The sequence below is a fragment of the Panthera pardus genome, unplaced genomic scaffold (genome assembly GCF_024362965.1).
Source record: "Panthera pardus isolate Hobbes unplaced genomic scaffold, ASM2436296v1 HiC_scaffold_24, whole genome shotgun sequence".
Lineage (NCBI taxonomy): Eukaryota > Metazoa > Chordata > Mammalia > Carnivora > Felidae > Panthera > Panthera pardus.
In genome coordinates, this window is record NW_026526810.1 from 137,797,527 (window position 1) to 137,938,160 (window position 140,634).

General features: G+C 58.6%; 2 protein-coding genes and 2 long non-coding RNA genes across 5 annotated transcripts; 2 read left to right on the forward strand and 2 right to left on the reverse strand.

Moving 5' to 3' along the window:
* Positions 1–44,148: 44,148 nt before the first annotated feature.
* Positions 44,149–105,938, reverse strand: TMEM179 (transmembrane protein 179). Of its 2 annotated transcripts, XR_008417383.1 has the most exons (5): positions 105,397–105,938; positions 98,755–98,892; positions 98,136–98,214; positions 47,555–47,784; positions 44,149–45,312 (listed from the first exon to the last, which is right to left on the reverse strand). XR_008417383.1 is itself a non-coding variant. In XM_053889907.1 (4 exons), the coding sequence occupies exons 1-4, from the start codon at positions 105,699–105,701 to the stop codon at positions 95,707–95,709; spliced, it is 702 nt and encodes a 233-aa protein (XP_053745882.1). In that variant the 5' UTR covers positions 105,702–105,903; the 3' UTR covers positions 93,375–95,706. The 2 variants fall into 2 exon arrangements, 1 of the variants encoding a protein (XP_053745882.1); XM_053889907.1 differs by lacking the exons at positions 44,149–45,312; positions 47,555–47,784 and adding an exon at positions 93,375–95,886 and having other exon boundaries at positions 105,397–105,903.
* Positions 58,935–61,745, forward strand: LOC128773074 (uncharacterized). Its single transcript, XR_008417384.1, has 3 exons — positions 58,935–59,038; positions 59,479–60,891; positions 61,432–61,745. It is a non-coding gene; the product is annotated as an uncharacterized LOC128773074 (long non-coding RNA).
* CUNH14orf180 (chromosome unknown C14orf180 homolog) lies at positions 83,750–91,645 on the forward strand. Its single transcript, XM_053889909.1, is given in 6 exon segments — positions 83,750–83,879; positions 87,846–87,972; positions 89,292–89,421; positions 90,935–90,970; positions 91,320–91,423; positions 91,425–91,645. Coding segments are annotated over 5 exon segments (483 nt in total). The 5' UTR covers positions 83,750–83,879; positions 87,846–87,861; the 3' UTR covers positions 91,527–91,645.
* Positions 105,939–134,500: 28,562 nt separating the features above from the next.
* On the reverse strand, positions 134,501–135,586 carry LOC128773075 (uncharacterized). Its single transcript, XR_008417386.1, has 2 exons — positions 135,519–135,586; positions 134,501–135,343 (listed from the first exon to the last, which is right to left on the reverse strand). It is a non-coding gene; the product is annotated as an uncharacterized LOC128773075 (long non-coding RNA).
* Positions 135,587–140,634: the final 5,048 nt, after the last annotated feature.

The window sequence follows — 140,634 nt, forward strand, 5'->3', positions numbered from 1 at the left end:
CACGTTCATGGATCCAAATAATTAATATTGGGAAGATGGTAATATTCCCCAAACTGATCTACAGATTCAACATAACTCCTATCAAAAATCCCACCTGGCTTCTTTACAGAAATCGACAGACTCAAAATCCTAAATTTGATATGCAAATGCAAGGGACCCAGACTATCAGAAGCAGAAGAGTTTCAGAGAAGAATAAGGTTGGAAGACTCCTACTTTATGATTTTAAAACAGGCAAAGGAATAAAAACAGCGTGGCCCTGGTGTGGGAGCAGCTGTGTGACCAAGGGAGTAGGACTGAGGATCCAGAAGGTCATCTTCACTTTCATGGTCAACAAGGTTTCAACAAATTTCAATCACTGTATTTCCAGCACAAGTAAGTAGAGTGGTCTTTTCAACAAATGGTGTTGGAACGGCCATCTGTCCACTTGCGAAAGAACCCAGCCAGACCCCTAACTCACACTCTGACAGAATGGAAACTCACAATGGGTCATAGACCAACACGTAAGAGATAAACTATAGATATAAAATTCTTAGAAGGAAACTAAAGGGTAAATGTTCACGACCTTGTGTCAGGCAGTGATTTCTAGGCTGTGACACCAAAAACACAAGTGACACAGGAAAAAGAAGCAAACTGCATTTTGCCAACGTTTTAAACTTCCGGCCACAGATTATACCACCAAGAAAGTGGACGCACAGCCCACACACTTGGAGAACACGTTTACAGATCATTGATCTGATAAGAGACTTGTATCCTTTTTACATAAAATCCTTACAACTCAATAATGAAATGCCAATGGCCCGATTTTAAAATAGGCGAAGGATTGAACAGACGTGTCTTCAGAGAAGACATACGAATGGCCAATAAGCATGAGAGGCGTTACTCACCATCATCACTCCCCAGGGAACGGCACGGCAAAGCCACGGCAGGAGCCACACTCAGCAGCCGGCTAGAATAAAAAGACATAATAGCCAGTGCGGGTGAGGGTTGGAGAAACTGGAACTCTCATAATTTGCTAGCAGGACTGTAACGTGATGCAGCTGTTTTGCAAGCCACTCTGGAAGTTTCTAGAAACGGCAGACAGATTTGCCATAGGATCCAGTAGTTCTGCGTTTAAGTGTATACACCCGGGAGAAATGAAACTCACGTACGCGATCCTTACAAATGAGTGTTCCCGGCAGCATTGCTCACAAGAGCCACAAGTGGCAGCCGCTGACGACTGGATAAATGGCGCGCGTTATGTCCGTACGAAGGAATATTACCTGGCAATGAACAAGGAATGATGTGCCGATTAATGCTAGGAGGATGTGTGCGAGGATGAACCTTGAAAAGATCATTTTAAGCGAGAGAAGCCAGTAAGAACAGTTATATATTGTGGGATGGCATTTATAATCGAGCATGCCAAGTAGTCGTGGGAGACGGAAATCGCCGGAATTAGGACGTGAGGCTGCCACACAGCCTTGCGGATACACCAACACATTGCCTTGAACACGTTACATGGGCAATTTACATGATCTGAAATTACATCTTTAATTTTTTTTTATTTTATTTCAGAAAGTGAGCGCCAGCGGGGGCAGAAAGAGAGAGGGAGAATCCGAAGCAAGCTTCCCAATGTCAGTGCAGAGCCCGACTCGGGACTTGAACTCACAGACCGGGAGATCATGACCTGAGCCGATACCAAGAGTCGGACGCTCAACCAACTGAGCCAGCCAGGCGTCCCTGCAGATGCTGTATTTCGAAAAGGGGAATTAACGGGAAAATGTGAGAACCAGAGGATCTCACGTAATCACGTGAGATCAGATGTCCTCTCTTTTCAGACAATAAGCATCTAGAAATGGAGAGGGAAAACAGCCTCTTCTCCATAGCAGGGAAGCCAGGAGCAGCGCAGGGGTAAGGGCAGAAGGGAAGAGCTGCCACCCCTCTCCCGTCCCTGCGGTCCAGCCCTGGGGTGGCCGTGCCCATCTGGCACTCCCTCCACCGCCCTGCCCTCCCCGTGGTGTCTCCCCTCCCCCAGTCCCCAGCATTACACGCCCTCTGCCTGAAAGACCTGGAGTGGTTCGCCCCCCACCCGTGTGAGGAGAGCGTAGCATCTCATTTAAGGACGCAGAACAGACATTCCGCTGTCCGGGTAAGAACTCTGGAGGTAAACGGTGTCATTCTCTGGAGACTGATGTTCCAACGTAATACAGTTTTATTAGATCCCCAGCAGGCCTGAGGGCTTTGTTGCTGTCTTAGGTAAAAGTATTTTGAAGTTTATATGATAAGCGTCACGCGCTGAATGTTGGGTTCCCCCCTCCCCCATCCGCATGTTGAGGCCCTGACCCCTCCTGTAATGGTGTTCGGAGGTCAGGCCTTTCGGAGGGGATTTTAGACGAGGCCCCGTGATGGCGTCAGTGCCCTTGTAAGAAAGGCTCTCCCTGTCCGCCATCTGAGGACCCAGCGGAAGGTGGACGCCCGCCAGCCGGGAGCGGGGCTTCCTCACCAAAAGCCAGCCGTGCAGGCACCTGATCCCAGACTTTCAGCCCCCCCGTCTAGGGGGCAATGGCAGCGCAAGCCAGCTGACTCAGGAGTAGACAAGAGCCCCAGTGGCACAGCCGGCCAGCACTGCTGTAGGAGAAGAGGCACCACTCCACGGCACCAGCCTCACGAGAGGCCGGACGGTAACGCGAGACCAGGGCCCTCGTTCCGGCACAAGAGGAAGCGCCTCGTCACGCGTGGGGCCGGGACAGCCAGCTGCACCCAGCAGCACGTAAAAGGGAGGCCGCCCCGCGTCTTAATCGAAAACAAATTCAAGATGTCTTAAAGACTTCGATGGAAAATAAAGTAAAATAGAAACACCGCCAGGAAGTCTGGGAGGCCGCGTGCGGCACAGGCAGGAGCGAGGAGTCCTTACAACGCAGGAGGCACTTCAAAGAAATTCTAAATAGGCCGGCCACTCATGCACTGTTGGTGGGAAAGGAATCCAGGGACACGGGCTCAGGGAACACCTGCGTGTGGCCTCAGCCCCCACGTCCCCGGCCGCACCCGGCCGCCCCGCTGCCCCACACGGGACCGGCCCAGGGCCCCGAACCACATCTACTTGTGAGTCCTGGAGGCTGGGAGCCCGAGGTCCAGGCGTGGGCACGGCTGGGTCCTCCCGAGGCCCCTGTCCTGGGCGTGTGGACGGCACCTGCTCCCCCTGTCTTCACGAGGTCTGTGTCCAGATTTCTTCCTCTTATAAGGACACCAGTCGTGTTGGATTAGGATCCACCTTAATGCCCATATTTAACATAATCGCCCCTTGAAAGACTCCGTCTCCCAATACAGTTGGGGTCTGAGCTGTCCTGAGGGTCAGAGCGTCACCGTGCGAACGTGACGAGGGCTCAGCCCCTAGCACGGCCTTGGGCTTTGCTTCCGTAGAATCGCCAACCTCGTGTGTTAAGGGCTGTTTCCGCTCGTGGCCTGGCTCATGGAGGCGGGAAAAAGCACCTGAAAACGGAGAACTAGGAGACCCACAAGGCAAGCAGTCACACGAATAGGGTCAGGTCCACTGTGATGTGGAACAGCTGCCTTTGGGAAAGAGCCTGAGCTCCGCCAGGGGGCCCGGAGGAGGGGTTTGCTTCGTCCTTCCCGGGGTTGTTGAGCTAGTCAGCAACACGTACCACTGTGCGGGTTTAACCTGGGCGCTGGGCGGGATCGGTGCTTTTATTCTGAGAACTCCTCGCCACAGTGAGGTCGGTTAACACACCCTTCGCCTCACGTAATTACCGTTTCGTTGTTGTCATGGTGGTGCTACGTCCACAGCAGCGTCGAACATGCAACACAGTATTGTTAACGCCAAACACCGTGCTGTACGTGAGATCCCTGGACACTAACCATCTTAGAACTGGGGAAGTTTGTTTTTTTTTTTTAAGTTTATTTCTTTATTTTGAGAGAGACAGAGACAGCGCAAGTCGGGGTGGGGCAGAGAGAGAGAGAGAGAGAGAGAGAGAGGATCCCAAGCAGGCTCCACACCGTCCGTCCAGAGTCCAACTCGGGGCTTGAACTCACGAAACCGAGAGATCACCACCTGAGCTGAAACCGAGAGTCGGATGCTTCACTGACTGAGCCATCCAGGCGCCCCATAACGGGAAGTTGTATCCTTTGTAGCCACCTCTCCCCATTTCCCCCACCCCCCACTGCCTACTCTCTGCTTCTAGGAGTTCGGTTTTTTAAGATTCTACATAGAAGTGAGAACATACAATATTTGTCTTTTTCCATCTCACTTGTTTAACTTAACATAATGCCCTTGAGATCCATCCACGTTGCCTCAAATAGCAAGATTTCCTTTTTTGTGGCTGATTGATATTCCTGCATGAGTGTGTGTGTGTGTGTGTGTGTGTGTGTGTGTGTAATCTCACATCTTCTTTATCCATCGTTTTGTATGTTAATGTTTTGGCTAGTGAAGGTCAGATATCTCTTTGAGACAGTGACTTCATTTCCTATGGATGTGCACCCAGAAGGGAGACTGCGAGATCATAAGGCAGCTGTCCTGTTAATTGTTTGAAGACTCTTCATACTGTTTTCCACAGCAGCTGCAACAGTTTGCATTCCACCAATGAAGAGTGCCCGAGGGTCGCTACTTCTCCACAACCCGGCCAGCATTTATCCCTTTCTGGTAACAGCCATTCTAACAGATATAAGGTGAGAAAGATCTCATTGTGGTTTTGGTTTGCATTTTCCTGATGATGAGTGAGGTTGAGCACCTTTTCATGGACTTACTGGCCATTCCAATGTCTTCTTTGAAAACAGGGAGGCTTTTGCCCGTTTTAGTCGGATTGTTTTCGCTTCGTCGTTGCCGTCGAGCTGTATATTTATGTCTTTGGGGCACCAAGCCCTTGTCAGAGACGGGGTGTGCGAACATCTTCTCTCATTCCGTAGGCTGCCTTTTCATTCTGTGTATCGTTTCCTCAGTTCGATGTGGTACCTCCCGTCCTTGGTGCCTCTGTTGTGGGTGCTCTTGCTGTCGCATCCAGAGAACATCAGGGAAGCTGGACAGGAGGTCCGGGTGACGGCCGGGACTAACCCGAGTTCATCGTGGGGGTCTCCTGGGCCACCAGGACCCCGTCTGCTGAGGGGCACACCCCCGCCCCCTGCTGGGGACCCCGTTCTCCCCGCAGCCCCCAGGCAGGTGGGCCGGACAGCGGGCGGCCTCCCCGTCCCTGGCAGGCTCGTCTGGCGGGGGGAGCGGGGGGTTGGCCAAGTCAGGGCGGGGGCCGGCCGGGCTCCCAGCAAGGCTGCCCTTCCAAGCTGGGTGGGGCCTGGTCCCCGAGCAGTGTAACTCGGCTGCCCTCCCTGCCCCGTCTGCCGCCCTGTCCTTCTGGACACCCGGGTGTGGCTCCCTCCACTGGGGACGGATGTACGGGTCGTCTGCACCTTACACAACACAAGTGGATCATCTCCCGCTTCCCGCGCTGGGGACCTCGTGTGGGTACACGTCCTCTGCTCAGCTCGCAGGGCTGCGGTCCCTGTGTCAGGGCCGCGCTCCTTCCTGCAGCCCCGGAGGCTGTCAAGGTCGTGGTGGAGGCCAGAGGAGTCCGGTCTCCGCTTTTCTGTGGGCTGCGGGCTGAGGACCGCTGTGGGCTCCCGGAGGTGGCTACGGACTCTGCCACGTGGCTTCTGTGGGCAGCTCACAACAGCCCTGTTTGCTTCTTTCAGGCCGCAGGGGGTGTTTCTGGTTCCTCGCCTTCTACAAAGGCCCCCTGGGTAGGTCAGATGCCCCCAGGGGTGTGCACGCCAGGGCAGGTCCTTGGGGTCCCTGAGAATCCTCAGTTGGGGGAAGACAGTCCAGAAGAGGGAAGAGACTGGGGACGAGGACGGCCCCCAAGAAAGAAACGGAGGCCGGGGATGCTCGTCCCTCTGAGCCTCGTGGCCTCGGAACCAGTCTCTGCCCCTCCCCCGACCCTGGGGTCCCAGCCCAGGGGAGAGGTGGGGCTGCCAGAACGGCTTTCCTGAAATGCAGCACTGACCGGCCCACCCTCGGTGTCTTCCAGAAGACGGCCAGACCCCTGACCTCGGCAGACGGGCCCCGGGCCACTCCCAGGAGCCGGCATCCGCACGTGGCCACAGGTCTCGGCCGCCGGCGCTCTCCGGGCCGTGGGTGAGGCGGGGTGTTAGCAGGTTCTTCACTTGCACAGACTTGACCAGCATCCCGTTCCCTGCTCAGGGGGCACACTGGAGGCTTTGCACCCCCCCCCCCCCATGCACGGGAGACCGCGGTGTCTCCCGCCCGGCCCCCTCTTGCAGCCCTGTTGACCGGGAAATGTCCGGGAAGGCTCTCGCAGCCAGAGGTCGCCAGGCCGCCTGCTTCCCCCAGTCACAGCCTCAACTCCGCGGGGGACACCCCGTGCCCACCCCCGGGTCCCCTGGACCGGCCGAGGCTGGCCCCGCCAGGACACTCTCAGGGGGCCTTCAGCCTCCGTTCAGGCCAGACCCCTCCCAGTGCACGTCCAGCGTGCCAGCCTCTGGTGCCGGGGCCCTAACCGGCCTCAAAGCCAGCAGGCCTCTTCCACCGTGAGAGGGACGAGGCGAGGGGGCGCGTGAATCCAGCCCAGGCGGCTCCTCTCTGCTGCCTCGGGGGGAGGGCGGTGTGGTGCGGGTGCAGACAGGGGTTTTGTGTCAGGACGGGAGGGGTTCTTCCTCCCTCCCCCGGAGAACGGCTTCGACCCTGGGTCAGAGGCCAGCATTCAGGCCAGGACACAGGGTTCGTGTGGCACCTGTGCCCCCGGTGGAGACCCGGGAGGGCTGAAGCCACGTCCACGGCAGGCCGTTCCCAACGGCCCACGGGTGGGAACGACGCAGACGATGTGTAAACAGACGGGGATGCCTCCTTGCGCTGGGGTCGTTTTCCCCGGTGAAAGGAATGTGGGGTCGACACGCTGGGACGCGGATTGAAGACGTTACGGTCCGTGGAAGAAGCCGGTCACGAAAGACCACAGACTAAGTGGCTCCTTGAAGGTGAAGTGTGGGGAACAGGCAGGTCTGTAGAGACGGAACGTGGGTTAATGGCTGCGAGGACAGGGGTGTGAGGGGAGTGACAGCAAAGAGAGAAGGGGTTTCTCTCGGGGGTGACGAAAATGTTCTAAAATTAGATTGTGGCGGAGGTCTGGTCGCACAACTCTGTAAATATACCAAAAACTGTCTCGCCTGTAGTTTAAAAGAAACAGCAGAGCCCTATTCTGCAGACAAGAAAGCCGCGGCTCAGAGGGGCTGCGAGAAAGCCGTCTTACCCTCTGCGGATGCTTGGGAAGGGCCACACCGGCTTCGGCCGCCCACTCAGGAAGCACGTGATGGGCCTGGGTCACATCAAGCCCCAGAGCCCCGCTCCCTGGGCAGGCAGGGTGTGCCAGAGGACACAGGGAGGCACAGGCATGGCATGGGGACCCCGGACCAACCCCGGCCACAGCTGCCCTGCCTGTGCGTCTTCTCCTTGTTAAGGCGTCACGGAGACAGTGCCCTTCCAGGCACCGGGGACCCACCAGGTGGAAAAAAAAAAAACCCTAAAAGATGGAGCCAGAATCTCCCAGGACACTTCGTGCCAAGGCCTCTGATTTTTTCTATTTCATTTGCTCACTTTTAGGCAAATGGGCAGGATGCCGTGGGGTCCCCAGCCGGGGGCTGACCTCACCTTGTCGCAGTTACAAGCCCAGGGGGGCTGTGGCTCCGGGCTCCCCCCTCACTGCAGCCGCAGGACGAGGGGCTGACAGCTCCCAGCTCTGGTAACGGAGGTTCCTCCGGAGACGGTCAAATCCCGCCACGGGCTGAACGAAGCCACTGAATCCCGGGGCTGGACAGCGAGCCCCGTGCCGTGAGAGATGGCTCCCCGACAGCCCTGGGGGCCTGCCTGCACCTAGACAGACGGACAGACAGACGGCCACACCTCGGCTCCCCGGAGACACGGAGACGAGCCACTTCCCGCTGTCGCCGCAGGTGCCCCAGGCCTGGGCAGGTGCCCTGGAGCCTCTGCCCTGTTTGTCTGCCACGGGAAGGCTGGAGGATTGGAGCCCTGAGCACGGAAGGCAGAGCTGTGCCGGGCTGCACAGCAGGCGCCCCGGGAGCGGGGTTCCCACCGCACTTCCCGCAGCCCCAGGCCCAACAGGGAATCAGAGAAGACGGGCGCAGGAGGGAGGGGTGGGGGTTGGGAGGGGACCAGGGCACTCCCCAAGCCTATGCTCCCCCCTCGCGGGTGTCCAAGAGACCGCCCCGGGGGTGGGCAGGAGTGGGGGACCCCAGGGACCAGAACAGGTGCCAGGAGAGGGGCCAAGACGGATGGGGCAGGTGGTAAAGGCGGCCACAGGCAGAGCTTCGCAGGCCAAACGGAGTGGACCCCCGACCACGGGTATATTTAGAATTCCTTCTCCGAAGGGTCCAGGGCCTTCCCTCTGCCCCCAGCGAGCACTCAGCCGGAGAGGGGTACGCCGACCCGGGTGGGTGGCCCCCATTCACGGGGTCCTCCCTGGGCTCCCCACCACCACACGGGAGCTTCTGTCTGGTGAAGAGGGAGCCGGGGAGACTCCACGAGAGCGTGGACCCCCTGTCTGCCCCTCCTTCCTCCTCTCCTGCCCGGCACTGCCCCCTCCAAGTCTCCCTGCCCTGTCTTCTCCCGGGGAAGCCCCGTGCGTGCTCAGTCCTCAGCACGCAGGCCTGGGTCCTCCTCCTGGGGCAGCCACGGAAGACTTCAGGCGGCCTCGACACGCTACCCCCCTCCCGGGTCTGAGTTTCTGCCTCTATGAAAGGAGGCGGGTGGACCAGAACTCCCCAGGTCCTGCAGGGGTCCCCCAGCTGAGGAAAAGAGAGCCTCCTTGGCACGTCATGGAGGACATCCCGAGGCCAGAGAAGCCTTCTGGCAGGGCCTCGAGGCCTTCCTGGAGGAGGCCTGTAGGCCTGTCACCACGATAGGGAGAGGGCCAGTGGGGAGTGACCCGGGAGCCCCAGGATGTGGACACATCCTGCTCTCCATGGCCTTCCGGGTGTGGTTTGTCTGGCCGAGTCGTGGCGCCCCACCGCCCTTACGTGTTCCTATCCGGCCCCACGGCAGAATCAGCCTCTCCGCGCCGATGGACCCGGCACGACCCATAAGTGAGGAAGGCCTCCTACCTCTTTTAACGTGGGCGCTCCTGGGGACCCAGGGTGCCACACACTTACGTGTTAGACGTGTTTAACGATCAGCCAGTACCATAATTGGGTATAAAAATCTCACTGTGCCGTCATAAAATAACATGGAACGAATAATAAAGTATCATAGTTATAAAGTCATCAAAATGTAATAAAATGGTGTTATTACAAAGGCTTAAAATTTAACGATGGTTTTTTAGTGTGCCACTTATTATATAATTAAAGTTACAAAATAGGATAGAGTAATTAAAATAGAGAGTTGAGGCTTTGTGGGGGGTCCCACCTCCCCTCAGTGGGGGCAGGGAGAAACGATCCGGCCTCCCAGGGGCTGAGGCCTCAGCCGGGGGTCCGCCTGGGTCGGGGCTGACCTTCTGCTCATGGGAGGTGGGGGGCTTGGGGCTCGCAAGGCCCACCTGTACCCCCTCAAGCACGCTTGGACTTTCCCCTGCCGGCACCCACATTTCTTTGCCAAATGCCCCGAAACCTGTCCAGGCTGTGCTGGACATGGGGCCCACAGGCGACCAGATCTGGTCCCAGGTTCGGGTGAACCACAGGCAGGATGTGATGTGTCAAGGATGTGACAATCAGCAAATGTCCCTACCCAGCCCGGGGTTGGGAGAGGGGTGGAGGAAGGTGGCTGGCAGAGGGGTGACGTGTGCGGGGCCCAGGGGAGCAAGTTCAATGGCCTCCGAGTCCTTCCACAAGGCGGAGCCATGGAGCCTTCAGCTGAATAACGGTGGGTTCACTTCCCGCTGAGAGAACCGTCCTGTGCACTCTGCCAGTCCTCATCCCCGATCAGGGGCGGGGAGCTTCAGCCCAGGACGGGAGGGTGGGGGGAGGCCAGCCCCCCGGACAGGGCCCCGGGCCAGCACCCACAAAGGTGCCCTCGGGCCCGGGAGCCGGCGCTGGGCACCCGCCACTTTAGGCCCGGGTAGGCGAGTGTGGGCTCTCCAGGAAGAAGGGGCCTGTCGCCTCACTGTAGATCATCCTTAAAAAAGAAACCAGAGACACCCCGGGTGCCTCCCTGCGGCCCCATAAATCTGGAGAGGAGGGCGCTGCGCTCAGAGAACACAGGCTTTTGAATTTTAAATGGCCAATTTGGTCAATGAATCAATTTCGCAGGGCTGAGGCGAGCGTGCGGATGAAAGCAGTTTTAAGACCTATTTGAAGCGGTGAGGGCCTCTTTGTTCACGCTTTTCTCACACTGCCATCCTCTAATATTTCATCTGTATTCATTTTTATGGCTTTCCAAATTATAGATGTCAGCTAAAAACTGAAAAAGAGAGGTGCAGGGAGGAGGAGGAGGGGACCCGCTGCTCCTAGAAGAGAAGCTGAGTTTGGCTTGACTCACCGCCGATTCCTGTGTATCCAGCCCGGCTCCCTCATCCGCTCGGGAGCCTTGCGTGGCCTGGGGTGGAGAACGAGGCAGACGCGCCCCTCGGCAGGGTTCGCGTCCTCGGGGTAACAGAGAGAGCCCCTAGGAGCTGGCAGGACAGAGACCCTGGTGCCCAGGGCAGCACAGGCTCTGGCCGCCGGCTCTTGTCAACAGCCCTTCCTCTGTGTCCGAACAGCACCCCACGGTTATGGCTCCCATCCCCGGGAACTCGTGTTCTGCCGATTCTGAACACTTCCGACCCAACTGGCTGAAAATTAATAGGCGCGTCACCTTTGAAAAAGAGGGTTTGCTCTACAATTCACAGTGTGAAGAGATCCCAAATACTGGAAGCCGTAAATACTTGAAAGTCAGCAAAGTTTCTCTGGGAAGGGCCAGGCCTTTGTGGGCCGTGGCATCCTGGTTGCCACCACTCAGCTGGGGTGTGGGGGTGCGAAGGCAGCCACAGACCATGCACAGCCTACGAGGTGGCTGCAAGCAGAGCTCATTCCCAGAAGCAGGCCAGCAGGCCGCAGGTTGCCAACTCCTGCTCTAAGCGCTAACGTGAACCCACTGGTTTTTCTGCCGTGTCCAATCCTGTCCCGTGAGATGCTCACTCCAGATACTCTACTTTCCACCTCTCTTGTAATTTACATTTGGAATTCTTGTGTCTTATTTCTTTCCTCACTCTGGTCGTGTTTTTCTTTAAATCCTTGAGCATATGGAACATATTTATAACTGGTGTTTTTATATCCTTTTCCCCCATTTCTGTCATTTCTGGGTCTGCCTCTATGAACTGATTTTTCTCCTGTTCATGGGTCACATCTCCCTATGCCTTTGCCTGTCTAGTGATTTTTGATCGGATGCTGGACATCACCTTGGATTTTGCTCATGGAGAGCTAGATTCCATTCCCTTCCTTTAACGAGTATGGGCTTCATTCTGGCAAGCAGTTTGGTCTTGGATAACTTAGATAAGCTTCGTCCTTTGGTCCTTTGGAGGCTTGTTTGGATGCTTTGGAGACAGGTCTCGGGTAGCCCTTTCCCCAGGATCAGTTCAGCCCACTACAAAGGCAAGGCTTTTGTGGTGTCCCTACTGAATGAGTTCTTTCCACACCAGCTGGTGGAAACACAGATGGTCCAGGCCTGTGGGAGCTCTGAAAATTGTTCACCTTGCGGCATTCTGATCATTGTCCCTTCTGCAAAGTTGCTCTTAGAGTTCACACTCCATGCACGGGACAACCGTAGTCAGGCCAAGACCCATGGGAGCCCCTGTGCAGAATTCTGGAGCTCTTTCTCTGCCTATCTCACTCTTCTCTGGGTTTCTTCTCTGCAAACTTGAGACATCTCAGCTTCCCAGGTATGACTCAGGGAGCACACCAGGTCCTGTGCAGGTCCCTCCTCCCTGCCCTGCATCTGGAAACCATCTTCAGAGCACGGGAGGGCTCACTCCGTGAGTTAGGGATCCCAGTTCCATGCTGCCCACTGTCTGATGTCTGAAAACAATTGTTTATATTTTGTGTCTAGTTTTCGGGGTGTTTAAGGCAGGAGCGTAAGTCAGGATGCTGCAGTAGAGACACCATCTATTTTTTGACATTTTTTTTTTTATCGTGAGAAAATATACATGACATACAATCTACCCTTCTGGCCCATTTTAAGGGTGCATTTAGGGGGCATTAAGTACATTTACATCATTGTGCAACTGTCACCACCACCCATTTCCCGAACCATTTTTATCTCCCCAAACTGAAACTCTGTTCCGTGAACCCTCACCCCTACCCGCCTCCCTAGCCCCTGGCGCCCCCCACCCCCATCCTACTTTCTGTCTCTGAATTTGACTCCTCTCACGGAAATGGGATTTCATATAAGTGGAATCAAAGCACCGGTCATTTCTTGGAGGACGGCTTATTTCACTCAGCATAATGTTCTCAAGGGTCGTTCGTGTTATAGCACGTCATGAACTGTCCTTCCTTTCTGAGGCTAAATAAGACTCCATCGTATTATCTATCGCGTTTGCTTATCCACTCATCCACTGACGGACACTTGGCGGCCTCCACGGCCTGGCCTTCCTGGCCTTCGTGAAGAATGCCGCTCTGAACGTGGGTGTGCAAACATCGCTTTGACATCCTGCTCCCAGTTCTTCGGGTGCCTACGGGAAGGGGTCACCTGGTAATTTTTAACACTCAAGAAGTGCTCACGTCTGGCAGCTCGCTTTACTACTTTAACCATAATTCTGGTGAGTTTGGCGGCATCAGGGTTTAGGCTGGACCTCAGCTCACAAGCCTCTGGCTCACGTCTTTTGCTTTTCAGCAAGAGAGAGGGAGACCCCGAGGGTGGCAGGGCGAGGCACTCAGCAGCCAGTGGGAAAACAGGACCAAGGCAGGCCACGTGCCCCCCGGAACCACTCTCAGTGCTGCCCGCCCACGCACTTCCCAAGCCTGGGCGCACAGCTCACCATAGCAACGCCCCCGCCCTGCGTGTCTCCAGGCCACGTGGCTGCTTCTGGAGAAGCTCTGTCCACTTCCACGCTCCCAACGGCACCGTGGTGCTGGGCCCAGACCCCCGTGCAGTCCCGTCCCTCTTTGGGGCCACCGGAGGGGGTCTGAAGTGCTGACCCTCCAAGCTGAGGCTTCTGAGCAAGCCGCCCCTCGGCACAGCCCGGGATTCCGCGTGCTTTCCTTCCTGCGTCCCGAGGACCGAGGCAGGGCTACACAGAGGAGTGACCTCGCATCGCCAAGCCAGCCTGGGCTCTGCGTCCCAGCAGCCGCTGTCAGTCAGCGAGAGCCCCGCACACAACATGAGGCACGTTCGGGAGGCAGAGGACCCACAGACAGGAAGGCCATCCGGGGCCCGGTGACGGCTGGAGAAGCATTCGTTCACTTGCTCACTCACTCACCCGCTCCCTTGGGGCTTCTTGGCTGGCTGGCTGCCCCGAGTCATGCTGGGTCCTGGGGGCTGCCACGCCCTCCTTCCATGAGCCCCTAAGGTAGGACTCCCACCCCCCCATCCCAGCAGGGTGACCAGCTGTCCCATTTGCCCGGCACCCGGGGGTTTCCCGGAATACGAGGCTTTGCCAAAGCCAGGAAAGTCCCAAGCGAACGGGGACGTTTGTCCCCTACTCCGGTGTGGCCAGCTCAAAGACGGCCACATCCTGATCCCTGGAGTCTGTGAATGCGGGACCTTTCGTGGCGGAAGAGCTGAGTGGGGACGATTAAGTTAAGGGCCTTGCAATGGGGCACCAGGTGGGCCCTCAACACCGTCCCAGGGGCCCTGGTGAGAGAGGCCGAGGAACATAGACAAAACCGCCGGGGCCACGCTCCGGTCGGCCGCTCAAAGTCCGCCTCCCCGCCTAGAAAATGGGGATGAACGATACGAATGCCGAACCCCGGCGCTGCTGTGAGGCCGCCAGGCGAGCAGCCCTCCCCCCGGCTCCGCCACCCGTCCCTGCTGCTCCGTCGGGAAGGTGTCGGGACGGGCGCCCAGCCTGCGAGCCCTGCGGAGCCCGTCTACCGCCCCTGGGCCACGTGCCCCCTCCCCCAAGCCACAAATCGATCTCAGACCCCCCCCCCCCAACCAGTGGGCTGCACGGGCCCAGGCAGCGCTCGCCACCCACTCCCGCTGAAAAGGAGAGACAGAAGAGGAAGCATTTCTGTGCGGCGGACGCGCTGTGGTCGCTGTAATTTCTCCAGACAATTTCTGTATCAAAACGCAATAGCCACCCCTGCCCCCGCCCCCGCCCCCGCCCCCGCCCCCGCCGGCAGAGGGAAGGAGGCTCCCCGCGAGCACTCAGGACCCCCGCCTGCCCCTGGTCCCCAGCCCTCAGCACGGCCAGCCTGCGGCCAGGGAGGCCCATGAGTGCCCCGACGCGGCCCCCTCTTGTCTTCGGACGAGGCTCCGGGTCCTGCCAGAGACCCTGACACAGGGCAGGGCAGGAGAGGGGGGCCTGAGGGCCACGGCCCACCCCCCACCCCCGCAGTTACATCTGCAAGATCAGGCCTCCACGGGAGACACAAGGAGGCAGGATGCAAGTTTCTGAGCAGACTGGCCACCCCCCACCCCTCCCCGCCCGCAGCACTCCCTGTGCCCCCTTCCTCTGCCCTCTCCCTGGACAGTGTCTCCGGTCAAAGGCGTCCTGCCCACGGTCAGTTCTCGTTCTCATCTGTCAGCCCAGCAGCAGGATCTGATAGGACTTGGGTCCCCCTCCCGCACCCCTTCCCATACCCCCTCCCACACCCCTCCCATACACGCTCCCCGCACCCGCTCCTGCACCCCCTCCCGCACCCCTTCCCGTACCCCTCCCGCACCCCCTCCCACCCCTCCTGCCCCCGCTCCCCCAACTTCTCCCACAGTCTGGAGTCTCTCTTTGCTCTTGGAGGCATCCCCTCCTCCAGAAGCTCCCAGTGGGGCAGTCATTCCAAATCCAGACCCATTTCTTCCAGCCCCGGGCTCGGAGCCACCCCTCACACAGGCACCACCACGGTCAAGGTCACACTGGCTGTGTAAGGCCTTTGATGTCAATGGTGGGACGGTGACACCTCAACTAAAAGCAAGAGGAGAGTCCCCAGCTGCTTACTTGACATCTCCCCGCGTGGCCGGGGCCCCTCAGTCCACACCCCAGAGACAGACTCTGTGCTTTTCCACCACACCACGTCCCTTCCCTGGGGGCGCCCGCCTCTCCAGGGCTCGGACCCCAAACCTCAGATTGTCCTGGCCCCTCCATACCTCCTCCGTGCACCAGCCGGTGGAGGAAGGAGGCCTTGCCCACGCTGGAAGAATAAGGACAGCAGGGTCTGGGGTCCCCCGGGTCCTTGGGTCAAGGAGAGGCCCACCATGTCGGGGGTGAGTGGGTTCCTCCGATGACCTCGGCGCCACAGGCCCCTCCCGGGCCCCATCTGCTCTTGGGGCTGTGCCCACCCGAGAAAGAGGCAGGACATTCTTCTGTCCAGGGCCCGGGTGGTATAAGGGGCTGGGACCAGAATGATTCTGTGACCAGTGCACCCCAACAGCTGAGGAAGTCCCCTTGCTGCTTGGCTCTCAGACCAGAAGCCCCGGATGTCGCGCTGACCTCATCCTTCCTTCTCCCTGAAGCTCTGACCGAGTCAGCGGGGAGGTGGGACTTGCCCCCAAGAGCGTGTCCCCAGGTGGCGGGCTCCCGGCTGCCGGTGGGCAGGAGGGAGAGAGCCCACAGTGCAGCTCCTGGGTCTGGGGATGGCTTCACTCCCCACGCTCGGCACCCCCAAGCTTCCCTGTGATGTAATCCGGCATTTAGGGGAGAATAGGGTAAAGGCAATTCTACGACTGCAGTGAAACCAGCAAAGTGACCCTGATGGTTGTTAATGAGTTCCATCCTATCTCCGCAGCTGGCAGGCAGACCGCAGCCCACACAGGAGGTCAAGGCGAATGCCACGCAGTCCCTGGCAGACGGGTGGAGCGTCACCACAGTCTCCTAATCTTCTGCTGCAACCGACAGAAGCGATCAGAAGATACCTCACAGGAAATTATTTCCCCTCCTCGTAACCATAGCAACAGATGAGCGCTGGTCTGGCTCAACTTTCCGAGTGAGGGTCTTTGTCAACATGGAACCAAACCCTGAGAGCAAAAGCAGAGACCGTGCCCAGCTCGCTCCCAGACAGGCTGTGGAGGAAGACACGTGTGGAGGCCTGGAGGGTTGTGGGCACAGGGCTGGTGTGGCTAAGATGCCAGTCGTCTCGGAGGGGTCCACGGACTCGGCACGGTGCCCTCAGAGCCCCAGCAGACCTCTGCGTGGGAACTGGGAGGTGGGTTCTAAAATCCATCTCAAAGTGCCACGGGTCCGGGAAAGGAAGAGCCATCTTGGAAAAGACGGGCAGAGCTGGAGTCTGACCCAGCACCACCTGACCCAGGACGTGCCGCAAAGCCACAGACATCAGGGTGGCGAGGCCGTGGAGGACGGGTGGACGTGGCTGGGAACAGGAGAGGCTCCACAACCAGACCCACAAATACGAAGCCCGTCGATCTTTGACAAAGGAAAATTTCTTCTGCGTGAATGTGTGAAAAAAAAAAAACACCAACCCCTTCCTCACACCGTCTACAAAAATTAGTTCAAGATGGATCATAGATCTCAATATGAAAGACGGACTGGGGAACACCCAGGTGGACACGTGGGAACAAACCTTTGCGACCTCAGGGCTGGCAGATTTTCCTTGGAGAGCACACCAAAGAGACTGGCCGGGGGAAAAAAATGGTAAATGGAATTTCATCAAAATGTAAGACTTCAGATCTTCAAGACGTGGGAAAGCAAAAAAAAGAGGCAATCCACAGACCAGAAAGAAGAAATGTATACCCGTCTATACACACGTATATACATCCATAGATCTTATATCCAGAACGCATAAAGGATTCTTACGAGGCAACAATAAAAAGGCAAACAACCCAATTAAAGCTGCAAAAGACCTGAGCAGATGCTTCCCAAGAGAATCCAGACGAATGGCCAATACGAGTGTGAAAAGATGCTCAACATCCTTAGTCATCAGGGAGATGCAAAGCAAAACCTCAAGGAGATGGCATTTTCGCCCAGTGGGTGTGCGGGTGGGTGTGGGGAGGCTTCCACGGGTCTAGGCGCTCCTGCCGCTGCAGAAACACCTTGGCCGTTTCTCACGTCGTTAAATCTACCCGGCCATCGGACTCCCGGCTCTCAGGTATTTACCCAAAAGAAAGGAAAACATACGTCCCCCAAAATACTTGCACAAGGATGCCGACAGCGGCTTCAATCATACTAGTCACAACTGGACACTGCCCGAACGTTCGTGCACCTACAGGAAACAGCATCTTGGTGTGGTTGCGAATGGAATATTAGCCAACCAGGAAAACGAATAACCTCCGTGAGTAGACCTCAAAACATCACGGTGAGTGAAGGAAGCCAGAAACGGAAGGATGCAGGCCGTAGGATTCCATGTACTTCAAGTTGTAGGACAGGCAAGACCCCGCAGAAGAATCAGGGCGGTGGCTGCCTGTGGGGGGTGGGGGGCGCCACTTCTGGGGCAGCCCGCCTTTGGGAGACCGAGGCGTGCTGCAGCTTAACGGGGACGTGGGTCACGTGCTCGGTCACACTGGACCCTCGGGTCTCTGCTTTTATTCCATAACAAACAAGGCCACCCCAAAAGAGGATGTGACAACCGCATGGAGGGGCTGCCCATCCCCTGGGACGGGGCCAAGTCCAGGAGCCGTACTCTGACCCCACCTGGGCATTCCGGCCTTGAGATTAGCGCCCCCGATGGCCCAACGGTGCCCCCAACGGCCCAGCCGGGGTAGCCTTTGTTCTGTGCGCTTGAGTGGTGGCCTTGGGGGTCATCGGGAACCAAGTGTGAATTTAGTGCTGCCACTCAGTGGCACGTGGCCTTAGCCTGGTCCCCTCCGAGCCGCGGTTTCCCCCTGTAACCAGGGACCACGGCTCACCTCCCAGTGGCCGGTGCTGGGAGCCGCCACAACCCAGCGCCTAGCCCTGCGTCTGGCCTCTGGAGGGCTTCGCGGAGGGCGGTGGCCTGGGGCAAAGCACTCCTTACTCGTCTCCCCCAACACACCCCGTGCTCCCTGCAGGCCTGCTGGGAATCAACCGCTGTTCCCCTGGGAAGGGCCCTGCGCAGCAGGTCTTGCCCCACTTCTGACCTTTTCTAAATGCACAGCCTCTTGAGGCCTCCGGCAGGCATCTCCCAGAGCCCCTGCTCCTGTGGCATCACCTGTCACCTCCAGCATCTGGACGCCCCGGTGTCCAGGTCTGCCCTCCGCCCCGTGAGTGCTCGCTGCATCTGGGGCTGGCCGGGCCCCTGCTTCAGGGAACCACGGTGACACGCCTCCATGGCAGCAAGCCAGGGGGTGTCCACCCGCCTGCCCGGGCTCCTCCGTGGGCAGCGTGTAAAGGCCCCCGGTCTCCCGGCAGCCGGGCCAGCCGCGCGCCCCCGCCCCTCTCAGCCTGGTGGGCAGCCGGCCCGGGGCCAGATGTGGATGGTGGGCAATTTTCTCCCGAAACAAATGGAGAGAAATTGCTCTAACAGGCAGCAGCCTCAGTTTCAAGCTAATTTGCACATAATACAATCAAATGACTTCCCTTTCCTTTCTGCCCGCTCCCTCTGCATAATGTGACAAATTGCACAAGCTATTTGATTCAGGGGCTCAAGCGTAGGGGCCGATTCTTCTGAATAGTTACGGACAAATGGTGGGAGGCAGCGGGGGAGAGAAGGCAGAGGGTCCCCACAAAGCGTGGGCTGGCTCCGCCGCCGAAGAGGACATTTCAGGGGTCCCCCGAGGCTGCTCCGCAGCGGGGACCCGGGCGTCAGGGGCCCAGAGGGCAAGGCTGCCAGCACATTCCACCACCGTTTCCCCCTGGCGAGCAGAGACCCAGCCGGGAAGGCGGCCGTCCACGTGTCTGGTGCGCAATATGTCCTGTGGGGCTTGCCAGCGGGCTCCTGGCTCTGAGCTGGTGCCTGGCGCCCCCAGCCTCAAGCCCAGCCAAGACTTCGGCTCGTGCTTGTACTGCCGATCCCGCCGCGTGGTGAGAAAGCGCTGGCCCAGCCGGCACAGGCAGCTGGCACTCCGGTGCCCGCCCGTCGAGGCCGCCAGACCCCGCTAGCTCCGCACGTTCACGGCCCCATCCCCCAGATCCCTCACACTCCGCCGGGACTCGGGACCCCCCACCGCACGGCGCACGGCCGGGCGCACGGTGGGCACGCATTCGTGCGGCTGGGCTGGGGCTGTCCTCCCGCGTGGACCCCACCCTGACGTGCAAGTCGCAGAGAGCAAAGGGGACGGTAAGGATCCACGGAAGGACTTCTATTGTCCAAGGTGCCGCCGTTAAACGCAGGGAATGTTTGTTTCGACGGTATTTATTTTAAAATTACACCAGCGCCATTCCAGGCTATTTCCGTGTGAGTCTCCCAGCCCCGTGCCCTCCCCAGCGGGATTCTTGCTGTGGGTTGGCGAACACCTTCCAGTCTCCCCAGGCATTTTTATACACATGTGCGTGTAAGAACACGCACGCATCGATGAGGGCGGTTACGGGATGGGCCCCACTCGCCCTGTGGTCCTGTGCCTGGTATTTGCACTTAACAGACACTCCATTTAAATGAGCAGAGTCACTTCTAACTTGGGAAATGCCCTACTTCCTAAGGTCCCTGGGGGGAACAGTCTGCTTCCGCGGTGGGCTCGCCAGGGCGACAGGCGGCCTTCGGACCCTGATCGATCGCCCAGAGCACGGGACAGTCCACTGTGTGCAAGGTCCAGGATGGCCCAACCCACCAGTGTCCCCCCGAGAGCCACGGGCGGTGCTCAGGATCAATCACCCACCACCCCAGCCCCAGCAGCAGGTGGCCTGCGGGCAGGAGATACAGAACTGTGTTTCGGGGGCTTTCTGGGGCTCTCTGGGGAGCCGGGGATGTTGAGGGAGAAAGACGAAAGGAAGTCCAAGCCCAGGGCTGGAGGGGGTCTGGGGTCCGGTGCCCCCAAGGACAGCACTGTGGGGGGGGGCAGGGAGTGGCACGTGGGGGGGGAAACCCTGAACGTCAGGTCAATCAGGGGGCCACAGGGACAGAGGGCAGGGACAGGGAGCCTGGCTGGAGTGGCTCCCGCCTCCTCCAGGCCTGCGGTGACGAGGACTGGAGCACTCTCCCGAGATGGAGACATTCTGGAAGCTGGCATATGCTTGGGGAAAGGGAACGGATTGAAATATCAGCCTGAGAGAGACATAATTAAGAAGGCAGACGTTGCCAAAACATCTACTGTGTTTCAAAGCCAAAAATGTGTGGCTGGGGGACAGTCTGCTTCTCGGTAAGTCTGTCCTCCAAGGCACGTGTTCAGTGAGTGCGTCTGTCCTCAGCGGGCATGGGCGCGCCCTGACAGCCCGCCAGGCTGGTGGGGGCGGGGGGCAGTCAAAGGAAACCCTCCAAATCCTCGCTGCTGCTGAGAGCACACACACAGGAGCAGAGGTCCCCCACTGGAGCATGCTCACCAAAGCAAAAGGGGCTCAGGCCAGAAGGACCTGGGGGACGGAATGTTCTGGAAGGCCTTCTGGAGGAGGCATGCAGTTCTGCAGGACAGGAGTATGGGGTAAGCAAATGTTTGGGGGAAGGCAGTGAGAGCACAGGAGCCCAGCTATCTGAGGCCAACTACCCCCTCTGAGGGTCCCCTCGGCAGTGCGCTGGGGCAGGGGTCAGGCTCCCCAGGGAAACCCCCAGGGTGGCAGCAAGGTCACCTGGGTTTGGCTGCATGCTGTCTCTACGGCCCCAGGAGCACCGATCTGGGAATTTCAGATGGGTCCTGGGACCACCCAGCCTCTGGTGGCCCCCCAGCCTGCACCCTGCCACCCCAGCGCTCAGAGGGACGGTGCCGGTGGGCGCTTCTGTGGGGCACCCAGAAGCCCAGCAACGCCCGCCCACGGGGGCCGCCTGGCCACCGCGCTCCAGGCACCGCTTAAGACCGAGTGACAAAAATATCACCCTCTTGGTGGACAAGGGGTTAATTCAGCCGTATAATTGCTGGCAACAGCCTTGCGGATGATTTATTGATTTTTTTTTTTTTAAATAAAAATATGTCACATTCTCCGGTGTGGATTTATCCAGCCACAATTACGGGCACGGGCCAACTGGATGAAAACTTAGGAGTTTATACCAGATGCCGGCCCGGACCCGATGCCAAGCAGCCCCAGCGCGGCCAGGACAGAGCGCTGCTGACTGACGTCTCTCTCGGGCTCACGTGCGCCGTCCTCCAGGCCACAGCGGGCAGTGGCACTGTGCCACATGCCCGGGCACGGGGTGCGGGATGCGCCAAGGCCAAGTGGACGGGGCCTCTGCCCTGCGTGGGCTGGAGGCCGCAGAGGCCGAGGAACACCCGCCAGGAGGCCACTGCCTGTGGCTCATGTGGCGGGGGCAGCGTGGCCCGGGGCCCCGGGAAGCGTGCCCAGACGGGACCTCAGAGGATGAGGACCACTGGACAGGGCAAAGGACAGAGGACGCCACCGAGCGGCGAGCGGAGGCAGAAGCCGGGTGAGTCGGGAAGGGGAAGACGGCCGCGGGTACGGAGCCCACGAGGACAATAGCCAGGGGCTCGGGGGTCCCTGTGGCTGCAGCACGCGGGGTCTTGTGCATTAAGACCCCGGAAGGCTCAAGCAGGAGAGACTCATCCCCAGCTGTGTCTTAAGAAGCTCCCTCCGGCTGGCACGTCCATCCGCAGAGGAAGCGGCCTGCGGGCCTGGACCAGCCACGCGCCGGACTATCACCCGGCCGCGAGAAGGAAGGACATTCGGACACAGGTTACAATATGCGGATGGGCCTCGAACGCCTGCGTCTGGGTGAAGGAAGTCTGCCTCCCGCATGGTCCTGCTTCTGTGAGACACGTGCACGCAAAAGAGGCTGGAAGAGAGGGGGCGCGGGGCCCCCTCACCCGGTGCTGCTGGCGCTCTGGAGCTAGACGATGGCATCTGCACAACCATGTCAGCGTCGTGAGTGCGCTCGGCGGGGGGAGGGCGGGGAGGAGGGGTCACAGGGCAGAGTCGGTGGTCCTGGAGGCCAGGAGAAAGGCCGAAGACGGACGCTGGGGACCTTCACGGCGGGAAGCGCGAGGCCCCGCAAAGAAACAAAGGCACAGCTCGAGTGGGGTGGGACCCCAGAGATGGCGGGTCCTGGAACCAGAGTTTCGTGGGCAGTGGGGCGGCACCGAGCGAGGTGGGGGGGGGGGTGCAGAGGGCGCGTGTCAGGGGCACCGGGGGCGTGGCGGTGCGGGGAGGACAGCCGAGCACCCCAGCGCGGACCCCGTGGAAAACTAGCTGTCCCCGCCTCCAGAGTCCCCAGGCAGATGCAGAAAGAACAGCGGCCACCACGCCCCGCCCTCCTCCCCGGGGGCTGGTCTCCCGCACGCGCCCCGCCACCGTCCACGCCGTCCACGCAGACAAAAGTGCGCGCAGGATGGGGGCTCCATCTTTATTGGGTGGTTGGTTTCAAAAGGGGGCTCACGGTGGGGGGTGTGGAACCACCTGGGGCGGGCCCTCCAATCTGCAGGCCGCTGGGGAAGGGGGGCAGCCCCTCCCCAGAGAACCCCCAGCGGCCCCACGACTTCCCTGCTCTGTCTTGGGGCGCCCCGGGGTCACTTGGAGCCCCCGCCTCCCGGTGCCCATCCAACCCTGGCTTGTGAGGGGGTCTTCTTCCCACAATCAGAGCCCCTGCACCTCCCGCCCAGCTCACCTCCTGCCAGGTCCCAGCCCCACGGCCTGAGCTGCTCGCCCAGGTCTCTATCAGGGCCTGTAGGCTCCCCCCACTTCTCTCCGGCGTGGCTGCTGCCCGAGGGGGCTCCTCCCCCGCCCCACTCCCACCCTCACCCCCTCACCCCTATCCTATCCTCACCCCACCCCCCCACCCCTGTGGGGACAGGGCTCTTAGTTCCCCTGCAGGGAGGCCAGCTCTTCCCTCCTGGGTAGAAGTCAGGCCCTGCGCCCTGGTCCGAACCCCAGGTTCTCTTGACCTTGGCTCAAGTCCCGATCTTGTGGTTGGGGAGATCCACGGCCTCTGAGCTGACAGGGTGGAGCCTGCTTGGGATTCTCTCTCCCCCCCCCCCCCAAAATAAGTATTTTTTAAAAAAGAAAAGAAAACCCCCAGGAGCTGTGCTTTACCGCCCACCTGGCGTCTCTGGAACGAATCCCAGCCGGGGTCGGAGCCTTGTGACATCCTGTTCTACGCGGTTTTGAAATCCGCTGTCGTTACTTAATGGACCCGGGGAGCCCCGAGTCGTCACGTGCGGGTTCAGCTACTCTCCGCCTGCAGCTCAGACACACAGAGACGACCTGGCTTCTTGATAGTCTGGGATGGACGCCAATCCTTCCCGCGAGGACCCCGCTGGGGGTAGGAAACAGCTCATTCCGTCAGCGTCCAGGAGGACCCTCTCACTTGGCTCTTGAGATGAATTGTTTGACTTCCGTAATATCTTTCCGCCCCGCTCCCCTCTGAGCTGGGCTCTGCTGGATGGGGACCCCGTGTTGGAGGGGGGGTCACAGGACAGCACCAGGCCTGTGGTCTCCATGGAGCACAGCTTGATTCCTGGTCCAACTTACCGGGAAAGAGCAAGAATTGTTCACCACTTCAGAGTCGAAAACTAAGACTCAGAGAGGTTATGTCACATGGAAAGGCTCACACAGGACAGCTGGCCCCTAACGCAATTGCAGCTGGTTCCCAGGCCCCAACAGCGCTGGCCTCCCAAGTGGCCCCCAGCTAAGTTGGCCTGGACTTTCTGTCCCTTCACCCGGACCGTCCCTCGTGTCTGCTGGCCCCGGGGTGGCTCACTCACGATAGGCCTACTGACTCGCTCGGGGTGGGGAGGGGCAAAATACTAACCAGCATTTGAACACAAGCTGAGAGCTGTCAGTCACCCAGACAACCCCAAACAGTAGCTGGATTTCTGAACCTGGTGTCGGGGAACCCAAGCTCGGAGGGATCGCCGGGGCCATTATTAAAGCATCTCTGCAGCGCATTCCACACCCCAGGCACCGCTCCGAGCCCCCAGCATAAACCGGCTCGTTTGCGTTTTGCTCTGTTTGGCTTCTGCAGACACAAGGGGCTGCCGGTCCCAGGTCTTCCCCCCAGGGGACCTCAGTTTCCCCCTCTGCACAGCAAGGACGAGCACTTCGCGGCTTCCAGACCACCCAGGCTCCGGCCTCGCCGCGCCGTGGCAGAGCTGGAAGCCTAAGCCTGAGAAGCCACCACGTGGAGACTCTCCGGCTGGAGTGAGCCCTCCGCCTGCTCCCGGGCCCTGCTGCCCGGAGGCTGGGCTGGGAGGGCAGCCCCGGCCGGTGTGGGTGTGCGTGCTGCCCGGCACAGGGTGTCCCAGAACCGGGCTCGGCCAGGCGAGGCCCGGAGCGGGGCTCACACTTAGCCCGGGCCCGGCCTCCACACTGTCTGGAGCACAGAGCCTCAGAGGGACAGACTCCGGGAGCAAGAGAGCAGGGGACGTGACCCCGGCCAGGGAGGGAAGGGCAGAGAAAACCCCTCCTCAGCCGGCACTGCAGCTACAGAGAGCTGAGAAGGTGTGGCCAGGGGTCCTGCGTTTCCGAGGCTGGGAAACAGGATGGAACCGGTTCTGTCGGGTCCCAAGCGGATCTTTTGGGCTAAGTGTCCAAGGGGGAGAGTTTGGGAGCAGGAGGTGAAGGCCGAGGGGGACGGTAGGGGTCAGGGCTGTTGGCTTCATGAAGACAGTCGCCGGGGTCCCCGAGTCCCCTTCTCTGACCCCCCCTCTACCCATGCAACCACACAGAGCGCCCGAAGCTTCTCCTGACGCCCAGGCAAGACCCCAGCTTCGCCCGCCCCTCCCCAGAAAGCTTCCTCGGGACCCTGAGACGACCTCGCCTCCTGAAGCCCGGGGCCAACGAGGGCATCACGACGTGACCCTGTTCCCTGTCGCGCACATCATGCGATGCTCCGGCAGGCCGCCCACCTGCGGGCCCGCACCCTAGGGGGGCGCCTCCCAGGCACCAGCACGCCGGCAGCTTCCAGAAAGCCCAGCGTAAGCCACCACAGAGCCTCCCCTCTCCGAGTAGCAGCCGGGGGGTGGGCGAGGCTGGACCTCTCCTAGATCTGCTCCCATTTTGGGACCCCGCTGCTCCTGACCCCGTGCGTCCTGCATCCTTCAGGGTCATGCCATGCAGCGGAGCCCCTTCAGCCAGGGCTTCCTCATGTCAGACCTCCTTCCCGTCCTCGGCCGTGTGATTTCTGGCTCCCTACCGCGCCTGGCTGGCAGGGTTGGCCCAGAGCGGGCCCTGAGGATGCGGCCCCCGAGGCGGGATCACAGACTCCATATGTGGTGCTTCACGCTGGAGAGCAGCCCACACCCCGCTTCCTGCCCGTGGGAAACTGTGCAGACGGCGGGGGCGCGACATGGCCGTCAGCCAGGCCTCCGCGCCTGTGACCGTGTGTGCCCCGGCAAGAGGAGAGGACAGCACCCAATTCAACTCGGTCCCGCTCCCGGATCCCGCTCGTGGTCCTGGTCTGAACAACGGTCTAGGGAGAATCTGCCCCTGCAGCTGCCGGCAGGCGCTGGTGAACATCAAGACGGCATCATGCGGGGCCAGGAAGGGAGGAGGCGCCCCCTGCACAGACAGACGACGGACACACAGACGGACACCACGGGCACACAGATGGACACACAGACACGACAGGCAGGCAGACAGACACAGGACAGGCAGGCACACAGACGGACACACAGACGGACAGACGGAGACACAGGCACACAGACGGACACACGGGCACACAGATGGACACACAGACACGGACAGGCAGACAGACACACAGACACATAGACACAGACAGACAGACAGACACATAGACGGACCACACGGGCACAGACAGGCAGACAGACATACAGACGGACAGACGGACACACAGATGGACACACAGACATACAGACACACAGACATATAGACAGGACACACATACGGACAGACAGACACACAGGCACAGACAGACAGACACACAGACACACAGACGGACACACAGGACATACAGACAGACACACAGACGGACAGACAGACACACAGATGGACAGACGGACACACAGACGGACACACGGGCACACAGATGGACACACAGACCACGGACAGGCAGGCAGACAGACACAGACAGGCAGGCACACAGACGGACACACAGACGGACAGACGGAGACACAGGCACACAGACGGACACACAGACACAGACAGGCAGACACACACACAGACGGACACACAGACACAGACAGGCAGACACACACACAGACGACACACAGACCACGGACAGGCAGACAGACGCACAGAACGGACAGACGGAGACACAGACACACAGACGGACACACAGGCACACAGATGGACACACAGACACGGACAGGCAGACAGACACACAGACGGACACACAAGACACAGACAGACAGACAGACACATAGACGGACAGACAGGCAGACAAACATACAGACGGACAGACGGACACACAGATGGACACACAGACAGACACACAGATGGACATACAGACATACAGACACACAGACAGATGGACATATAGACACACAGACAGACACACAGGCACATAGACGGACACACAGACACAAACATACAGACAGACAGACACATAGATGGACACACAGAGACAGACAGACAGATAGATACACAGACGTACAGACAGACACAGACAGACAGACAGATAGACACACAGACAGACAGACACACAGACGGACCACACGGACACAGACGGACACACAGACATACAGACAGACACACAGACGGACACACGGACACAGACGGACACACAGACATACAGACAGACACACAGACGGATACACAGGCACAGACAGACACACACACAGACAGACACACACACACAGATGGACATACGGACATACAGACACAGATGGACATATAGACACACAGACACACAGACAGACACACACAGACACAGAGATGGACACACAGGCAGACACAGACACGCCCATTCAGACACACAGACACGCTCAGACACGCAGGGGGACGGACAGACGCACAGACACACGACACGCGCGCTGTGGGGCTGTCGAGGCTGCGCAGGAGCCGATGGCGAAGCTACGACAAGTTGGGCAATGAGATACGCTGAACGTCAGCCCCGAGTGGAAAATCAACTCACGCATCCACGTCGCTGCGCACAAGGGAGTCCGCACACGGTCGGGAAGAAGGGACACGTCTCTCAGCAGCAGAACCCGGTGCCCTCTCCTGGGCGTGGGAGGCGGAAAGGAGCCACTTTCCAGAAGCGACCCCGACCTGACAGCACCCCTTGGCCGGGGCGCGGGCGCCAAGGTCCACAGCCGCGGGGACGCGCGCACCGGGACGTGAGGTGACGGGAAAGGAGTCCCGTCTGCGGCTTCCTCCTAAAATCACACGTGCGAGTCCAGTCGTGACGAAACACGAGACGACCCCCTCGCGGGGATCTTCCCCCAAACTCCGAAGCAGGCGTCTCAACGCCTCGAGGTCACGGGACACAAGGACGACCCACGGAACTGCCCGCCTAGACGGGCCTAAGGAGACGTGATGAAACGAGACGCGGTGTCCCGGATGTGACCCTGGAACGGACCACAGGCGCGAGGGGGCACAGGGGTCTGCACACGCCGTGGGCCTGACGTAACAACCACGATCGCTACCGCTTCACGCGCTCTGGCCACGCGCCACCCTCCTGTAAGACGTGAACTCCCGCGTGGGCTGCCTTCACGATTTTTCGGTAAATCTAAACCTGTCCTGAGAGAAGCAGCTTATTTCAAGAAAGCAAACCACAAAATGTGTATGTGCCGGCTGCTGACCTGTGACGCCAGTCGAATCCGGGCTCGCCATTCGCTGGGGGAGGGGCCGGGATCCCGAGGACGCGGGGCTGGACCCCGAGGGAACGGGCAGTCTTGCGCCCCCGCGTCTCTCTGAGACGGCTTTCCCTTGGAAGCGACTCGTCCGGCGTCTGGCGAGGCTCCAACCTCATCCGTCCGCAGCCCCCAGGCCCGAGCGCACCGGCAGGAACCCCCCGTGAGCGCCCCCCAAGCCTTTCCTGCAGCCGTTTGCGGAGCAACTGTGGACGGGCCGGGGGGAGGGGACACTGAGGTCTTTGAGGATCGGTAGACACCGGCCTCGAACTGATGGGAACCCTGGGAACCCAAACACGACCCCAGCGCCCTGGCCAAAGGGGGACCCGTGGAGGTCAGGTCATCGGTGGTTTCTTCACTTGTGAGACTCCGTCAGACGCCGAGCTGCCCCCCCACCCCACGCTCTGGTTACCTCCCCGGTTCCAGAACGTTGGCATCGGAATGGACGTACTTTGCAGTGGGCAGAATGCAAACCCCATGGCTTCTGGGACCCGCGGATCGGGGGCCATTACAGCGACTCCCTCACTCCCAAGGGTCGAATAGAAATCCTGGAGCCCTCCCGCCTGAGGACAGAAAGCGGGGAGCCATGCCACCTCCCCGGAGGGATGGCGGGAATCGTGGCCAGCCGCCAGGCCTGAAGGCAGAGGGGCGAGGGTGCCCGACGCTGTCCCCCCCGGCTCGCCACCCGGGAGGGGGCTGCCGGAAACCCCCCCAGCTCCAGACGCTCCCCACTCTCGACCACGACAGGCACCTGGTTGCCCGCACTGACGGTGTCCCGCTGCCCGTGTCCCTGGAGGGCAAGTGGGAAGGACTTTACGCGTCTCGGGAAGACACAGGCTAACCAGATGATGGTAACTAAACCCCACCAGCGCCAGGGGTCCACCGTGTCAGGGAGGTGGGCGACCCCCCCACATCTGATAATTCATCACGCGAAACCCCCCCTTTCCAAACTGCTGAGCCGCGGCGGCGCCCGGGGGCACCTCCGTCCCGGCGCTGGGTCCTGAGTCCTCTCCTTCGGGCTCCGTGTCTTTCCCGAGGACCCCCTCACTTCCCTAGGGAAGGAAGCCTGATGCCAAATTTGTCTGAAAATGTGTTTTATCACCTGCATTCTCGAAGCGTGTTCTCCTGGAAAGAATTCCATATTTTGAGTTGTTTTTTCTCGGTTTTTCTAAGATAACAGAATTGTCTTCTGGGCTCCCGAGTCTCTGGGGAGAAGCCAGTGGCGTTTCTGTTGCCCTTGAGAAGGTAGTCCCTTCTGGCCTTAGGGGTTTCCTCCTTGTCTTTTGTTTTCCACATTTTCATATAATGAGCCTGAGGGGCCCCTGGGGGGCTGGGGGGGGGCGGGGCTCAGGGGGCTGAGCTCGATTTCGGCTCCAGTCGTGCTCTCACGGTTTGTGAGTTCGAGCCCCACATCGGGCTCTGTGCTGACAGTGCAGAGCCTGCTTGGGATTGTCTCGCTCTCGCTCTCGCTCTCTGGCTCTCGCTCTCTGCCCCTCCCCTGCTCATGCCCATCCTAGCTCTCTCTCTCTCTCTCTCTCTCTCTCTCTCTCTCTCGGTCTAAATAGATAAGCTAGATGCATAAGGAGCCTGGAGCGTTGCTGGCTGGGTGTTTCCGGCTGGTCTGGCAGCGTCTCTTGTATCTGCAGCTGGAAACCGTAGTGGGTTCCCTGCAATTGAACTCGAAATCTGTTGCCCCGCGGCCCCCAGGCTCTGGCTTTCAAGGAAAAGCTCACAGGAAGGCGGCAGAAACAGGAACGCATCAGCAGGCCAGGGCCAGGGCTGGGGAGCGGGGCTGAGCGTCATCCCACCCCAGGGCCATCCCGGGGCCCAGACAAAATGGGGCGTCCCCCGGGTCAGCTCCAGAGGAGGGCTGGGCCACCGTGCTTCGTCTCCTTGGGGCAGTTGAGGCCTGTGGCCCAGGCGAGAGGGGTCCCAGCCCCCAGCTAGGCCTTCTCCTTCCTTCCCTGGCTGTGGAGCCCTGTCCCTTTGAAGCATCTGGCCTGCAGCTGTCCTGTTCCCAGGGTCAGGTTCAGGACCTGGTTCTCTTTCCCCTCCAGTGGCCAAGACCCTGCCTTTCTGAGGACTCGGGGCCTGTGCTCACAGCCCCTGCCCCCCACCCCTGCTCCCTCCATGAGTGTGCTTCAGAGGTGACGTCTGGCCTTGGAGGGCCAGGGGTCGCAGCAGGGGCAGGGGGTCCCTGAGCCAATCACTGGGAGCAGAGATACTTAAATGGGCAGAACAGACTCTGAGACCCAGGTGTGAATTCTGCCCTCCCTCCTCCTCCCTCCCTCGTTTCCCCTCCCCTCCTCCTCTCCCCTCCTCCTCCCCCCTCCTCCCCCCTCCCTCCTCTTCCCCCCTCCCCCTCTTCCCCCCTCCTTTTCCCCCCTCCTCCCCTCTCCTTCCCCCTCCCCCCTCTTCCCCCCTTCTCCTCTCCCCTCCTCCTCTCCCCTCCTCCTCCCCCCTCCTTCTCCTCCCCCCTCTTTCCCCCTCCCCCCTCTTCCCCCCTCCTTTTCCCCCCTCTTCCCCCCTCCTTCCCCCTCCCCCTCTTCCCCCCTCCTCCTCCTCCCTCCTCCCCCCTCCTCAGTCCTGCTCATGGCTTCAGGCACAGCAGCCTGGACCGGGCTCGACTTGCACAGAGACACATAACCACCTGCTGGACTGCCAGCTGGACGTTCCCCCTGAACCACAGTGAATTAGAACAAAGGTCCTGTGGTCACACGTGGCCCCGGAAATGAATGCGCAGCATCCTGAAGCCACCATGTGCCCAAAGGACAGGCAGTCCGGGGTCCCCCCAGCCTACCCGAGGCCCCGCGAGACCAGAAGAATCACCTTTCACTCCCTGTCGCAGGCCCTGCGTGGCTCTGGGCCCTGAGCCCGGGCCCCTCCCAGCCACCGCTGCCCACAGGTCCAGGTGGGCCCCTCACGGGCTGTTTGGCTCCCCAGCGCGGGCTGCTGCTGTGGGCGGAGAGAGGACAGATGTGCCCTCTGGGTGAGCTGTAACAGCCCGGAGACCCTGCACGGAGCCCCCAGGCCAGCCCCGAGCCCCGTTTGCCCCGAGCGGCCTCCCCAGGGACACAGGGCCAGGGGGATGAGCCTTGAAACACAGAGAGGTCCTACCATTCCTTTCCCGGACTTCCCTGGACTCCAGGAGCCCTCTGTCCCCTGTCCTCGGCTCCTCGAGGGCCAGGGCGCATGGGAGCAGACACAGGCCGGCCTCAGCAGGGCGCCCACTGCGGCAACACACCCAGCATCCCGCTGGCTCCGGCCGGCGCGGCACCCGGGACCCCCGCAAGCCCCCGTGTGCAGGAAACCCCACTGGACGAGGCAGCGGTGACGGGTCTCGAGCCCAGCCTCTGTGCTCCCGTGGGACGCACTTTTCACCCTGCAGCCTCCTCCCCACCCTGACCCCCTCTCCCCTCTCATCCCCGCTCCACCCTCCAGGGCTGCTGGGCCAGAAACTGAAGGCATCACAGTCCCTCGTCTGCGTGGGCCTGGTGGAGGGGCTCGAAAGAGACGCGGCTGGGCCCTGTGCCTGTCCCCAGGGGCTCCGGTGGTCATCCCCCATCATCTGCCGGGCCCTCTGATCGGCTGGCCCTGGGAGGCTCAGCCTGGGGGTCCCAGGGCCCACCGGCTCAAAAGCTGCGGTGGGGTCTGCAGGGGGCAGCCGGGACCACGGGGCTGGCCGGCTCTCTCCAGGTCAGGGCCCTGCGTCAGCCCGGTGGCCCCACGTTGCTAGTCTGGTCACAGCTCCCCCAGATCACTTCCTGGTGAGGCCAGCTCTGACTCTCAGCCCTCCTCGGGGAGCGAGACCAGGAAAACACCGACACTTGCTCCTCTCCCTGGGACTGTCGTGGACGGAGACCCTGTGCCAGCCGTGGCTTGTCCACTCGCAGCCCAGGGACAGCAAACAAGTCACTGGTGGCTCTGAGCCCCGGTTACCGGTCTCCCCGCTGCCACAGACGGGCCGCCGCTGCGGGGAGGGGGTAACAGAGATGTGATCCGGAGGGCCGCTCGCGTAGGGGGGTATCATTACCTGTGAGAAGGGCCTCCCGACCCCTGTCCTGTGATCTGGGCCCCGGGGAGAGCCGGACACCGTCTGCCGTGGCCCTCAGCGGGTCCCGCCTGCGGCCCCGGCACGTGCCCCTCCTGTTACCCTCGTGCCCCTGCACCCACGGGACGTGGGGCTCAAAGGAGGCCGGGGGGCCCAGAGGTTCGGAGGTGCCCAGTCGAGGCCCCGCCTCCTCACGGACCCTCGGGGCCCTTCCCGGGGCTCACTCCGCAGAGCCGGCTGAAGGCGAGGAAACGAGGGCTGTGCCCCAACAACGACGACACGGATGCTCAGATGGCTCCCAGCTGCTGGTTCACAGCGGCTGAGTCCACAGAAAACAAACACAGGCTCCAGAGCCTCGTGGCACCTCGTGGCGGCCGAAGCCCACGATGCCACGTGCTCTGCGCCCCACCCCTGCCCCCGCTGTGCACACAGCCACCTTCACGCCACACCGGCTGTGACCCTACGTGGCCTGCCGTCACCCTCAGAGCCCAGAGGGCAGGGCCTGGGGCACGTAGTATCGCTCTGCACCGACAGCGTCACAAGTGGCCACGGACCGAGGGCTTCGGACAACAGAGATGTGTCCCCCGGTTCTGGAGGCCAGGGGTCTGACATCAAGGTGTCGGCAGGACACGGCTCCCTCCAGAGGCTCCAGGGGGGCGGTCCATTCTGCCCCTTCCGGCTCCTGGATCCTCCCAGACACTGCCTCCACCTTCACACGGGCCCCTCTGTTTGTCTCTCCCCCATACGCTGCAAGGACACCTGTCATTGGATTTGGGACCCATCCAGGTAATCCAGGATGGTCTGCTCGTCTTAAGTGCCAGGGAGCCAGGAGGACCAAATCCTCCTCAAAACCTGGGACCCAGGGGTGGGAGAGGAGCAGAAACAGGCGTGAGAAGCCGTGGGTGGGGTGGGGGCCTCCAGACAGGGCTCTCCTCCCACGTGGAGAACTGCACCTTCTTGTCCCCCTGCGCTGGCCTCCCAGCCGTGCCTACCCCCCCCCCTCAGGCTCTGCTTCATCCTGGGGACCCACGTGGGCCCCTGGGCTCTGGTCCAGGATGATGGCAATGTCCAGCCGTGGCCAGGACGATGACAGATGACAGGGGGCAGACACACACTGGTCGAGGGACCGAGGATGCCCCGTGCTGCCCCTCAGAGCAGCCCCCCAGGGACTCTGCCATCACCTGGGGCCAAACCCATGGGTCTCTGTCCCTTCCCGTGCCCGGTTCCCACAGCCCCCGGTCTCTGACGGGCTCACACCCAACAGTGACTCAGACCCAAAATGAGAGCATTTAAAAGTTTAAAATATGACCCACACATGGGTGACCCCGTCAGTGGAGCATCTGACTCTTGGCCTCGGCTCAGGTCACGATCTCACGGTTCGTGGGTTTGAGCTCCACATCAGGCCTGAGGAAATCACAGAAAATAAATAAAAACAAGCACAACATAAAAATAACTAGGAGAAGAGGTGCAGAGTTCGGATGGAGGGGACCCACCACGTGCATAACCGATGTTTCCGAGGAAGACAGGAAAAACCAGTCTAGGGTGCCACAAAGTCTGTGTTTCTGACCTTAAAATGGAACCAGAGGTTCACAAAGAGCTCACGTCCCGGGCGGGAGGCTGACACGATAGCAAGACATCCACCACCAGTAGGGGACGTCAAGGGTCGGGTGGTGACGGCAGGACCGTCACTTACTATCTGAAGACGGGTCTACAACGTGTGGCCCAAGGAGTCTGTGCCAGTTGGTCTGTCTGCAGGGGCGCAGGGGCGCAGGGGGCGGGCACGCGAGAACCCGGAGGCGGCCCCCGCATGGTCATTGGGATGCCCCTCGCTCTCCAAAGCGCTCTCGTGCCGGCGGGAAGAGGTGCGGTCCAGGACAGCAGCCAGAGTGTGGAATATGATGGTGTGTTAGGTAAACACGTCCCAGAAAGTTATGAAGCGGTGACCACACTGGGGTCGCGTAGACCAATAAATCCCCCGTTCTCAGGAATCACGCGGAATCATCTAAAAAAGGGTCACCCTTGGGGCACCTGCGTGGCTCAGTCCGTTGAGCGTCCGACTTCGGCTCAGGTCATGATCTCACAGTCCATGAGTTCGAGCCCTGCATCGGGCTCTGTGCTGATGGCTCAGAGCCTGGAGCCCTGCCTCAGATTCTGTGCCTCCCTCTCTCTCTGCCCGTCCCCCACTCACACTCTGTCTCTCTCTGTCTCAAAAATAAGTAAACATTTAAAAAACATTTTAAAAAGGGTCACCCTCTGTGTCAGTTATCCTCAAGGTGTTCAGAAGTCTTAGGGGTGCTTGTGACAGCAAACAAATGATAGTGCAAATGCAATAAAGTAATAGGCGCATCTGATGAAGGGTATGTGGCTGTCCCCTGTGCTATTTATATTTTTGAGTTTATTTATTTAGAGAGAGAGAGAGTGGCACGCGCAGGGAAGAGGCAGCAAGAGAGGGGGAGAGAGAATCCCAAGTAAGCTCCGAGCAGCTCGGAGCCCAACACGGGGCTCCAACTCACAAACCGTGAGATCGTGACCTGAGCCGAGATCAGGAGTCAGACGCTCAGCCGAGGGGGCCACCCAGGCGCCGCTCCCTGTGCTACGTTTGCTTTGACCTCTTTGGTGTCGGTTTGACGCCGCTTCCGAACAAGACAACCTGAAGAGGAGACGGGGGAGGCTCCAGGTCGGACAAAGCCGCATGGCCGGCCAGCGCGCGAGGCTCCCAACAGCCACGGGGGGCGAGACCTGTCGCCGAGCAGAGGCCGGGCTGAGCTGGGACGCGGTGGGCCCGAGCCGGCCTGGGCAGCCGCGGAGGCCACGCCCAGGACGGCGGCCAAGCCAATCACGTGGAAACACGGAACCCGGTTAACGAAGTTGGGGTGATGGACGGGTGGGAGTCGAAAAGTGACTTCCAAACTGGAGGCAGTTGGTTTAAGAAAACAGCGGCTCCTTTTACAGTTCCTGGCGGGACCTGGGGGGGGGGGGGCCGCCGACCCGGGTGGTGACACTTGTAACTTAAGCATTCCTTCAATTGTGACATTCACGTCCGTGACGCGTCATGCCCTTTCCTACACATCAGGAGCCGGTGGCTGGGCGGTTTCCATGTGTGCCTCCCGCGGTCCGTCCCCGCTGCGGCCTGAGGAGGGGGGACCTTCAGGGTGTGGACTGTCTGGAAGGGACGTGGGGGCCTGTTGGTAACTTCCTCTTACCTTGAGGACGCGCTTCCTTGAACTCAGAGGAAAGGGGCGTTTCCCCAGCACTGAACTTTAAACGCAATTCACTTACAAAGTCCACATTTCACGCAACGGGCCTTCCCGAGGGCCGCAGAGGGACTTCGTGTCCTTTCCGGCAGCCTGGAGTTTGTAGAGCAGTTCGACAGAAAACCTGAGCAGTCAGAGCACGGCCCCCGCGTGACCCACACGGTCTCCCCGTCACCGGAACCTTCTGTCCGTGCGGCCCCGCTGCCTCCATGAGCGAATCACCCCTGATTCGTTAGTGCTGACTGGAAGCCATACCCTACCCAGGTCCCCTAGTTCCCCTGCCTTCCTGTGCCCCCGGATCCCACGTCCCCCTCGTCACCCTCAGTCGGCCTGCCTCCCCAGGCCCCTCTGCACTGACGGTCACCCCGGGCCACGAGATGTTCTAGCCCGCCACCACTGGCAATAAGCAAACCCCCTTCCGTCATACCTGACTTCATGCTAATGAGGTGGCCCCAGAGTCACTAGAAAGCCCCAGGATGGGGGCTGGCGGCCTGAGGAACCAAGTGCGACCTCCAGCCCCTGACCCCGGGGAGGCGACAGTGTGGGGATTGTGGGGATGGAGTCAGTCCCCGATGGCCAGTGATTCAACCTATGGATCGTGCCCATATGATGGGGCCTCCACCCTAAGTAACGGGTTCAGAGAGTTTCCTGGTTGGCGGCCGCGTCCACGTGCCGAGAACGTGGCATGCCCCAAACTCCACAGGGCAGAGCTGGCTCTCTCGGGGCCTCCCGCGTCTTGCCCTCGGTGCCTAGTTATCTGGCCGTTTGCTCGTGCCCTTCACGATAGCCCTTCGAGTAAACCAGTAACCACGGGAACTTGCTTCCCCGGATCCTGTGAACTGTTCTAGCAAATGACGGAACCCGAGCACGCGGTCGCGGGATTCCCTGATTTGTATCTGGTCGGTCGGGCACAGGCCCGCACTTGTGCCCAGGGTGTGGAGCGGGGGCGATCACGTGGGACCCGACCCTCGACCCTGTCCAGGTTATTAGCGTCAAGACTAAATCGTAGGACACCCTTGGGTGTCTGCAGAGCGTTGTGGGATTGCTTGGTGTGGAAAACCCCACACGTTTGGTGCCGGAGTTGCCCTGCGTATGTAAAAACATCCCGGCAGTGGGAGGTGTTGGTCTCAGACTCCCCTTGACCCGATGACCCGGACAATCTTGAGGAATACTGGTCAGGTATTTCCAAATTCTGCTGGAAGTTGATGTCTTGCTCATGGTGCTGGTGCTGTGGGTCTGGGAAGTTGTCGCAGAGGTGGTCACATCACTTCGAGGGAGCACACACACGGTCGACATGACGTGTCACTGCGGGCCTCGGTCACCAGGCTGGGGTGTGTCTGTCGGGGTTCTCCACTGGAAAGTGACTCTTTCCGCCCCATCCACACTGTCCCTGGAAGGAAGTCACTCTGTGCAGCCCACACCTAAGAGACGGGCCGTCCCTTGATTGAGGAACCTCTTTGATGCAGAGCATCTGCATAAATTATGTGGAATTCTTCTGCATGGAGATTTCTCTCTCCTCCCCCATTTGCTTACTCAGTCATTTGAATCTGTTTATACCCGAGGATATTTATGTTAGTGTTTGGATTATAATCCGTTACTATTTGTTTTGCTAGGATTGTTCCAGATTTGGCCCCTGGGCCCTGCATCACATAGCATGCCCCCTTCGGCAAAGAGCTCGTTGGTTGAAGCCCCTCCTCACCCTTCCTTACTATAGGTCCGTCCCGTGCATTTCCCGCCCCAGCCCCGGGGTCCGCCATTTCTCCAAGGAGCACTCGTTCCATTTGCTGGAGAAGAGTGCTTAGAAGCCAAGAGCCAGACCCTGGGTGTGCTCACTGCTGCTGGGGTGGCATCGCTTCTCGGCCTCTCTGCCGACAGAGACGTGCGTGTGTGCTAATCCACATATGGATACGTCTCTGTAAATAATTCCGTAGTGATCATTTGTATCTAAAGCATGCTAAACACGAGGCCATGCTGACATTTCCACCTGCGATCTACGCCCCCTGGGTCATCCTCACTCTGCTCCTGTGTAAATTCTCCCTGCGATGTGAGAAGTCTGACTCCCATTTGCCCCCGAGTTACTTACTGACCCGGTCTGTCTACACATACTGCGACATGGGACTGTGCCCCTGGACTCCCGGGGACAGCAGCTTTACCACCCAGAGTCCAGTACTTGGGGACAATGTCTCCTGCTGTGACTGTCGCAGATCCCACCCATTTCCCAAGTTACTTAGGCCAGCGCCTTCCCGCCCGCTCTCCTCCGCTGGGGCCGTCCCACATGTGTGCGCCCCAGTTAAATCCTGTCGTCACAGAGTGTAGCCCTTCCTGGGAGCCCTTCAGCCTTAAACCTAAATTGTTGGCTTTTAACTAGCGTGCATGAAGGGTCGCTCTGAGCTGTAAAGTTCTATGGGTTTTGACCAGTGCATCATGTCCTATGCCCATGGTTACAGGATCGCACAGATCTTGCCTGTACTCCAAATGTTAGTCCCCCCCTTCCCCCAAGCACCTGGCATCCACTGACCCACTTAGTGACCATAGTTTTTCCTTTTCCAGAATGTCATACGGTTGGAATCAGACAGTGTGCAACCCTTTCAGACTGGCTTCTTTCACTTGTTGATATGCATGTAAGGCTTCTCGTATTTTCATGACTCGATAGCTCATTTCTCCTCGTTGCTGAATAATATTCCACGGAATGGAATTTATCCACTCACTGACTGAAGGAAATCTTGACTGCCTCCAGTTTGGGGTGATGATATGAAAACTGCCCTAACCATGCAGGTGCAGGTTTGCGTGGTTTGAGGGGGTTGTACGCTGAGGCTGCCGTTGCTGGCTGGTATCGTAACGTTATGTTTAGCTCGTAAGAAAGCGCAGAACTGTTTTCCAGAGCGGTTGTGCCATTTTGCATTCCCAGCAGCCATGAATAAGGGTTCTCACTGCTCCGTGTCCTAGCCAGCACTCAGTGCTGCCAGGTTCCTTTTTTATTTTAGCCATGATAATGACTGAGTAGCAGTATCTCTTTGTTTTGATTTGCAATTCTGTAATACGAGATGGGCCTGCGTCCTTCCTGCCATCTGCACATCTTCTTTGGTGAGCTGCCTGTTTAGCCCTTCCGCTCATTTGTAATCGGGATCTTTGTGTTCTGGTTGCTGAGCAAGATTTCTGTATATATTTGGGACAGAATTGAGAGACTGAACATACAAAGGGACAGACTATATATAAAAACAGGACTGTGGCCCGCAAGCTGCAGCTGCCATGGTCTATGGCAGCCGGCCTGCTCTAAGGCAGACCTATAGGAAGTCAGACCATCACCAGCAACAATGCAGGAAACCAAACTAACCCCTGTAGCCATCAACCCCAAAAGGTCCAAAGCTGAGACTTTATTTATAACTGACACTTCCTTACTTTTTGTCCCACTTCTAACTTGGGACCAATCAGAGAGAGCCAAATAGGCTTCCCTGAGCAACCCCGTGGGACGCCCACTTCTAGACCCCTGCGTCCCCAGCTCGGTCAGGGTCAGCCAGAGCTGCATGCCTGACCTGCGTTTTCCCACAAGAAACTTTTCCTGCTCCTCTGTCTGCCTTCGAGTGTCTGTCAGACACGAATGATGATGTCTCTTGCTATAACAAACTTTGAACAAATCGTCTTTGCCTCTTCTCATTTAGTTCGTCTTCCTTTATTTCCACAGAGTCCTTTATCAGATATGTGTTTTGCAAAGATTTCTTTTCTCTGTCCTCAGCTTGTCTGTTCGTTCTCTTAACAGTGTCTTTCTCAGAGCATAAGTTTTAAATTTTAATGAAATCCAACTTCTATTTTCCTTCATGGATCATACTTCTGGTGTTTTATCTAAACGTCATTGCCAGATCCAAGGTCCCTTAGAATCTCCTATGTCATATTCTAGAAGTTTTTGAATTTTACATTTTAGGGGCGCCTGGGTGTCTCAGTCAGTTGAGCATTTGACCTCAGCTCAGATCATGATCTCGCGGTTCATGAGTTCCAGCCCTGCGTCAGGTTCTGGGCTGACAGCTCAGAGCCTGGAGCCTGCTTCGGATTCTATATCTCCCTCTCTCTCTGTGCCTCTCCCACTCACACTCTGTCTCTATTTCTCAAAATAGATAAATGCTAAAAAATTTTTTACATTTAGGTCTATGACCCATTTTGAGCTAATTTGGGGGGAGGATGTAAGATCTCTGTCTAGGTTGTTTCTGTGTTTGTAGGTGAATGTCCAGTAGTTCCAGCACCCTTTGTTGAAAAGTCTTTCTTTTTTCCTCCGTACTTCATTTGTGCCCCCATGACAGATAAGTTGGTTATATTTGTGTGAGTCAGTTTCTGCCATTTTGTTCCATTTGTATATGTTATATATTGCTGGATCTCATTGGCTAATATTTTGTGGAGGATATTTGCATCTATGTTCATGAGTTATCAGTTTGTAGTTTTCTATCCTTGCTCTCTCTTTATCTGGCCTGGGCATTAGGATAATATTTGCCTCATAGGATAAATTAGGATGTGTTCCCCCTGCTTCTATTTGCTGGAAGCCATTGTAGAAAATCCGTACCATTTCTTCCTTAAACGTTTGGTAGATTTCACCAGTCAAGCTACCTGGGCCTGGGGCTTTTTTCCCCGGAAGGCTATTAATCATGGATTCAACTTCTTTAATAGACATAAACCTATTGATATTATCTATGCCTCCTTGTGTGGGTTTGGGTAGGTTGTGTCCTTCAAGAAATTTGTCCATTCCATCTAAGTCATCAAATCTGTGGGCATAGAGTCATCCATAGTATACTTTTAATCCCTATGGGATCAGAAGTGGTCAGTGTGGCTCAGCAATCCTTAGAATTAACAGATTGAGACCCACCTGGGCCTGGGTCCACGGCTTGTGCATTGGCCTCAGAAGATTTGAGGCCACCTTTCCAAAGTTTGGCATGGGTTACTGGGTGTGCTCTGACCTTGCCTTGTTATTGAGTTTATTTTATTCCCAACTATAGCCTCCCATTTGGAATTAGCTTCTGGTATAAAATTGGATTCAAATCTTCCCCTTCAGTTTCATCCAGATCAAGGGGGTATACTGGTGTCCCAGTGGTGCCACCTTGAATCAGAGCCATCCTCAGGATTGGGGACCACAGCCAGGAGCATGGAGATGCATGTCAACGAGGTGATAGGACTCGTCTGTGTCCCAGCTAAGCCTGTAGGGGCCTCAGAGGAAGCTGTTCTGAGTTAGTAGGATCCCCGGCAAATGATGTGGAGGTGGAAGGCTGGGAGGGCAGCCCCACCTGATGGGAAGTGACCAGAGCTTGGAGTAGTGGCTCTCAAACTTGCCTACATATTGGAACTCAAGAAAAATACTGATGTCCAGGCTCTGTGTCAGAGACCCTCACTTAATTGGTTTGGGGTGCCACCTATGTTCAGATACCTTGGATAAAGGTCCAAGCACAGGCACTGACTACATCTTGGGACATTTCACCTATATATGTGCCCAAATAATTGAAAGCATGGAAGGAAGGAATGTGTTGGGGCTCCTTGGGTGGTCACACCTTAGGAAGCCAAAGGGCTTCATTCGCCATAGGACAATGCTGCCTTCTTCACCTGTGAAGTCATCTACTGTCATCAAGAGAGCCTGGCAGAGCTGGTGTAGACCATTCCAACCCTGTGAGGTCATTGATAGAAGTTGTAACATGCTAAAGAGAACAAAACAAGCCTGATGGCTCCCACTCAGCCTTAGGAACATTTATTCCCTTAAACTTCTCAGTGGAAATTAAAGAAAGCCTCTGCCTGAGGGCCCTGGATGAGAAAGGAGTCCTCGGATGTCATTGCTGTCAGTCTGCTTGGGTGTAAAAGAAACATCGCCCGCAGGAAGGGGAAGCTATGGCTGGGTTGTTTGCACAGGGCTCGACTACAGAGGCACCTGGTTTTGCCTTTTCCTGCCTGGAGTCTGTGGTCTGGCTTCAATCCCAGATAAATGTCGGAGAGAACCCAGAACAAGCTCTAGAGTGTCTGAATGCAGCCAAACAAACAGAAACGCTACTATGAGATTAAGAGAAATGAACAGAATGTACAGGCTCGCCTGACTGAAAAGTCCAGCGGTAGTGACTTCAGACACAGCTCGATCAAGGTACTCTGATCTGCCATCAATTGGCCTCCACCTTTGCCTTCTACTCTCCTCTGCATTGGCCACCTCCTCCCCCCAGGGTTTCTATTCATGGTAGCAAATGGTTTCTGCCATTGTCAGACTCAAGTCTTCCCAGCTTGGCAGCCCCAAGGGGAAGGGAATGTATATGCTTCTCACCTTTCAATGTCCATTTCCCCTTCTCCCATTGGAATAGAATTTTGAGCAAAACCCATAAACCTAATTACCTATTGACTGTCTACCTAGGCTTGCTGGAATCTTCTGTGAGCTCCTCCAGACCTATTTGTTATAGCTCTCCACCCTGCTGTCTGCTCTACATGAGCAACAGCCACAGATTCGCCTTGCCCTCTGTATTCTAGAAAGGTCTGGTCAGTGAGAGGCTCCGGCAGGAAACTGTGGTCACATTATTTATTCCTCCATCTCCCACGTGTCGGCACTGCCTCAAGCTGGCTGTGTTACTTGTCCAGAGTTCACACTTCCTGTCACAGCAGCCCTCTCCACCTGCCTTTCCCTGTCTTGCCTCCTCCCCTCACCCTTCAGACAGGAGGGGTCATGGTCCTTGGTTGTTACCAGTTCGGGGTACAGCACTATCACTTGAGGGCTCCTATATCCCATCCACTGTTAGAATGTGCTCTCTGAATCCCCTCCCCCGGAATGCTGATAGTTGCACTGGGTGCACAAGGAAAGGCTCTGGCCGGTCAGACGTGCACAGAAACAAAGTGGGAAGCCTCCCAGGCCACACCCTGCAAGGAAGAGGTGTGCATCCCACCACTCGTCTTGTTTGGAAGGTGGATTCAACGAAAAGCCATCTTGGACCCGCGGATGAGAACACCCTAGGAATGATAGCAAGACCCAGGACTCTTGCATGCTCCAGATGGCAGAGCCACCAAACCAAGTCAGATGAAGCTATTATTGGGGTATTTCAGCCATGGTGATTTTGGGCCTCTGTCCCTGCAGCTGAACCCATGTTCCGACCACACAGCAACCCTCTCTTTCTCAATAGCTTCTGTCAATGTTCCAGAATCGTCTCTCTGGCCTCGAGCCACATCTCTAATCACAATCCAATCGTTATGGCCAAGGAAACGGAATATCCTTACTGGCCAAGCCTGGGTCCATCCCTGGAGCTGGAGCTCTGTTACAAGTACAGGGGGGATTAGTGCTGGGCAAACCAAGGCAACTGTCCCTTGTAGTTGTGACCACAGCCACATTGAGCACCTCCTACGTGCCAGGCACCTGATACCCATGGTCTCATCATTGTGCTATTTTATTCTTAACTCTTGTCCTTCCACGGACTTGTCATTCAACTGGGCTTCCTTGAGCAGTTCTTGCCTGCGTCTCCCATCAGTTGCAGTAGAGGGTGAGGTTCATCTGGGCTGGCCATCCAAAATGGCAACAGTCAAACCGGAAGCACAGCTGCGGCCTCAGACCAGGCCGCACACAGCCCCTTGACGTGGTTTGGGCTTCTCACAGAAAGGTGGTCCCAGTGTAGTGGTCCCACATTTCCTACATGGCAGTGGTTTCCAAGGAGTGGGAAGAGGAAGCCATCCGGTCCGTTGAGGGCTATGCCCAGAACTGCCATGGCATCACTTCTAACACATGCTTTCTGACAAAGAAGCCTCAGGGCCACCCAGTTTCAAAGCTGTTTAGAAATACGTTCCACCCCAAAGTCGTAGTGGCAAGTCCACACCGCAAAAGGGAATTGTGGGAAGGGAGATATCGTGGCAGCTGTCTTTGGGAAATACGGCCTGGTGCAGTCTGCCCTCTGGCCACAAGTCTCATCCCTCCCCCACACAAGATATGCTCCCCCCCTCAACCAAGACCCCAAAGTCTCATCCCATTACAGCATCAGCTCAAGGTCCAGGGTCCTACTCAGTTGGGTCTGTGTGTGCATGAGATCCCTCAAGTACAACACCTCAAATATGGTTCTTCTTTATGAAGACCTGTATGATATAAGTGATCTGCCCCCTCACACCCAACATGAAACGAGGGCATGGGATAACTGTCGCTTCAGTCCTAACCAAAAAGGGGCCTCACAACCCTAAAATCCAGCCAGGTGCATTGTACTTTGATTCAGACAAGTTCTGTTCCCTGAAAGTGACTCTCTGTGGTTCTGGCTCTACTCTTTGAATTCTAAGCTGTATTCCTAGAATGATTTCCTTGTTTTCCATAACAAATGGCCCACATTTTCAGCTGAGTCCTTTCCTCAGCCTGCTTTCCACCTTAGGAAGCTGAGGGCTCAAAGGCTTTTGGTTTTGAACTCTTTCCCTTGCAGCCTAGGCTGATATAATTTGTTTACAAATTGTGTGGTTTTCTTATATATCAACTTATAATCTCTTAAGACAGGCTCTTCTCTACCTTGGGTTGAGAATCAGGGTGTATGGGACATCACCCTTAAGACTCTACAAAACCTGATTTATAGGAAAGAGTCTACAAGAGTGGCTCCCAACTGGAGGTGATTTTGCTATTGCCTGAAGAACATGTGGCAATGTCTGGAGACATTTTTGCTTTTCACAAGTGGTGAGGAGCTGTCACATAGTGAGTAGAGAGCTCATATGATGCTAAACATCCAATACTGCACAGAAGAGCTCCCTACAAAAGGGAATTATCCATCCCCAAAAGTCAATAGAACCAAGGTCAAGAAACGCTGGTCTACAGAAATTGCCCTAAAATATTTCTAAATTCTTAAGTAAGCATCTTATAGTCACATGCTTATCTTCATTTTTACCCTGAAACATCTTGCTGTGCTCAATTTGATCTTTACCTTGTAGCCCCTCATTACTTTGAGAGTCTTTTGCTGTCTTGAGAGGCTGAAAATGAAGAAAAAACTTTATTTTCAAATCCAGTAAGTCCTAACAATAGCACATGACTACTCACTTCATGAAACTCCTTCAAATTTGCTGTTTATTATGTGATATTATAATAATAAGCCATCGTGAAATAAAAGCCAACTTAAGAAATGAACGTGGGAGTTCTTTCCCCTCCTGGATGGATGGTTAAGATGTGTTCCCGGAGCTGCTGATGCACAGAATTTGACAACGGAGCCAACACCAAAGAACCAAAGCTGATGCGTGTATCATGTGACAAGGCTTGAGAAATAAACTCATTATTGTGTACCACCAGTAAGGTGGCAGAATTGAGTTCTTACCACTATTCCCCACAGGGAATATCCATTCTGACAATTAATCATGGATGAGAGTACCTTTGTGGGAGTCCATGAGTCAAGTGGAGAAGTTCCAGCACACTACTAGAGAAAAAAATACAATCGACACATTGAAAAAGTGACCTTACCTACATCACCCCTCTGTAGCCAGTATGGCTCAATGCCAAGAGAGACCTCCCCCCAGCCAATGATTTCTCCCATGTGGTAAAGTAAGAGCATGTGAATGAGTGCCCAGGTTTCCCGGTTGTATGAGATGCTACCCAAAAAGCCCACTACTTTCTTCATCCACCCAGAATGGTGAAGTGATCTGCAAAGCTGAGGAGTTGAGGAAGGCTGGGAACACAGCAACCAGGACTCAGAACTCATCAGATCATACTCACACTTCAGGGACTCCATCAGGAAGACTGCCCACAAGCCAGTGGGTACATCTTGCTTGCAGAACCCCTCAGTGGCCCACGGGCACCCCCAGTGGCTCATGCACCTCACCTACCCTCCTCTTCTGCGGCTGGCTCCCTGCCCATCCTCCCATGGACAGCAAGTGTGAGCCTTTGCAGACAGCTAAAGAGCATGTACAGAAAACCAGCCCAATTCTGTGGGATTTGGAAAAGGCACACAAACTTGAACGTTCCAGGGCACCACCCTAGGCAAACAAACAGAAGGCTCTCAGCACCTGACTCTGCAGGATCACTAGAAAACATACAATCTCCAAACTTCTTCTCAAGAGGAAACAAGAAGTGTAGAGTGGGTGCATTCATAAGAAAGGTCTGATTAAGCCTCAGAATCCCTAGCCAGGCTGACTGGTGAAGACATCTCTTTCCCAAAGCCAGTTGGAGGTGACTGCCTCTCCAAATGTGAACACAGCAACACACAGCTTCAAGGAACCTGAAAAAAAATCAAGAAAACATTATGACATCATGAAAGGAGCACAATATATTTTCAGCAACTGACCTCCCCAAAATGAAGATCTATGAGTTACCAAATGAAAAATTCAAAACACCTGTTTTAAGGAATCTCAGTGAGCTACAAGAAAACACAAATTGACAACTCAAAGAAATCAAGAAAATAATACATGAACAAAATGAGAACAGAGAAATAGAAATTATAAAAAAAATGACACAAACAAAAATGTGATGGTTAACAAGAGGGGAGATGGGCAGGGGGAAGGGGGAAACAGGTGATGGGGTTTAAGGAGTGCACTTGTCATGATGAGCACTTGTCATGATGAATGGAAGTGTTGAATCATTGGATGGTACACCTGAAACTAATATGACACTGTATGTTAATTAACTGGAATCTAAATAGAAACTTTAAAAAATAGAGTATTTAGAGCCCCACCCCACCCCCCAAAAAAAAACCTCACAAAGAACCAAACAGAAATTCTGGAGCTGAGGAAAAGAATGAATGAAATGAAAAATGCAATCAAGAGCATCAACAGAAGACTAGATCTAAGCAGAAGAAAGAATCTGTGAACACAAGCATAGGTCATATGAAATCATCCAGAGAAGAAGAAAGAATGAAGAGTGGAGAAAACGTATGAGAAGGATAGGACATCATCAGATGACCAAAAGACTTATTATGGGAGTCCCAGGGGGAGGGGGAAGGGGTACAAAGCTTATTTCAAGAAATAACAACTGGAAAATTTCCAAATCTGGGGAGAGATAGGGACACCCAAGTGCATGAAGCCCATAGTTCTCCAAACAGATTCAACCTGAGGCGGACTCTGCCGAGACACGTGAAGGAAAAAACTATCAAGGGGCGCCTGGGTAGCTCAGTTGGTTGAGCTCCAACTTCAGCTCAAGTCATGATCTCACAGTTCATGAGTCTGAGCCCTGCATCAGGCTCTGCACTGACAGCACAGAGCCTGCTTGGGATTCTCTCTCACTCTCTCTCTCTCTCTCTCTCCTCCTTCCCCCATACATGCTCTCTCTCTCAAAAATAAATTAAAAGGAAAGAAAATAACTGTCAAAAAATCAAAGGCAAAGAATTTCAGAGCAGCAAGAGGAAAGAAACTCGTTACATACCCCCATTAGGCGATCAGCAGATTTCTCAGCAGCAACCGTGCAGAGTGGGGTGAGATATTCGAAATGCTGAAAGAAAAAACTGCCATCCAGGAGTACTTTTTCAGGCAAGCTGTCCTTCAGAAGTGGAAAGGTAAAAAATTTCCAGGCAAACAAAAGCTGAGGAAGTTCCTCACCACCAGACCTACCTTACAGGAAATGCCGGAGGGAGTTCTTCAAGATAAAACAAAAGGACACCAACTAGTAAACAAGGAATGTGAAAAACTACGAAAGTGTAAAGCTCACCGGTAAAGGTAAGTATATACATAGTCAAATTCAGAATAAAGTGTAATGGTAGTGTTTAAATCAGGTAGCTCCAGGGGCACCAGGGTTGGCTCGGTCTGTTAAGTGTCCGACTCTTGATTTCGGCTCAGGTCATGATGTCATGATTTGTGGGTTTGAGCCCCGCGTTGGGCTCCACACAGTCAGTGCGGAGCCTGCTTGGGATTCTCTCTCTCTCTTCCTCTCTCTCTCTGCCCCTACCCCACCCATGCTATCCCTCCCCCCCCCCCCCGTCTCAGGAATAAATAAATATTTTTAAAAAATCAGTTAACTCTAGTAAAAACGGTGAAGCAAAATGTATTAAAAGAAACATAGCTCGCACAATTTGTTAATGGATAACAACATTAAAAATGTAAATTGTGACATCAAAAATATAAAATATGGGGGCACCTGGGTGGCTCAGTCAGTTAGGTATCTGACACCTGATCTCAGCTCAGGTCCTGATCTCAGGGTTGTAAGTTCAATCCCCGTGTTGGGCTCCACGCCGGGCATGGAGTCTACTATATAAAATGTGGTGAGGAGTATAAATACAGATTTTTTTTTTAGTGATTGCAGTTAAATCGTTGTCAGCTTAAAACGGACTGTTATAACTATAAGACACTTCATGTCAGCCTCACGGTAACCACAAAGCAGAAATCAATGGTAGATGCACAAAAGTAGAGAAAGGAATCAACAGTCGGCACTGCAGAAAATTATCAAATCATGAAGGAAAACAGTAAGGAAGAAAGGACCTACAACCCACCCAGGAAAAAAAAAATGGCAAGATGGTAATAACAAGTGCTTACCTGAATAATTGTTTTCGATGTAAATGAATTAAATTCTCCAATCAAAAGATGCAGAGCGGCTGAATTCATTTGTTTTCAAAAACCCAACTATATACTTTCCTGAAGAGATTCAATTCAGCTTCAAGGACACACATAGGCTCAAGGTGAAGCGATGGGGGAAGATATTCCATACACGTGAAAACCGAACGACAGCAGGTTATCCTTAGACAAAACAGACTTGAAGTCACAACCTGGAACAAGAGACAAAGAAAGTCACTATATGGCGATTACGAGTTCAGTTCACCAAAAGTTTGTAATGACTGTAAATGCATATGCGCCTGACATCGGAGTGCCTAGGCACATCAAGCAAATAACAGATCCGAAGGGAGAAATAAACAGCCGTGTAATGGTGGTAGAAAACATCAGTAGCCCGCGTTCAGTAATAGAGAGCTCATCCAGACAAAACACAGACGCTGGGCTTGAACTACACTTCAGACCAAACGGACCCAACAGGCACATACAGGGCACTCCGTCCACCAGCAGCAGAATGCACATTCTTCTCCGGGGTCCACATAACATTCTCCAAGATGGATCATGTGTGAGGTCACTAAACAAGTCTTAGCAAACTTACGAAGATTGAAATCGTATCATGTATCGTCGCCGACCATGACGGTACGAAACTAGAAATCAATCACAGGAGGGAAGGTAGACAGTTCACAGATGTGTGGAACTTACACAACCTACCCAATTGGAGAGGTATTTGCAGACCACTTAGCCGACAGGGAGTTAGTACCTAAAATATACGAGAAAATCATACAACTCAATAGAAGAAAACAGAATCCAATTTTTCAACGGGCAAAGGACCTAAACAGACAAGTTTCCAAAGACACAGAAATGGCCCACACGAAAAGGTGCTCAATGGGGCTAATCATCAAAGAAATGCTTGCAGATCAAAACTACGGTGAGATACCATTTCGCAACCACTAGGACGGATGGTCCAGAAAGACAAGAGGTAACAAGCGTTGGCGAGGATGTGGAGACTCTAAGTTGGCACAGTCGCTCTGGGAAACAGTATGAAGGCTCCTCCAAAAATTCAAAACGGAGCTACTCTATGACCCAACAATCCCTTCTGAGTGTGTAGCCAAAGGAAATGACATCAGCATTCCCAAGAGGTATCTGCACCGCACCACCATGTTGATGGCCACTTAGCATAATGAGCCAGAAAAAGAAAGAGAAATACTGTGTGATCTCACTCATATACGGAATGGTAAAAAAAAAAAAAAAAAAAAAAAAAAAGCCACGTTCAGAGAAACAATGTAGAATGGCAGAAATAGGCAGGTGTTGGGCAAAGGGTACAAATTTCCAGTTGGAAGATGAATAAGTTCTGGGCATCCGGTGGACAGCACGGTGACTATGTATTTCATGCCTGAGTATGCTTGCTAAGAGTAGAAGTTAAATGTTCTCACCACACGCACGCACGTTCGCACACACACAAAGGTAATTATGTGAGTTGATAGATCGTGTTCATTGTGATAATCATTTCACAGCGTGTGTGTATATATATATCAAATCATCACATTGTATACTTTAAATATATACAATTTTATCAGCCCAATAAAGCTGGGGAAAAGGAATAAAATGACCAAGACCGTTAAATCTACCTGCATACCCCATCCTTACCCCATCACCCCGTCGACCCCAACGCCAGGCCCCTGGATAAGTAACTGTCATCCGAATTTGTGTTTACCATTCCCCTCGCTTTGCTGTAGAATTTTATCACACATGTATCCTTAAAGGCACATTGCTTTATTTTGGTTTGGAGGTCTATAAAAATAATATCATGGCATGAATATTTTCCAGAACCTTCCTGTTTTTACCGGGCATCGTTTCTAAGACGATGCCGAACCTGACTATATTTCGTTTCTTATTGCTATATAATATTCCACTGTATTGCTATATCACAATTTATGTATCCACTCTTTTGCTTATGGGAATAGGAGTTATTTCCAGATTTTTGCTCTCATGCACAGTACTGCTCTTAACGTTCTTGGATATAGCTTCTGGCACACATACGCCAAAATGTCTCTAAGCTCTATTAACTAGGACTGAAACGGGTGAGTCATAAGCACGCTTATCTTTAACTCCACAGGATATCAAACCGTTTTCTCAAGTGTGGCACCAACCCGACCAGATGGGCAACGCGGGTCTCACAGTCCCAGGTTGGGCAGCGCTCTAGGAGGATGGTCACGTCGTGCGTAACCCCACCCGAGCTGCGGTGACTTGGGATGAGGGTCCTGCCAGGTGGGCAACCCTCTTTGGTAGCTGGCAAGCACTCCTTAATGTGGAGCCTTGGCAAATCACGGCGCCTGACTTAATCACTTATTGTGGGGGCCTCCGCTTCAAAGGCTCTCTCTCCCTCTCCCTCCAACCCCCACCCCTAACCTCATTTTGTGGCCACACCGGTGCTGTGTAATTCCCAGGCCTTGCGTTTTGAAAGTTGTTCAAACTTTCCTGGTCCTTGTAGCTGAAGGGCGTCCTGTGAGCCTAACGGGAGCCACCAGGGCGGGTCTGGGCACAACACGGTTGTTAATGAGCCGAGACCCGCATGAGACAGGTAAAGAGCGGGCAGAGTCTCCAGGGCGCACCCACACCTCCAAAGAGGCAAGTGGGGTAGCTGACCAGGCCTGACGTGAGCGGGGGGCGGCGGGGGGGACAGGAAGCTCCCCCTACCTGCCGGCCGCCCCCCTGCCCTGGCGTAACCTGACACTCCTCATCTGTCCACCTTCCTGGTACCCAGCCAGCTCACCACGTTTGAAAAAGCCAGGAAATAAAGCTTTGCAGAAACCTAAACTTCTGGGGAAGAGTGGACCCAGAGCAGCCTCCGGCATCCGGACCGCAGCTGCTCGAGCGTCTTGCACCATTCCCAGCCCTTTGTCCCCGGCTCCCACGCTAGTGTCCCCCCCAACCCGTGAGAAGCTCCAGGAGGGGGCTCGAGGTGCCTGTACTTGGGGCGCCCCGAGCTCGGCTCCCGTGGGGACCTCCACGATCAGACACCCGCGGCGAGACCTCTGCGCCCAACCACGCGGTCTGGTCCCCGTTCGACACAACCTTCCCGAACGGGCGCTGCCCGGGCTTGACGGCATCCGTCCCCTCCACGAAGTCTAGGGACGGGAAGGTGGTGGGCGATTTGGCCGGGGCCCAGGGCTACGCCTCCTCTGCCAAGTGGCTGGGCATCTGGGCCCCGGTCGTAGGCCCCCCCTTCGGATCATCGCCTTCATCGTTATCTTCACCCCTGGTTCACGGGTGATTTTCCGAGCAATTTCAGAGATCATAAAAGGTTATGGAAGTTACTAGTAGCTGCCCGTGGACTGAGACTGTCACTCCCCTCACTGCATTTTATGTACACGTTAGTCTGCAGTTGTATCTTCTAGATTTATTCTTTTGATGTTGACTGACTACTCCTGCTGCCTCCTCCCTTAACTAGTCTGTTGTCCATTTTCCTCTTGGTTTGTTTTCTTATTGAGTTTTTTTATGTGTTAATAACACATGTTATTAATCCTGTGTTGTTTGTGGGCTGCTTCCGTCTTTTCCCAAATTCTGACCTGTCTTTTTACTTTATGGAGTCTTTGGGGAGAAAGTTTATAATTGTATAAGTCAACGTCTAATGTCTAATAAAATCTCTGAAAATTCTTCTCCACGAATGTCACGCCCACTCCTAACCTTCTCTGTTTTCATAAGGTTTTTGGAATGAGAGGTCTGTTGAGAGGGCACCTGGTGGCTCAGGAAGTTAAGCGTCCAACTCTCGACTTCAGCTCACATCATGATCCCAGGATCATAAGATCGAGCCCCCCCATTGGGCTCAGCGCTGGGCGCGGAGCCTGCTTGAGATTCTCTCCCTCTCCCTTTGCCCCTCCCCTGCTCACACACATTCTCGCTCTCTCACTCTCTCTTTCTAATTTAAAAAAAAAAGAATTAGAACTCTACGAGGAACAGACATTCGTATGTCTCATGCAATTCAATTCACAAACACGGTACACTTCCCCACTTAACATCTTTTTTAAACATCTTCCAGAAGATAAACTTTTCTAAAACTTGCTCTTTTTTATTCAACTTATTCCTACGTCTATTTGGTGGAGTTTTTTAATTGTATACTTTTAATCTTTTCATTGCCAGTGTACAGAAATACAATTAACGTTTGCTCGTTGATCTTGGATGGGACACTTCATTCAACCTTCATTATTAATGTATCTGTAGAGCCTTTTGAATTGTGCTATATACACATCATGATAATGTCTTACTTTCCAAAGAAATTCTTTCTTGCCTTATAGACTAGGGCCTCCAGTACCAGGCTGATAGAAGCAGCGATAGTAAATATATTTTGTTGATTCTTTTGAAGGCAATGCCTCTGGTGCTTCACGGCTAAGAATTACGTTTGCTGTAAGTGAACAATACCCTTTATCAAATTAAGTTAGCTCCCTCTTATTTCTAGTTTTCTAATAGAGTATTTTCCCCCTAAAGAGATGTAAACATTCATCATTTTATTTTCTGTGCCTACTGAAATGATTGTATGTACTTTCTCCTTTACTAAGTTAGGGTGAGTGAATTCGATTTATAGACATTCTAATGTTACATGACCTTATATCCTCGGGATAAAGCCTGGTTGTATTTGCTTAGGAATTTTTGTGTTTTTGTTCTTTTCCTTTTTTGTCGTACCTTTGTTTGCTTGTGATATCAAGGTTATTATTGCCTCATGAATAAGTTTTGTGACCAACTTTCTAGTCTTTGAGTTTGTGAAAGACCAGAATAATTTGTCCTTGTACATTGCAATAGAACTTTCCTGGAAAACCAGCAGGCTACACTGTTTTTTTAAGAGATAGGTTTTAGCCCTGATTTGATTTTTTAATTGTTGTAAAATTGTTCAGATTTTCTTTATTCCTGAGTCGGTTGTGGTAACTTACGTTCTTCTAGAAATTCAGCCATTTCATCTAAGTTTTCAAATATATTGGCAAAAGCAATATTTATAATATTCTATGACCATATCTTCTGTATATGTTATTTTATCTTTTTTATTCTTAATTTTTTTTTTTTTTTTTTTTTTTTTTTTTGCATTTTAGCTCTTTTTTTTCCCCAAGGAATCTGGCCAGATATTTGTCTGTTTTATTTATATTAAAAAAATTTTTTTAATGTTTTATTTATTTTTGAGACAGAGGGAGACAGAGCATGAGCAGGGGAGGGGCAGAGAGAGGGAGACACAGAAGCCGAAGCAGGCTCCAGGCTCCGAGCTGTCAGCACAGAGCCCGATGTGGGGCTTGAACTCACAGACCGTGAGACCATGACCTGAGCCGAAGTCAGATGCTTAACCGACTGAGCCACCCAGGCGCCCTGTTTTATTTATATTTTAGTAAACATTTGGTTTATTTGAAACTTTCTACTGTTTGTTTGTGTCCTAGTCCATTCATAGTCATATCTTTATTTTTATCTCCCTTCGACCTTTTTTTCCTTTTCTACTTCTTTACTACTATTTTTATTCTTTGTCTTATCTAAGGGCTTAACTCATTTTCAGCCTTTATATTTTTCTAATATAAGCATTCAAGGCCATAAATTTCTTTCAAAATACTATTTTCATGGCTTCCCACAAGTTTGCCATGTAATATCTTCATTATTGTTCAGATCAAAAGATTTTCAAATAAATGTGTTATAATATTTTATTTAACTCATGATATATTTAGAAGTATGGTTATTAATTTCTTTGAGGGATTTTAAATTTACCTCGTTACTAACTTCTGACTTGATTACATTATGGTGACGGAAAGTGATCTGTATAATCCCAGTTCTTTGAAATTCATTGCAATTTGTGTCGTGGCCTAAATGGTCAGTACTCTGTTCCGTGTTTTTGGGGTTTTTTTTTTTACCATTTTATGTATGCTATAAAGAAATATGTATTCTTGAATGGATGAATGCAGAGAAAGATCCCTTACCATTTTTATCATTTTAGTATTTGTAAGTGATGTCACCTTTCTCAGTCCTGATATTTGGTGCTATCAATTGCCCTCTGCATACTGCCTTAGCAGTGTGCAACAGATTCTGATATGTTGTGTTTTCATTTTAGCTAGATTAAAATACTTCACAATTTCTCTTTGAATTCCTTCTTTGACCCATAGGTTATTCATAAGCGTGTTATATTTAGTTAAGTATTTGTGCATTTTCCAGATTTCCTTTTGCCGCTGATCTCTGACTTAAATCCGCTATAGTCGGATAAAACACTTTGTACCATTTGAATACTTTTAATTTACTGAGACGTTGACTTACTGCGGACGGTCTTAGTGAATATTCTGTGTGCACTTGATGAAAATGTACCTTCTACTCGTTGTGCAGAGTATCTTAGAAATATCAACTAGGTCAAGTTGGTTGATAGTTTACAAGTCTGCCTTTGATGGGTCTTTTTCTTTTTTTTTCTATCAATTATCAAAAGAGGAATAAAATTATGGATTTGTCCATTTCTCCTTACAGTTCTACCAATATTGGTTTCGTGTATTTTTAAGCTTTGTCATTAGGTTCATGAACATTTAGGATTGTTATATCTTCCTCATTAATTCATACCTTTATCACTATGAAATGGCCTTCTTTATACCTAACAATAATCATTGTTCAGAAATCTAGTATTAATATAGCCACGTGGTTTTCTTTCAACTAGTGTTAGCATGCTAGGTCTTTTCCCCATCTATTCTAACTTGTGTCTTTATATTTAGTTTTTGTTTCTTACAGGAAGCATACACTTGTGCCTTGCTTTTTTCTGAACATCTTTGTCTTTTAATTCAGGTGTGTAGACCATTTTCATTTAGTGCGAATATTGATACGATTAGGTTCTAACCTTTCATCTTGCTATTTGTTTTCATCTGTCCCAACCCAAAGGGGACTCTGGGGAAGATCAACAGATTTGAATGGACACTTAACCGAAGATGATAATTAGAGTGACAGAGAATGAAAGCATATGAGAAGATTCTCAGCATCACTTTTCATTATGAAAATGCAAACTACAGCCGCAAGGAGGCACCACTGCAGACTTATTCAAAGTCCTCATCCTTAGCTAGTGCTGGTGGGGATGTAGATGAGCTGGAATTCCCACATGCCACTGGGGAGAATGTGAACTAGTACAAACACATTGGAGAACAGTTCCCAGCCTTTTAAACAGGTAAGCATACCTACCGTATGACCCAGCCGTCCTCTCCCAAATACTTACCCGAGAGAAAAGGAAGCCTTATGTCCATACAAGTGCCTGTACGTTTATGTCCCTATCAGCATATTTGTCACAGTCCAAACCTGGAAGTAACTAAAATGTCCACCAACAGGGGAAGAGATAACTTGGAATGGAATGCTAGTCAGCAATAAGGAGGCATGAACTGTTGATAGATGTTACAACAGGGAGGGATCTCAAAACGATTATGAATGAAAGAAACCAGACACAAAGAGTACATACTTTATGATTCTATTTGTAGGAAATTCTGAATATTCAAACTAATCTGCAGTGACAGAAAGCAGATCAGTGTTTTCCTGGGGAGGGAGGAGTGAGGAAAAAGGTAGAAAGAACAGGATTTAACAAAGGACATGAAGATACTTTTGTTCATCTTCGTGATTGTAATGGTGGTTTCATAAACATATATATGTCAAAGCTTATCAAATTGTACACTTTAAATATGTGCAGCTAATTGTATGTCAATCATATCTCAATAAAGCTCTTTTTAAAATACATCTTAAGCTTAGAATTTATCACCAAGAGAATACAAATAAGAATGAGGTCTTCCAAAACACTAGAGAAAATAAAATAGTAAACAGCTCACAAAGCCAAAGATGGGGAAAGAACAAGGAAAACAGAGCATAAATAACAGATGTCTCAACAAACATGTCTGTTTTGACAATACTCTAAATAAAACAATCCAAATAGGCACTCTTTGCCCAAGGTACACCTAAAATAAAATACTTGAATGTTCAAAAGGAAAGGATAGCAAAGACGTGTTGTGAAAACCACAAGAGAAAGGGTCAGTAAAATGAAGGTCAGGGAAGGCTGAAAAGGACAGACAATAATTTGGTTTGAGGAACTATTCAAGACCCAATGAAGGCATAACAGTGATTAACCTTTAAGCGGCAAATAACTCACCATCAAAACCTATAAAGCAAAAACTGTAAGAAATACCACAGTAAATTAATAGCTAAAATGTGAATGTGAAGTCCTGAAAATGTTAACCCCAAGGCCCAAGTTACATAAATCATGTTTTGTTTAGTTCTTTCGAGGGCTGGTAGCTGCATACCTGTAGGAACTTGACCCAAATGGCCGAGTCTTCCACAGATTTGCCTAAGAGGGAATTAGCATGCTCTGCAACTCAAATATTTTTCGCCAACATAAATGCCTGTATTAAAGCAGTCAAGAATAAATATCCACACCTGCCATTGCAGTGTGGTGAGACTATAACAAGAATGCTGACGATAATGAAGCCAGACATCAGCCGAGCCCCACCACTGTTTGCAATTTTGTTAGCCTCGGGCCCTGCACAAGCTCCGTGATCCATTAAAAGTCAGGTGGGTGCCTCTCACCCTTCTGCAAATCCCCAGGGGGTTACGCCCAAGGCCGCTGACCCCAGTCCTTCCACTGCTCCCGATACTGTTCTCCTCCCCGAGTCGAGGCAAACCCAGATGCAGAAATGCAACCCTTTTCCTTGTTTCTTCAAACCCTCCTCCCAGAGCCCCTGTGTGGCAGCCAAGTCCACTAAGGTCTGGGGAAGAGGAAGGAGTTTGAAGCTCAGATGGTCAAATGCCTCACACATCTAACCCCAGGATCCACCGAGCCCCCGTGTGTAGGGCCTTTCCCTGTGGTCAGAGCTCCTGCTTCCTTCCCGCCAAGCCTCGTCCAGCTGAGCCGAACGTCTCCCATCCCTCCCATCCCTGTCTCTCTCTCCAGTCTTCTCCTTTGGCAGCTCTTTGGGCCTCCTCCCTGAATAAGGATGACTCCGGTGCAGGAGGTAACAAAATGGCCCTCGTACCTGCTTCAGAAAAAGTCCGTAAGACAACACTTGGCCTCTGCCAGGTCCTGGCCGCCTCCGGCTTCCTTACATCACGGTGTTGAGCCCTGTCCCAGCTCTGGAGGCACGTGTACTGCTGTCAGCCCCGATCAAACGGGGACACTGAAGCTGGGAGAAACTGAGACACATGACCGAGATCACAAAGGCAGTGTGCAGCCAGGATCCAAAACGGGATTCTCCTGCCTGCGGACGCCGGGGGCAGGAGGCTGGATATTTAAAGATGCAGATTCCTGAGTATTTTTGCAGCACCCCCAGCACCACGGCAGCTGCTCCATCTGGCTCGGGGTCGCTCTGTGTTTAAGCACACCACACCAGGCTTGACTCAAAGGAGAGAGAGAGAGAGACAGAGTGTGTGTGCACGTGCGAGAGTGTGCATATGCATGTATGTAAAAGTGTGTGCATACGTGTTGTGTGTGTGCGTGTGTCCACGAACACTTAGGTCTGGGGACTGAGGTCCCCACCCTCGCCCCCACCTCGATGGCTATGTCATTCCTCTCAGGCAGCCCAAGGGGAAGGCGGGCCCCCCACAAGCCGCACCCCTGCTGAGTGACTCTCCCCTCGACAATGAGACGGGGCGGTCTCAGAGGTGATCTGGGTTTGTGCCTTCCCTCGGACTGTAGGCACACCACCAAGGCTGGGATGGCACTAACCCCCATCCCTCAGGTTGTGGGAGGGGGAGACGGATGAGTCTGAAACAGTAAGTATGGCTTTGGAACCAACTTGGCTCTTCTGATGACAACGTGCCTTGTTCCAGATGGTTCCTGTGCATGTTCTCCTTCGTTAGCATGCTAATTTATTCTGACTCATCGCGAAACTGCTGCAGGCGGGGCTGGCGCACACCTCAATGCCACAGCAAGACCCGGGGGCCCGTGATTCCCAGCTGGAACAGGAGCCCTCCCTGGGGGCTGTCACCAACACCGGGTATATAGAGAACAGTTGGGGACAAGGCCTCAGTGGCAGCCTGAGCAGGCTGTAATTTCCCCTCCGGTGGCCCTGACATTCTGCGACAGGATCGGGAGGGCAAGGCTGGAGACACAGGCTCTGCGAACGTTCACGCCAGAAAGTTCCGGATAGCGCACAAACGTGAGTTCAAACATAATGGAGTCATCTGAAACAAAGACCCGAAGCAGAGTCGGGAACCTGACATCTCTCGTCCATCAGCGCGGGCGAGAGTCGGGCGGGGCAGAACCTCCAGTGTGGGCCCAGGCCCCGGGGTGACACCTTTGTCCTCTGGTCCCAGGGGTCCCACTGGGGCACGCGGGAGTGCCACCACAGACCCCCACTTCCCACTGTGCAGGCCACGGCTCAGCCCAGAGACATTTCCTGGTCACCAGGATTGGCCCAGACTCTGCAAGGGGCACCCGGGGACGCGGTGTGACCTCTCAGAGCAGCCCTGCAGCTGTGAAGTCCGGGCAAACACCTGGCCTCGAGCAGGACAGCCCTCGGCCCGGGAACCAGGCCCCCAGCAGTCAGCTGACCCGGGACAAGCCTTCCCTGCCTTGCCCCCACCGCACCCTGGGCACTGCTGGGATTGTCCCCAGGGCTGGCTTGTCCCCTCACCCCATCCCAGGGTCAGCTTCTGGGACACCCAGCCTACTGTCCCGTCCTACTGGGCAAAACTCACCGACATGGCCACCCTGACCGCTTGGGCCTGGAAAACAGGTATCCATTCGATCCTGGCCCAGGTTCCCAGGTAAAACCCCATGTCCCCCACGGCTGGCTTCCTGCCTAGACCTCCCCAGGTCCCCTCCCACCGAGGGCTGCTGGCTGCCCTCCTCGACCTTGGGGCTCCCTGCCCCTCAGCCCTCCGTGGCAAGGAGTTCCCGGCCCCCTGGGAGACAGAGTGACAAAGTTGCCAGGGCACGGTGAGCAGGCTTCTGGAATCCCCCTGAGCTCCATCGCATTGTCTACAGCTTCCTGGCAGTGGGAAGGGCCCCTTCCGTGAGGGGGAGGGAGTCTGAGCCGGGCGCTGGGGGCCCCCCCAGCGGGGCCGCCCTCGGTGCTGGCGAGGACTCTGGAAGGTGAGCACGGCGCAGGTCCTGAGACCCTCCCCCCTAACTCCTGGGAACGTGATGGAGGCAGAGGGCCGTGTGGGGGAGGCCCCAGGGACCAGGATGCCCTGGGCGGGCGGAGGCCAGAGCCCGTTGGCGTCCTGGGTACTTGGTGACCCCTGAGGCCCGGCCTCGCCTGCACTTCCTGCTGGGAACAAGCACGTCCAATCAGGCCACGCTGCAGGGCGGCCGCTCGCTCGGGTCTGTCGCCAGCCACTGGCATCCCTCGGGAGAACCCCCACCGCCCGGGGCCGTAGGAGCGGCCTGCCCTCGGCTCCAGGAAAAAAGGAGACGGACGGACGAGCAGGAGGCTGTGCTGTACCCTGTTCTGTCCACGGCACCCACACAGAACAGCGTCCCTCCTCCGGAAAACAGGCGTCGTAGGCGGAGGGAGCCTGACCATCCACCCCCGCTGGCCGGGGACAGTCCCGGGCGCGTCTGGGGCCCTTAGTAGTTGTTGGAAGCACCGCTGTCCCCCGCTGTCCTGCCTGCACAGGACACCGTCTCCCAGCTCCCGGCGAGCAGCCGAAGGCTTAGTGTGGGAGGAAGGCGGGGGAGGCGGGAAGCAGCCTGGCTGGGGTGGCAGACTGGGCGGGACCCCCGTGCAAGGTGGTTTCCGAAGCGCAGAGGCTTGGACCTCGGGGCCCCGGGAGGGAGCCACGGAAGGGGCAACACGTGACATAATCAGCAAGGTCTTCCGGTGGGACCCACCAGCCAGCCACGGGGATACCTCCTCCTTGCAGGGGTGGGGGAGGGGGCTGTCATGTCGTGGGGGTCACCTGTCCTCACCCCAGCTGCTGCACCCCCAACTCTCTGGCAGGAATCCGCGTTACCGCTCGGTTAACGCACGTTAAGCGGAGCACAGGCGCTAGACGATGAGCCACGGCCACCGACCGGCCACAGAGGAAGTGAAGGAGGGACGTCCGCACTCACCGGTGCCGGGGGAAGTGCCAGGACACGGGGAGACCGTTGACCACAAGGCTTCCGGGAGTCAGGTCGGGGCTCTGTGGCTGCCACCCGGACGCTGTGCCAGCGGGAGGGGCTCGCACACACGGCCCCCAGGCCGCATGGCCGAAGCCCGAAGTTCCCCCCCCTTCCTGGAGAGATTTGGGGACAGAGGCACGACCCTCCGGTCTTTGCCCCGGGAGCGCACTCACCGGGGGCGCAGCTGGTCACCCGCAGGTGGACGTGGGCGTCGAAGCCCCCGGTCCTCGGGCGGGAGACAGCCCGGCACCTGCCGCCCCGCGTGCAGGCAGATGGGGGCAGGGCTTCCTCCCTGCGCTTGTCTCAGGCACGTGCCACAGGCTGGCCCACAGAAGTCCGGATTGTTCCACGGTGACCCGGGCCACGTGCGGACTTCCCCGTGCGGCCCGTGGTGCCTGCCAGAGGGTGGGAGATGGGCCCCATTAGGAGGCTGACCTCCCCACGGGGCTGTGTGTCCGGGGGTCTGGCGGCCTGGGACTTGTCAGGACATCCCTCCTTGTCCCCCAGCTGCTAAGAGAGACGTGGCAGGCTCAGGGGCCTTTGTGGGCGCGGAGGAAAGGACGCACGGAGGAGTGCCCCCAGCTCCACGCGGCGCAAAAGCGGACCCCACGGATGGTCTCCGGTGACCAGGGGCGTCCCCGGAGCCGGACAGGTGGGGCCGATGGGAATTCGGTGCAGGCCACTGCCGGGGCCCCTGTGGGCCGTGGGTGCCTGACGGTGGGACACCGTTTGCCGAGGTGGCCCAGCTGCCCGGGGTGGAGGGCGCTGTCCCGGCCACCGTGCCATCGGCCCGGCTGCGCCCACTCTGCTCCATCACCAAGCAGGTGTACCGTGTGCCCTTCAGGAACCCGCTGCCGCCCCTGGGGCCTCCTCCACGGCCAGCGGGGGAGGGGGTCCAGCCGGAAGGGGCCCAGTTCACAGATGGCCCTATGTGGTCTCAGGCTGTGCCAGAGTCAGCGAGGGTCCCCACCTGTTGCCTGCTCCCCAGAGCCCCACGGGGCCTGTTACCCGTCCGCGGACCCAGCGCCCTGTCTCGGGTCTGCTCCCGCCATGGCCCGCACGGCCCCCAGGGTCTGCGGGCCCCTAAAAGCCTCCAGCAACACCACACGAGATCCTCGAAAGCCCATTTAAAGCTCATGGTAATTACTTCCAGGGGGTTTATAGCCCCAGAGAGTCTCGTAGCCACGCCCCGCCGTCCAGGAAGGCGATATTTCACCATCAAGGACGCGACCCTGGGTATTTACAGACGGTAATGAGACTGTCCACTGCTCGATGTTGCCATAAATAAGCAGGAAAGTGCTGAGTTTCACGCAATTCTCCCTGATTGCCTGGAAGGCGTCATTATTTTAATAAAAAAACTAATCAGCAGCCTCCCCAGATCTCTGGGTCGGTGTTAATTACAGAGGGGCTGGCGGGCGGGAGCAGCGCCTCGATGTCACGGGGGGTGAGGGCTCTCTCGTGTTGAAAGGAGGGAATTCAAAGAAAGAGGAAGAGTGTGCTCGCCTTCAAAGTAGCGGTGACGATGCAGGATGTCCTTGTGACCCCCGGCACGGACACCATTACCCCCACAGGGGGTTCAAGGCAGCCACACGCCTTTCTCCACGCCACGGTCCCCCGGGGTAGCCGGAGAGGGCCCCGCGGAGCCGTGTGGCCAATTCCACGGGAGCAAAGTGCCCGGCTGGGCTCCTCAGAAAGTGCAGGGAGGCGGGGAGACTTGGTTGTCAGGCTTCCTTCCCTTTTTCACTCCCCTCTGTGCTCTGCCCTGCTCTTCCCCCTGCTGGGAGCACAGGTGCGATGCTGGAGGTGCAGCAGCCCTCTTGTGACCATGAGGCTGTAAGCAGGACAAAAGCTGCATCGGGGACCCCTGAACAGAAAGACGGAAGGTATCTGTGAGCTGGGTTTGGAGGCCGCCTGCTCTGCTCCATGCTTCTCGTGCCACAAGAGACATAAAGCCCATTTCATGAAACCGTTGTAAGTTGGGTTTTATTTAATCCCTAAGCGGTGTGTCTAAGAATAATTGTTACTAAAAAAAAAAAAAAAAACCCAAAAAGAAACAAACAAACAAACAAAAAACGGGGTATCTGGGTGGCTCTGTCAGTTAAGTGTCCGACTTCAGCTCAGGTCATGATCTCACGGTCCGTGGGTGGGTTCAAGCCCCACACTGGAATCTGTACTGATCGCTCAGAGTCTGGAGCCTGCTTCAGATTCTGTCTCTCTCTCTCTCAAAAATAAACACTTAAGAAAATAATAAGGCCACTGGAGAAGTTTTAAGTGGACTCATTTGTAACTGCACCGCTCCAGGTACCTGGACCCCACGTCTTCCTGGGCACACGGAGGTCGGGGGCGGGGCTGGCTGTCTGACGTGGCTGGGCCGGTGACGTCGGGCAAAAGTGATGTGTCACTTCTGGGAGGCACTCTCTTGTCCTGTTTCGACAAACGTGAGAACGTGTGCTGCGCAGAAGTCCCCCCTGAGCCCTGCTGGGAGGGCAGCCGGCCCGGGACCCTCTCGGGCTGTGCGAGGGTGAGGGCTCAGCTTTCCGAGTCCCTGGGGCTCGGGTTCCGCTTGTCAGCCTCTCCCGACTAACACAAGCAGAGGCCCCGTGTCAGAGAAGGTCGCGGGGAAAGGTAGGGGCTCTTCCTCCTGAGAAGTGAAGCCAGAAGAAAGTTCTCTGTTGAGCAGAGGCCGAGGCTTTCACGGCAGCTCTGCCCTGAGTTTCAGAAGGAACAGAGAATTGCACCCTCTGATTCCCGTCACTAATTTGTCCCAGTGCAAGTATTTGGTGGCAGGGCACGCCCCGTGGCCCGCCGCTGGCCCTCACCACAGGCCTGTGTCCCGCTGTCCCCGGAGGCGTCTTCCCCCGCCCCCCCCCACCCTCGCCGGGCACCACCGCGGCTCCTGGACAGGAGCCCGCAGGGGCCAGGGCGTCCAGGCTCTTCCCGATATCTGGGACGCCCCTGCCTGCGTCTTCGTCGACCCCAGAAATCTCCACACGTCCCTGCGTCGGGGTCACACTGCATGTTAACGGGGTCCCCAGATCCAGCCACCGATGAGAGACCGACCGAGAAGGGCGGGGGGAGAGGGATGGCCTCACAGGCGCCTTGAGCCCTGTCCTTTCCCGGGGGTCCCGGGGCTCCAGAGGAGGCCCCAGCACCCCCCCCCCCGCCCAATTTGCAGACCCTTTACGTCTTTTCCAGTTAGCGGGCCCCCCACTGACAGCCAGGGCCAGGCCGCAGCCACACGGAGCCTTCGAGGGGTCGGCTGATGGAACTGGTGGCAGAAAATCTACTTGTAATAAAACTGTTCATAAAAGTGAAATGTCATTCAAAGACTCCGTGTCCACGGGGAAACAGTTTTTACGTCCCCGTGTGTCTCAGAGAGCAGACATCTCTCCGCTCACCGTCCGCCGGGGACCAGCATGGGGTGTGGGGCCCAGGGTCTTTGCAGGGACCCTGCCTGGTGGGGGGTCTCTGGGAAGCGGCTGTTTAGACAGAAGGCCCAATGCCTCTGCTCCCCTGCCCTCCCCCAACGGCAGCAATGGGCCCCAGCGGGATGGGACCCAAACAGCGGGCCAGGGGCGGGCAGGGGACAGCGGGGCTAATCTCTCGACGACTCTGGACTCGGGGGGTCTGATGGCACCGGGTAGGCAGGGAGGCCCCTGGCCGCGGGTGAGGTGGCCCTGACACAGCACAGAGGGACACCCATGTGGCTGCGCTGGTGGCACCCGAGGCTGGAGATGTCACGAGTCTTCCTAACTCACGTGGCCGGGACGCTGAGTGGCTTCCCGTGCGGCCCAGGTGTCCTCACGGCGTGGAAGCCGGATTCCGAGGCGGAAGGTGACCTTGGGGCCGAGATGTCCCACAGCGTCACTTCCCCCGTGTTCTGTTCACCTGCCCAGACCCACCAGGACCCACGGAGACTGGCCCCATTCAGGGAGGGAAAGGAGGCTTCCGGGTGGGCGAGGGGAGCACATTCGCGGGCTTGGGGGAGCCAGAGACACCCCCCCCAGCTGTGTCTCTATCTCCCTGTCTCTCTGCATGTGTCTCTGCCTGCGTCTCTTTCTCTGTCTCTGTCTCTCTGCCTCTCTCTGTCTGTCTCTGTCTCTCTCTCAGTCTCTGTCCCTCTGACTCTCTCTCGGTCTTTCTCTCTGCCTCTCTCTGCCTCTGTCTGTCTCTGTCTCTGTCTCTCTCTCGGTCTTTCTCTCTGCCTCTCTCTGCCTCTGTCTGTCTCTGTCTCTGTCTCTGTCTCTGTCTCTCTCTCGGTCTTTCTCTCTGCCTCTCTCTGCCTCTCTCTGTCTGTCTCTGTCTCTGTCTCTGTCTCTCTCTCGGTCTTTCTCTCTGCCTCTCTCTACCTCTGTCTGTCTGTCTCCGTCTCTGTCTCTGTCCCTCTGACTCTCTCTCAGTCTTTCTCTCTGCCTCTCTCTGCCTCTGTCTGTCTCTGTCTCTGTCTCTGTCTCAGTCTTTCTCTCTGCCTCTCTCTGCCTCTGTCTGTCTGTCTCTGTCTCTGTCTCTGTCTTTCTCTCTGCTTCTCTCTGCCTCTGTCTGTCTGTCTCTGTCTCTCTCTCAGTCTCTGTCCCTCTGACTCTCTCTGTCTCTCTCTATCTCTCTCTCATCTCTCGCCACCCCACACCCCCCTCCCCCCCGGGAAGAGCCAGCTGTCACAGCCGTCACATCACAGGCAGTCCTGGGGAGAAGCCCACATGACAAGGAACCCATGTCCCCGGCCAACAGCCACGGGGAACGTGAGGCCACCTTCCGAAAGGCCCTCAGTGGGGGGCTGGCAGCCGTGACTCGGGGGGCCAGGGCGCTGCGCCGGACGCTCACGCAGACCCCCCAACTCAGCCCCGGCGGCCCCCACGGCCCCCGCCACGTCGCCCCTGCAGGCCACGCCACGGACTCCAGGCCAGGGCCAGAGGAGGCCCCCGCAGCATCCCTGCACGGCTCCGGCAGCCCAGCCACCGGGGCGTCTCCTGTCCCTCACACCACAGGCCAGGCGGGACCCCCCCCTCCCCCCACCCCCCCCCCCACCCCGGGAAACAGCGCCAAGGGCGCTCTGCCAGGCCCGCCAGCGCGGACCCGGTGTCCCGCTGCGGCTCAGAGATGGCTTGGAGACACCCGCTCTGCGCCGCCCGTGGGGACCGGACCGAGCATCAGGCCCGCCCACACCGGGAAGTCTGCTCCCCCCTGGCCCCGCCCACAGCGCCCCTAAAAGCCCCCCCCACCACAGACGCCCAAACCACGTGGGGGCGCCCGCGTGTGCTGCCCTGAGCCTTGACCCGCAAGCCCGCGTGCGCTGGGTCCCCACTGCCCTGCTCTCTCCTCAAAGGGGAAACGTCTGCAGAGATAGACGCCACAGGCGTGCCACCAGCCCCAGCACGGGCATCCGTGGGCCGGTGGGCCGGCCCGAGACCCGCGGGAACCCCGAGCCCCCTGCACCAGGCCTGCCAGGCCGTCCCGGGCACACTGCCGGGGCCGGCCCCGGGCAGAAGAACCTGATTCCTGCCCGCCCCAGCCCCAGGCCTCACCTGGCGGTGTTCGAGCCCCGCCCGACGGCCCCGACCGTCTGCTCTCCAATATGCTCTCCTTCCCGGCTAATCCAGCTGGAGACTTTCAACCTCGTTGTCATTTACAAGGCAGCTGGAGCACAGGATATTTTTAATAAAAATTAGGTACAAGCAGATACAGGGGATTAATAGTTGTATTATGATTTTATAGTTCTCCATATACAGCGGCAAGGCAAAGACAATCAGAGAGCAGAGCCATTTCAGGCAGATAAAATGGGGCATTTATTTTTAATGGAAAGAGAATTTCAGGATTCACCCAGCCGTGGAGAGAGCTGCTGATGGCCCTCACCGGGTGAAACAAAGAGGAGGCTGGGGGTGTGGCGGCCTCTCCGGAGACGCCCCCTCCGGGTAGGGGGAGAGCCCCCCGCTTTGCGGAGCACAGGAGGGAGTCGCCAGGTGGGACTCTTCAGCCCCAAATCGGAGGGAACAGAGGGAATGGAGCCCTGCAGGCTAAGCCTCTCTCAGCCTCAGCGTCCCCATCGGCCCAGCAAGGACCAGGTGAGCTCTTCGGAAAAGTGGGTGCCCCTCAGAGCCCAAGGGAGGTTGACATCGAAGCTGCCACCCACAATCACCTCTGCTCTTTGCTGGGGGAGCCAGCACATATTGGGCACCTACTGTTCTCCCCAAACTCACAGCCGGGCCTTAAATTCACCCCACCCTGCTGGCCGCCTGGGCCTGCCTCAGCCAGGGGTCTGGCCCCAGCTCAGGCCTGGGGACAGCTTTCCCCCGAGCTCCCCCAGCAGAAGCCACGTCTCTCCAGGAACCACCAGGCGGCTTCAAAGCTCAGAGCTCGGGTTGGAAGGGATCCAGCGGGAGCCCACGGCAGCCAGGAGGCCCCACGGCAGCACGGGAGGCAGCAGCTGGCCCGGTGGGGGGCAGCAAGGGGGAGGAGCTTTGCAGACCCAGGGCTAGAAGGGGGGACAAGAGTGCCTGTCACCACCTTCCCACCTGGTCCGTCCCGAAGCCCGAGGGGAGCAGCCCTCACAGGAAGAGATTGTCTGGATGGGGACCGGCCTTCCCCGGCCACAGGGCTGCTGACCGCTGGCCACCTCTACCCAACCCCTGGCCTTCCGCAGAGCTCCACTGCCCACCCAGGGCCTCCCTTCAAGCCCACGAGGTGAGCGACGGGCAGAGCTCACGGGACACCCAGGCCAAGCTGGTCCCCACCGTCCCATAGCCACCGCCTGATGGGACGCGGGACGGCCTCCAAAGACGGGCTGGGGGCCAGCTGGGTGGCACCCCTCCGGGATGCGCTGTGGTCCGGGAATCCGGGGCTGGGAAGGACCAGGGCCCCTCCGTGCTTACCCCAACTCACCCTGAGGACCCTCACCGTCTGGTCCTGAAACCAGTCGACCGACTGACCTCAGAGCCCGCAAGGACGTGCCCGCGGCAGCCGAGCACCCCGGGGCCCCCCAGGCAGCCCTCCCCGCCCCCACCCCCCCCCCCGCCAGCCCAAAGGGTACCCGGCCGGTCTTAGAACCCGCCTCCCAGGACGCAGATGAAACTGAGCACACAAAGCTCAGATCACAACAACTGACTCAGCTGGGAGCGGGGCCCCCAACACTCGGAACCGCCAGGGCGCACGGGGCGGAGGGCGTCGGTGGGGGGGCCCGTGGAGGGAGGAAGCCTCCATCGATCCATCCAGGAGAACAGAGGAAACTTCGCACGGGCGCCAGCAGAGGCCCCCCGACGCCGGGGCCCTCCGGAATGGGGAGGCGGGTGTGGAGCGCCCACTTTCTAAATCACACAAATTAATTTAGAAATCAGAGCGGCTCCCGCAGCTCGACTACAGATTTCAAAACAGCTTAACAAATTACCAGACCCCCTTTAAGAAGACAAATTATGCCGCTCCTCCGCCTGCCTGGTTAATTATGCATGCACTTTTGTGAGGCCTCGTTAAATATTCACCAGCCACCGGTCTGCACTTGTGACTCACAGCCTCATTTCTGTGCGGGGCCCGGGCACTTGTGCCCCACTAGCCCTGGGACCCCAGGCCCCATGGAGGCCGCAAGGCCTGACCGCAAGGCCTGTGGGTAACCGCGTCCAGCGAGAGGCGCCGGCCCTTGCCAGGCCTCCCATTCCTCCCCACGCTCAGCGTCTGTGTCCCCCCAGAGGAGACAGGGCCTCCTGCCTGCAGTGCTGTCTTCCTCACCCTGAGTACTCAGGGGAGGCCCCAGAGCACGTCCCCACCATCCAGTGACGCCTTCCCTGGTGATGGCCGTGGCCCCTGCCTCCACGGGCAGCTGGAGCCCCTGCGCCGGCCTCGCTCGAGAACCTTTGAATCGCAGGCCCTCAGAGCCAGAGGCGCCCCCAGCTGCCACCAAAACGGCCTGCCCTGGACAGACCGGAAAGAGGAGGCCCCCCCAGGACAGCCCGTCCCAGCCGCGCCCCACCCTCCCTGCCCCACGGGCTCCCGTGACTCAGACGGGGTGAGACCGTCCCCCAGGCGTCCCTCACAGGTGTCCCGCCTGGTCAAGTCCACATCAACAGGACGGCGGCTCTCCACTGGCACCCACTCGGGACTGGGGGGCACAACGTGACCTGCTCTTGGCCTCGAGTACCCGCGGGCCCCACGCTCACAGAGGGAAGGCGGGCCCTGCTGTGCACACACCCACACACGCCCGCGTGCACACACCCATGCGCACGGGCACGCACGGGTCCACCTGCTGCTCCTACACGCGGAAGCCCCGGAAGCCACTGACAGAAGCGCCATCTTGTGGCTCCCGTGTGGGGCCCAGGTGGGGAGCCACGGGCCAGCGGGGGTCATCTGCTCACGTCCAGAGGAGCTGAGGCCAAGAGAGGGAGGGGGACTCGTTCAGGGACTCCCAGCGAGCTGGCGGCCAGCCTGCACCAGGCTCCCCTGAGGGCTGGACCAAGCAGATCACGCAGGGGCAGGGGCCCCAGCAGGTTTCCTGTACCTGCCACACGGGGGCGCCAGCAGGGCCCGTGTCCCCGCCACACACGGGGGGGGGCCCCCACAGCCCGGCCTCAAGGTGGTTGGGCCCAGGCCTGTCTTCCCTCCCTCTGCTGCCACCCTGCCCCCAGCCCTCCCTGGGCACCTGCGCCTGAGCTGGGGACAAGCCACGCCCCCTGGGGCCCGCCCACCCGCGCCTCCACCCCAGGGCACCTCCGGGAGGCCGGAGCACCCGCGGTCAGATCGGACAGCCTTGGCTTTCTCTGCAAGGAAAAGACACGGTAATTCTCTCCGGAGGGAGGCGCGGGCCTGGCGTGGGGGTGCCGGAGAGCCGCCGCGCGCCTTTGCGCTCACTTTGGAAACTGTCAGTTCAGCAGTCTGGCTAACTACCTGCTCGGCGGTGGCCTTAAAACTGTCCACGCTCATAAATCACCCCAGGATTTAAATAAGCGCTGGTGGCAGGTAATTTTTCAGAACTCCCCCACACTCACGCCCAGGACCGCGGGTGGAGTGGACAGAAAACGAATTAAGACAGGGCTGAGAGCGGAGGCGCGCGTGAAGGAAGCCGGGTGCCTTGTGTGCACAGCAGGGGGGCCTTGGGAGACCGAGGAGGCCGTCCCTCCACGCTCTTCCCTGCCGAGCACCCCCCACACACACACACACACACATCGGAGAGGCCACCAGCTCGCAGCCTGCCCACAAAGAGCTCTTCACACGGGTCTGTCCCGATGGTGTGGCACCCTCCTCCCTCTGGGTTGTCTGGCTGATGGCAGGAAGCCTTTACTTAAGGCAAGGAAGTGCCGAGGGGATCAGGCGCTGAGCAGGGCGCCTCCTCTGCCCCCGCACAAGCCGCAGGGCATTGGTCCCAAGACAGTAGCCAAGACTGGGAAGCGAGAGAATCAAATGTCTCCTTGGGACATTTTCCAAGACCATTCCCCCCCCCCAAAGCAGAAGGAGTGTGGCCCTCCATGTCTGCCCCGCTGCTCTGACGCTCACTCATTCATTCAACAGACTCTCAGACCCCTGCCTGAGGCCAGAGTCTACACTCTGTGATCTGAAGTCAGGACTCCGTGTAAGCTGGGTGTGGGCTGGGATGTGGGCTCGTGTGAGCCTAGGACCAGGGCTCAGTGTGTGCTGGGACCAGGGGTCAGTGTGTGCTGGGACCAGGGCTCAGTGTGGGCTGGGACCAGGGCTCAGTGTGGGCTGGGACCAGGGGTCAGTATGGGCTGGGACCAGGGCTCAGTGTGTGCTGGGACCAGGGGTCAGTGTGGGCTGGGACCAGGGCTCGGTGTGTGCTGGGACCAGGGCTCGGTGTGTGCTGGGACCAGGGGTCAGTGTGGGCTGGGACCAGGGCTCAGTGTGGGCTGGGACCAGGGCTCAGTGTGGGCTGGGATCAGGGGTCAGTATGGGCTGGGACCAGGGCTCAGTGTATGCTGGGATCAGGGCTTGGTGTGGGGCTCAGTCAAAAGTCTGTGGCACAGGCTCAGAGCGGGGGTCTGACATGCTTAGGTATCACAGCTGGTGACAGGAGTACTGGCGGACCCCTCTGTGCTGCTGTCCCCCACCTGAGGACAGTGGAGCCTGGTGGAACCTGCCATCTGACCACCACGGGTCATCCCTTCCCCCTCTCGGCCCCAAGGGTTTGCAGACCCCGAGGAAGGCAAAAGCCGCCCACCTCCCTGTATCCTGTGTCTGGAGTGTGGGTCCTTCTGAGCTCCCGGGACACTGGCTGATGGAAGGGCCGGCAAGAGATCACTGACCACACGGGAGGATTCTGGTGGACACCAAGGCTGTGGCCACCACCGGAGGTCACTCCTCCAGGAAGGGCCCCTCCCCGTTGCCCAGATGGAGAAGGCCCCCTGCCGGGTCCAGGCTGCCCCGGAGTGGGGAAGAGATTGGGGGTCCCCCTGACTCCCCAGCCTGGAGCTTTTTCCCAGGGCGGCCTCGAGGCACCTGTCCCAGCAGGAGCGCCCCATGCTTCCCATCTGCTGCCGGGCACTCTTGGGAGGGTGGTCCGTGACCCTATGACGCAGCACCCACGCTGCCCCTCCGGGGCGAGACCATGAGAAGGGCGCCGGGCCCTTACCCAGGATGCATCTGGCTCCCAGCATGGCAAAGAAAGATGGGGGCGGTGCAACCCTGAGGCCGGGCCCCGTGGGGACACACCATGTGCGGCCCCCACTGGACACCAGGACCGACGGCCGGGCCCCTGGAGCCTGGGACCCACTCCCCTTGCCCGTGGGCCCCCCATAGAGCCCCTGCCTGCACCCCGTTCCCTCCAGGCCCAGCCAGGTGACTCTGGTCACACATGGGCAGGAGGGCCAGCCGAGGATGGGGTGCCCTGAGGAGGGCTGTGATTCCCCGGGGGTTCCCGAGACCCCGAGAACACTGCCTGCCGTTGCCCGTGAAACCACTGGGGCCTGCCTTCGGGAAGTGCGCTGCCCTCATGGGCTCCCCCTGGGACTCGAGGCTGCTGGGCCTTCGTGACACTGAAGGGCCCCTGTGGCAGCAGCCCTGCGCTGCCAGTCCCTGCATCCCTCCAGCAGCCTAGGACACTGCTGCCTCCTGGCCGGTCCTCCAACGCCACCTGGTGGCCCGTCTGCCCGTGTCAGGGGCCTCCTCCAGCCTCTCCTGGGTGACCCGGGACGACCGGCTGGGGCCTCACCTGGCCGGACGTCCCGAGCAGAGGTCGGTGTCCAGGGGTGTCCGGCCCCCCCCCCGTCCCGGCTGGGGCGGCGGATCCAGGTCTGAGCGTTTTGCTGGAGCGGCACCCTTGGTCTTGAAAAGGGGTTTTGCTCATCAGAAAGAACTCCATCCCCTGAGGGGAAAGGCAATAAAAAGCAAATAAATGCAAGAAATTAGAGCTGGCCCAGGCCGAGAGGGGCCCGTCCTGATTGCTAATCAAATTCCCATTCCTGAAGATCTTTAAAACCCTTCCTGTGCCGAGTTATTGTCTCCAAAGAGCTGTTATCACTCGTATAAAAAAAACTTATAAAAAATTCTAATCAACACTAGGTCTTAAACCGCAGCGCCCCGCACCCGGCACGGCAGCGTCAGCGAGGATGTTTATGAGGCGTTTCATGCCTCTGGCTGCCCCCTCAGCCTCGCAGCTTCCGCGCCCATCAAAGTGATAAAGAAGGTGTTTTGTGACTCAAAAGTTATTTATTAACACCCAGTGTTTTCCACACGAGTCTCTCGGGCAGTGAGGGGAGGCCTCCCTGACAGGCTGGAGAGCTGTCACCAGGCGGCCCCGCTCCCCCGTCACTCCCTGCTCCCCCAGGCCACCTGGAAAGGCGGCGACACAGCCTGAGCAGCACAGCAGGACGGGGTGTCTGAGGCCGCCGGGCGCCGGCTCCTGCAGGCGCCGCCCGAAGAGCCTTCGCACCCGTCGCACACCCGGACACAGCCGTGAGCCCTCGGGCCCCCCACAGGCGAGCCGGCGGGGAGCTCAGCGCGGGACCCAGCGCCCCGCGGGACCTTGCCTGCTCACCCCATCTCAGTCCTCGGTTTCCTCGTGTGCTGACTCTCAGCACAGACCCGGCAGCCTGCTCCCCTGAACACAGGCCTGGGGCCACCCACCCCCACAGGGCCCCTTGTGGCTGGGGCCGGGCTCTCGTCCCCGCTGCTTCCTGACCCTCCCGCCAGGTGCCAGAGGGCCCGGGGTGATGGAGGGCCCTCGCTGGGGGACACAGCCGGCAGCAGTCCACCCCCGTGGCAGCCATCGGCAGCCTGAGGGGACCGGCCGGGGGCCAAGGGAGCGGTGTCCCCGCTGCCCTCTGTGGCTCCCTCCCTCCGCAGCCCTGCCCCCGCTGTGGGTCCACTCTGGCCCGCACAAGGCTTGCAGGGTCCCCAACCCGGGCGGTATGGAGGCTGTGGGAAGACCCCACCCCGGCCCGGGCCGCAGAAGGCGGCCCGGGGGCCTGCACACAGGGCCAGGCCAGGCCGTGCCCCCTGTGCGGGGAGGACCGCCTTGTTGGGGCCTCTGGACCGTCAGCAGATCCTCATCTCAGCGTCTGAAGGGCCCCTCCTCCCTCAGCGGGGCCTGCAGGGGGCCTTCCCAAGGAGCCTTCTTGCCCCCATCCATGAGTGCCCCCTGAGGAGGGGGCCAGATGGGGGGGAGGCTGTGCACGCAGATGTACAGGGACGGCCAGCAGGTGGGCACTGCCCCGTGGCCCCGAGGCTCCAGAAACTCCCAGTAGAGAACCCACGTTGTGTCCCTCTGGATCACCCGGGAACCGCCATAACGTGAACCCCTGGACCGTGACGGAAGGAAGTCTGTGTAACACCGCTGTCTCTGGGGCCTTGCCCATCTCCCCAGGGCCCAGAGAGGCCAGTCTGCTATCCAAGGACCAGCCGGAGCCGGGCGTCCCGCAGTTCAGGCCGCTTCCCAAGCCAGAGGCCGACCTGGGGTGATCCCGTGTGCCCCTTCCTTGCTTCCCCCCTGCCCACTGGAAAGCCTGCGTCCGGGATGGGGGGGTCCCTCAGAACATGGGGCTCCGGGCTTGAGGCCCGTGATCTTCCCAGGGAGGCATGGAGTGCATTACTTTGCCCCGCGGGCCCCTGTTTCTTCCTCTCCAGCAGCGAGCAGACGGGCTCCCACACAGAGGCATTTGCTCCTAAAAGCTTCCAGCGGCCCCCAGATGCCCAGGTCCCCCTCAGAGCCAGGGCTGGTGGGCTGGGGGTACGGACAGGCAGAGGGGCCTCGCCCACCTGGAGCCCCCCACCAAGCAAGACTTGTCAAGAAGGAAGCTCAGAATCCCTGCCCCCATGGAGGCAGCTCTGGGCAGGTGCTGGGGCTGTGCGGGGGGTGGGGTGGGGGGGCAGGTGCTGGGCCTGGAGGGCAGGTGCTGGGGCCAGGGGGACAGGTTCTGGGGCAGGGGGACAGATGCTGGGGAGGGGGGCAGGTGCTGGGGTGGGGTGGGGCAGGTGCTGGGCCGGGGGGCAGGTGCTGGGGTGGGGCAGGTGCTAGGCCGAGGGCAGGTGCTGGGGCCAGGGGGATAGGTTCTGGGGCAGCGGGACAGATGCTGGGGAGGGGGGCAGGTGCTGGGGTGGGGTGGGGCAGGTGCTGGGCCGAGGGGACAGGTTCTGGGGCAGCGGGACAGATGCTGGGGAGGGGGGCAGGTGCTGGGGCGGGGTGGGGCAGGTGCTGGGGAGAGGGGCAGGTGCTGGGGTGGGGCAGGTGCTAGGCCGAGGGCAGGTGCTGGGGCCAGGGGGATAGGTTCTGGGGCAGGGGGACAGATGCTGGGGAGGGGGGCAGGTGCTGGGGCGGGGTGGGGCAGGTGCTGGGGTGGGGGGGCAGGTGCTGGGGAGGGGGGCAGGTGCTGGGCTGGGGGCAGGTGCTGGGCCGGGGAGCAGGTGCTGGGGTGGGGTGGGGCAGGTGCTGGGCCGGGGGGCAGGTGCTGGGGTGGGGCAGGTGCTAGGCCGAGGGCAGGTGCTGGGGCCAGGGGGATAGGTTCTGGGGCAGGGGGAGAGATGCTGGGGAGGGGGGCAGGTGCTGGGGTGGGGTGGGGCAGGTGCTGGGCCGAGGGGACAGGTTCTGGGGCAGCGGGACAGATGCTGGGGAGGGGGGCAGGTGCTGGGGCGGGGTGGGGCAGGTGCTGGGCTGGGGGCAGGTGCTGGGCCAGGGAGCAGGTGCTGGGGTGGGGTGGGGCAGGTGCTGGGGAGGGGGGCAGGTGCTGGGGTGGGGCAGGTGCTGGGCTGTGGCAGGTGCTAGGCCGAGGGCAGGTGCTGGGGCCAGGAGAACAGGTTCTGGGGCAGGGGGACAGATGCTGGGGCGGGGGGCAGGTGCTGGGCCGGGAGGCAGGTGCTGGGCCGGTGGCAGATGCTGGGGAGGGGGGCAGGTGCTGGGGTGGGGTGGGGCAGGTGCTGGGCCGGGGGGGCAGGTGCTGGGGCCGGGGGGCAGGTGCTGGGCTGTGGCAGGTGCTAGGCCGAGGGCAAGTGCTGGGGCCAGGAGGACAGGTTCTGGGGCAGGGGGACAGATGCTGGGGCGGGGGGCAGGTGCTGGGGAGGGGGGCAGGTGCTGGGCTGGGGTGGGGCAGGTGCTGGTGCTGGGCTGGGGGTGGGTGCTGGGGCGGGGGGGCTAAGCCTCAAGGGAGGAGGTCGGCCGGGGGAGGGGGCGGTGGGGAGTAGCGGGGGGGCACCCAGGCCCAGGGCAGGGAGGAGCCCTCTCTGCCCATCTCCCCACGTTGCCTGCCATCCAAATACTGGCACTTTTCCAAGCCCCTCTGGAGGGCGGGTCGTGGGGTGTCAGGGAGGCAACACCCCCCCGGGTGAGGCAGCGGCTGTCAGATACGATCCGATCCGGGAAATCCATCACCCCTCCACCCTCCCCGGGACTCTGCCGAGATCACAAGCCTCGATCCCTTGAATCGGGGGCTGGAACGAGAGCTCTCCCTCAGCTGCAGAAAGCGAACGTAACTCAGCCGGCAGCGTGCAGATGGCTCCCCAGAGGGGCCCCGAGAAGCCGGAGCGCTGACAGGGGCTCTGGACGCCCCGCAGGCCCCTCCCCTAACAGGCACTGGGGGGGAGTCCCCGCCTCGGGGTGTCCCCGGGCCTTCGTCCACCTGGACTTGCCGTCCCATCTACAGAAGGGCAGGCCAGCCGGGTCAGGGCTCGCCCCGCTTCGCCACCCCGGGCGAGGACAGGACCCTGCCCCCCCCCCCACCACCCGCCCGATGACCCAGCACAGGGGTCGCGGCAGCACCAACATCAGTCACCACAGATGCTCGAGAAACGCAGGCTCGTCAGGTCTGCCCGGACCTCCGGACTCACAACCTTCCCGCAGGATCCCACACAAATCGCGCAGGTGCACGCGGCCACGGGACACCTCCTGTGTCCTCAGTCTGGGATCCCCCGCGTGTGAAGTAGGGTGTGCCGGGTCCTGGAAGCTGTGAGGTGGCCCTTCCGTCCCTACAACAGGAGCCCCCCTCCCCAGGCCTCTTGACTACACCCTCTCTTCCCTGCCCCCGGGGCCTTTGCACGGCTGTCCGACCTCCCACCCCAACCCCCACGCCAGCCACCCCCAGTGGGGGCCTCTGCCCGGCGTTAGAAACACGGCCCCGTGGCCCCGGATCACCGCCACGGCCCCTGCCTCCTGTGGGCCCAGTCTGGTGGGGAGGTCCCCTGACTATTGTCTCCGGCCCCCACCTCCGCTCTGGGGACCATGCCTGGGCCTGCAGAGCAGAGGCACGAAGGTGCTGGGTGGACAGCGGGCAGCAGAGGGCAGGCCGTGCGACCCCACCGACGCCTCCTGCGGGAAAGTGCCTGCGGGTCTCGGCCTCCCCCGACCTGCGTGCCTGCCTCCTCTCGCATCTGGAAACAGTGCGGCTCCTTAAACCGTTATACAGAAAAGGCTGCACAAAAGCTCTATATAAGCTCCAAAAAGGAAAATAAGCCTGTTTTACCACGGAATCAATTCACCACTAATTTTAATGCTCTGAAAAGGTATTTTATCTTAATGACTCCATTATTTGATCGTACGGAGAGCAATAAACTCCCCCCCACCCCGTTTCTTTGCCTTGTGTCCCCCCTCCCCCGCCCCCGCCCCCAGAGTGTGCCGGGCTCGGAGCGTTTACGGCCAGCCCTCCTTGCGGGCTGATTTTATAGAAGATGCCACCGTTCCATCCACTATAAAGTCTGGCACTTAATCAGCCTCCCTCAGCCCCGCAGGCTGCCTCGGCCCGGACACGGAGCAGGGCCGCAGCAGGGCCCAGAAGCAGAGCTCGGGACTCAGACGGGGCCCCCTGCCTCCTGCGCCGAGCAGCCCGTGGCGGTGGGGGGTGGGGGGAATACCGGCGGCCCCCTGACGTCCTTCCCGCCCGGGGACTGAGGCGCCTCCCGCCCGGAGGTCTCTGTTCCTGCCGCACCCCAGCGTGCGGCGTGCACGCGTGTGTGTGGAAGTGTGCACACGTGGGGAGGGTATGCACGCATAGGCGGGCGTGTGCAGGCACGTGCACGCGTGTGCGGATGTGTGCGGACATGCGTGTCGGCGTGTGCACACGTGTGGGGCCTGTGTGAAGGCTTTGTGAGCGCGTGCACGCGTGTGCGGGCGTGGGCACGCGTGTGCGGGCGTGATCCCGGGAGGGAGCCGGCAGTCACGGGAATGACCACCTGCTGGGTGCCATAGGGCCAGGGGGGACGGCCCAGCTGACCAGGCTGCTTCCTGTCCCCTTCGTCCGAGCGCACGGGGCTGGTGCTGGGCGGCTGCAGGATCACAGAGGGTAACTACAGATCCCCTCACGTGCAGGGCCATCGGGGGAGCCGGGCGTGCTGACCACGGGACCCAGCACGAAGGAGGGGAGGCCCACCTCTGCTCAGGCCTACGTGGTCCCTGAGCTCATGCTGGGCACCCCAGACCTGTGTGAATGGAGAGAAGCTGGGGGCAGGGGCGAGGGCTGGTGTGCAGAAGGGATGCGCACGGGTCCTGCTGAGCATGGCCCCTTCTGTGAGAGTCCTCGCATACTGGACCTTTGACTTCCCAACCCTCTCTTGGGTCCTCCGTACTCTGGAAGACGGGCAGGGCTGTGCCTCGCCTCCATGGCGTCTCCGCCCCTCCGGCAGTAAATCTAAGTTGGCTCCTCATCTCACAACCTGGACAACGGCACATGGCCACCACCCAGGGGTCCCGGAAACAAACTTCCTCGTCGACTGAGGACGGGAGCCGTGTGCCCTGACTGGACTCAAGCACGCCTCTTCTGCTCCGCCTGGCTGTGCGCGCACACCCACCCCGCACCCACCCACGCTCGGGCAGAACCCAGTGCACACCTGTCCTCCCCCGGTAAGGTGACCGTGCACGAAGGAGGGTGGGAGCTGGCAGGAGCCAGGCTGAAAGAGCACCAGGGCAGGAGAGCGGGAGGGGGGGTGTAACCCAGGGGACACCCACGGGTGCGGGCTTGAACATGGCTGCGGGGTGCACCGTGAGGTGGGAACCCCCGGGCGCCCGGTGCACCGGCCAGCACCACGGCCAGCAGCACTCCCTGGGGGCGGCCCGGGCACTTCCACTAAATGGCCATTTTCGGGCCCCCCGTGGCTGTTCCCACGGACCCGACGGCTCTGTGGTGTGAACACGCACCCTGGCCCAGTTCGGTCTGCAAGGCTCGGATCTTCTTGAAGCGATGCCCACATGGCCCGTGGGTGCGTGGACACCAGGCCACCTGAGGAACCTGAGGTCACCGGGATGCCCAGCCTGTGTGTGGCTGCATTCAGAGGCGGGGACACGGCAGTCCTCGCCTTAGCGTGAGGCGAGGGATGCGGAGACCCAGGGAGCGGCCACGGTGGGGGCTTCTGCTGAGGGAGCGGGGATGCTCACTGTCCTCGCCAGGATGGGGAGGCCGGGATTCAGGCGTCTGCTGAGGGTCTCCTGGGTGAGGGCTTCCCGGGAGTGGCGGGCGTAGGGAGAGACCCCGCAAGTGTAACCCCACCACCGGCCCCGACCCCCTGAAGACCTCACACTTCGGGCCAGACTTGAGATACCTGGGTGCAAGTCTGTGCCTTTCTCTGTCAGCTGCTACCGCTGCCCCTTGGTCCGACCCTGAGCGGGCCCGTCCCCCCCGGCCCTCCCTGGTACTGTGTCCCCAAGGCGCTGTCCCCCGGCACCAGGTCCCCCAGCTCCTGACGGTGATTTCTCAAGGGCTACTTTTAAATTACTTCTTCACTGAAACTTTGCGGCTGGTTTCATCAGGTAGAGGCAGAGAAACCCGAAGCCGGGAAGTTGTCATTGAAATGCAAATGACGGAGCCTGTGGCACATCCAATCAACTCTGTCGCTAATAGGAAATGGAAATGGGGCCACAAGGAGAAAGCAGGACTCCAGCCTCCTTCCGGGCTTCCGGATTCCTCTCTGGCCACTCTGCACACAATCCCCAGGCCACGGCGTCGATAGGTTCCAGCCTGGCTGCCGGAGGGGGGCCCCTCCCCGAGAGCTCAGCCCATGCCTGCCCCCCTCAGCGGCGCCCCACCCCAGACTCCGAGCCAGGTCTGGCCCCGGCGCTGGGGCAAAGCTCAGGAGCCCAGGAAGCGGCCCTCTGCTCCCATCCCCCGGGGGTGGGTCCGGGGCCTGGGGGGCCACACGGAGGCGGGGAGGCAGGCGCAGCCCCGAAGGGGAGCCCTCTCCCTGTCTCCTATGACCTGCATCAGACCCCAACGGGCCTGTCTGCTCAGTTCTCTCCAGAGCCCCACGCTGTGTGCCTGCCCCACAGACCCAGCCCCCACCTGCTCCAGACCCCTTGTCCCCAGGCTCCCGCGGCCCCTCCCAGGCCCCTGACCAACCATCCCGGCCACTTCCAGGGTCCAGCAGCCCCCTGCCGTCTCTCCCCGTGCAGAGCGGGACACCAGGTCACTGCTTGCAGCCGTGCCCCCTACGATGCTCCCTGTGCCCATCGGGGACCCCTCCGGGACCTAGGCCCATGTTTTCCTCCGTCATCAGCTAATCATCAAGGACCCGCCACCACGATGCCCCCAGTATGAGTTGAGGGAGTGTTGTCGAGGTGACGGAGGCTAACGGGTCTGGGCCACCCATCTGTGTGACCTACGGGCGCCCTCCGGCTCTCGCAGGCCCAACTGTAACTCCCGGTGTGGTGTCTCCTGGGTGCCACGGCCACCAGGGCGACTTTACAAACAGGGAAGTTCCCCACCCGGGAGGCGTGTGCTGCCCAGGTGCTCCCGTGGAGCCTGCCGGAGACCCCCCCTGGCCACGGACGGCATCCACCGCGGGTACCTCGGCCAAGCCACCCGGCCCGCGTGCGGGACGGCCGGCCCCGCAGCTGTCGTCCTGGCCCACAGACGCCTTCCCAGGAGACCTCCAGGTCCGTTTGGCTTTTGCAGGGGCCGCAGGGTGAACCGAGCGGGGACAGGGTGGGGACCGCCAGCCCTGCATCCCCCGAGTCTTCGGGGACCTTGCCTGTCCGTAACCACCCTGGGGTCTGGAACGGCTCCCGGCCAGGATGGGCGGTTTTGGAAGCTCCCGCTGGTTTCTTTGGGGTTCATTCCACCAAAATGGCTTTCCCTGCACACGCCAGGGAACCCGTGAGCGGGCAACACCAGCGGCAGCATGGGGCCCAGGCGCGCGCCAGGAGCTGGGGCTCTAACCTCACGGCGGAACGCACGTCCCTGGGCCTGCCGTCAGGAGGGCTTGTGCCCGGATGCACTTGTCCCGGCCCCCCTAAGCCTCACTGACGAAGGCAATGTCCGGTGCCCCCGAGATCGAGGCCCACCCGGGCCCTTTATCCGACAGACGGGCTCTCCCTGCCCACCGGCCTGGGGAGGCTCCCGCCTGCACGCGGCGTCACCGGGGAGGGCAGCGCCCAGGGACGAGCGCGCCCGGGGCCGGGCAGGTGGTGGGCACCTCAGCCGCTGCGCCCACCCGGCCAGCCCCGCCTGGTGCCGCAGCAGCCCCCGCAGGGGAGGGCTCAGCGGCTCTCCGACGGGCAGTGACTGGCCCCAGGTCACGCAGCCAGGAGAAGGGGGACGGGGGCGCCCCGGCCGTCTGGCCCCAGGGCCAGCTCTTTCGAACGTTCCGCACCAGACGTCCAGGCAGCGATGCAGCATTGGCTGCGAGGGAGGTGCCAGCGGGCCCACTACAAACCTTCACCCTGAGCTGCCTCCTCAGGCTCCCTTGCGGGGCAGTCTCCCCGCAAAGCCCAAGTCCTCGTCAGCCAGGGAGGCCAACCCTGGCTCCTACCCGCCGGGCTCGGCGAAGGTCGACGGGGGCTCAGCTACGGGAGGGCTCAGCGAGGACGCGCAGCGAAGGCGCCCACACACGAGTGACGCGGAAGGCAGATCACGTGTGAAGACATCGGGGCACGTGTCACAGGTGTGAATACTCAGCCCCGGGGCCAGCCAGGGCCACGTGCCTGCAGTGGGTTCTCAGGGTCCCAAGACCGAGGACCAGAAGCCGGCCAGCGGCACTCCCAGGGCAGGAGCCGGGCCCACACCGGATGGCTCTGCGCCGGAAACCCGCGCCCTGGGGCCGTGCGGTGCCCCCACAGAAGCCCGAACACAGCCCGTCGGCAGGCCGGGCCAGTGGCGAGGCCCCCCCACCTCCGCTCGGTGCCCCCGCCTCTGCAGCCAGCCCTGAGACCTTGCCGGAAAGCCAGCTGTGACAGGCAGATTTCCACGGCCCCTATCTCGGTTATGGCTTATGTACCGCCCCCCAGGCAGCTGGCTCGCGGGAGGGACTGGCTTTATAAATAAAATTTATCATTGTAATTATGGCTCCTGGAGAGAGCTGAGGACTTTTACAGCCTCTTGGAGGTCATGAATAATTTAGGAGATGGGAAAAGGGACCGCTTTTGTTAGCGCACAACGGGGCCCAGAGCCTCCCGTTATCACAGCTGTGGAGACAGATGCCTGGGGCCCCACGTCCCGCGGTTCTGACTGGAGCGGACCAGCCGCACGGTGACCCAGGGCCCTGCCAGGCTGGGGTGGGAGCACCACCCAGGCAGCCCGTCCTCCGAACAAGGGCTCCGGCTGGGTGGTAGGGTGGGCACGCGTGGCCCTAACCTCCCGAGCGTCCGTTTCCATCCAAGAATGACAAGCCGTGGGCTCCAGAGGAAGGGGCGCTGACCTTGCACGGGGGCCTGTGACCCCACCAACATCTGCACTGGAAGAGAAGTCTTTCGCCGGCAGCTGTGCGTCAAGAGCGCCCTGGCGGGCACACGGGCCACAGGCTCACCGCTGCCCCCCTCCCTCCCTCGGTGCTGTCCCCACCCCAAGTGTCGTAGTGGAGTCGTGCGGAGTCCTGGAGAGTCCCCAGAGGCACAAATCACCCTTTGCTTTCCTCCAGTAATGGGGGACTCACTACCTCACGGTCAGCTGTTCCTCCCTTGAACAGAACCCCCCCCCCGCCCCACCCCACTGCCTCCCGCGAGGGGCAGCCTGTGCCCGGGGACCCCAGCCTGGTTCTTACCCAGAGCGCACGCCAGCCCCTCCAGTGTGAAGCCTGTACTGCCCCTGCCCCCGCCGCCCCTCCGTTCTTTGCCCCTGAGCCCTCCCACTCTGGCTCTGCTCTCTCCAATCCACGGAAGAGCTCCGGCAAGTTCAGGGGGCTCTTCCCACTCCCCTCCTGGCCCTGCGGTGGCGCTGGGAGCCCTCTGCCTTCTCCCCACTGCCCGGCCCAGCCCCAGGCCCCCCAGGCCCCACACTCCTCTGAGCGCCCAACTTCTCACACTGGGGGCGCCCGGGGCTCACCCTCGGGCTCGTCTCTGTGCCTCCGTCCTGGGTGCCCGGGGTCACTCCTCCAGCCCCGGGGCTTCGGCGCCCGCGCCGAGGCGTCCGGTCGTTCGCTGCAGTTGCCATAACAAAGTGCCCCAAACAGGATAGTCGAGCGGCAGGAAGCAACAGAAATGTATTCACTTACTCCCCGCAGGGGACGCAGCCCCGTGACCAAGGACCCCGTGGGCTGTGCAGGGGTGAGTGGGGCAGTCTTCAGGCCAGTCTCCCACAAGCCCGGCTGGGTGGCCTGCCCACGCCGGACCTGGCCCTGAGGCTGGGCCAAGGTGGGGGACCACACACGGGCCTCGGCTCCCACCTGCCCACCGCAGGGTCCCTCATCCAGCAGGACCTTGGTCCCAGGATGGCCCAGTAGTCGGAGTCAGTGCTGGGCCACAGGCAGGCGCCCGGGCGCTTGACCAAAGACAGAGGCCACCGCGACGCTCCCAGGCCATGCCGAGTCGCTGCGGTGGCTGCATTTCAGAGCCTCTGCAGTCCCCCCGGAACTCCAGGTGGAAACCAGCCCTGCGATGGCTCGTCTTACGCGTCAGCGTGGCTGTGCCGCAGGGGCCCGGGTATTTGGTGGAACGTTACGCCCGGCATTTCTGGGTGAGACGGACATCTGACTCGGCGAACTGAGGGAAGCGGAGGCCGCCCGATGTGGGTGGGCCTCGTCCGATCAGTTGGGGCCTGAAGACGAAGGCGGAGGGGGAGAACCCGCCCCCTCTGCCTGTCTTCCAGCTGGGACACGGGTCTCCTCCCGCCTTTGGGCTCAGAGCGGGACCCACGGCTGGCTCTCCTGGGTCTGGTCGTGGGGCTTTGTGGCCAGCACGAGCACGGGAGGACCCGTCCCTAGAGTGACAGCACGAGCACGGGGGGACCCGTCCCTAGAGCGACAGCATGAGCACAGGGGAACCAGTCCCTAGAGTGACAGCACAAGCAGGGGGGACCCATCCCTGAGAGTGACAGCACGAGCACAGGGGGACAAGCCCTGACAGTGAAAGCACAAGCATGGGGGACCTGTCCCTGAGAGTGACAGCATGAGCACGGAGGGACCCGTCCTTCGAGAGACAGCACAAGCAGGGGGGGAACCTGTCCCTGAGAGTGGCGGCACGAGCACAGGGGAACCAGTCCCTAGAGTAACAGCACGAGCACGGGGGGACAGGCCCTGAGAGTGAAAGCACGAGCACGGGGGGGACCTGTCCCTAGAGTGACAGCACAAGCAGGGGGGGACCCATCCCTGAGAGTGACAGCACGAGCATGGAGGGACCCGTCCCTTGAGTGACAGCACGAGCACGGGGGAACCTGTCCCTAGAGTGACAGCACGAGCACAGGGAGACCCGTCCCTAGAGTGACAGCACGAGCACGGGGGGACCCATCCCTATAATGAATCTCTTTCCACACGCACATGCTTCTGTTTCTCTGGAGAAGCCCACTGATAAAGACACCTGTTCTCTCCTGGGCCTCACAGCTGTTGGGACCATAAGTACTGGGACATCCCGCCTGCCTGGGAAACGACAGGCAAAGGAGGGCACGGGCCCCGCACGAAGCTTTGCCTGAGTTCCCGACAGAGACGGGAGGTGGGGGTGGTCTCTCCTCGGGCCTCACCCCTTCCGGGCGGCCATATGTGCCAGCAGATCAGGAGCCAGCTGGGGCGAGCTGGGGCGGCGGCGGGGGGGAGGGGGGCGGCACTGAGACCCCGCCGGGCTGCCACCCCTGGGCTGTGTGGCTTTGGGCAAGTTGCCTCCCCTCTCTGAGTGGCACTTCCTCATCTGCTAATGTGGGACGGCTGCCGCTCAGACACAAGGAGCCCCCAGCCCAGAAGGACCCTGGGAAACGCAGGTGCCTTCACCCCTGCTGCCCCCCTCTGACCTGAACACCAGCCCCGCCTGCTGGGCCAATATGGGGCTCAGCCAGTGCACCCCAAATGGCAGCATGGGGTCCATGCTTTGCCTGCTCTTCCTGGGACCCCAGAGCAGGATGCAGGGGCGCAGGGGTGAGAAGCAGGGTGGGCGCCCTCCGCCTCGGGGCCCCACTCTGGGGCAGGGTCAGGCAGGGGCCGGACTCTGTTCACCCCAACCTCCTGCAGCCCCCACGTCACCCCACCCTCCTGCCGTCCCCACCCCCACTCCACCTCCGAGTCCAATCCACGTTCCCAAGGGCTGCCAGGCTGGAACCCACATGTGGGCCAGCAGGGTAGGGCCGGGGCACCGACCCCATATCTTGTCCGTAGGCCTGTGTTCAGGGCCTGGGACACCAGTCCCTCCTCTTCTGCCAGCGGCCTATCCGCAGGGTCACTGCTATTTCTGCCAAAGGGGAGAGGTAATTATAGCTCAGGCGGCCTGACGCAGGCCGGCCACAGACCGCCCCGCAGCGGACCAGCAGCGGCACCAGGCCAGAGCGGCAAGAGGCTGGAGGGACCGTGTCTCTCTGGGGGAAGGTGGCGGGTGGGGGGGGGGTGGGGGGGCGCTACGGCCAGGCCTGGGCCGGGACCACACTGACATCCTGTCACTGGAGACGCCACAGAGCCTGGCTTCACGGCCCCAGGGGGAGCCAGGTGAGATCCAGCTCAGGGGGTGAGTAGAGGCTCACTTCCCATTTGGGAACGAAGCTGCTAGAGAAGATTCCCAGCCAGAGAAGCAGGAGAGAACCTGCCATGGGCAGGTGGGCAGGCGGGCAGGCGGGGAGGTGGACCAGCCCCCTCCGAACCCCAAGTCTTGTCTGAAAAGTGCGGGTGGTGGGTGCTCTCACTCCCTGGCGCTCTGAGCCCCCTCCTCCGTGGCCTGGCCTGACCCGAGGACCCCGGCCAGCCCTCCCTCTACACTCCTGCTTGAGGCGCAGCCGTCTGTGGGTCAAGCGGGGGACTTGGCCAGTTCCCACCACAAAGTTGGGGCACGGGTCTCTATGAATCTCCCCTGGTGATGAGCCAAGCACGGTCCTTTCAGAAGCCACCCGTGGCCAGAAATCTTGTCATTTTGCAGGGGCAGCAGGCTCAGGCATAGACGCCTGCCCCAAAGGCCCCCAAGGGTGCTGCTGAGGATAGGTCAACGTGGGCACAGCCAAGCTGAGCAGGGAATGGTCTCTTACTCGGGTCATCGAGCCCCAGCCCCAGCATTCGGGACCCTCAGGGAACCGGCCCTTTTCTGAGCTGATCTGATCAGAGGAAGTCTCCATCCTGGCCCACTGTGCACGTGGGTCACCCCTCCAGTTCAGAACGTGCCGCTCACTGGGCACCTACTCTGTGCAGGCATGTTATCTCCACCTTTACAACATGCTGGATGGCTTGCAAACGCCCACCATTGTACGGGGGCCTGGAACTCGGGCTGGGTGACCCCCTGGGTCTCACTGTGGCCAGGGCTGGGGTCCACCTGCTCCCATGTGCCTGGGGCTCTCCAGGCCAAGGTCGGCCATTCCAGAGCACCCCACTGCACCCGGCAGGCACCCGGCCATCACCCTGAGCTGCTGTTGCCCCACGTCCTAATGTGCAGAGACTTGGGGGAGGGTCCTTGGGGACTGTCAGGACAGCTCCCGCTCCCCATGCCCCCGACCCCAGGCAGGAGAGCCCAGTGAGCGAGAGGCCGGCCCCGGGGGCGTCCCCAGGGGTTCTCCCCTTGCTCACATCAGAAGTGTGTGTTATCTGGGGATCTGCCAGCCTGTTCTGCGCTGTGAGTGCTGGGCTGGGGGCGGCCAGCCGGGCCGGGAGCCCCCGCCCTCCCACGGGGAGGCCGGCCTCAGGGTGTCTGTGGCCTCCTGTCCGCTTCTCCGGCCGGAAGAAGGTGCGGCTCGCATCTTGTGCGCTCGGCCCCCCCGCCCCCGCCGTTCGGCCACGCCGCTCGGGGGAGGGGGAGGGCACACGGCACCCACGGCCACCGAGCCCCGCTGTGATGGCCTCTTCGGCGGCCAGACCGTCCAGAGGCCACTGCCCACTGCTGTAATGGAAACTTCTCAGCGGGCTCGTGAGCCGCGACAGCTCGGGTTCCCGCTCGGCTCTGGGCTCCGATCAGCCGCGGGTGGGGGGCCGGGCAGGTGGGCGAGCCACCCGGAGGTGCGGCGCCTGCAGGAGCCCAGGTGGGCATGTGTACGCGGTGTGGGCACGCACGGGGGTGTGGGTGTGTGGCGCGCACGTGTGGGGAGCCGTGCGTGTATGTGGTGTGCGCACGGGGGGGTGGGGGGGGGGGCTCGTGGCTCCGGCCTCTGTGCGGTGACGTCCTGCCACAGTTCTCCCACCTGCACCAACCCCGGGGGCCCCTGGAGGAGGTGTCTGTCACCAGCCCCAGGTGAGCGGGGGGAGCCCAGGCCTCTCACTGGAGATGGGCCGGGGCGCGAGGAGACCCTCAGCTTGCCCAGGGCTACGGGACCCGGCCAGGTCCTCCGTGGCCTGAACCCCAGGGTCCAGCGGGTGGACAGGCACGGCGCGGGGTGGGAGGGGTGACAGGGAGCCGGCGTGGCTGCTGACCTGGCCGCCCGCCACAAGGTCAGAGCTGAGGAAGGCCCCTTCCCCACGCAGGACTGCACTACACGGGGGGGTCTCAGAGGGACCCCCGGCGAGGACGGAGACACCTGCAGGCAGTGGGTGGTCAGTGGGCGTGGGGAGGAGTGGGGCACAGAGTGGGGCGCACGGCCCGGCCCCGGGTTGTGGGGGGAGGGAGTGACAAGCCTACCGGGTGGTCACAGAGCAACGGCAGGTCAGGTGGCCCAGCCCGGGGGGCTCGGTGCCGTCGGAGGCGTTGGGCCAGGCTGGAACTGGCCCGGCCCGCCTCACACACGCCCGGAGGTCGGCAGGAGAGGCGAGCCGGGGCCGGGTGCAGAGGCTCAGCCCCTGTGGGCCAACCCCCACCCTCTGCGGGGACTTGATGCACAGCCTCGGCCAGACCTGCGCTCCTGCAAGGGAGGGCGGGAGGGCCTGAGGCTCCCCGCTCAGCACCCCGGGGCCCACCTGGCCTGGAGCAGGAGATCCGGGGACTCAGCAGGAGATCAGCGTCCTGCGGCCCACCTGTGCCCAGCCAGGCAGGCCCCCACCAGAGACAAGGCTCCAGCCACCGGCAGGCCCCGTCCCAACGGGGCTCTGAGACCTGGCAGGCCTCAGTTTCCCCACCCCCAGGGAGAAGCAAGTGTGGCCTCAAGAAGGTCAGAGGCTGTTGCCCGAGAAGGCCCGCCCTGACGGGGCGGGGGGAGGGGAGCGGCGGTGACACACTGCAGGCCCCAGGCCTGAGCTATTTTCCACCCTTTATCACCCATCTGTCACGAGCGGCCTCAGAGTGGAGAGCACTCGTGTTACACACTGTCGCTGCCAGAGGCCCGAGGGTGGGGGCCTGCCGGGCGGCCGGAGGAGGCCCGCGGTGGGGCAGGAGGGGGTACCAAGAGCAGTCTTCGCCTCCCCCTGTGCTACGGGGTAGGGAAACTGAGGCCCAGGGCAGTCACGCTGTTGAACAAGGTCACCGGGCCAAAGAAGGACAGAGCCCAGGACTCCAGCAAAGGCCCCCGCTTCCTCTCGGAGGAAATGACATTTAAGGGGGAGCCGGAGCCGGAACAAGACCGCCCGTGGGGCGAGGCCAGCGGGGCAGGGGCAGCGGGCAGCCGGAGGGCAGGGGGACCGCCCAGCGGCAGACGGCGGCCCAGGCAAAGGCACTTGGCCAGAGAAGGCCCAGCGCCCCCGAGAGCCGCAGGGAAAGGGCACATCCCCCAGAAAGTCCTCGCTGCCCTCGTGGGGGTGGGGCGGCCCCAGAGGCAGGGACCCCCACCCCCGGTGTCCGGGTGGCCAGGGAAGCCCCGCGTCCATTTCCCCATATGTGCAATGAGGGGTGGGCCCGCCCGGGCCCCCCGCTCCCAGTGCCCTCAAAGGACTAATGCTCGATGCCTGGCTTCACCTGCACGGGTGCCTGGCGGGGTCTGTGCCCGGAGAAGGGCTGGGGAAGGTCTCAAAAGTCAAGAGCCCTTCAAAGTCTGCAAAAGAAAACCCACGCGAGAAGGGCCACAGGTAGGGACGACAGGCGCTTAGCGATCACAGGCTCACAGGTGGGAGCGGGGAGGCTCCCACCTGACACCTGATAAGTAAGCGAGTTAAACCTGGGACAGAGAGGGAGGGACAGAGAGGGAGGGAGACGGAGACAGAGTCTGTGCAGAACCGAGGGGCCGCCCCACCAGCCCGAACCCCTCAAGGAGGACGGGACCCTCCGGAGCAGCGCCCCCAGCCCCACGGAACCCCAACAGTGCCGGCCCTTCGCTCACCCCCAGAGTCTCCCCCACGAAAGGGGGAAGCAAGAGCTTTATTGCAACTTTACCCGAGGCCTCAGAGCAGAATGCAAACTTCCTGCCCACCCAGTATCGGAGGCTGGCTGTAGATTACGGACGGCAGCCTGTGGGACGTTAGGCAGCTGTGAAAGCTGACGATGAGGGACCCTGTGGCCACCGGGGAGGGTGCAGCCGCGTCTCCTCGTGGGCGGGGCTGACAGGAGAACCCCCTCCGGAATTCTACTCCTACCAGGGTCGCTTGTACAATAAGCAACGTCTTCGCTTGTCTTAGGACCATGCTCCGATAAATGAGGACTGCAGGGCAGACCTTGAGCCCCGACTCCCGGCCAGAGACGCGACATCAGACCAGAAAGAATGAAGAGGCCGCTCCGAGCTCGACGCAGCCAGGGGCAGGGAGGGTAAGGCAGGGTCCCGGACAAGCCCCCATCCCAGGCTCAGCCATCTGGGCTTCTGCTGGGGTGGGAAGGGGGAGCAGGGGCGGGAGGCTCGGTCCCTGCCCTTGCCCTGAGCTGTCCCCGGCCCCAGGGGAGGAATCACCGGGGTGGGGAGTTCTCCAAAGGTGTGGTCTGGCAGAGAGGGCTGGAGCCTCGCAGGGTGGGACACGGCAGAGGTGCACGGCCAGGGCGGAGGGCGGCGTGCAGTCTGCAAGGGCAGGGAGGGCGGGCCGGGAGGTCTGCACAGGGAGAGACAGCGGATGAGGCAGAGGAAGCAGGAGCCACGGAGGGCTCTGGAGCGAGGCAGCAGCAAGTCTGGATGCTTCCCTGGCAAGGTCCCCTCGCAGCCCAGGGAGGAGGGTGTACGAGTAGGGGAGGAGGGGGTGGAGAGAGGAGGGCCAGGGTGTCCTGTGAGGGTGCAGGTGTGGAAGCCCAGGCCAGGGCAAAGTGGGAACCAACTTCAGACCCGGGTCCTGACCTAATGTCGGTGCTCACCGCCAGGCCGGGCAGGCCGCAGGCACAGGCGTCCCAACCGACGAGAGGGGACAGCCACGAGCTGGGCCAAACCCCAGGACTAGGTGGGTCTCGTGTGCCCCCCAGAAGGCCGGCAGCAGGCTCTGTGCCGCCAGGGCCCCTCAGCCGGGAGCCACTGAGCAAGGGGCCTGCCTGGGCTCAGAACAGCCTGTTATGGCCAGTTTACAGATGGAAACACTGAGGCTCAGAGCAGTCCGGTAACTCTACTTTCCAAACTCACTGTGGGTGGGAGGGTGGCCCCTGGGCGGGCCCCTGTGTCCAGGCTCCGTCCGTCCCCAGCCCCGGTCTCATGCTCAGATCCGTCACCCCGTCCACGGGGGAGTGACAGAGGCCCGCTGTGTGACCCACGCCAGGTACTGACCTCGAACAGGCCTGGCTCGGGGCAGGGGGACAGCGGCGGGCATGAGCGTGCTGGGACTCCGTGAGGTTTTGTGTGGGCGGCTCGGCCGTGAAGACAGGCCTCGGTGGATATTCAGTTACCGTCGTCCTCATCACGACCGACCCGTAAAAGTTGTTACAGACACCATCGGGACTGGTGACCAGGAGACACGGGCCTGTGCGGCCACGGACCACAGCCGTGGCACCACTAAAGCCTCCGTCCTTTGGGCCGGCCCCGATGGCTTTGTTCCAGGCCCCACCGGTCACCCGGGGGGCTGGGGCTGGGGCTGGAGGTGGGGCGGTCCACAGGGGGCACCTCGTCTCCCGCGCCCCGGGGGCTCACGGCTCCCCTCTGCATCCCCCCCCCCCAGGAGGGCTACAAGAGGTGTCCCCCCTCCATCCTGAGGCAGAGCCGGCCGGAGCGCCGCAGCCGCGGGGCCGAGCCACAGAAGACCGCCAGGCACGTGCGGTTCCGGGAGCCCCCGGAGGTGGCCGTCCACTGTAAGGGCAGAACGCGGCCAGCAGGCCCGGGGACAGGTGGGGCGGGGGACACGTGTCCTGGGACCCGCAGAAGGCCCTCTGAAGGGACCCCGATGACCCCAACGAAACCCGGGCCCACGGGTCAGTCTGCACACAGAGTAACAGTCAACAGAACAGCAAGTGGCAGGAAAACAGTAAATCCACAGCTGCCCAAATCGCTACCGTCCTCTGGAGGGAAGGCCGGCGGGCGGGCGTCCCCAGCGGCCCACCCGCTCCTCCCTGCGGCGCCCCTCAGCTGCTCCCACCGCCGTCCGCCTCCCAGCCCCAGCCCCAGAGCCCCTCACCGCCGCCGCCCTCCCCGCCCCCGGCCCACCTCACGCCTGCTTCGGCCCTTCCCTCGGGACCGGCCCCTGTGTCCGCTGGCTGCACCGGGTGGCCACGGACTTAGAGGCTTCGAGCAAGCCACAGTGATTATCGCAGTGACCCCACGGGTCAGGGGTGTGGACCCGGTGTAGCCTGTGCTCTGCTCAGGCCTGGCTCTCCGGGCTGCCGTCCAGGTGTGGCCCGGGACTGCCTCTCATCTGAGGCCTGCGTCCGTCCCAAGCTCACTTGCCGTTTGCAGAAGTCGATTCCTTGCAGCTCTACAACTCAGCAGCTGCACCTCTGAGAGCAGCACCAGGCCCTCCCTCCGCTCCTGATTAGGTCGGGCCCACCCAAGATAATCTCCCTTTGGAGGGGACTCCAAGTCAGCTGACCGGGGCCTGCATCTCAGCTGCAGAATCCTTTCCCCTTCGCTTTATTCTCTTGGGTAGAAGCGAGTCACGGGCCCCAACCGGGGAGGGGACGACACAAAAACGGGGACAGTAGGGAGCTAGGAATCATGGGGGCGTCTTACATTCTGTGCACCACAGCCCCCCAGGCAAGACCTCACTTCCTGAGACCTGCCGAGCTGTGGATGAAACTCTCTGCCCGACACGTGTTAGGGTCTCCCTGGATGGCCCGTCACGAGCATCCCGGCCCGGCCCCATTCCTCTCCCGATGCCGGGGGCCTCTTGCAAGGCTCCTCCTGCCTGCTCTTCGCCCCCAGCCCCCTGGCCTCCGCGCTCACCCCCAGGAGCCTTCCAACAGCTCTCTATGGATGGGGCACCGGGGCCCAGGCGGTCCGGGGGTGGTCGGGGCCCCCCCAGGAGACTGCGCAGGATGGGAGTGAGGGTCCTCTACAGGCTCCCCCCCCCAGCCACCCGTGGGGTCACCACACCCCACACTGCACAGGCCATGAGAACAGCGCCCAGCCTCTCGGGGTCCCCGAGCCCCGGCAGCTTGAACCTGGGGCAGCGAGGCTGGGACAGACCCTGGAGGGCCCTGCACTTTCCCCTTGTGAAATGGGGTGGCTGTGTCCGACCCGGCCCTTCTCGGGCTCCTTTGGGGGGTGGGCGTGGCACACGAGGCCCTGAGGGCGCAGGGCAGGCTGAGGTCGTGTGCGCCCCCAAGCCGGGGCCTGCCCGCCCAACCGCGTCTCCATTCTCCTCCGCAGACATCGCCAGCAGGGAGTCCACTACGGCCACCAAGGGTGAGTCTGAGCCCTCCCCACACCCCCACACCCCGTGCCCAGACCACGCTCGCCACACCCCCGGTGCCTCCAGCAGGTCCCCCCCCCCCCAGCCCCTGACACACACGGTTGGCAACAGCACCCCTCTGGGTCCTGCCCCCTTACTCCTGTCCCAAGGGAGGGTGCCAGAGGCAGGGCCAACAGAGGCCCCAGGCAGGGGTGGGAGATGGACGGCAGGGGGGGGGGGTGCTCCACACCCCATGGGGACCACAGGGGGCACCCGGGGACCCACCACCCTCCCTGCAGCCTCCCCGCCAGCCCCGCAGGAGCAGGGAGCCCCAGGCTCACCCGGGGCCCCCTCCGCCCCCAGCGCTCGGCCGGCCCAGGTCCCGCGGCGGCTCCCTGCTCCTGCGGCTGTCCGTGTGTCTCCTGCTGGTGCTCATGCTGGGTCTGTACTGCGGCCGGGTCCGAGCGGGTGACACTGGCCCTCGAGGACCTCCGGGCCCGGCTCCTCGTGCTTGCCCTGCGCCTGAGGCACACGGCCGTCACCTGCTGGCACCGCCTGCTGCAGCTGTGACCGCGGCCAGATGCTCGCCCCCACCCCCCACGGCCCCCGTCGTGCAGGGCGGGAGCCCCCGCTGGGGTCTGGGGGCTCCCGGGGGGTGCGGGCCCGGAGCCCTGGCTCTGGAGCAGCAGGCAGCCCACCCATCCAGTCAGGGCCCCGCTTGTATGTGTTGGGGTCCACCGTGAGGTTCTACCAGAAAACCGATTCCTCTGCCTGCTTCGGGCCCCAGAGAGCCCTCACCCCAGTGGGAACTCTCCGTATCCTTGGGCCAGGCCCGGAGGCAGACGCGTGGGGCCCCTTGAAGACAGGGACACCGGCCCTGTGCCCGCAAGACCCCTCGGAGGTAAAACTGGACCTTGCTGCTTGGGGCTTGTGGGGCCTGGACCTCAAAACCCCGCGGAGGCACACGGGTCTGGCTGTTGGCATGGGGCCCTCCCCACTGCGGCCGCGTGCATGCAGGGCGGGGCCTGGCCTCTCCCCTTGGTGCTGGTGGTGGGGCCCCAGCCTCTGGGCCCAGGTCTGACCCCGAGGCCTCAGGGACCCTCTCGTGCCCCGGGGGAAACATGTGCCGCCCGCGACCTCCGCCGTCCACCCGGAGCGGCCGAGAGGCAGCCCGCTCTGCCCGGACCCCCACCGCCTCCGGAGCACGGCGCGTGCGCCCGGACCCCAGGTGGTGCCACACGCCAGCCACAGTGCCTCTGAGTCCCGTGACCCTGTGCAGACACCGTGCCATCGCTGGTGCTGCAAGGCCATGGGGACCCGAGTGGTCCGGACCCCCGCCTGGAGGGGGGCCTGGGAAAAGCGGGGAGGCCCGTGGTCAGACACCAGGAGGGACTGCCAGGAAGACGCCATCTCCCGCAGCAACCCGCAGACAAGCGTCCACGGGACGGCCAGTGCCGTGCCGCTCCTTCCCGGGGTGACGCTCGAAGTGCCTGTCCCCATTACCAAAGTGGGGACACACTGGTTTTCTATTAAAACGCACTGCCACCTCTTTTATTAGTCTGGGGGTTTTTACCCAAAGGAGCGAAACGGGGACCATTTGCTATGGAATTGGCTTCATCGGCTAAAGCAGAGGTGGGGGCAGTGGGGAAGCCTTTTCTGCCGGGCCTCAGGGCCTGGGGCGGTGGTTACAGGGTTCGGGATTCAGGGGGCCCGGGTGGAGAGGAGGGGCCGGTCTCCAGAAGCAGGAGCCGACAGGGGCCATGGTGGGGGGAGGACCCCAGCCCTCAGGGACCATCCGGGGTCACAGCCGGTTCTAGCACGACCAGGGTGGTTACCACCTCCCGCAGCAGCCCAGCCCTCCCCCCAGGACCCCACCTCGCCTCACCCCAGCCCCCGAAGAGGACGGGCAGATTACTACCCATATTCCAGATGGGGAAACTGAGGCTCAGAGAGGCAGGTCACATGTCCAAGCCCGTGGGGCGGCCACAAGCCTCAGGGTCAGCCCCTCGAGCCCTGGTCCCGCCCTGGGGCAGTCCCGCCATGAGGCGTGAGGCAGCCCCCTCCTCACAGCCACTGCTCTCGGCCAAGAGCCCGTGACGGCAGACATCCCGGGTCCGGAGGGCCCACAGGCCGTGAGCACCTGCTTTGGGGAGACCACTGCTCAGGCTGTGCACACCCTGAGAGGTCCGAAATCCCGCGTCCAGCCGTGCGCCCCGGGAAGCCCCGGAGCCCGCGCGGACGCGAAGGTCCGAAACCGGAGAGGCCAGGCCCTCATCCCGGCAAGGTTCTGAAGCGACAGGAACAAACACAAGGCAGTTTTTACATCGTAGGAGCGGACGAAACACCGGAAGCCAGGACGCTGAAGGTGGATGGAGGTTGGGGCCGGGGGCGCAGAGGCTCCATTGTCCACAACAAGGCTCAGGACTTTGTGTTTATTTGGACGTTGAACAACAGACACACCAGGCTTAAGAATCATTACTTTCGGTTTTCGTCAGGAGTGGAGTTAAGACAAAGATGTCTGTTATCCACGCGCAGCTGGGAGAAGCAGAAGCGATCGGGGGGGCCCTTCCTGCCCAGCCCTGGGGGACCCAGCTGTCCCCTCCCTGGAAGCCCCCCGCTGGCCTGACACGGGTCTGTGCCAGCGACAACCCCACTCTACCAGTGACACCTGCAGGTAAGTGGGCGCGCGTCTCCCCTAGCCTGACCGAGGGGAGGCCCCAGACCGGGCCGGGCGCTCCAGGAGCGGCAGCTGCCAAGGGCGGGCCCAAACCTGCCGTGGACCCTGGGGCTCCAGGAGGCCACGTCCCGCCCCTGCTCCTCTGCCCCGGGGCCTGGCTGTTGCTGGGAGCAGAGCGGAGCGCTCAGGGGCTGGAGAGGGTCCCCTCAGCTCGTGCATGAGGGCGGAGCTGAGACCAGATGGGCTTGGGGGCCTCAGTTCTCCCAAAACAGCTCCCCCAGCAACCCAGCTGCTCTGTCTGACATTCTCGGCAGGGCTGAGCGCCTCTGAGATGCCAGGAGGTGACGGGAGGCCTCCCTTCCCTGGCCCAGGCTGCCTGCCCCACTCGGCACCTCGCCCCGGGCCCGCGTCCGTGGCCTCGGGAGATCCGTGCCCCCGTGTGGGAGACCAAACCAGCCCCTGGCAGCGCGAGGCATGGATGCGGGGAGCCAGGCGTCTCCTTCCCTGGATGGTGGGGAGCAGCAGGAGGGTCAGCCCGGGAGACGAGAACGGGGTGCCCCACTCCTGCAGAGGAGCACTGCGTGCAGATGTGGAAGCCGGGGAGCCCCGCGAGGAGGGGGGTCCACAGCCCAGCAGCGCAGGTGGCTCATCACTGAGCTCTGGGGTCACGGGTCCCCCCGGCTCCTCCACCTGCCCCCGTGTGGACGGGGTCATGCCCTCTGGCGGCCTCAGTGCTCCAGGCTCCGTCCATCAGACGGGAAGGCAGCCCCTCCACCGGGGGGGGGGGGCCGGGGGCACAGGGGGCGTCCCGGTGGACGAAGGCCAGAGGAGCCGCTGTGTCCTCACCAGCCCTGACGTCTGCTCACACCTTGCGGCACGCACACACTCACGCTCACGGTTGTGCACACACATTCCCATCCATGCTCACACACTCGTGTGTGCACATGCACGTGCTCACATTCCTGCGCACACTCACTCACACTTGTGAATGTGAGCTCACGTAGAGCTACATGCTCACACACTCACACCTTCCCGTGCACTTCCATGCGTGTGCACACGCTCGTGTCACACACGCACTAATATCACACAGACACATCCACACGCTCACATGCACTCACACGCTCACCCAGACGCCTACAGTGGCACCTGCCCCACCCCATCCTCCCTAGGGGGCGCTGTGCCCCTCAGCCCGTGTCCCCGCCTCCCCCACCTCCCCACCCTGTGACACACACGTTGGGGCCCGAGGAGCCTCCAGGCAGGGCCACCCGGGGCTCCCCCGGCAAGTCCCATGGCAGAGGACGAGGGGCACCGGGCGCGGGCCCCCGGCCCTGACACCACGGCCACTTTCCAGGACACCCACACAGCCACCACCTGACTCAGGGCAACACCACTGCCCTATGCTTTTGACGCTGAGACCAGGCCTGGCCACCTGAGCACCACGAAGCAGGAGCACAGGGAACCGGGCCCTGCGGCAGGGGCGGGGGGTGCAGGGCCAGAAGGTGGGGAACACACTGCCGGAGAGCTCCCTCCTGCACCCACCCCCCAGCTCCCAGGCCACAGAAGTCTTGGCCCACGCACTGCTCAGGAGCAAGGGACAAGAGCGACACGTGGTCCTCGTGGGCTGGGGTCACTCTGGGGACGCAGGCTGCCCGACAGAATCGCACACAGAATCACACCCGGGCAAGCCGGCAAGGTGACGGAGACGGCTCCCAGCCGTGGCGTGCAGGCGAGCCCTACGGCAGAGGTGCCCTAGAGTCTGGACCCCCGCTCAGCAGGCCTGCCCGGCCAGCGCCCCCCGGAAAGGCCGGCCGTGCAAGCACGGAGCCCGGAGGAGGCCCCTGCGTGGCCCTGAGGGCCGGCGCCCACCCGGGGCAGCCGCCACGCTCAGGGTGGGGGTGGGGGGCTCGGTGAGCGGGCTCACTCACTTTGCACGGTGCCGAGGGGGGACATGCAAGGCGAGGGGCAGGTGGGGCCAGGCAGGGCCCCCCGCTGCTCCCCCAGGTGGGGCTGTGAGCCCCGGGGCGAGGCGGGGGTTGGGGGGGGCATCTGGGGGCCGGGCTCCCCCGCCCGCACCTAGATGACCGCGCTCTTCTCCTCCTGGAAGGAGGTGCGGGGGGTCGGCCTGGCCAGCAGCAGCTCCTTCTCGTGGACCAGGCTGTCCAACAGGTCCTCCTGGCGGTAGTTGTGGTAGACTTTCAGGAAAGCCAGGATGGTGACGGCCAGCCAGGCCAGCCACGAGGCCCAGAGGCCGAACTACACAGAGGGCAGAGGCAGGGTCAGGAGGCCGGCCGGCCCGCAACCCCCCTGCCCCGGGGTCCGCCTCGCCTCCTCCCCCACACGCCCATCCCTCCCTGGCATCTGGCGGCCTGCCCTCTGAACCCCGAGCTGCACGATGCTTTTGGGGTTCTGCCCACCCTCGCCCCCAGGCAGCCCAGCCCACCCGGCCCCAAGGAGAGCCCGCCCATGACAGAGCCACCTCCAGCTGCTGGGGTGAATTGACCTTTATCGGCTTCTCCCAAACAGCTGAAGGAGAAACAATTTAACGGAACCAGGCCTGAGCCACAGGCAACAGATCCTCATGTCAGGTTGTCACCAGACTCAGCTCGCGCCTTCCTAATCTAATTGGCGCAAGTAGCCCCGAAGCATTTTCCATTCCATCTTCGTGAAGGAGTCTCTGGTGCTTTCAGCTCATGTCAGCAAAGAACCTTGGACCCACCAGATGTGCCGCCCCCCAGCGGACTCCTCTCCAAAGGAAGAGTCCTCAGATCAGCCACGGGCCCATGTGAGCCCTGAGAGGCCAGTCTGGGGTCCAAACATGGACCTGGATGCCAGCAAGCCCTGCCCAGGGCTGGAAGAAGCCAACCCCACCTGCGCACCCCGCAGCAGCGTCGTCTGCCTAGACACAAATGTGGACTCAGACACAGGCCCTCACTGACCCCTGACAAGCCCCAACACACCTGTATCCCAGCCAATGGGTCCCCAGAGAGGCACCGGGTCTCCTGGAGGCCAGGCAGGGGGAGGGTCTCTGCCCCCCCACACCGTTCCTCAGACATGGCATCTGCTTCCCCTGGCCAGGCAGTAACCACAAGCCCCCCAGCATCTATCGGAGGGTCCCCGCTCCAAGCGCCCTGCCCCGGACTGCAGACCAGGGATCTGATGCCTGGTTTCCTTTCCTGGCACACAGCCACTCCCTCACCCCCTGAACCTCACTTCCGCAGTTAGCTCACGCTGGCCCCTCCTCCTAGGAGCCCAATGCCTCACCCCTCTCCACATCCACCTGCGAGAACCCTCACTCAGTCTCTGAGATCCAGCTCTTCCAACCCCTCCTCCAGGAAGCCTTCCCGACTATACCACTCACTCAGCTGTATCTCCGTTGCTTGGCCCCATCCTCGACCTCCCCTGGATGAGAGCGAGAACGTTTGGAGACAGTCTGTGTATCCGGTGTATTCAGCAGTGAATGGAATCCTCCCCACGATGCATGCTTCCCTGCCTAGCAGAACAGCCCCGCCTACCCGGCACCCCCTCCCACCAGAACAGCCCCGCCTACCTAGCAGCCCCTCCTACCTGAACATCCCCGCCTACCAAAACAGCCCCGCCTACCTGGCAACGAGTCTCTCCTACCTGAAAAACCCCGCCTACCAGAACAGCCCCGCCTACCCGGCAGCCCCACCTACCAGAACAGCCCCGCCTGCCTGAACAGCCCTGCCTACCAGAACAGCCCGCCTACCTAGCAGCCCCTCCTACCTGAACATCCCTGCCTACCCGGCACCCTCTCCCACCAGAACAGCCCCGCCAACTTGGCAGCCCCCACTACCTGAACAACCCGGCCTACCCAGCAGCCCCTCCTACCAGAACAGCCCCGCCTACCAAAGCAGCCCTGCCTACCTGGCAACCAGTGTCTCCTACCTGAACATCCCCGCCTACCCGGCAGCTCCTCCTACCAGAACAGCCCCGCCTGCCTGAACAGTCCTGCCTACCAGAACAGGCCGCCTACCCAGCAGCCCCACCTACATGAACAGCCCCGCCTACCCGGTAGCCCTACCTACCTCAACAACCCCGCCTACCCAGCAGCCCCTCCTACCAGAACAGCCCGCCTACCCAGGAGCCCCTCCTACCTGAACATCCCCGCCTACCCGGCAGCCCCTCCTACCAGAACAGCCCCGCCTGCCTGAACAGCCCTGCCTACCAGAACAGCCCGCCTACCCGGCAGCCTCGCCTACCAGAATAGCCCCCGCCTACCCAGAAGCCCCTCCTACTGAACAACCCCGCCTACCGGGACAGGCCCGCCTACCCAGCAGCCCCACCTACATGAACAGCCCCGCTTACCCGGTAGCCCCACCTACCAGAACGGCCCCGCCTGCCTGAACAGCCCTGCCTACCACAACAGCCCGCTTACCCGGGAGCCCCGCCTACCAGAATACCCCCCGCCTACCCAGAAGCCCCTCCTACCTGAACAACCCCGCCTCCCTGGACAGGCCCGCCTACCCGGCAGCCCCACCTACCTGGGCGATGGCAAACTGGTCGTAGAAGGCAGAGTTGTCCACGTTAAGCTCCAAGTTGATGTCCTGGAGCTCTTCGCAGCTGAAACACCAAGGCGCAGGGTGGCAGGTGACGCCAGGACACGGGGCATGGGGAGCGGCATGCAGCACCCCCAAACGGTGAGGCAACTGTCCTAGCCCCAAAGGCTTCATCCCTGGCCCCCTCCAACCAGAAGCTTCTGCTCCCGCTCCTCCCCATCCCTATCGCTGTCTTCCAAACCCTCCACGACCAAATCCGGCCCAGCACTCAGCCCAGGCCTCTGCCCGCGAAGGCAGCACAGGGCGGGATCTCCAGGGCCTGTGCTGTGTAGCCATATCCGGCCCTCCAGGGTCGAGTGCGCTGGGCCTACGTACCCCCTCCCCCCACACACATTCGGCCTGGATCCACCTCCAGGGTGTGGGAGGTGCCCTACTTTCACTGAAGGGGGTATTGAGGCCAAGGGGGCGGGTCCCAGGAAGTCCCTGGCCAGGTATGCACAGGTGGGGGCACAGGCAGGAAGGACAAAACCCCGAGTTCAGAATGGGATTCATGCGCCAAGACGTCGGCTGGGGGCAGTGGGGGTGGGGCGGGGCCCAGGCGCACCTGTGGGACACGGTGCCCTTCTCGGTGATGGCATCACACCACATGGTGAAGCCCACGCTCACAATGGTGCTGGCGATGAAGACGAGAAAGACCACAGAGGCGCTGACCAGAAGGTTCAGGAAGGCGTAGAGGAAGGAGCTTCAGCAAAGGACAGGAGGGGACGGTCACCGCGCGCCACCACCAGGGTCCCCATGACACCCCAGCAGTGCCAGGAGACAGCTGGCGTGTGGGCCCGATAGGGTGACGGGGCCCTGTGGGGCCGCCAGGGCCACTTTCCCGTCCCTCACTGTCCCTCACCCCAAAGTCCCATGCTGACCCCAGGCTGCCCAGCCCAACCTCCCGGAGACCCAGCGTGGGGACACGTGTCAGCACCGCCTTCCGGAGGAGGCAGAGCCAAGACTGAACCCTAGGACGTTTGGTCCCAGAGCGTCAGGACCAGCGCATGCTGACAAAGCAGGACGCCCTTCCCAGGCCGTTCCTGACGAGGCTGCCCTGAGGCCACGTGCCCACGTGGTCATCGACGCCGCTGGCCTGCACCTGCGTCAGGGGCTTGTGGTGTGACCCCGCCCTCATCTCCCCACTGCATCCTAAGGCCCAGCTGTGCCCGGGGAGGGGGTGGGGGACGCAGGAGGCAGGGCCAGGAGGACAGAGCTCACTCGGGGTCCACACGACACGGCCCCACCAAGGTGCCTACACAGGACACCAGCGTTTGCTCTCCGGCCGAGGGGGGCGTGTGGCTGGGGCACGGCAGCCCACCCCGCCAGATGCCCCTGCCCCACTACCCGCCATCTCCAAATCGCCCCCTGGAGACTCAGAGTCCCGGGTCTGGCTGAGCCTGGGGACCTGTAGGGTGGGGGGACAGGGACGCCCTCAGGGGGGATGCCAGCCCCGGCCACACCTACCACGTGGACATCTGTCCATCGACACATGGAGTGTGAGGGGCGAGATCGACCCAAACTGGCTTCACAGAGAACACATCCTAGAGGTCTCAGCCGGGGCCCCAGCCAGGAAATCGTGAAAGCTGCTGTCGGATGCGGTGGCTTCCCCCGGGACGAAGGGGGATGCACGCACCGTCCATTTTGCATTTGTCCCCGCCTGCACCCGCCACGTGCTGACTGAGCACCCCCTCACCCTGTGCTGGGCCCTGAGGACAAAGAAATAACCATGCCCCGGTCCTGGCCCCGGGAGGCACCCCAGCCTTGGGCGGGCGATCAACCGCGGCCAGCAGCACGTCCAGCAGGGCCAGGGCTGGGGGCATGAACAGGAGGCCGGAGGCCCGAGGCTGCAGTCCCAGAATCATAGCCAGCGGGTCTGCGCCCACGTTCACACGGATGCGCGGCACGTCAGCACCACTCCCAGCTGACCGGGGCCATCGTCAGGGCCGTCACCGGACAGCTCAGTGTCCAGGTCACGTGTGTTTGCGGCGCAAACCTCCCTGCGTTCGACTCCCGGCGCGGCCTGAGCCGGCCGGGCGTTTCGTCATGGGTGGGTGGGCGCCGTGCCCCCTGCCCACTGCAGATGGCCCGAGGGCTGCTGAGTTCCCCGACTCTGCAGATCATTGCCTCTCCATCCTCTGCCCAGGGGGCTGACCCAAGTAGACCACGGCAATGACCCCTCTCCCCGGCTCCTGGTTGAGCCCAGCCAGTGGGGACCGGGCAGGGGTGGAAGGAGAGGCAGTGAGTGTTCATCCCCAGGCCTCTGCTGGGGGGGACGTGGGGAGGGGGGATGCCCCCTGGGTGGCCGTCCCTCCACTGAAGGTCACCACGTCTCTTCCGGTGCCTGCAGCCAGAGGAGGTGACAGGGCCGTCACAGGGCCCAGGCCTGACCCACATCCTCGTCTCTGCCGACCGCCCTCCTCAAGTTACCCTCACGTGCGTGAGCCTGAGCATCTGTTCCCAGCTGGGACCCCGACAGACAGCTCCAGACCGCAAAATCCACCTGGCCCTGGGCGCTCTGAATAAGAGGCCCGGAGTTACAAAGAGGGGTACGTTGGGGCCAACCCCACCTCCGAGGCTGTCACTGGGGACAGCAGCGTGTCAGCTCCAGCCACCTCTTTGCCAGCGGGGTGACCTTCAGCAAGTCATTTTCTGTGCCTCAATTTCTCCCTCTGTAAATTGGGCAGCAAGAGCCCCCCACTGGGTCACTTTGGAAACTGAGGGAGCCTGCGTGGGCAGGGGGCTTCCTCCTGAGCATGAGCACCCCCTCCCTCCCCGGGACAAGCCTCCACCCGCCGCCAGAGCCCTGGGCTGGCGCACCTGCAGCCCTGCGCGTGGGGCTCGGCCTGTGGCCGCGGAGACGGAAGCATGGGAGCAGCATCAGCCACCAGATGCAAGGAGCCGATGGCTGGGGGCCAGCTGTGCCCCCTGTGGACCGCGTGGGGCTAAGCAGGGCTCGGAGAGTCCACGGGGGGCCCTCCTTCCCGGGAGCGAATGCTCCAAGGAAAGCAGAGGCTACCCAGAGCCTACACCCCGGCTTTGGATGGCCACTCCGCTCCAGCCCAGGAGAACGAACGGGTCCCGGGGGGCCAGGACCGAGCGTCCACAGGCGGAGCAAAGAAGCCGCCCGCCTTGGGCACGAAGGCAGGCTCCCTAGGTGCCCGCCACCTGCCAGCAGCCTTCCGCCATCACGCCAGGCACCCTGCCCTGCAGGTGCCCGGCATCCTGGATGAGCCAGCTGCTGCCCTCAGCAGGACTTCCTGGAAGAGGGGGGTATGACCAGGGTGCAGAGGATGTGTTTGCTGGGCAGTCCCCAACCTCAAGTCCTGCTCCCCCTCATGGGGGGGGGGGGCGGCATCCCCCATGTCCAGCACCAAATTCTAGAGAGGCACACCCGGCTCCATGCTCCCTGTGTGGCCAAAACCACCCCCAGGGAAGCCTGCTCAGCCTGAGACACAGCTCCCACTCCCTGGGGGGCGGGAACAACATAACCTTCCGTAGCCAGAAACTTCCAGCCACATCCATGTTAAACAGGCACAATTGGGGGCTCTCCTCCCATGACAGGAACACGGAGTCCCCGAGCCATCAGACAGGGGAGGGTGTGGGGCTGTGGTCATCCCAACAGCCTCCTCCTACTCCCCAAGTCCATCTCTGGCTCCTTCCATGGAACCTGTCTGGGCTGCAGAGTTCTGAAGAACTGGGTGTGTCCAGAGCCTCATTCGACTCGGCCCTCAGAGTCCACAGTGCCCCCCCCACCCCGCCCTGCTCCCCAAGGACCCATCAGCCTGCGGCCCTAAACAGGAAGCTCGGCACACACGGGGTTAAGTCCATCTTTCTCCCACCACCACCACTGCCTCTCAGGGTGCCAGGCCGGATGTGCTGTCTCCATGGTGACAGTTATCCGGAAAGCCCTGGGAGCGACTGCAGGCTGGGGGACAAGTGTGGGCAGGCAGATGGGTTGTTCTGACCCAGCACTCCCCAGCCGTGGATCACAAACTCGAGGCCACCTGTACCCTCCACTGCCCTGGGCCCCCCCCCAGGCCTGTGACCCACCCCGGCCTCGCCCAGTGTCCCCAGCCAGCAAGCACCCGAGGAAGCCCCAGAGGCCTCTGTTTCACAGGCCCATTCCTTCAGCCACAACCAGGATGAAGCCTCCTGCAAGCTGTCCCCACCCTTAGCCCCTTATTCTCCTGGGCACAAGCTGTCCAGGGCCCCACTCTGTCCAGGGACATACCGTACGTGAGGGGGGAGCTGGCACCATGGACAGGGTCTAGCTCAGGCGCCAGGGACCCGGCCCCGAGCCCTTTCACACAGCCCAAAGGGCAGGGCTCTGCCCTGGGTCTCGGCAGGGTCCTGGCTGGTCTCTGAACGTGGACTCAAGAGAATTAGTGTGCACACAACCCCGAAGCAGACCCCAAGGCTGACAGCAGCAGTGATGTCCTTGATGAGCTGGACACCCTGAGGGCCCTCACCACCCCACGAGCTCACTCTAACCGCCCTTCCCGGCCTCCTGTCTGTCCCGAGTCCCCTACTGTCCCAGCACCCGCTCGCCTGCTCTACACGGCTGGACCGACACCTGAGCCGGGACCGGCTTCTCCAGGCCCCCATCTTGCCTGCCCATGAGGCAGGCCCAACCTTTCTGGGGGCCCAGGACTTGGCCTGGCAGGCCTGCAGGGCTGACCCCTCGGCCAGACTATGGATCTGAAGACCCCAGGGCTGGGGGAGTGGCTGCGAGGGAGCAGACCTCACACGCAGGCCTCCTTTCCGTCTTCATTCAACAAACGCTAATCTGTGACTCCCAAGGTCAGCCCTGAGCACACAGAACCTGTCTTGGGTTCATCCAGCCCGGGGGGGGGGGGGGGGGGGGGGCCCTCAGACGGAGCCACTCCTGGGTATCCATCAGGGGGAGCTCTGGCCTCGTCCTACCACCAGACCCGGATGAAGGCTTGACCCTTGGACAGATGTCACAGCGGGCTGGCTGCTGAGGGCACCTCGTCCCTATAAGACAAATGGCCTAAAGGTGTTCAGGGTCTAGCCGGTGAGGGCCTGCAAGCAGGCAGGGCCCGGCCTCTGGGGCTCACAGCAATGTGGGGCTCCAGAGCCCCAGGGACCCCCAGAGACTGGGAGCAGGGCAGGGAGGGCTGAGAGCCCCAGAGCCTGTGGGAAAGAAATCTCAGTCACTCAGACGGGGCAGCAAATCTAGGGACAGCAGTAACAGCAGCTTCTGTCCTTTGTCAACTCACAGCTGTACCAGGGGGGCCTCCTGAGGGTGCTTGTCTTACAGGGACGAGGTGGGACGATGGGCCTGTGCCCACTGCCCCCAGCCTCCCGGACGGCAGGGACCTCGGCTCCCCTACCCTGCTGGCCGTCCTCTCCTCCTCAGACCCTGTCTCATATGCAGAGAGGCTTCCCCTGTCCCCATCTGCACAGGGATGCTGACTACGGTAACACCCAAGGTCGGCAACGTGCACGCACGTGACACCTGAAATCCCTCCTGGGGACACCGGCCGTCGAGTGGGCTGAGGGAAGTAAGAGGCCTGTGGCAGGGCAGGATGGCCCCCTGGACTGGCCTGGGCTCACCGGGGCAGAGTTCCAGCCCCACAGCGCCCCCCCCCCCACCGCCCCCAGAGGCCTGCCCAGGCTGACATGCGGCTTCCCGCAGACCCTGAATCCAGAAACAGTGATGCGCTGAGCTGTGCCCTGACAACGTATGTCCAAGTCTTCGCCTCAGGACAGATGCCTGTGACCTTAACTGGAGACGGGGTCTTTGCACGTGTCATTCAGCTAAAGACCTCAGGATGAGGTGCACCTTAAATCCAATGACTGGTGTCTTTATAAGAAGAGGGGAAGAAACAGAGAGAGAAAAGAGGCCATGTGAAGATAGACAGCGACAGGAGCGGCAAAGCCCCAGCCAAGGAATGTCAAGGGTTGTGGGCAGGCACCAGAAGCTGGCCTGGAAAGGATTCTCCCTCCAGAGGGAGCCTGCCCTGCCAGCCCCTTGATCTCTGACCCTCGGCCTCCAGACCCGTGGGGGAATAAATTGTTTACGGCCTCAGTGTCTGTGATCTTTGCTGCACCAGCCCCGGAGACCCACACGTGTGTGTGTTGCTGGACCTCACCCTCCTCCGAGTGTGTCAGCCCCCACGCTGGGCTCTGCCTCGGCTGCTCGGGTCCTCTTTACCCTGCCACCCTGTCATTCCTCCCTGGCCCCTCTGAGGGCTCTCCAGAGTCCCTGCTTGAGCCTTCTACCCGCTCGGCCTCTCAGAGCAACAGCTTCTCTCTCACATCCCCGAAAGAAGAGAATAGGCCCCCAAACTGCCAAAGAGTGATGTGTGGAGGCCAGTGGGGGGGGCAGAGTTTGGGAGAAGGCCCGGATCTCCCCTGTGGATGTGAGGGCAGGCAAGGGCAGGATGGCCTCCTGGGAGCACAGCACAGCAGTCCACGGCAAGGGGCGTGGTGGGTCCACAGAGGGTCCCACAGGCTGGAGGTGCACGGAACGCTACTGGCTGAGGACCCCAGGTGAACCACATCCCACTCTCTCACAGAATTGTGCCAGGGCAGGGAAAGGTGAAGGGGGATGCGGAGGCCAGGAGGGAGGGAGGCCTCAGGGACCTGAGGCTCCCGTCTTACAACCCCAGCCAAGGTCCGAGCACTGGCCGTAGACCCAGAGAGGGTTCCCTCTGGCCTTTGCCCCACCACCATCCTTCCCAGGAGGATGGGGGTGAGGGGAGGAATGCCCCGTCTGCCTGATCAATCACCAGCCTGGCCTGGTCCCTCCCCTCCACCAGAGGAGCACCCAGGCCCAGACCTGCTAGGGGCTGTCGCAAAGCACTGACGGGTGTGGGCCCAGCTGAGCCAGCAAGCCAGGGAGGGCCCAGGGCTGCTCCCAGATGACAAGGCAATATTTGCGCCCCAGGAGCAGGGGAGGTAAATGCCCAAAGCGAGAGGTGACGCACACTCGGGGAGGGAAGCACTGGCCTTGTAGGGAGTGCGAGTGACCCTCGGGGTCCCGGGTTCTGCGCAGACAAAGGGCAGTTGGCACGGAGGCGGGGAGCTCCGAGGGCTGACATTTTAGGGCCCGCGAGCTCCCGGGGAAGAGGGAGGGGCCGTGGCTCCTCCTCGAGGGGGGAGGGCCTGGGGGGCGCTGCGGGCACGGCAGGGACGCCGTGCGGGGGCTGAGGGCTGCGTCCGCCAGGCCCCCACTTACCCCTCGTGTCCCTTGCACAGGAAGAAGAGCGTGCGCCAGGCGTGCGCGGCGGCGAGCAGCAGCGAGAGGAGGCTGGCGAGCAGGCTGAAGCGGCAGGCGGCCGGCGGGCCCCACTCCTGCACCGTGAAGCGCTCGCGCTCCTGCACCGTCAGGTTGGCGCTCAGCCACATGCCCTCGGTGAACAGCAGGCAGCGGCCGCGGAAGTCGTGGCCGTTCTCGGACAGCGGCACCACCACCACGAAGCTGAAGAGGAAGGCCAGGAAGTAGCAGACGCACTGCGCGAAGAGGAAATTGTTGAGCGCCATGGCTGGCCCGGGCGCGCCCAGGAAGCGGCCGGCGGAGGCCGCGGGGCCGGGCAGGCGGCGCGGGGCGCGGGGCGCGGGGCGCGGGCCGGGCCGGGGCCGCGCGGGAGACTGCGCAGTGGCGGCGCCGGCGGGTCCCGCGCGCCCCGCCCGGGACGCGTGCGCAGCGGCCGGGCGCGGGCGGCGCCTGCGGTCAGCACCACGGACAGCTCCGGGCGGCCCGCGGGCCCAGGGGACCGCGCGGGGCGCGTGCGGACGCAGGGATGCGGGCGCGAGGACGCTGGCGCAGGGATGCGGGCGCGGAGCGGTAACGCAAGGGGGACGGGGCGTGTTGCTAGGTCCGCGGACGGGAGACTGGACTGTGCCATTACTGGCACCAGGAGCTACCTGGGTGGGCCTCACATGGGCTGCCTGTGTCCCCAGTCCCCCGTGAGCCTTAAGGAAAGAAGGCTGAGAGGTCCAGGAGGGATGTGTCGGAGATGCCCACAGTGCTGGGTGGGAGTCAGGTTGCAGTCCAGGCCGGAATGATTTTATTTTTTTATTTTTTATTTTTTTTATTTATTATTTATTTATTTATTTATTTATTTATTTATTTATTTTGCTCCAGGGCCCGGGAGTGACAGAGGTCATCTGCGGAGAGGTGGGGGATGGTGAGGCCTGGGTGTAGGGAGGAGGGAGCAGTCTGTGAGCTATATTTGCGTTTCTCCAGCACCTCACCCTCAGAGGGCACATCTGTTATACCACCTGACACAAGTAGGGCCCTGAGTTGATATTTGTAGGATAAATAATGAATGCCCCGAGCACCTCATTAACACAGCCTTTGCTGAGACGGAATCTGCTGATGCATTAATTAATAGAATTAATGCCTTGTCTGCTTCCCTTAAAGACTAAGTCACGTTTAGTCCAATTCCCAGAGTGAGGAAGCTCTAGTCTTGCTCTTTCTAAAAGAAATTGCCAAATGGTTTAAATTACATCAGCATTTTTGTTGCAAGCTCTAAAAAAAGTCTCTTTTATTGCCAAAGTAATATGTGCCTTTTTTTTAAGTCAAGCAATATAGATATAAATTAAGTAAGAAGATAAAGTGTCCTCATCCCTGCCACACTACCAGGAGTACCCACATTTCTAGAGATTTTGCTAGGCAGCTAAACGCACACAAACACACACAATTTACACACATGCTTCATGGTATACATGCCGTTCTGCAGGCCGACCCTTTTATTCCACAATACGTCATGGACATTATTCCCTGCTTGCACATAAAGATCTATTTTATTCTTCTTAATAACTGCATAGCCCTCTATAATAATGATGATTCCACAATTTGCTTAACTATTCCTCTTTGAATGGGTGTTTAATTCTCCAATATCTGCCATTTCAAATGCTGCTGAGTGAACGTTCTTACGTATATAGGCTCGTGTACTTGTGCAGGTATTTCTTATAAAGGAAACTCCTGGAAGAGGAATGGCTACATCACAGGGTATGCACGTGTTAAGTGTCGACAGAAATTGCCAAACTCTGAAAATGTTGTGCGAATTTGCTCTCATGTCCGTGTCCTAGATGCCTTCTCCAAAACTGAGAAATACCAGTTGTTTTAAAATTCTGTCAGTGTTACGTGGAAAACAATATCTCATTGATTGTACATAAACTTGGATTCTCCTTATCGTCATGAGGTTGAACATCCTTTCTTATGCTTGCCACCATTTGTAACACGTCTTCTGTGAATTGCACGTTCCATTTGCATTCACTTTAATTTTTTTAAAGCTCATTTATTTATTTTGTGAGAGGGGGAAGGGCAGAGAGAGAGGGAGAGAGAGAATCCCAATCAGGCTCTGTGCTGTCAGCATAGAGCCCGATACGGGTCTCGAGCCCGTGGACCATGAGATTATGAAACCAAGAGCCAGACGCTTAACCGACTGAGCCACCCAGGCGTCCCTATTTACGGTCACTTTACAGCATACATTGAAGACCAGCCATGGGCTGTGACAGCAACCCTTTTCCTGGAGAATTCACTCAGGGTTTCTGCTATGATGGAGCACCCCAATCCAAGCAAAGGGAACCCACTTAGGAAATTCAGCTCCCACACACCCACACGCACCTGGGGCAAGAGTAGAAATCCCATCCGTCCGTTATCTGGTGGGTTGACAGATTTGAACATATCTGTTACACTTGAGGGTTTGGCCAAAACAAATGAGAATATGACAATGAAGAAGGAAATGGCCCATGGGAAAACTCTAGGCTAAATTGTGAAGATTATTAAGTTTCTACATTTTAAAAGGTACAAGACCCTGGCATTTTTAGAGATGAGTTCTATTTAACTTTCAAAAGTCAAGGAATTCTCTTGTTATTGAAATAATTTGAAGCTATAAAAAAATACAGAAAACTCATTTTTTTAAAAATTCACTTCTTAAAAGTTGGCATTACATTAATGCTAAACCCTCATTAGAAGAGTGAGCCAAAGAAAGTAGCAAGAAATTTTAAAATATTGGCATATTGAATACAACTTGACATGGCAAGAAAATTTTAAACACGAACCAGTTACATTTATCACAAACGCAAGAATAGCTTGACTTTATGAAAACTATCCACAGTTTATCACATCAACAAATAAAGGAGAAAAATCCAGGGTTTTTGTTTTGTTTTGTTTTGTTTTTTGTTTTGATTTTTTTTTTTTTTTTGTCAAGAGATACCTAAAAGGCATTTCATACAATGGAATGGCTATTCATTATTTAAAAAAAAAAAAAAAAAAAAAAAAAAAAAAAACTGTGTAAGACAAGAAGAAAATTGCCTAAATATGATAAAGACTACCTTAAAATAGTATCAAAAATCTGCAGCTACTTTAATAAGGAAAAAGGATGAGAATTCTCACTATTACAACCACTACTGACAATTTGCTTGGCAATTCTACCTAATGAAACAAGTCAAGAAATTAAAATATGTAGTATATCTAAGGGGTGCCTGGATGGTGCAGTCAGAGCATCCGACTCTTGATTTCAACTCAGGTAATGATCTCACAGTTGTGAGTTCAAACCCTACATCAGGCTCTGTACTGACAGTGTGGAGCCTGCTTGAGATTTTCTCTCTCTCTCTCTCTCTCTCTCTCCCCCTCTCTGACCCTTCCTATGCACTCTCTCTCTCTCTCAAAATAAATGAACAAACTTAAAAAAAATTTAAAGATACTCTCCATAGAATTTGCAATTTTATACAATGACTAGACATAAGATAAACATACAAAATTCAACCCCCGGGTGCCTGGGTGGCTCAATTGGTTAAGTGTCCGACTTTGGCTCAGGTCATGATCTCATGTGTCGTGGCTTCGAGCCCCGTGTTGGGCTCTGTGCTGACAGCTCGGAGCCTGGAACCTGCTTTGGATTGTGTCTCGCTCTCTCTCTGCCTCTCTCTCTCAAAAATAAATAAACATTAAAAAAATTCAACACCCTTTCTCTGGTATCTTAGGTCAGGTTCTCTGGGAAATTGACTCTGCGACTCTGAAATTTACATGCAGCAACACACGTGATGAAGCAGGTCACAGACCCGGGCGCAGGGAGCAGCTGTACCAGAGGTCTCAGCCACCACCACGGGAAGTTCTGAGAGTCAGACGGTCCCTGGGAAAGGTCCCAAGCTGAGGCAAGGAGGCCATGTCTATTCTCTCACATTTTCCGGTGAAGGGAAGTGGCCTTGGGGAGGATGAATTCTGTTGGGTGAAGCGGCTGTCTTTGGCAGAGGGCAATTTCTAGAGGGAGTTGTGGTTGTGGGCAGATGGCAGTCAACATCTCTGGGGGCCGAGGAGTAAGTGCCTCTGTCCTGAAGGGGGGGCTAGTGACACACCGCGGCGTTCACTACAGTCCTCGGGCAGCCCAGGTCTACCAGCGGCATGTAGGAAGTTCCCCTGGTTTGGGAACAGCTTCTCTCAAGCTCTACTCTTTGGGAACGTTTCCCGCCGCCTCCCCTTAGGGGCCAGAATCAGAGGTGGGGCTCTGCTCCCACAAGCCTTTCTCTTGTGACTTTTCTCAGGTAAAGGCCAGCAGAATCCTGCTCCCGGGGCTCACCTGTCACTTTCTGCTGTGACTGTTCCTGACCCACTTCTCTGTTCTCACTGGCGGCCATGAGCTTGTGCTTTACTGGGTCAGACCCGCGGTTAGGCGCATGCCCGTACAGGGCGCGCTGGCCAGCCGGGAGCTGTTACGTAGGTGACATTCAATTCTCCTCTGTAGCCGGCAGGGTCTTGCTCCAGAACCCTAGTGTCTACACTGTGATGATCCCACTGGCTTTATCTTCAACTCCACACAGCATCTTCCCCACTACAAACACTTCTAATACCGCAGGCATGAGATCTGCCCATTTGTATGTCCCAAGGGCTGTTTGTACCATAGCTTTGCATTTCTACGGGGTCTTGTCCTGCTCTGGGACCCGATCTGGGACTCTGGCAGCCCTCCGTGTCACTCAGATACTGAGAGGTGGAAGAAGCGGGCTTCAGAGCCCAAAGAGCTCTCTTCCTTCTTGGTGATGGCAGGTGCAGAATGTGGTAATTTGTGCTTTTCTTCATAGACAATGTCCCAGCATGCTAGCGACCTGAAAGATGCCGGTGTGGTGGGATCCTGCGTCCTGTAGAGCTCTCGCATCTTAACGAGGCCTCCAACATACTTGCCACTTCTCGTCCCGTCCACTCAGATTAGAATATTGTCACTGATACGGTGGCCGGTGTGACGGTGTGAGGCATGCCCAGATGGCTGTGTCCTTTCAAGTACATCATGACAGGACAGGAGAGTTAACACAGCCCCGGGGCGGGACTGAGTGAACACTGTTGTTCCTCCCACACGAATGCAAACCGTTTCTGGTGGGGGTGGAAATGAACATGTGCCAGATCGACCGCCGAATGTCGTGTATGGGGGCGGCGGGGGGGGGGGGGGGGGTATGTTATTCTGCTCTGCAAAGACAGCACATCTGGAAAGGAGGCTGCATTCAGACTTCTGCTTGGCTGTGCTTGTGGGCATCCCCCTGTCCCCCTGTAGAATGTGCCCAGTTCATGCAGGCACCAGGCTGGTGACGCTGGTGACTCAGGTGGGGATGTGGGACCACCCCCTGCCCCCTCTTGGTCTTCAAAGTGGCTCTCGGCTCTGCCCCTCCCTCCAGGATTTGAGATTGCTTTCGGTTTACTCTCTCGGTGGGTGCGGGGGTAACTTCCAGACGCTTGGCTGGCCTTTGCCTCCAGGAAACAAAGTGCAGTTTCTTCCAACTATGTGTGTACATTTCCAACCATTTATACTCTCGAGAACCTAGTAAATGACCACAGGTGACTCACAGCCCAGAAGTCTCTCTACCACCTGGGCGTCTGCCAGAGCAAGCAGGCCAAGATGACACTGTGCCCCGTGGGCATTAGTCTCAACCCAAAGCCCGTGCCAAACCGTCCTCGAAATGTGTGGCCATGTCCTTTCCCCTCGAAGGTGCCTGAGCAAACGGCTGAGATACTGTCAGGAAAGGACGGGGAGTCGGCACCCAAACGTGGGTCTCAGTGTGGCCGGCCCCATCCTGCTCCAGCCAGTGGGTTCTGCTCTGTAACCTGGCTCAGGTCTGGAAAAGGGACCTTTCCTGCAGCGGAACGTGATGTCGTGTGGGGGAGGGGCTGCCTCGGGCTCATCCGCTGTCACTTCCCCGGAGGCCGTCCGTCCCCAGGGACACCAGACAGATCACCTATCTCTGTGGCTCTCTGCCACCAGGACACGGCTGCCCTCGCCCGCACACACCCCATCCCACACCGGTGCATCTTCTCTGCGAGCCGCGGGTCCCCAGGGCACGCTCGCTCTGCACAGCGGTCCCACTGCCCGCGGGGGGAGTGCGGCAGACCCCCTCCCAGAGGCTGTGTGCCCCTGCAAGGCAGGGATGCCACATCACCTCCAAGCAAGACGCTAAGGGCTGAACCAAAGACGTAGTGCAGTCCTAAGCCCCTGGGCCCTCAAAACGTGACTTTGTGTGGAAATAGGGATGGCCTTTACGGTGATCAATCAAAATGAGGTCACCAGGGTGGGCCCTCGCTACCACGACCGGTGTCTCGTCAAAGGTAGGAACTGCAGACAGGCCCGCGCGCAGGGAGCCGCCTTGGGAAGACAGAGGCAGAGGTCACCTCGGTGCGGCCTGGAGCAGCCCTGCCCACACCCTGGCCTCCGACTTCCTGCCTCCAGAAGTGGGAGCCAGTAAACGCCTGCTGTTTACGCCTGCTCTTTGCGCCCGCTGTGGGGGACTTTGCTTCGGCAGCCCCGGGACGCTGATCGATCCCCCAGGGAGGCGCCTGCCTTTAACGGGTGGGGGGCACTTCCGTGGGGTCGCGAGGACCTGGGGCTGCGGTCTCTGAGCTGGCGCAGGTCTGGCCCCCGGGGAAGCGGTTTGGGCCGGGTCCCTGCAGGGAGGGCTGCGGGCGCTGTGCTCAGTGGCAGGGAAAGGAAAGGAGGAAAGCAAGACGGGCAGAGGGGTGGCGACCTCCACTGACCCTGCGAGCCTCTGGCCTTCACGGCCACGTGCTGACGGGTCACAGAAGCGGCCACCCTGGGACGGGGGCTGGACCTCGGTTAGGGGCCTGAGGAGAGGGCAATGCCCGGGGCCACTAGAGGAACCAGTACTTCCCTTCTGAGGCACAGCTGCTACCGAACAGGATGCTGGGGGTGGGGGGGGGCTTGCCAAGGTCGAGACCCGTCTCCTCGGGAGCTCTGCTGCCCTCAGAATCAAGGCCTGGGCCTGGACCCCGCTGTCTCTGCCCTCCTCTCCTAGGCTGCCGAGAAGGCCCTCTGGCTGTCACGCCCGTCACACACATGCTCTGCGTGCATGTCCTCCGAGAGCGCCTGCCCCGCACCAGCATCTGGTCCCACCCTCCGTACTTCCTGTGCCCCCCACCTGTCCAGCTCCCGAGTTGGGGCACCAACCAGTGCATTCCCTTCCCCTGGTGCCCACCTGATGCGGTGGGGCTGTCACCTCTCCACCAGCCACCAAGATGGAGACGCTGGCAACCAGCCCACCGGTGGCCCACGGCCAGAATCCCACGTTCGGTCTGTGTCCCAGGACTCCCCCCACCCCAGGTCAAATTCTGGGAAACAGACGCTGGGCTTTGAGGTCCGCGGGCAGGAGGATGGAGGGCAGGGAGAGGGTCCTCTTGGAATGGCACCTGTGAAGTGACCAAGAACAGCAAGACTGAGTCCCCTGATGACACAGCAGCAGCAGAGAACTGATCCCACGGCGACGACCCTTCCAGATCGTCCCAAACTGGGGCCTGGATCTTTGTATCCCCAAGTTGGCTGCCTCCCCTGGGAGGAGTCAAAGCCTGAGAGGAGGTAGTTATCTCCCGGAATCGCCAAGGGGGTTGCAGCTGGCGGCCAGCAGCAGGGGAGGGAGTGGGCACCTGGGTCCTGCCGGGGCTCCGCATGGGTCTGCCCAGCATCCCCGGCAACAAACCCCCGTAGGAGGCGGAACCCACTCACTCTGGCCGCAAGACCCGTGAACCGGAGAGGGTCGCAAGTGACGGGCAGCCAGCGCTCCAGATGGAAGGGACACAGGGTCGCCGGGGCACATAGAGCAAGACAGCGCATGGTGAGAAACCCAAGGTCGGGTGACATGCCTGGGTGACGTGTCTAACTGCCACCGAAGCGCCACTCTTTTCCAAAGGAAACCGGCCACGTCCTGTTTTTAATGAGCAGATGTAACTATTTTAAGGTCTAGTCATAAAAGTGGATACACAATGATTGCTGGAAATTTTTGCAAAATGTTAAGCTTCACCATGAAGCCATGCTGACTAGCAAAGACGTGGTGAACAGGAGAAAGCAGCACAATGGACCAAAACCCAGTTCAAGTGCACATGGGAACTGGTCTGGGACAAGTGGCCTCTCTGTCCTGAGGGAGGGAGGGCTCCCTTCACAAGGCTGGGGTGCAGCAGACCCACCATCGGACAGAAAACACCTTTAGCCCATACCTCAAACCGATACAAAAATAAACTCATCATGTTTTATATTTTAATTTTTTTAACATTTTATTTATTTTTGAGACAGAGAGAGACAGAGCATGAATGGGGGAGGGGCAGAGAGAGAGGGAGACACAGAATCGGAAGCAGGCTCCAGGTTCTGAGCCATCAGCACAGAGCCCGACGCGGGGCTCGAACTCATGGACCGTGAGATCGTGACCTGAGCTGAAGTCCGACGCTTAACCGACTGAGCCACACAGGCGCCCCGGAAACTCATCATGTTTTAAAAGGCCAGGAAGCGAAACAAACAAAAAAAATTAATAGAAAAAAAATGTAAGAGTCTATTTGCATAACTTTAGGTAAGGGTGACCCCTCTAAGCAAGACAGGGAGCCCAGTAACAATAAAGGAAAAGACAGAAAGACCAGACCATATACAATCGTAAATCCTCAACGGCAAATAAAATATGTGAGTGTCAGAGTCACAAGACAAACAGTAGATAGGACGAAAATATTTGCAGCCCACGTAAACGGGCACGCTTTAATCCCCCAAAAGTACAAATGAGCTCTGGCAAATTGACACGTAAAGGGAGAGGGATGATTCACGAAAGTGGAAACGCAGGCATGAATATCAAAGATGCTCTGTCTCTGTAGCAGAAGCAAATCGAAACGGAAATGAAACGCAGAAGCTTCACAAGGTTGGTCATGTGTGCTCCTGGCCGGGAGGCGCCGTGGTGGCTGGGCCGGGGACCTCGCTGTCCCTCCGGAGGGCAAACCGTGAGCCCCTGGACACGTCCCCTGACCCCGCTCTGACACTTCTCAGAAGCTGTGGTTCAGCAGAAAATCTTCCTTCGTGAGGACATACGTACACGAGTGCTTATTACGAAGATCTGTGCATGCAAAAAATGGGAATAACCAGCACGTTTATAAACCAGGGAGAGGAGTGCCTGGGCGGCTCCGTGGGTGAAGCGTCCAACTCTTAGTGTCAGCTCAGGTTCCTGAGATCACGCCCCACGTCGGGCTCTGCACTGACCACACAGAGCCTGCTTGGGACTCTCTCTCTGCGTCTCTCCCGCTCGTGCTCTCCCTCTCTCTCTCAAAATAAATAAATAAACAAACAAAACTTTCAAAAAAATTACTATAAATCAGGGAGAGGTTGAAGAAATTCTAGTAGCTCCTTATGAGATGGGAGATCACACAGCATCAAACAGGAGGCAGGGCTGTGGGTACTGGCTTGAAAGATTGTCACCGAGTTAAACCGTTTCAGTTTAGTGCAGTGTTTCAGCAAAGTGCAAAGTAACGTGTGTAGTATTATCCCTTTTTGTACACAAAAAGTATGGCTATGTGTCTCAATGCGTATGCAAGAGCCCAGACAGAGAGAGAAGAGCCACTTGCTGCCCCTGGGGGACAGCAGAGACAGCGGCTGCCCGTGTCCAGTTTGTTTCCACGACTTTGGCCCACAGCTACCCAATACTGTTGTGATTTGAAAGAAGGCTCTGGAAGTTAGAGACGGTCGGCACGGCGTTTACGTCAGCAGCTGGACTCCCGCGGCAGCTGCCCAGGCACCGCGAGGACAGGGCCAGGACGCTGTGTGGCGTGCACAAAAGTCCGAGAGCCCAGCCTCATCCTGGCCCGGTGGCCGACTGCCGGGAGCACTCACCTCGCTGGGCCTTGGCTTCCTCATCTGCAAACTGGGACGATAACAACCCCCACACTGGGCCAGGCGTCCACCGGGGGCTGCTGCAGAGCTGTTCTGAGGTGATGGGAGGTACAGGGGCTCCTCCGTCTCCCTCCCGTGGGCCATCCCCGCACGGCTGCTCCATTACAGGCCCTGAGCCAGGCACGGGTCCTGCCCTCCAGGACCCCCAGGACTTCCAACTACACGAAGGCCATGGGAACCGCAGGTACTGATGGCAGAGGCAGCAGAGACTCTGAAAACAAGCCCAGACCATCACGCGTCTGCTTCGTGCCATTTTCTCTGCTGGTATTGAGGATGCACAGAAGAAAGGGTCATACAGGAAAGAAGATGTCTTTCCTCCTGAAAGGTTGCTGAGGACACAGTGCTTATTCCTCATCCCACTCACTGTGTAGCAGCTGAGTACTGCCTGACAGACACCTCTCAGCATAGGGAGGGAAACAAGTGTATCGCTCTGGAAGGGCTGCTGAGATGGTGGATGGAGGGGGGCGGGGGCGGGGGCATAAGGAGCCATCCAGTTTTACATGGATGAAATGAACTGATGCATCAGTAGGTGGTTTGACAAATGGGTCAGAGGGTGGGCAGATTGGTCAGTGGATGGATGGATGGATGGATGGATGGATGGATGGATGGATAGATAATTGATTGGTTGGATGACTGGATGGATAGATGGGTGGATGGGTCGATGAGTGGATGGATGGATGGATGGATGGATGGTAGATAGGTAGGTGGATAGGTGGATGGATGGATGGACAGATGGACGGGTAGATGGATGGATGGATGGATGGATAATTGATTGGTTGGATGGATGGATGAATGGATGGGTTGATGAGTGACTGGATGGATGGATGGATGGATGGATGGTAGATAGGTAGGTGGATAGGTGGATGGATGGATGGACAGATGGATGGGTAGATGGAAGGATGGATGGATGGATGGATTGATAATTGGTTGGATGATTGGATGGATGGAAGGATGGATGCTTGGGGGATGAAAGTGGATAGGAGAATGGCAGGAAGAATGAAGGATGAACAAAAGTATTGAAAGAGCAGTAGGGGTGGATGGATGGGCGGGTGTGTGAATAGGCAAGTGGATGAGACTGCAGATGAAGAATGAGTAAAAAATTTGGGCGGCCACACTTTGGTTCTGAAGAGCTCTCACAGAATGATATTCATGGCCTTTTGAGTTTGCTATTTTGGGGTGTGGACTTCAGCACTGCCAGCTCAGAAACACATATTTGTGGGTTCACCATGAGTGGGGCCGGTAACCACATCATAACCAGACTCAGATGGCTGACATAGTAAACCAGAGTGTCAATGTACGAATATTCCCAGACAGGGGACTGTCAGCAGGACGAGAACACCAGGCATCCGTCCGCAAAGGGCGCTGGCTCCCAGTCAGCAATCCCACGGGAGAAGGCGTCTTCAGAAGGCATCTTGTAGAGCACGGACTCCGATGGGGAGTGAGATCACCGGCGTGATCATGAGCTCGGGCTAAAAGGGGCTGATGCCTGCGTGTCCCAGTAGTATCCACCTGCCCAGGTGACTGGAACATTCGAGCCCAAAATGGGGCTGCAGGGGTGCTCCCTCGCCCTCGACCATGCCGGGAAGGGCACAGCCGACGTGAACCTCTAGGTCTGCTTCTGTGGCTCCAGCTGCCTTTCTGCTAACACTTTACTCTCTGAGCCCGTGTTGTTCTTTTGCTGGCTCTGCCCGTTAAGAATCTTAACGCATCAACTTTCAGTTTTAAAAAATGACCTCAGCCTGTCCATTTTCCTCTTGGTAACACTTTTATAGCCCATTCGCTTCTTTGATTTCTGGGGGGCATCTCCTATCACGACTACGAATTTATAAGTTTCTCTTGGCTTCGCGTATGTTTTCATCCTGTTTCACTCCATGACCCGTGTGCCTTCTTTAGGAGCTGTTCTGTTTGCCAAGTTGAAACCCCCCCGTGCTTTTCATCCCTTTTAAATATTTTGCCTTGAACTTTATTTTGTACGACGTAAATGTAATGAGGACTGCTGACTCTGTGGTGGCATTTTTCACAGATTTTCTTCAGCCTTTTAGTTTGTAATACCCTAGCTTCCTTTAACGTTTTCACAATATTTTGTTTAGAATTTGACATTTATTTCCCTTGAATCTGAAAGCCTAACCCATCGGCACGTATCATCATTACTGGTAAAAGGAAATCTTACTCTGTATTTTCTATTTTATCTGTTTCCAGTCCCCTTTCCCACATTATTTTAGAGAAAAGGTTCATCTTATTCTATCGTTGGCTTAACTGGCTTTGAAATACTTACATCCCGTCTCCAATCTTCTCTTGGTTCCCGACAGGCTCACCAAACACAGACTTCAGCTTGTGTTTTCCTGATGGTGTCAAGCCTCAGTCAGGACGTCCTTCCAACGAGACGATCACATACCCTCCTTCCTTCCGGTCCTGGAATGTCCCTCAAGCCCCCCACGTTCCTCCCACCAGGGCGTCGGTTCCAGGGTGTGAACCATCTTTCACGAGCGATGCTGGGGCTTACACTTCCGCACCTGCACGACTGGAGGCACAGCCCTGCCACAGCCCTGCCACCAGAGGGTCCACGGAGAGAGCCCGCAGACGGCACGTCACAGGTCCCAGGGATGACATCGTCACCGTCACCGCCAGCTCCCGGCTCCCCTCTCTTCCTCCCAGGGAGCGTCTTCCAGGGACCGTGGGAGCTAAGTGTCTTCACTTTCCGTTCACACATAAATCACAGGTTGTCTGAGGATTTCACCTCTGAACTGGGAAGATTCTGCTGTCCTGATGTGTCCCCGCCCCCCAACACTGGGAAGACAGGTGTCCATCTGGTCCCTGTTCCTTTTCAATAATCTGGGTGTGCCCTCCCCACCCAGCCCACATCGGAAGCCCTCGGGATCTTCTCTGTAGCGGGGATGATCCACGTTGCGCTCTGATGGGTCGGGGGGCCAGTCTGGGTTCTGCTGGTCTGTATTTATCTGCATGGCATCCGGTGGGGCCGGCGTCTGTGTTTAGCCCCGGAAACGTCCATAAAGCCCTCCCGTACCTCCCCCTGGAATCCGAGTAGATGGGTACAGGGACTTCGGGGTCTGTCCTCACAGCTCCGGGGCACCTGCGCCTCCCCACTCCTCCCTGCGTGCCACTCCCAGCTCACCGCCCCCCACCCCCGCCATGGCATGCCCGTCCTCCATGAGCCCATCTGCGAAGACAGTAGATTTCTAGACCTCTCCTTGTTTCTCTGGAACGCTGGCTGCCTCACTCCTCTTGAGGACGCCGGCTCCTTCGGTTCTGATTCACTCTCTCTCCTGGTGGGGATCGTCCCGGAAACTGGGTGACGCCTGGCCGTGACACCAGCTTTGCAGCGGTGCTGCCTCGGGAGGGCACCCGCTGTGTCTGTTTGCCATGACCCTTGGGAGTGACAAGGACCCCCCTCCTTGACCGAACTTGAGTCGGCCTCCTCCGAACCCAAGCCTCATCCTTGGCCAGCTGAGTCCAATTTCACAGAGACTAAACCCGCGTCTCAAGAATCCCCCACCTTAGGTGCCAGTCAGGCCCTTCTTCCTCCCGGCAGTGCTCCACTCATCCCCTCCCCCACCGGTCTCTGTCTCGGCAGAGTCCAGCCCTCTCTCCCCTGCTGCAACAGTCTTGAACAAAGTCTTCCCTGGCTCTTTCACAGTGTCCAGTGTCAAGTTACGAGGGGCAGGCGACACTTTTGGCTGAGACTTAACTTCCTTGTGTCTTTGCTCAGTAGGAGAGCAGGCTGGGCCTGGCCGGCACTCTTTCCTTCCGGCGGGGGAGGGCTGTTCCTGCCCCCAGGGCCACCAGAAGCCAGGACAGGCCCTGTGTCTTTGAACTAAGACCAGGCCAGGGAGGAGAGGCAGGTGGAGAGCAGCCCAGTGGGCCGGCACTGCAGGGGTTCTGTGCCCCTTCTGCGCCCAGAGTGCCCCACACCCAGGGACGGCCGGCTCCCTGTCCCGGGGACCAGATGTCCCCACTCGCTCTTGGTACCCGCAGCCACAGAAGGGGTGTGGAACCCATCTCCCATCTCCAGCTGTGGGGGCATCTGGCCCCGGGGAGGGGGTGGGTACAGGGCTGAGGGCAGGGAAAGCAAGTTCGGGGAACTTCTGCCTTTCATCTGGCACTTCCTTTTTAGAAGAAACATGTTATTGTCTCAGGAAAGCAAGAGAAGAACCAAAACCAACAAATTATCACGCCCTACTATGCGAAGGCCGGTTGCAAGGCAGCAAATTTGTGCACACAGGCAAAGAAATTTTTCCTGAAAAAACGTGCAAATTGCTACGTGGCTGCATGTAAATGAACCGCTAATTGCTTTCTGCAAACAATATTTATGCAAATGGCCCCACACTCTGCAAAGCTGCACACGCATTTACATTTGTCACCACCCTGCTTTGGTCAGGACTGCGCACCAGCCCAGCGAGGGGAGCCCCGCCCCACACGTTCACACCTTGCCCTCTGCGCCCCCTCCTGGGGCCTCCGCCTGTGGCAGCGCCCTCCCCTGCGAGGAGAGCTCCGGTCGAGTCCCGCCTCCCGCGGGAAGGCCCCGTTCTGTTCACTGGCCCTGCAGTCAGAGCTGGCCACACGCCCCCATCAGCGAATTCAGTAGACGACCTCGAACTTGGGGAAAGTCTGGCGTGTCCGGATTTTTCTAAGATGTAAGGGCGTTCGGAGAATCGGGAAGAGAAGGAGGCCCGCAGGTAGCAGAGGAAAACTCACAAGCAAGATGAACAATCACAGAAAACACGATGGGCTGATTCCGACGCATGTGAGAAGGAGCTTAAAATCACTCATAGTGAAGAAACACACGTGGAATCGGCCCTAAGGAGCCCTCTGGGCACCCAGGGAGGGGGGATCCTGCCTGGGCCTGCGTCACCCGTCGCCCGAGTCACCCGAGCGGCCGCCAGAACCCGTGCTGAACAAGAGGGACAAATAAAGCCACAGGGAAGCAGATCCGTCTGCATAATCAGAAGACGGGGAAAGCCGACTTCAAAGCAAGGGTAAGAGAGGAAAGAACAGAAAAAGGATGAACATCCCAGCAGGTGGTGCCTCACACTCAGAGGAGCCCAGGAATCATCACTAATTCCGAGAAACAGGCGGGGGAGGGGGGAGCTGCTGGGCAGGACAGCTGCCTGCGGCCTCGGCCTCGTCCTCAGGGATCGGGGCACTAACCACACACACGCTTAGGAGCATGTGCAACTTTCCGTGGAATCTTGCAAAGGCAGAGCGTCCAGAGGAGAAGGACCGAGAAGGACCGAGGACAAGGCAGAGGCGCTTTTCTAAAGGGATTGGGGGCAAAGGCAAAAAGGAATGAAAAGGGGGAGTTGCAGGTCCTGTTAGGAAAAAAGGAACCACAGATCTGGAGGACGCACAACCCCTCCCGCTCCCACTGCCAGAAAATACATCCCCACGGGATCCACTGGAGAAACCAGGCCTCGCTACACACATGAACCACAAGTCCCATAAAAGCACCCAAATCCGCAAAGTGAACAGAAGGAAATTAGGTCTAAGTCACCACAAAAATCAGAATGTGAAAATCAACACACTCAGCCCACACAAAACCCTTTCCTCCACAACAAAAAAAACTGGGCATTAAAAACTGTGAGACGCTGGGGGGCGCCTGGGTGACTCAGTCTGATGAGCCTCCGGCTCTTGATTTCAGCTCAGGTCGTGATCCCAGGGCTGTGGGATCGAGCCCCGTGTTGGACTCCAAGTTGAGCGTGGAAACTGCCTGAGATTCTTTCTCTCTCCCTCTGCCCCTCCCCCTGCCAGCCCTCTGTCTCTCTAAAATAACATTTTTTTCTTTGAAAAAAATAAAAATAAAAAGTGTAAGAACAGAGGGAATCATGATTGTAAAACTACAAATACTTTAAGAAAAACAGCCAAAACAAAAGAGCAAAGAACACGCATCGCATAGCAAACATTACAACACGCACATAATTAAGGGCTTTTTCATGCGAGAAGACACGATTCCCAACAAAAACAAAAGTTACAGATCAAATAACACAGGGACCACCTTATGAGGCAAAAACTCGCACCTTACAAGGAGTCTGGAAGTGTGCTGATCACGGAGACGGTGCCCCCCACCCCCAGGGCCGGACAGACCGAGGGAACGAGGGGAAAAGGACCGCACCAGCACGGGTCCCCCAAAAGCAGCAGGAGTTGGAGTCAGGACCACAGGAGGCTTACTGGGGGCCACTGTCAAGGACGAAGGGAAGGACACAGGATTGGACAGGAAGAGCCTCAGACTGGGAGATGCGTGTCAGACAGACTCCACCAGCCCCGGGGGGGGGGGGGTGTTGAAACCCACACATCCGGGGTCCCGTGTGGGGCAAAGCTGGCCAGGTGCTGGTGCCCCCCACCCCAGCACTGTCATCGTCAGGGACGCCCAGGAGCGACGTGCCCTCGGTGCAAACGTGTGCGGGTCCCACAGGTGCTGCAGCTGGTCCATCGGCCAACTGCTGTCCTCACAGCCCAGCAGGTTCTTCCTTTGAGCGACACGCCGCAGGGCCACCAAAGGAGGGTAGAGAAGAGCCACACACATGGCCGGTATGTGGAGCTTAAGGACGTAGCTGATATTTGCACACACACAGCTTTAAGCCTGGAGGATTCCAGAGGCACCTTCTCTTTTTTGTTTTCAACGTTTATTCATTTTTGAGAGAGAGAGAGACAGGGCGTGAGCGGGAGAGGAGCAGAGAGAGAGGGAGACACAGAATCCGAAGCAGACTCCAGGCTCCAAGCTGTCAGCACAGAGCCGGACGCGGGGCCTGAACTCATGAGCTGTGAGATCATGTACTGAGTTGAAGTTGGAACTTAACTGACTGAGCCCCCCAGGCGCCCCCAGGCGCCCCCAGACGCACCTTCTCAAGCATTTGTGGAACATTCACAAAAAACTGATCTTGTACAAATTGATCCAAAAATCAGTAAGTTCCATAAGGTAGAAACATTACAATCAATTGTCTCTGATCACCATCCAATAAAACCAGAAATTGTTGACAAAATGAAAAACAAAAAGGCCTTTCCACTTGGAAAGAAAAATTTTTTTTTAATCTGTGAAACCATTCTTGGGTGAAAATGGAAAATACACGGAGACAACTTACTTTAAAAAAATAATGATAGTGAAGATATGTAACATTGGCTCTGTGGGATATACTTAAAGCAGTGATCAAAGGAAAATTCACAACTATGAACACTTTTATCAATAAACATGAAAGAATGAAAAAAGGAATAAAATTCCCAGCTCACGCAAGTAGGAATGGAACCACAGAATAAACCAAAAGAAAGCTCAAGGAATTAAGTGGAAAGATAAAAGTAGAAATTAATGAGATAGAGGAACAGAAAAGCACTCAACCTAATTAATAAATCAAAAGCGTAATTTCTTTAATTAACAAAATAGGCAACCCGCTAACTAACCTTATCATAAAAAGAAAGGAGAAAACTCAAACACACAAAATAAGAAATGACAAGAAGAAGCAACCAATGGAGAAGAAGAAATTCTTAAAAGTCATGGGACTAGTTTGCACACTTCTCTGCAAATAAATTTGAAAACATTGTTGTTATGGGTTGAATTGTGTCCCCTGTCCAAAAAAAAGATATATTGAAGTCCTACCCCCAGCTCCTCAGGACATGACCTTATTTGGAAATGGAGTTGTCGTCAGTACAATTGGTTAAGGTGAAGTCACCTCAACTCACCTTAACTCCTTGGTGAGAGTGAGCCCCTAACCCAATATAACTGGTGTTTGGTGAGAAGAGGGGACTCTGGGGCAACAGAGAAGGAAGATGCCGTGTGAATACAGACAGAGAGGGGAGGGATGCATCCATGAGCCAAGAAATGCCAAAGATTGTCACCAACACCGGAAGCTAGGAAGAGGCCAGGAAGGGCTCCTACAGGTTTCAGAGGGAGGTGGCCCACCTGATATCTTGTTTCAGACTCCTGGCCTCCAGACGGTGAGACAATAAATCTTTGTTGTTTTACGCCCTCCAGTTTGTAGCACTTTGTCACAGAAGTCCTAGGAAACCAACACACATGATAAAAGAGATAAATGCCCACAGAAATACCTATTACCAAAACTGACCTAAGTGGAGACAGGAAACATAAACAGAATAATTTCCAGAGAAAAAATGGAGAAATTGTCAAGGAACTTCCCCACGAGGAAAGCACCAGGCCCAGATGATTTCACAGGGAAGTGCTACCAAATTTTCAAAGACCAAATAGGTCCAGTATCTCATAAATTGATCCAGATCGCTGAAAAAGAAGGAGAACGTGAAAATATAACATTGAAACCTCAATCTTATAAAAGCAGTATAAACAAAAAGAAAACTACAGAACAATATCATTTATAAATATAAATGCAAAAGTACTAAGGGAAGTATTAGCAAACAGTGCGCAATACCACATAAAGAAAATAATGTAGCATGACCAAGTGGAATTTATTCCAGGGATGCAAAGTTGACTCACTATTAATAAATATGTGCACCGTGGTGCACGTGTACAGGGAAGACTCCATGTGAAGACACCTATATACGTACCTTATCCTAAAGCCTGTATCTCACTAAATGTAGAAATAGTAAGGAATTTCCTCTCAGATTAAGAAGAAGGCAGGTATATCTACTATCTCTGCTGCTATTCAACATTGTACCATAAGTATTAGCCAATGCAATTAGATAAGAAAAATAAAATCGAAGCATAAGTATTAGAAAAGAACTAAAACTCTGTCAATTTACAAATGATATACTAGTATTTCTTGAACACTGTTAAGAACCAATGATAAAACTAACTCATACCATAAAATGTTCCAGTAAGGTAGCAGGAGAAACCAATAGCCTACTTATACATAAAACACTGACCAGTTAGAGGACATAATGGTACAGAAAACCCCAATTACAATAACAACAAAGAAGATTAAGTAGTTAGAGATAAACTCAACAACAACAACAACAACAACAAAAATGTGTGAAAACCTATGTGAAGAAAACTTTAAAATGTTCCGGAAGGACTGAAGCTCAAGGAAAGACAACTCTGTTCTTAGATAAAGCGGCTCATCACAAAGATATCAGTTCCCTTTCAGTTAATTGATAAATTTATTGGAATCCCAATAAAATACAAACAAGGTTTATTATGGAGCTAGAAGAGTTAATACTGAAGTTGTTATGGAAAAAAATATATACAAATAGTGCCAGGAAAACTCTGGAAAAGAAAAGAAAGCTATGTGGCAAGACTCTCCGCACCAGATCTTCAAACATACGACAAAGCCGCTTGCGGAATGGAATAGAACGTCCAGAAAGAAACACATGCATATATGAAAATTTAATATATCATAAAGATGACAGGTCAATTCACAGGGACAAAGATGGAGTCTGTGTGTGTGTGTGGCAGTTCTGTGCTCTTCCTCACATGTTCCATGCACATGCCCATCTGCCACCACAATCACTCTATAGCCCCCCAACCCTTCTACCTCCAAACCCTAACCCCAGACAACCTCTAATCTGCTCTCCACCCCTCTTACTGCATTATTCCAAGAATATTTTATAAATGGACTCGTATAGTTGCCTACCTTTTGAGATTTTCACTTGGCCTAATTCCCAGTTATTATGTGTTATCAATAGCTTGTTCCTTCTTATTACTGAGCAGTACTCCCTGGCTTGGCTGAACCAGTCTGTTCAACCATTCACCTGCTGAAGACCATTTGGGGGGTTTCTAATTTGGGGGTATTACAAACATGGTGGCTGTGAGCTCTCATGTACAGGCTGTTGCACAAACTTAAGTTTTCATTTCTCTGACATAAAAGCCAAAGCAATTGTTGGGTCAGAGTAAGTGCGTCCTTAGTTTTAAGAAGACGTTGCCAAAAAATTGATAAACTGGACATCATCAAAATTTAAACCTTTTTCTCTAAAAAATCCTGTTGAGAGAATGATAAGACAAATACAGACAGGAAGAAAGTACTGGCGACCACATATTTGACTAAAGGCTTGTATCTGGAATTTGTAAAGAACCGTCAAAACTAGGGGCACCTGGGGGGCTCAGTCGGTTAAGCGTCTGACTTCAGCTCAGGTCACGATCTCACAATTCCTGGGTTCCAGCCCCATGTCCGGCTCTGTGCTAACAGCTCAGAGCCAGGAACCTGCTTCGGATTCTGTGTCTTCCCCTCTCTCTGCCCCTCCCCCCGCTCATGCTCTGTCTCTCTCTCTCTCTCTCTCTCCCATAAATAAACATTAAAAAAAATTGTTTTTAAACTGTCAAAACTAAAAGGTAAAAAAATAATTCTAGTCCAATTTAAAAATGGGCAAAAGACACAGACATTTCACAGAAAAAGACACGCGGACAGCAGACAGGAATGCAGGAAGTTGTTCAATACAATTAGTAGTTAGGAAATTGCAAATCACAACCACAAGTTGCTGAGACTACACACCTATCAAAATGGCTAAAATAAAAAAAAACTTGATAACACCAAGTGCTGACAATGTTATTGGATCCCTCATATAGACATTGCTGGTGGGAATGCAAGCTGGTGCAGCCACTCTGGAAAACAGTATGGAGGTTCCTCAAAAAACTAAAAATAGAACTACCCTACGACCCAGCAATTGCACTACCAGGCATTTATCCACGGAATACAAGTGTGCTGTTTTGAAGGGACACATGCACCCCCATGTTTATAGCAGCCATATGAACAATAGCCAAAGGATGGAAAGAGCCCAAATGTCCATCGATGGATGAATGGATAAAGAAGATGTGGTATAAAAATACGATGGAGTACTGGTCAGCAATCAAAAAGAATGAAATCCTGCCATTTGCAGCTACGTGGATGGAACTGGAGGGTATTATGCTAAGTGAAATGAGTCAGAGAAAGACAGAAATCATATGACTTCACTCATATGTGGAACTTAAGATACAAAACAGATGAACATAAGGGAAGGGAAGCAAAAATAATATAAAAACAGGGAGGGGGACAAAACATCAGAGACTCTTAAATACAAAGAACAAACTGAGGGTTGCTGGAGGGGTTGTGAGGGGGGCATGGGCTAAATGGACAAGGGGCATTGAGGAGGACACTTGTTGGGATGGGCACTGGGTGTTATATGTAGGGGATGAATCACCAGAATCTACTCCTGAAATCATTGTTGCATCATATGCTAACTGGGATGTAAATTAAAAAACAAATAAATTAACTTTAAAAAATACATAAAAGGGGCGCCTGGGTGGTTCAGTTGGTTGAGCGACCGACTTCGGCTCAGGTCGTGATCTCACAGTTTGTGAGTTTGAGCCCCGCGATGGGCTCTGTGCTGATGGCTCGGAGCCCAGAGCCTGCTTCAGATTCTGTGTTTCCCCCTCTCTCTGCCCCCCTGCTCATGTTCTGTGGCTCTCTGTCTCTCAATAATAAATAAACGTTAAAAATTTTTTTTAATAAAAAATAAAAAATAAATAAAAGACGGACTCTTTTACAAAAGGTTGAAGCAACAGGGCAGCCATTTAGGAAAGACAATGAGGTCCTTCCCTCACACCACACACCCGCCCGAGGTCCACATGGCTCAAAGATCTACATGTAAAATTCAAACCACACCAGTGCCAGAAGTAAATAGGGGTGAATCCTTGTAACTTGGGTGCAGGGAAAGGATTCCTAACTATGACTCAATATTCAGAGACAAAAAAAGACTGATAAATTTTATAAACTTAAAATTTTACATGGAAAAAACACTGTAAAGTCAAAAGATGACAGGAAAATTGGTAAAGAAAAGAATATTTACAATTCATAGCATAGACAAAAGGTTAATATTCCTAACACTAAAAATTCTTAAATATCGAAGATGGAAGAACCCACTAGAAAAATGGAGAAAAGACATGAACAGGCAATTCCCCAAAAGAGGTAAAAATGGCCCTAAACACATGGAATGATGTTCAACCTCACACATGACCCTCAAATGAGAGAATTAGAATACAAATCGCCAAAGAACGTGACTTAAAACACCATCAAAACCCACAGATTCAAAAAGAAAGGACATTCTGACATTGGCTACAATGTGGAGGAAGCTTGAGGACGTGATGCTCAGTGACATAAGCCCATCACAGGGGACAACGACTGTGTGATTCCACTCTCACGTGGGACATAGCGGAGTCACCTCCACAGAGCCAGAGAGGAGATGGACGCGTCAGGGGCCGGGGAGGGGGACGTGTGTGTTTGGTGGGGACAGAACTTAGGTTTGAAGAAGAGGAGAAGGTTCTGGAGATGGACGGTGGTGACACTGCACAACAGTGTGAATGTGCGTCATGCTGCTGAGTCAAAGGGGCGCCTGGGGGGCTCAGTCGATTAAGCGTCCAACTCCAGCTCAGGTCATGATCTCAAGGTTCGTGGGTTCGAGCCCCACGTCGGGCTCTGTGCTGACAGCTGGGAGCCCGGAGCCTGCTTCGGATTCTGTGCCTCCCTCTCTCTCTGCCCCTCCCCCGCTCACGCTCTGTCTCTCTCGCTCTCAAAAATAAATAAACATTAAAAAAAAATTTTTTTTTTTAAAGTCAATACAAGGGTCCAGGGCTTCTTGGAGAAATGGCCGGGAAGAGAAAAAACAAAATAATCCTGGAAATACAGAAGTGGTCAAAGAACAATGGAGACAGGTCAAAAGAACACAGCAGATAACTCCAAGGAGGCCCCACCCCCGCCCATGGCAAAAGTGTTGAGTTAAAGCAGATAAAACCAGAATTCATGAGTTTATACTGATATCCATATGCAATATTTATAAAATCGGAATTATAATACTGATATAAATCAATAATTTAACAAGTGCGTGTATGTATCATTAAACGATTACAAATAAAGCCATTAAAATCAACAATCTTTACATCGATGAATAGATTCACCAGGAGTTCAGACACAGCTGGAGAGAAAACCGTTTTCCGTGTCCCCAGAACGCAGAGCGGAGGAAACAAGTTTTCCCCACCATGAAGGAATCAGGAAGGTTCTACCGTGCTCTCACGGAGGCTCCGGAAGGGGACTAGAACGGGGGTGGCGTCTGCAAGACTGTGGCGGGGTCCCCGGGCCCACCCCTAGTTTCGGCGGCTTACCAGGAGGACCCACAGGACTCAGGACGTAGCCGTGCTCACGGCTGGGATTTGCCGCGGTGAGAGGACGCAGGGCTGTGTGGGACGAAGTCTGAGGGCACCAGGCACCAGCTTCCAAGGGTCCTTCCCCGGCGGGGCCGCGCGGGACTCGGGAGCGAAGACCCAAGGAGAAACCATAAACCCCAAACTGGTTTCTGCCCGGTGGCGGCTCCAGTGCTGCCTCCCAGGGTTCCCGAGCGGTCACCGTGCACGTGGAAGCCGTGCCTGTCCCCCTAATCTCTCCTCTGGGGACAGATCACTTAGAAGGGCTTTTCGTTTCAAAACTATGGGTTTTGTGACTTGTTGATTTCTACGCTGACCCCGGTGGGATCAGAGAACGCGGCCTGCGGCACCCACGACTAGGCATTCGGAAATGTGGTTGGTCCGCGTCGCCGAGGCCCCCGGGGGCACTTGACAAGGAGGCACGGCCTCTAATGGAGCCCAGCCGCCATCTGTACCCGCGCAATTAAACGGCTTGTTTCTCCCGGCTTTCCTGTCCTTGCTCATTTTTATAATTGTTTGCCAGTCACAAGTGACCATTGAGCACTTGAAATATGGCCAGTCCAACAGGCCTGAGAAACCGAGTTTTGCATTTTATTCGATGTTAGTTAGTTTAAATTTAAGCAGCGACACCACTGTGTTGCGTGGGGATACAGGTTAGTTTGTTTAACAAATGACACGGGGTGGGGGGAGCGCCTGGGTGGCTCAGTCGGTTAAGCATCTGACTTCAACTCAGGTCATGATCTCACGGCTCATGAGTTCAGGCCCCGAGTCTGGCTCTGTGCTGACAGCTCGGAGCCTGGAACCTGCTTTGGATTCTGTGTCTCCCTCTTTCTCTCCTCCTCCCCCACTCACACACTCTCTCTCTCTCTCAAAAATAAATAAACATCAAAAAAAATTTTTTTAATTTTTTTTAACGTTTATTTTTGAGACAGAGAGAGACAGAGCATGAAGGGGGGAGGGGCAGAGAGAGAGGGAGACACAGAATCGGAAGCAGGCTCCAGGCTCTGAGCCATCAGCCCAGAGCCCGATGCGGGGCTCGAACTCACGGACCGCGAGATCGTGACCTGAGCTGAAGCCGGACGCTTAACCGACTGAGCCGCCCAGGCGCCCCCAAAAAATTTTTTTTTAAATAACACCAGAACGTTTGCTTTCCACACAGGAAGGTCTCAGCTCGGTTTCGAATACATTAAATTCCAGATGGATGAAAGGCAGAGAGTGAACAGCAAAGATGTGAAGCCTTTAGAAGAAAACAGACAGAATATGCCGTTGGGGGAGCAGCAGACCCCCAGCCTCACAAAATAAACACACGATAAAGGAACGTGTTGATAGGCTTGCGCGGCTTCACGGTAAAACCTCTGAATGTCAAGAGCAGACCACAGAGGAAGCCAGCACAGGCTTGGAGCACGATCGTCGCCGGGGACCTGACTAACGAATTATTAGAATCCGGAATATATAAAGAACTCCTATAAACAGCGACTTAAGAAGAAAAACAGACACACATCCCAGTTGAAAAGTGAGCCGAGGATATGGTTAAGGGGCCCTGGGTGTCTGTCGCCTTCGGTTCCTACTCATGGATCCTTGCTGGGGCAGGCGACTCGGCCCTCACCTGAGCCCCCGTCCTAGCCGTCACCCCCTCAGTGGCCAGCCGCACACCGGCTGTCACTCACTCACTCACTCACTCACTCACCGGGCACTCAAACCTTCCGCCTGGTTCCTGACAAACTCAGTCCAATCCGCCTTCCCTCCCGGCGGGAGGTTAGAGGCGCCCGGGACACTGGCCCTGATGAAACGCCTCTAATGGCCAACCTCCACCTGCCCGTCCCTTTGAGTTCTGCAAGAGCGAGGTGGCTGCGGGCCCAGGGTCCGCCAGCCAGGACTGGACCCCGGCCCCAGGCCGCCCCTGGCCGGAGGTCTCCTCAGGTCTCCACAGACGGAGGGGGATGAGCGGGGCCAGCTCGGAGACTGCCCAGGCAGACCGCGGCCAAGTCCACACGGATCCACGCTGCGGGGAATGGCTTGGCCCCGTGGGGCGACAGGGACCCTCCCTTCTTCTCTGCTCCTGGGTCCCTCCCCCACACAGTCCAGCCAAACGCAGCCAGGACTGGGGCCTGCCCTGTTTTCTGAGCAGCCGGCCGGGACCCTCCCGTGCAAGGATTGCCAAGGCCAGCACCCTTCTGAACTCATTAACCATAATTACTTCCCATCTCCAAATACAGCCACACCGGGGGTTAGGCTTCAACAGAGACACCCGCGGGGACACAATTCAGCCCTCAGCATCCTCCCAGCCCGTCTCCCGACGCCTCTGTAGGGCTCCCTGCCTGGTCCTGGGGGTGGCTCAGCCGCCCAGCCCCTGCTGGCAGGAAAGCAGGGGGTGTACCCCCAGGATGGTGCCTGTGGCCCAAGCGCACCCGGTAACAGAACTGAGGCCGTGACGATGCTCACCCCTTGTTGTGGGGCCAGGGAGCACCCCCTCTGAGCCTGCGTCCCCACCCCCCCGGACAGCCAGGGCCGCCCGACCTACCTACCGCCTCCGATCCCACGGCTACGTCAGTATCGTGTACACATTCCAGACCGCAGCAGTGGTGGCCGGGCAGGAAAGCGGAAACTGCCAGGCGCCCACACCTCCGAGCCAGTGCTGCGCCCCCTCCCGCGGACCTGCATTCCCGAGCTGGAAGCTAACTTGCCGGCCTTCGGGACAGACCGGGCTCGTGACTCTTCTAGGCCGATCAATAAAAAGCCTGTTGCGGTTCATTTAAATCACCAAGTAACTAACCAGACTGGGCCCACCCCCCATTCTCTGCAAAGCCCTGGAAGTGGAGGGGCCCGGGCTCAGGGTCAGCAGCGGCCAGGCAGCCACCCCAAGCCCACCGAGCAGGCGGTCCCACCCGTGGCCTGGGCCACACTGGGATGGGCGGTGGCTCTTCCGGGCAGGGCGTCGGGGGGGCAGGGGTCCAGGGAGCTCTGCCTCCTCACCCAGCAACGTGCCCTGTGGGACCACCCTCCTCCGGGATGGGGGCCAGCAATGACCTGAGCCAGCCCCATTATGACCCCTGACCTTGACCCAGAATGACCCTCCCCTGGGTCTCAGATCGGCACAGAAAGGAGGGGTGTGGCAGAGGGCTTGCCCACGAGCCAAGACCCCCACAAGGCCCATTAGAGCACCACCCCTCCACCTTTCACCCCTGCGCCCCTCCACCCTCCGATCTCCACCCCCCACCCCTGCGCCCCTCCACCCTCCACTCCTCACCCCTCTACCCTTCACCCTCACCTTCCACCCTCTACCCCTTCACCCCCTACCCTGCGCCCTATACACCCTTGCCCCCCACCCCGACCCCACACCACCTACTCTACAGGGGAGACACCCAGGCAGCCCCAGACACCAAGTGGTCCCAGCTGCGGGAGGCTGGACTGCTCCTGCGGCATTTCCCTCCACCGTGAACTTGGAGCTGTCGTCCTCAGGAGGGTTCCGGGACCCATGGCCAGGCCAGCTCCCTCCTCACCCCTGCCCCCACAGACCCTCGCCCCTGCACCCTGCACCCACACACCGCCAAGGGTTCTAGCACTCTCCTGCTTTGCAGGTCAGACTCCAGGCAGAGAGCCACTAAGCGGCCAGTGGGAGCCTCCAGGCCTCAGCTCAGAGCCCGCTCTGCACATTCCTGTTGAGGAGGGAGGTGGGGGGGGCGAGGGCCGTGGCCTGCCGGTGACCTCCCCCCTCCAGGCAGGGGAACAGCAGAAACACCGGCAGCGGTGTGGGCGTGCGTGGCCTGTCCCCATGGTGGACACACCCTAGGTGTTTGGGGCATCTTGGGGAGAGGAGGATGGAGAGGGCACCCGGGACCAGAAGGAGGGCCTTGTCCCCAATCCACTCCAGCCTCCACAGCACCACAGGCAAGGCGCCTGAACACAGACATCACGGTTCCGAAGGCGTGGGTCTGAGATCAAGGTGCAGGTGACAAGTGCCCCGTCTCCTCGCACAAGGGCACTGACCCCACACAGGGGCCCCACCCTCCTGACGCATGTAACCCCACCACCCCCACGGGCCCACCTCCAAAGCCCATCACACCAGGGGTACGGCCTCCACATGTGGATCTGGGGACACATTCAGGCCACACCGGGCTGAGCAGTCACCCCGCCTGCCTCGTCTCAGGGCCCAGATCAACACGGCAGGCACAGGTGCAAACCTCCCTTTAGAAATTCCCCCGCAGAAAAGACAAGGGGGTGCAGCCGTCTCCCCGCTCCTTGCTGCTTCCCCCGGGGTGACCAGCCTGGGGGCCACAGCCTAGTGGGGCTGACCCCACCCCCCTGTCACCAGCTGGACCCCAAGACCTGAGTTTTACTGCTCACCTGCCTGTACCCGCCAACCTTGGCCTCACGTTTTTCCTTAAGCTCTTCTTCCCAGCTTATTTCTTAACTCAGGCAAAGGACCGGAAGGGCGTCACATCCCCGACGAAACAGAAACCGCCCCTCAGGCAGTAACTACTGCCTGAAGCTCTGCGGCCGCCAGACCCGGGGGAGCTCAACCCCCTCACGCCTGCGCAGACGCCCACGAAGTGACTCACCGAGTGACCCTCATTACAAAGTGAACCCCCCCCCCCCGGGAGGGGCACAGGAATGCACCTGCAGGCCTGTTTCCTTCAGGATACGACTTTGGGCCGCCTCTCCAGGAGGACGAGGCTCCCTTTCTGGATGCTCGTCCTAACCCTGAATGAAAAGAATCCGCCCACCCTGGTTCGGGGAGTCACGGTTTTGTGAGCTCTTCTCCCGGATCCCATTTGCTGCAAATAAAGTTTCCCTTGTGCCACCACTCACCTGGCGTGCTTTCTCTCCGTGACTCGCCAAGGAGCGAACTGGCCTTGCCTCCGACACACCTGTACCACCCACCTGCTTCCGCGGGACGCACGGGCCTGGGGGCCTGCTTGGCATCCCTCGGGCCCCGAAGGCCTGTGAGCTGCCTGGCCCACGGACGGTGCCCACGGAGCACGGGCTCCCCCTCCCTCCCCCGGGGGGCTCTGGGGCGCCCCTGCGAGCATCCTGCAGTCGTCCAGGACGGCTCCCCGTTCCACACACCCCTCCCTGTGCCCCGGCCCCGCCCTCGGTGCCCAGCTCCTCCCGTCAGCTCGCCCACAGTCAAGGGAAAGACACTGGTTCTGCCATTCAGCTTTGAACAGCGCTGGTCCCGGAATAAAGGGAGGTCACCTGAACCCAAGAGCACACCTCCGCCCTCCTCCACGCCCCAGCTGCGCCCGCCGCTCCCGCTTCAGGGCAGCAAAGGGTTCGTCTACCGGTGGTCAGGCTCCTGGAGGGGCTTCTAAAACGCCGGGAGTCCCTGCAGACAGGGGTGTCTTTGGAATTCAGGAGACCTCCGACCCCACCTGCGCTCACGCGAGGGGCCGGCCACCAGAGAGACCACGGGGGGCAGAGGGCGGCCTACAGAGGGGAGGCTTGGGGACACTTCAGTAGCACAGCCAGTGATGCAGTCAATCAGGCCCACATAACGAGACCCCAAGGAAAGCTGGGCGCCGGGCTTGGGTGCACCTGCCCGAGGTGGACCCAGGAGCGTGCTGGGGGGGCCCCTTCCTGGAGTCCACAGGGACAGGCCACAGACGCTCAGGGCTGGCCCGTGTGTCTCCTCACGGAGGAGGAGACTGCCCCTGGCCCGCGTCCCTCCTGATAACACCTCGGGGCTCGGTGAGTCTGTCCCCCGGATCGCAGAACCGGGTGTGGGGCGGGAGGAGCGCACGGGCACCCCGGCTGGGTAGCCAGTTGGTCAGAAGCGCAGCGGCTCCGCGTCCCTCACAGGTGGCTGGCGTGTGAGGTGGTGGCACTGCTGTTGGGGACCTGCCCCTTCACCCAGTGAGGTGTGCACCACCCGCAGGAGGTCAGTGAGGAACTGGGCTCAGTACCCCCGCTGGGGGGCAGGACGAGGCGGCTTCCTTCCGGGGCGGGACGGGCCTGCGCAGGGGACGAACGCGTGCAGGAAGCAAGGACACGGAAGGGCCCGCGTCAGAGAGCGAGTCGGGGCCGCCCTTTCTGAGAGCGAGGGCACTTCAGGACCAGCGAACTCACCTACTCGGCTTTTATTTTCTTCTGTACACATGCAGAGAGTGCGCCGTGACCAAATGCTGTGATGAAAGGGGTCTAGGGAGCCCCCGTGTGAACGTGAACCACAACTTCTGCACGACAAGGCGCGGGCATAGTTTCACACGCAGCGTTCCGTCTTCCCTAGAGGCGCGTAAAGTAGCGGTGACAAAATGTGGGTACGGACAACACGGTCCAGAGAAACGCTCGCCCTGGACAGTCCGCTGGGGCCTCCCGGGCCTCCCGAAGGGGCTAGAGGAGCAAAGCCCCCCTGGGAATGGCCTCGACAGACACCGGGAGGGACTGCGTAAAGTTCCGCTCCCTTTACAATTTCTAAAAACTCTCAGAGAACCTCCTCCGCTGGATAAAATCTATTTCTGGGGCGCCTGGGTGGCTCCGACTCTTGGGGTTGGCTCAGGTCATGATGCCAGGGTCGTGGGACTGAGCCCCACGTCAGGGTCCGCACTGAGTGTGGAGCCTGCCTAGGATTCTCTCTCCGTCTCTGCCCCACTCATACTCTCTCTCTCTCTCTCTCTAAAATAAAATATTTTTTTTCTCCAAAAACTCTCTCAAAATATCAGACGTAAGACAGAAATCCAAGACTCGATCTCTCCAGGATCACCTGTAAGTCAGGATGTCCCTTGTCGCACTGGTTAACGGAACCCTCAAAGTCCCAGAAACGTGCAAGCCAAAAGCACGATGAAGTGACAGGTGTCAGGGTTGGGAAGGAGGAAATAAGACGGCCACTGCCTGTGGCTGACGAGGCCGTCCTCGTGGTCCTCGTGGGTCCTCGTGGCAGACGTAACCGGATCAAACAACTCCTAGAACTAGTAAGAGTTACGAGATAAACCTACCGGAATCGGTACCAAGACTCCGCCGGCAGAAACCGCCCAGAAAATCAGACACCGCTCCCAGCAGCCACCAGGACCACGGAGCGGCTAGGCATCCGATGACACAGAGCGCCTGGAACCCCAGCGCCGCCGCCAGACGTGCGTGACTCACCACAGAAGGCTGTCCCCAGGTCGGTTTCCAGATCCACATCACGAAGATCGCGGTTCCCGCAAGCTTTTTATTTTTTTTTTTTTTAATTTTTTTTTTTTCAACGTTTTTTTATTTATTTTTGGGACAGAGAGAGACATAGCATGAACGGGGGAGGGTCAGAGAGAGAGGGAGACACAGAATTGGAAACAGGCTCCAGGCTCCGAGCCATCAGCCCAGAGCCTGACGCGGGGCTCGAACTCACGGACCGCGAGATCGTGACCTGGCTGAAGTCGGACGCTTAACCGACTGCGCCACCCAGGCGCCCCCCCGCAAGCTTTTTAAAGACACTCGGAACCCGCCCCCTGAAGTCACCGAGGAAGGTCCAGGCCCAGGAGCAGGGGCGCCAGGCGCAGAAAGAGCAAAGAGGCGAGGGCCGCGGCCCCAGCGCGAGAACGGACGGGAAGGCCAGGACCAGCACGGGTGAGTCGATGACGAGCCAGTGACGAGCAAGCTGGCCCTGGACAGGCCTGCGGCCTTGCGGCCTCACAAGGGCAGAGGGGCCGCGGTGCAGGGGGAAGAGGGCTCGTCACCCGGGAGCTGTGCCCGGATTCCTACGTTACACCCTATAAAAAGCCGGCTCCAGACGGGCTGGAGGCAGAAACGGAAAGCGTGTGAGAGGAGCCACGGGGGCGGCCGCTTGTGGGGAAGAGTCCCTTCCAACGGCCCACGGAAGACAGTCCGAGCTAGCAGCTCAGAAAATACCCGTGGCAACCTGAGCTCCCACCGCTGCCCACCGGCCCTGCCGAGCCGAGGGGTCGGACACGTGGAGGGTCTGCGAGGGGTCGTGTGGCATCACCACCTCAGGGCCAGGGCACCTGTGCCCCATGGCCCGGCCGTCCGGAGGGGCAGATCCAGCAGGGCCCCCACCCCCCGGGCTCAGAGGGCACCGCGGGACCCCGCCACGGTAAGGAGTCCAGGCCCGCCCCAGGGAGCCCCGCGCAAAAGCCCTACCCGTGGGGCTGGACGCTGACGCCCACCGAGCCCCTCCCCCGCCTTGAACGGGGTCCAACCCGGGGCCGAGAGGGGACACGGAGAAGGGGGTCACGTGGACAGCCTGCTGGAGCCCGGCCCTGAGGACCGCCAGTTACCGCCCCCCTGGACTGGCCCCCCGAAACCAAGAACAGAAAAGACACCCCAGAGTGGAGGACGATGGGAGGGCAGCCTGGAGACCCCTGCCACTGTCCCCTGGAGTCTGCCACCGCCAGTGGGAGGTCATCGCCAGCCTGGGCCTGAAGGGGGACCCCCCCCCCCAAAAAAGCGCCTGACCTCAGCCCACTCTGGGCACTCCTGTGCCAAGTAAATCTTACTGGCGTGTACATGACTGATAGATTTCAGGGGACAACACCAGCTCAAGACATCGATTTTGCGGCCTGATTCCAGCGCCCTGACCGTGGGGGTCTTGCCAGTGCCCGGAGCAGTCCGCCGGGGCCGCTCTGTGCGGCTGGGCCTGGCGGCGGGTGCTGGCTGGGCCCCGCTGTCACCGGGAGGCCCCTCTGCAGCAAGCCCAGGTCACTGCTTCCAGCCCCCAGGCCCTCCCCGGAGACCCCGCTGCCCACACCAACACAGCCCCGACTTCAAACAGGTTCCTTGAGGGGGAGGAGAACCAACCGCCTTCATATAAATGTTTCATTGCGAATTAATATTTATGAGGCTCTTGAATGACGGGGCTGAGGGCTTCATAAATATTAACAAGGGATGCGTCTCTCCCCCACCCCGCGTTAATACCTCTGTTTGCGCGGCATCCATTACGCACGCGTCCCTCAGCTTCAGCCCAGGGAGCAGAGTGGGACCGGCCCCCTCCCGCGGGGCTCCCGGGGGAGGGGCGCGGCCTCGCGCCTGGCCCACGGTCGCCGGCCCTCCGCGGGTGGGGTGAGCGCTGACCGCGGGAGCCACATCCCAGCCCCGCCCCAGCTCCGCGCAGCCTGCTCCCCGAGATGCTGCCTCCCCCAGGAAGCCCCCCGGGCCTGCGCGGAGGAGCAGCGCGTCCTCTGCTCTCTGTGCTCCTCCCCAGAGGCCGGTGGAGCCAGGCCCGCAGCCCCCCGACCCCCGGACCCGGGAGCGGCCCACCCCAGCAGGTCAGAGCGCCCCCCGCCCAGGGTCCCGGGTTTCCCGATTGGATGCGGCCGGGGAAGGGGGTCCCCGAGGCCGGGACGGTGGGTGGAGCTCGGGCGCCCTCGCGTGGCCACCGGTGAGGACACCATCGGAGACCCGGGGGTCGCTCCCGGGGCGGAGGAGGGCCCAGTGGTGACCCCGGGACCTGAGACAGCCGCCCCTGCCCGGGCTTTCCTCCCCGGCCCTGCTCAGGGACCCCCGCCTCCAGCTGTCTACGGACGCCCCTGCAGGGACGGAGACGGAACCCAGCGCCCCTGCCCGCATGCCACCGAGGTAGCCCCACCCGGGCAGCCCGCCGCCCCGGCCCTACCTCCCCGGCGCAGCCGCGTCTGTGGGGTCCCCGCGCCTGGGGGCCCGCTTCCATCAATCCTCTGCGGGTTCTCACCACCGGCAGGTCCTGGGCCCTGCCGCCCCTCACCCCCACCTTGCACGTGGGTCTGGGCACTTCCATGGTAGATACAGGGCACAGGCCCAGCGCCGCGCCCCTCCTCTGCATGCCCCCAGTTAGCTTGGGCCGCCAGTGCCTTGGAGGAGGAGGCAGGCAGACACCTCTTCCAGAGCCGGGGGGGGGGGGGGGGGGTGCAAAACCAGCCCCTTGTAGTGTTACCCGCTCGCTCCTGGCGGCTGGGGCTTGAGGGAGAGGGCTCTTCTGCGTGGGCACCGCGCTGTGCTCCCCCGGCCCAAGCCGCCCATCCCGCCCCGACTCTCAGGGCCGCCTCCCTGCCCCACCCACCGTCTCCTCTCCCCTGATCCCCATGTTGCACACCTGCCCCCTCCCGCAACACAGGCAGCAGGAGGGACCTTCTTAAATGCCAACTTGACCCTGGCACCACCCTGCTTAACACCCACCTCTGCCTTCCTGCTCTCCGGAGAGACACCACCCTGCCCTGCCCAGCCTGGCCCCTTACTTACCCCTCCAGCTCTCCCGCAGCTCCTCAAAGCAAGCCCGTCTCTGGCCTCAGGGCTTCCTGTGTTGCTGTTCCCTGCCTGGAACCGTCTCCCCCCCTCCCTTTACCTACGTTTCACTTGCTTCCATTTTAGCCTGTGGTCTTCCTCGGCCAGCTGGACGCCCGGCCGTGTGACCACTGAGCATCGGGCAGGAATAACAATGCAAAGAAACGGAAGGTCACAGACCCGACGCGTTGCGAGTGACCGTTCTGAACCCAGAGTGGAAGGAGAACAGCTGTGGGAACAAACAGGTGGCCCGTGAGCCCCCGGGTCCCTGGGGCGAGAGGACCGCAGGCGGGCTGGGGCACCACCCTGCTGCACCACTGCCTGGTCCTGCCTTTCTGCTGGCGGTAGGAGTCGGGGACACCGATTTTGTTTGCTAGAGCACTGCAGGAGCAGGGCCCCACACGGCCTCGCGGGAAATTAAATTTGGAAATCAGGTAGCAGCTTTGGCAAGGACCACAGCGGAGCCCCCGCAGAGCCCCGCTGACAGTCCGTGGAGCCCACGTCACAGCTATTAACCTTTCGCCCCAAAACACATGGAGGAGAGCTGCCAGGAACCCGGGAGAATTTGCCTAAGTGACAGTCACCGCGGGAGGCCAGCCCACCTTGCACAGCGATTGCCAGATGGAAAGGAGGAGTGAGGGAAAAGGGAATATTAATGGAACAGGTAACCACCGTGAATTAATAGGTATACAGGGCCCGGCGTTCAACAGAGAGCGTGTGTGAGGACCCCCGGAAAACCCCAGTAGGTTCCTAAAAGGGGAAATGGAGGGGCGCCTGGGGGCTCAGTCAGTTAAGCGTCGGACTCCTGATTTCGGTTCAGCTCATGATGTCACAGTTCGTGAGTTCAAGGCCCGCGTCAGGCTCTGCGCAGACAGTCCAGAGCCTGCTTGGGGTTCTCTCTCTCTCTCCCTCTCCTTCTGTCCCTCTTCTGCTCTCTCTCTCTCTGTTTCAAAATGAATAAATGAATTTCTGAAAGGAGGGGGGACCGGTACAGGCCGTGCTCCCTGGCCCCGTGCAGGAACACAGAGTCAACAGCAGGTAAGGTCTCTCCAAGCGGACGCCCCGCGGACCGCACCCCACCGGCCCCGCACGGCCCTGCTGCCTCGAGCGCGGGGCGAGGTCCTCTGTGTCCTGGAGGCTGAACGTGACAAAGCGTTCACAGACGCCCCACACGGGCGGCGCTTCGGTCCCGTCAGCTGCCACGGCCAGGGCCCCACGCGGCTCACACAGTCTTCTGAACTGAAGAGGAAATGCAACATGAAACGTCACATGACAGACCCTTGGTCAGTTTGGGGACGAGGGCGCTGATGCCAAAAACCCCGACGTGACCCAGGAGACCGTGGATCGCCGCGACTCTGACCCGGGTGACAGGGCGTGAGACTACGTGTTAAGAGGCCGGACGCAGAAGAACACCCCATCCGGAGCCAGGCCCCGGTCCCCCCTCCCCCCCACTGCCTGTGAGTGACACTTGTCACTGCGCAGCCTGGGTTCTCCTTGGGAACACGTGACTTCTAAACCACAGAGGAGCAGAACACGCTGTGCATGCGGGGAGGGAACGCCAGGCGTCCGCAGCCCCAGCTGGACTCCACTGCCCACCGTCGCCTCCTCAAGGTCAGGGACATGGAGGGACAGCCGGCCGGTGCCCACAGCCCAGGGCTCCTTCCACAGGACGCTTCAAACACGTCCTCCCACAGCAAAGCAGACCCCGGTGCCCACCCTCCCGAGTCGGCCACCCCGCGTTGTCCAGATGGGCCCCACCCCGTCAGCTGTCTGTCCCTCAGATGCACACCTCCGCCCAGTCTCTGAAAGCTCTCCAGCAGACAGACGGTTAACTAACTAGAGTTCGGAAGTTGTTTACGGTTCTCTATTTCTTTCGAGGAAAGCTGTAGACACGGCCCACCGTACTCAGCGGCAGAAGGGGGTGCACGCTGACGCCCGCGGCGTGATGACCCTGAAACCCCACGCGCAGGGGAAGAAGCCAGGCGGGAAGGGCCCCCCCCCACGCGATTCC

Excerpts from the sequence above, each read along its gene's own strand:
- TMEM179 (XM_053889907.1), bottom strand. The coding sequence starts at position 105,701 with ATGGCGCTCAACAATTTCCTCTTCGCGCAGTGCGTCTGCTACTTCCTG. Across the intron at positions 98,893-105,396 it reads CTGTGCAAGGGACACGAGGG|CTCCTTCCTCTACGCCTTCC; the intron begins GTAAGTGGGGGC and ends CCTTTGCTGAAG. Across the intron at positions 98,215-98,754 it reads AAGGGCACCGTGTCCCACAG|CTGCGAAGAGCTCCAGGACA; the intron begins GTGCGCCTGGGC and ends TTGGTGTTTCAG.